Source organism: Mytilus trossulus, chromosome 1, assembly GCF_036588685.1.
Source record: "Mytilus trossulus isolate FHL-02 chromosome 1, PNRI_Mtr1.1.1.hap1, whole genome shotgun sequence".
NCBI classification, from domain to species: domain Eukaryota; kingdom Metazoa; phylum Mollusca; class Bivalvia; order Mytilida; family Mytilidae; genus Mytilus; species Mytilus trossulus.
Genome location: NC_086373.1, coordinates 101,374,108 through 101,481,599, shown reverse-complemented (window position 1 = coordinate 101,481,599; position 107,492 = coordinate 101,374,108). Strand labels below are relative to the sequence as shown.

At 31.4% G+C, this 107,492-nt stretch overlaps 1 protein-coding gene across 1 annotated transcript; it reads right to left on the bottom strand.

The window, feature by feature from the left end:
* Nucleotides 1-33,238: 33,238 nt before the first annotated feature.
* Nucleotides 33,239-86,022, bottom strand: LOC134693991 (orexin receptor type 2-like). The gene is made up of 5 exons (XM_063554976.1): nt 85,284-86,022; nt 49,670-50,048; nt 42,867-43,020; nt 38,686-38,804; nt 33,239-35,238 (listed from the first exon to the last, which is right to left on the bottom strand). Exons 1-5 carry the CDS (start codon nt 85,689-85,691, stop codon nt 35,072-35,074), a joined length of 1,227 nt encoding a protein of 408 aa, XP_063411046.1. The 5' UTR covers nt 85,692-86,022; the 3' UTR covers nt 33,239-35,071.
* Nucleotides 86,023-107,492: the final 21,470 nt, after the last annotated feature.

Sequence of the window (107,492 nt, the reverse complement as noted above, 5' to 3'; positions counted from 1 at the left end):
CCAGTTGACGCTTAAAAGTATATTAAAATATTGTACCTGGGAACTGTCTTAATAAAAGTTATACATTTTTATTGTAAATTGTCAGTTTATACATTTAGCAATTGTACTAAACAAAATGGACATCTCCCACAAGCAAAGTTGACCTTAAACGGTTGTGTTTAAGCACATGTATGCCTTTGTTTTTATGACCCTCCAAAAAGTGATATTTTGATGGCTTCCTCATCACTTCTCTTGAGTGTAGCGATAAATCTTACCAGAAAGAACATAAAAAAGAAGTACATAGTTTAAGTAAAATAGTTCATACGCATAGCTTTGTCAATGAGTCAAATATTTCGCTAGTTTTGCACAGGCACTTGTCTCTGAAAAAAAATGCTATATTAAGGTATATAGGATTTTTTTCTGAGACAAGTGCCTGTGTAGTTTAGGTATTAAATGAAAGCCTTTAATGACTTAGGATCACTTTATAGCCCTTGTTAAAATTTCTTTTGAATAATAAAACGATATGGAATAAGATAGGAGGGAATATTGCCCTGTTGCTCAGATCAGAAGAATCTTTTTGTTCTACTCGACTTCAGGGAACAAGTGTCATTATATGTATTTAGGTATATTGCACAAGTCAGGAAAATGTATACTATTGACATGACATGACTTCCATTTGATTTAAACTGAAGACGAAATAGCTATGAATACTGAGAATTTGCAAATATAACTTAGAAAGCAATGGGACTACGAATTAGGGCCGTTATTAATGTAGTCAATCTTCATACTAGCACCTGAAATGGAACTGGCACGATTTAATGGTGGTCTGTATAGGACAACAGTTCCCTCAACGCGAAGATGATTCAAACATTTTGTTAAATTTACAGTTCATTAAATATTATTGTAGTTCACCTATTAAATAAAAGAGAAACACAAACCCACCAAAAATCAAGTAAAGTCAGCGTTTGTAAAATCTTTAAAGATGAAGTCTTGAATCACTTACAAATATGTTTTGACAGGACACACGAAATCTAGAATATAACATCAACAAGGAGGTATATTCTCTGTATACGGGTATTGGTGACATACTGGTAGAAAAGACGAGAAGGTCGCAATTGATAATTAATATTGTATAGTTTACAACATATCTTGACTCTTTGATAATGTACAAATCAGGGTAATGAAGCACCCATAAAAGTAACCTATGATAAATTTTTATTTCAAGTTCAATGAAATAGTTTCGAGAAATATATCAAGAAACCTGAGCTGAAAAGGGACAATGCTAGCGTCTTTTTTTATTCTTGTTTTTGATTTATCAAAATCAAGTAACAAAAAAAATAACATAACATCATAACATCATACACAAGAATGGTCACATGTTTTGAAAGTTATCTCAAAGGAACTAATAACTACTTATATGCCCTACACAATAATATCGGTTTATGCACTTCAAAGAAGATTTACAGCAACGACAAAAAGTCGTCCGATGCAGCTATAATATTTTGGTATGCTGATTACATGTACCTATGGGAATGGATTGAGATTGACAAAGGGCCATAGATCTACCCCATTTCCAACTGCTTTTACAGCATGTTATGTGTTTTGTTCACACATCATTGTCAACATAAAGGAATTTTATGCGACTGTTATACAAGTGAGAGGTCTAGCTTTACAATCAGATTAATCCACCATTTGCTACATACAAAAAATGTCTGTACCAAGTCGCGAGTATGACGGTTGTTATCCATTCAGTTGAAGTGTTGGAGCTTTTGATTTTCCTCTGAGTTCAGTATTTTTGTGATTTTACTTTTTATCTTACTTCGCCACATTATGTATGAAGACACTGGTGTGGTTCACCTATATAGGAGGTTAAGGATACAGAGGTAAGGTAAGGTAAGGTATTAAAGGTATGTGCCTATCCAAAGTCAGTTACTGTAGTCTGTGGTTAGTATATATTGCTGTCTGTCATATTTGTTTTCCGTTTCTTGTTTCGTCACCCTACACCAAGCTTAGACAGTCCCCTGAAACAATAATACGATACATATCAAGAGACTGGAATAATGTTAGAATTCAAATTAAAGTACAGGTAAAGATGAAAACGATAATTACTCGGAGCTACTGGACAACTTTATGTATCAAATACTCGTGGTATGTTTTACTCTGACCTGTGATTTTGTCCTCTATATTTTAAACAAGTTGATTAATTATTGCTTGCTTAATGTGCTGTGGCAAAGAGTTCGTGCATAGTCAAGGCGAAAACATAACAAGTTATGAATTGCTTAAAAAGATTCAAAAAATTGGTTGTCAAATAAGAATTACGGAAAATGTAAACTGGAATGATGGTATTTTCATTAAGATCATAGTTTTGCCATGAGAAGGGTCCAATACGAATTCCTCCATGTGTTATTGCAAGGAATCTTTTAAATGCAAAAACGGAATATCATGTTATTTTATTGATCACAAAAGAAAAATGACCAAGATGTATTACACAAAAACTATTCAACCCTACAATTTGTTAATGTGTCTGTGCTCTACATATACGATAGCAGATAAAAAGGACAAAGAAGGATGTTACAATGAGACTGTTGAACAAATATGAGTAAACTGAGTAACCCGTGTTTATAAGCACGACGAACTGACAACAACATATTTAAAAACTGCCCCAAACGATGGTTATATTAAGATCATAAGATAATTTGAAAGCAACCATTTAACCATAAAGCCCTAAAAATAACAAACACATATTAAACTAATACTTAATCAATCAAAATACAATCGGAGTGCTCTCTCTTTTCTCAATCACTTTTAAATAACATTTTAGATCTTTAAGCTTCGTTTCTCTCGTATTGAAAAAAATATAATGCAAGTATCACGTCATGTACACCAACGTGTTATTGTCAGAAACATTTCAATAATTGAGGAGGGGCACTTCAGCACTTTGCCATTTTTCTAAGGGAAAGAATGATAAAACCAGATTATACAATTACAATTAAAGACATTTTGGTGAAAACTTTAAAACGTAAGTGGTAAAAAGTAGAATTGAGTTGAATTCCGTTTACCAAAAAAAAATGTAAAAACACAAAAACATTGAACTCCGAGGACAATTGAATTGGAAAGTCCCTAATCACATGGCAAAATCAAATGAGTTTATATTTGTATATAATGTAATGCTGTTCCAAAAAAAAATGAATGAATGACACAAACGTTTGTTATTGTTATATAATTAGTTAGTACATTAGCTCGTACATAGAGGCCGTACATATACAAAAAAAGAAGATATGGTATAATTGCAATGAGACAACTCTCCACAAGAGACCAAATGACAAAGAAATTAGCTATAGGTCACCGTACGTATGTCTTTTTTTAAAGCAATATTTGTTTATGAATATCCAAGTCTATTCCTGGGGTATCCAACGCTGATGTAGGTATGTGACTTACACGTATTGCATGTTTAAGCATGCCATAGATACACGTTCAAATAAAATGATTATATCTGATTACATTTATCAATTGAGTGATAATGTACAGAATATCTTGTCAATTTCTAAACCAGATTCGCCTAATTAATATAGTTTAAACAGATACACAATTTGGCAATTAACAGATGCAATATAATGCATGCTTGATCACATAAAAATAATTAGGAAATGAATGGAAAGTCAGTTGTCAGAAACAATGAGTGACGTGCAACTGTCCTGTTATCTGTATTAGTTTTGCATTTAAATCTTTGTAAATGTTTTCTTTTCGTAAAGAATCTTGTTTAGCAGATCTGTCGGAGAGTTGTCTCCTTGGCTATCCATATACCACTTCTTATTTTGACAGATATTATCTTTGTCAGAAGTGATGTAGTTGAAAGTGTCTTAGGTCAGGGTTTGTCCTAAAATTCATCGAAAAGTTAAAGCTCTAAAATTTATGTCTAAAGAAGGTTTCAGGTTAAACAATGACATCCAGTTAAGAAAGAAACATTGCTATAACGTGTTCTTTTATTTGCCTTTGATAAAATTACTTTTACTGTATAGTCTTTTTTTTGTACTATACATTTGAAGTGGCTCGGTACTTATACATCCCGTCATTGCGATATGGTATTTTTTGTATTCTTGTCTTTCATATTTGGTAATGTGCTTGTCTATATACCTTTTGATTTTTGTTGTTAACACAATTATTTCTTTTTATATTGATTAAGATTATAACCCAATGTTGACTGATGTACCCTTTATTTTTGTCATTTTTACCTTTTTGTCTCTTTGTTTTGTTCACACTTTTTTATTGTCCACAAATAGTTTTAAATATAATGGAATTTTAAGCGAATATCTTACATGTGAGAGGTTTAACAAGCTATAGACCAGGTTTTCTCCACCATTTTCCACATAAGAGAATAATTGTACCAAGTAAGGCAAAGGCAGTTGTTATCCATTCGTTTGCGGTGTTTGAGCTTTTGATTTTGCCTTTTGATGAGGGACTTTCCGTTTTGACTTTTCCTCGTAGTTCGGTATTTTTCGTCATTTTACGAAAACAGCTTTTTTAATAAGGAAAACAAAAAATCATCTTTTGAGAGATTGTTTGTATTGTCCCGTATCTTGTCGATTTTCTTTCTTAATTACCTTAAATATACGCCCTTCAACTTATTGTGTTTTAGCGTACTGTACGTATAAAGCGTATCTAGGTAGTTTTTTTTATTTGTTGCATAATGTGTCCTGTTGTCAACACATTCAAACATAACGACATTCGCAATCTATCAGCAACATATCTAAAGCCTATTTTAAAACAACCAAATTTAGAATACCCAATAAAGAAATACTTAAGATGAAGATACGTGTCAAACTTTTAATTCTAAATTTGATTTGCTGGTAGGTAAACAACTAAAAGAGAAGTAAAATATAAAAATTGAGACAGGACAATAACTCAATGTCAATAAATGACAAAGTGTATCTGCACAACAGGATTAAAACAACTATGACACAATCAGTTCCGAGGATCATTTTGTAAAAAAGTACAAAACAATGAATGAAAAACAATGTTACACAGCAACAAACAACCACTGATTTACAGGTTCCTGACGTGGAACAGCTACATACAACATGTGACGGGGTTAAACCTGGGACAGTGTTATAACAGTACAACATGAGAAGAACTCTAAAAAAATCATTTGAAAAAGGCTTAATGCATCAGATGGATACAAATAGAAATACTTCTGTCATAACCACAAAGTAGACGTGAACGGGTACTTGTACATCCCAAAACAAAAGACACCATCATTACATATCTGAGAGTACTCGCAGTTGCTGACAGCTAGTTCAAAGCACATAAGACTAAATTATCAGTCAGTACATATCCAACTTCAAAACCGATTCAATATGGGACGAATAACAAAAGTTAACAGTAAAATTAAATATCCCTCCTGTCCCAAAATATTACATGAAGCTTATGAAACTGAACTAGCATTAAATACTTTAAATAAACGAATACACGAAGACAATTACACAATCATTATGTTACATTTGTCTAATTGGTGGCCTTCGGCAAGCTGTTGTCTACTCTTTTGTCGAAGTGTTGCCTCTGACATATTCCCCATTTCCATTCACAATTTTATTTGTGTACATTCAAAATCATGAAGCTCTTCACTCTCATCCCATGTTGATTTTACTGAGCCGATATATATACAAATGTATCATATTAGGTCACTAGCACACTATGTAACTAATATTATTATATAACAGAACGCGGACACTTTTCGATATCTTACCCTTTTCATCCTGTGAAAATATACATGCTTTTATACAGAACATTTTCATACCATTGTGGTTGATTGGGATTTGTTAATAACACGATCAGAAATCTTCCAATATTGCTTTCTTAACAGAAATATTCATAAAATCTGAGTCGTATCAGAAGGATTGCATTGTTGTCCTTTAAAGAAATAAGAAAGACAAATCTTAACAAACAGAAATATAGATCCTAAAGACCTATTATACTTAATACAAGGAAGCATGAAAAGACACCTAACTAATACATTAACAGAAAGGCACAAACCAGACAATTTCCATTAATTGGACACTACCAATATTATACTAAGTAAGTTGCTATATAAAGTTTAAAGTAAGTCAATATCATAAAAGTCTACAGACACAATTAATATTACTGAATATAGAGAAAGAAATAAGGTTATGGCATTAGGACGCGAAAATCGGACAACATAATTCTACCAATGCAATATATTTACGTGTATATAACCATAGATATAATAGCTAGCGCACTATAGCGTAACACAATATAACCTGCCGAATGACTTCTATATTTTCGCAAGTTACATGAACGTGAAAGGATGAAAACAAAACTATACATAAAACGGGATTTTCTTAAATATTACAATGACAATATAAATAAATGCAAGGCATACAGCTATCTACGCTGCTTCGTACCTCTAAACTACGACCCTCACTTGTAATATAAACTGCGAGGTATACAGCTAAATGCGCTGCTTCTTACCTCTAGAACCCCCGAGCTGAGTCTTGCTGCAAGCCAAATGTAAACACAGCAAAGACTGATGAACCTGACGTTGCACGGGTATTTATTTTAAATCACCGGAAATAAATATTCTAAGCAGGAAGAACAAAATAACGTCAAACGCTGACATAAAATATACGAGTCCTCTACTCAAAATGCTTATAATTGTACACTCCAATGAATAAACAAATCTAGACATATTAATTCTTCAAGTTAAGAAGTCATAAATTAACACTTTAGGGTTAACGCATAAATATTGACCCAACTGACGGTAACGTATTATTTATTATCCTAGACATATTTATTATCCTAGACATATTAATTTTTCAAGTTAAGAACTAATAAATGAACACTTTTGGGTTCACGCTTAAAAATTGACCCAACTGAAGTAAAACGTACGTTAAGTGTCAGTCTTTGTTAGAAGCAGGCAATTTTGGTAAAAATCAAAACATGGTCAGAAAAAAACCACCTAACTTATCATGCTATTTAATACTAATCATCATTCTGAGTTAAAAATAATGGGTCTTTCGTGTGTGTGTGTGTCTGGTTATATCAAATAACTTGGTTAGAACATTGGTTAGATGGATAGCAAATTAAAGAGTTATCTCCCCTTATTCGTTAATATCTAGTGCATTTCAGCCAAAGTGTATCTTCTATTACCAGAACAGCTTGAAAACAGAAATGAATGTTATTTTTGTGCATTACTTCATATTATGAACTGAAATCAATGTCAAGTTGGGTGGGGGTCATGTATTCACCACTACCTGATTCTTAGGCAGACTGGCACTTAAATTATTCATTCAATATACTAAATACTAGAAATAACTTCTGACAACTTATAAACTCTCTTAATACAATAATAACAATATTCCTTTACTTTGAAATAACCAATACACAGATTTACAACAAACCCCATCAAAGTATCATGATTTACATAAATTTTAAGAAAATCAACCAAAAACTGACATTAACAGACTCATATTTGCAGAGTTATTCTCCCTTTTCAATGTTTATTTCCGCAGGAAAATGAAAAAAGCTGATTCCTCAAGTTTGATTTTATGGGACTTTTTCTGTGTATATTTGGGGCTTTATGCTATAGATTAGAACTAAACATTCTCTGTTGCAATTAGTTTGAGATTAAACCTTAGATTGCCTGGACTATATTAAATTAAAATGTATAGAATTTAAATATTAATATGCCTAGAACGTGCGGATACCCAAATTGCACGTATTTTGACAGATTTTTAACCTACGTTTATTAATTAACCAGGCAAACTATCCATGATTATGTAATGAAAGGTATCCCAATTGCACCTATTTGCTCTTATTAAAAGATGGCTTTTACCAGGAAATACTTCATCTGTTGATATACATTACGAACGTCTTTGCATATCTACACATAATTAGCTATGTTGAAAGACGCGCATAAGGTCAAATCATGAAAAAATACTCCGCTATATATACTACTATTTTGCTAAATACAACGTCCAATTTTGGTACTGTGACGTTATGCTTGGGATTCGGTATTTTATTTTACCGATTGTAATTTGTGTGTTTTTGTAAGAAGTAATTTCTATGCACCGTTTGTAATTAAAAGCCACGAAAATGTTATAAAAATTGTACGACACATGAACTATGTTCTGGTTTATTGCATGTAATCTTATTTCTTGTAAGCTATATATACATCCTTTTTTAGTCACCATTTACTATTTCTTGCAAATGCCAAATAAATAGTCTGTATGCAAATACTTTCAATTTCCCTACAGACTTCAAATGTTTACACATTTATGTAATGCCTGACTATGAGGCAATAGACTTTATAATTAGAATTTGACGCTGCTTGTTTCCTGTAATCAATATAAGAAAGGAATATATTTCACAAGTAACTTGTTTCAGTGGTTCTTGTTTTAAGATTCTGCCATACTTGAAAGATTTACATTCACCATAAACACAGAAATACAATTAGAGAAATTAACTGAAGAAAATGTTCCCACAGAGATTAATTTGGTCTAATGAAAAATAATTTCTTAACGCTTAGGCGACGTTTTCATCATGCAATTCTGACCGGGACGAACAGGTGCCCGTTTCCGTAATAGAAAAAGATAACAGGTGCCCGAAAACATAAAATAGGACAGTATGATTTATACCGATTCTTAGAATTCATTACACGACTGTAAATGGCGGAACAAAAAGGTTAATCAATGTCATTTATAAAAAAAAATGATGAATATGCCTTACAATGATCTTCGAAATGACACTATAATTCCTTCAAAAACCAAAACATAAACGCTTTCTGTCAAAGTTAAGAGAAATTATGCTACAATTGATCACTTTTCATCGTGGACAATATCATACATTCATTACCGCTGATACAATGTATGTCCCATGAGTCAATTCTCGGATAGCCATAGTGAAACATCACAGCCGATACATGACACTAAACCTATTTCCTTGAAATGGTTTCGGTTGAAATGAAAGTGGTTGCCAAGCAGTTTGATTAATGAACGTAGATAACTCATACGTTACATAATACTACCCATTTTATCGTTTACATTATAAGCGTAAATAAACGTTAACTTATCTTTTAACGCGCCATTTTGATCTCAAGTGACCAATATGTAAAATCACGCTATTCTGAGGAAAGATAAATAGATCTTACTTGATATGTTTTTTAACATGCTTCATTGTAATAGCCACGTAACCAGAAGAAAAACAATTGTAAGCATTTTACATAAATGAGAAAAATGCGAGGCATCATCTTTTATCGTTTCTTCAAAAATAATAGAGAGATGTGGTATGATTGCCAACCAGAGTTAAATATAAAGTGGATATAAGCAATTATAGGCCACCGTGTGGCTTTATTGTTTCTGATGATAGGCAACATAAGTTGTGTGTTAAGATTTTACTAAATACACGTTTGTATGACGGTTATCACTAGCCTTACAAACAGGAACAGTTACTGCTGACCTTTCAAAACTGTCTTAGATAACTCAGACACATTACATACGTGTAACACGAGGAATACAATGTTTAAATATATGCAAACAATACAAAACACTTACCTTATTTTAAAAGAACAATTAGCGTTTTGTGTAGGTAAATATATCTTTATTTTGCAGAGATTACTGACAATTTTATGCTATTTTAACAATACACTCAGACGACAATTGCCCCTATGTTATCCGAACTTTTCAAAATATACCAATGACTTTTTTTTACTGAACTCTTACTTATACCATATATCCTAATGCTTATATGCTGAATTTCCTTTATGTAGCAAATTTAAAATCATAGAAGTGCTAATATGTCTAAAGTTTGTAGATATTACCGGCAATACGGAAACGAAGTAAATATTTCAACAATACTTCCAGACGACATTTGCTCTATAAACTATCTTTTGAGTTTTGAAAATAGAATAACCCTTTTCAACTGAAATCTTACTTGCACCCTCGTTAAAGGTGACTGGAGATTTTTGTTTTACTTTTTAAAAAACGCTGATATTTGAATTTCTCACGGTTAATTCCATACACGAATGTATGACAAACTGTACTAGATATATAACCGTACAGTTATCTATGGCTGATAAATTCTACTTAATTTGAACTCTGATGGATAACTTTCTCATTAGCAATCATACCACATCTTATATCTTAATGGACAAATAACCTCCCCTGTTGCCTATATGGCGTTACGTTTTTTCCTTCATGGAATCGCTTCGTACTTATCAATATGAAAAGAGGAAGATGTGGTAGGATTGCAATTGAGACAACTACCGACCAGAGACCAAATGACAGAGAAGTTAACACATATAAGTTAACTTACGGCCTTCAACAATGCCAGAGAATATCGCATAGTCAGCTATAAAAGGTCCCGATATGACAAATGTGAAATAATTCAAACAAGAAAAACCAACGGCCTGATTTATTGATAAAATAATGACAAGAAAATGATACACAGCAATATACTTATTTACAGGCTCATACAGAAGGTAGAGTGGTGTTACTAGGCTGCTGGTGTCAAACCCTCCCTTACCTGCAACAGTCGTGTAACACTACACCAATGAAGAAACACTACACCACTGAAGAACTAACTATAAAAATATGTTGAAAAGGACTTAACTCATTAGTTCGATATAAAGCAGATAAACAAATTACAACAACACATACCTGTCGTGGATTCCTGAACAAAAAATACATTTAGTACAGATCGGAGAGTGCTCGCAGTAACTGACAGGTTGTTCAAAGCCAAATCATGCATCTTAAGCCTTATATATCATTCAGTACACCTCCAACATCCTATGCATTGAGTGTAAAGAAGTCAGTTACGGTCAGATAAAACATGACCTTGGTTGATTTTATAAGGTAACAAGATGATATTGTAGAACCATGAATGTAAAAGGAAAAACTGAAATGCAATCCAGGAAAAATAGTTATTATTTTTATTTATAAAATCGAGAATGTAAATAGGGAATGTGTCAAAGAGACAACAACCCGACTATGGATCAGACAACAGCCGAAGTCCACAAGTGGGTCTTCAATAAAGCGAGAAACTCCAACACCCGGAGGCGTCCTTCAGATGGCCCTAAACAAATACTAGTTCAGTGATAATAGACGTCATACTTAACTCCGATTTATACACAAGAAACTAAAATTAAAAATCATACAAGACTAAGAGAGGCCAGAGGCTCCTGACTTGGGACAGACACAAAAATGAGACGGGGTTGAATATGTTTTTTGAGATTTCAACCCTTCCCTATACATCTAGCCAGTGCAGAAAAAGAAAGATTATGTCTTCATCACATGAATATCAGGCACAATCCCTGCCGTTAGCGTTTTGGTATTATACCATCATAAAATATATGAAAAGAACAAATAACCCGTGTTATGCCAACAACTGGTTTTAAAATAAATGTGTTTAATTCTGATGCAAAGCCCCTATAAGTGAATCAATATAAAGGCAATATATGCAATCTTTAATGACCTGACAACAGTATCATAACTATATCCCTTCTTAATTAGTCTTTTAAAAGGTTTTGTTAGCTTTGGAGGTGAATACTGACATTTTTGTGCTTTGTAACGAATATTACCATAAAAGATTGGATGTGAAATACCTGAACGTATAAGATGTTATTAAATTATACTAACTATTTGTTACATTTGAAAGCACGGAGAGGTCACTTTTTGAAAAGATTAGACTTGGAAAGCACTCAACCTATAGGTCATCTTAATAATAGCATAAAGTTTAATTGAAGAATATTATGGGCTGTTATAGTGCATTCAAGCATTTAATTTCCATTTGAACGGACTTTATTTTCCATGCATCAGACACGCGTATTGTCTACATAAGACTCATGAGTGACGCTCAGATCAAAATAGTTATAAAGCCAAACAAGTACAAAATTGAAGAGCATTGAGTTTTCATAATTCCAAAAAGTTGTGCCAAATACAGCTAAGGTAATCTATTCCGGGGATAAGAAAATCCTTAGTTTTTTTAAAAGTTCTAGTTTTATAACAGGAAATTTATAAAAATGACCAATATAAGGTTGACAAATGATAGATAAGTTTGAAAGTATACAGAGTATTTGGATGGAGAGTTGTCTCATTGGCACTCACACCACATCTTCCTATGTCTATCTATATAATTGATATTCATGTCAACACCGAAGTGCTGACTACTGAAACGTAATATAATTTCACATTGTGTTTCATCAATTTTTGCGTTGAGGTGTCACATGGTCTTATTGGCATATTGTCAATATTTGCGTTTAGAGACAAAACTCACATGGCCTAATTTGATATAGGAAGATGTGGTATGAGTGCCAATGAGATGTAACTCTCCATCCAAATACTCTGTATACTTTCAAACTTATCTATCATTTGTCAACCTTATATTTATATAACTAATTAACATCTGCATACTCCTAAATATAAAAACACCTTTGTTCACAATTATATTTATACATAAACACTTCATTAGCAAAAACTCTGCACTAGCTTGTTCATTTCAAATTCTTTTAAATTTCATTATTTTTAATCAACACAATGAATATGTTTTCTAGAAATATGTCGAAGTCTCAGACAACAACTCCACCAAAGAAGAGATAACAGCCGAATGCCACTAATGGGTCTCCAACAAAATTCAAATGTATGCAATCATTCTGTCATACGGTAGAATTTGATACATGTACTCTTACTGTTATATTAGTTTCACATAGATCAGTGTTTAATTCAGAACCTTTTTTGTTTTGGTATGTTCTTAAAACTTCCCGTCATATGTGTTCTTTGTTCCAAGTCAGAAACTTTGTAACCGACACTTTATCAGTGATTTTATTTATCCATATCTTAAATTTCTGATCTAAAGCAAAAAAAAAATCATCAAAGAAATTAGTGTTTATTATATTGAAGGCAGATATGTCATAATCTCTGCTGATTTTATCCAAATAGCATTTCTTCACTGGGAGATTTGGTTCTTGACTTATCTTTAAGTATCTTTTATCTTATTTATTTTCGTGTACAATACTATCATGATTTCGTGAAGAAAACAAGACTGGTGTTTATATCACAGATCTTAAACTCTGAATAGATACTGTAATTACATGATACAGTTATACACCTGAAGACTCTAGGATAGAACAAAGCGTGTTTTTGAGATTCTAGAATTACAGTCAATTTTATTCTTTTCTGTCCTCTCGTTCAGTAGAACTGAGTATAACCATATATTTGTCTATTGAATCTTTGTGATCTACCTAGAAATCACGATTTTGTATCATCATATTTTTTTTTATGGTGAAATGCTCTTGACTTACTTGAACATTTAAAAACACACAAATCGATTGTTCCTGTATTTTCAAAGTACTGTGAAATATAACAAAGAGACCAACGGTTCAATTTACCAGCATTGACTGAAGATCTTTTGACTGCGGAAGTCATAGTGAACACTAACATCTACAGCCATAATATAGTTTCTGGTTGAACGATAACAAAGTGAGTGTGATCCTGTAGGTAGCCATTAACACCTGTAACGAAAAGTAAACATCCATTATACAGTAATATAAATACCAGTTAATTGTCTGCTAGGTAAAGGAATGCTAAGTCATCAAGGGACATAGTATTTCTGGTTTTTAGAATGCAACTTGCCATGTTGAGGATTTGCACGAATATAAATAAATATGGACACCATCTGAACATCATATAGAATTAGTTTTTAGATGTATGATTAATGTTTAGTTGTTCGTGGCTTTGAACTAGCTGTCAGTAACACTGAGAGTACGCTTAGATGAGTACTTTGTGTCTTTTTGTTGTTGGGATATATACAAATACCAGACCACGTCCAATCTGTGTTAGATATATTTGTATCCATCAGATGTGTTAAGCCTTTTTCAACGGATTTATGTATGTTGTACTCTTACACCACTGTTCCAGGATAGGGGAGTTTAACCCCACCACCTTCTGTATGTATGTGCCTGTCCCAAGTTCAGAGCCTGTAATTCAGTGGTTGTCGTTTGTTAATGTGTAAATATTTGTTTGACGTTAATTTTATGTACATAAATTAGAACTTAAGATGATTGGTTTACATTTTCATTTCGGTGACTATGCGGTATCAGTTCAACTCATTATTGAAAGTTGAACAGTGACCTATATTCTTTGGCCGTTGGTCTCTTTTGGAGTGTTGTCTCATTGGCAATCATACCACATCTGCTTTTTATATAGCTTTATATGTTACTTCCTGATATGATAAAGCGGTTTGAAATGTTAGAAAATTGTCATCTTTTCACGTTATTAGTTTTAAAATTTTCTAAGTTTTAAGAATGTTTAAATGTTATCACCACTTGATTGTATATTGGTTAGTTTTCCCGGTATCCAATATCCTATCTTACAAGAGCTTAATATTATACACAACAAATGTGTATATGAAAAAGCATCAGTATAGCTGTTATCGTTTCTTTATTCTATTACTAGTATGCTAAATGTTTTTAAAAGCGTTCATGCCAAAAAATAAAGATTGATATATATTTTCACACTGAATCCGCGTTTCTCAAGTTTTTTTCTTATGTTTCAGTGTTTTATTCTAGAATGAGTAGCCACCACCATTCCAATTTTTAAGTACAATAATAGTACTTAAATTATTGATTTTGAAGTACTTTTATTTTAAAAAGTTTACATTTTTCCTTAATTTTATCATTTATTTATAAAGGTAACGCGATATACATTAGAAACCTTGCGTACACATCTCTTGTCTACCCAGTCGTCGAAGAGTCTTCACCTGTCTGGGATCCCTAAAGAGCACCACATCACGCAGCTTGAGCAGATGTACCGTATAGTAGTCATATTCGTCTGAAAGGTAGCAATTACCAACATGATAAATTCTTAAAAAATTGGAAAGTTAATTTAAAAAGACGAAAAAAAGAGCTAGATTAACAATAGTCAATACTATATAAAATGAATTAAGGGGATAGTAGAAGTTTCAAAGGACAATTTAACAAAATCTGATTGACGCTGGTTGTTACATACATTTCGTCAAATAGCAACTAATAAAGACTTCTTTAAATATTCTTTTATCCGAACAGTATCTCTGACTGGAATTCACTAACAGAAGCAATAAACATGTCTGACACCCTAGAATTTTTCAAAAGTGCAAATCCACTCTAACATTTGAGAGCCGTGGTGTAGTGTTTAGTGTATCGGACTACTAACATAAAGGTTCCTGGTTCGATCAACGTTCCGGAAAGAAAAGAAACCTAATTTTCGACTCTCCCTTGACACCCCTTAATTCTCTCTGTAATATAACTATTATACAAAAGTATGTTACTTTCCAAATATAGGAAATGATAAAATCGGATATTTATCTATTAAGCGAAAACACACCTCCTCTTTACGTGTTACACAACACATCAAACATATTTTGAACGGACATGAAACCTTGTCTTTACATGTGCAATCATTATATATCACTTCAAAGAGAATGCCTTATATCAAAGTTATTAAAATAATACCATACTTATAAAGATGCTATGAATAATATATGTTTACATATAATATATAATGGTTTATTTGATAAAAGGCGGGTCATTTACCGAACAAAGAGCTTATAAGTAATCACATTTTCCCCATCCAGTAATGGATGTATCATTTACAATAACAGGACCGGACGACTTCTCAGCAGTTATATCGTAGATTTATCGACCAAAACAGGAAATGAAACGGTAGTGAGTTTAAACTTACGTTGTAACATAACAGATCAATCTTAGGTACGAGTTAGTACAAACAATTTCCCTTTTAAAAACAATCTTCCTTACAATTGCTCAGAGTCGTCAACTATTCACCTTCAAAAGTAGAGATTCTCTTTTGAAATTGTATTAATAAATTTCGTAATTTCTTTTACATTTAACTTTGAAATCAATTCTTCATTGATGAAGTTGCAATTAATTAACTAAAACCTCATGCAATGAACAGTAACAAGAACTATCTTTAAAAAGATATCCGATGTATTTAAATTTGAGTATATGTTTAAAACTATCATTTCGATTTACCATTTAAATAACGTTTTCTCTGTTTTTGTTCAGTATTCTCGGTCCTCGTATCTTTCTGTTTACATTCACCAAAACCCCGCGGTAATCTCACATGCGTAGGTGCGTTCTAAAAGTCATGTACGTTCGTACAACAAAGTTCACATTGAAAATTATATAATTTTCCCGAATAAACAGCTGTCATGGATGCAAAGAGCTATTGGAGAAACAATTTTTTTAATAAACATATAAGTCTTTGTAAGATCTAGTTCAAATATTTATAGTTTTTCACTTGCTTTCCATCACGATATGATTAACGAGACGTTTTTTCAAACACAACCAAATCACCCACCATGACAGCATCATGTCCAATCATAGAAAGGATTTTCAAGCATGCGTATTCTGTTCCCATAGTTAAGCGTCCATAAGTTCAAAGGACACAAACCGAAACTATAGCGACTACGTCGGAAAAAGAAACAGTATTTAATTAGTTCATGATAAGGGTTGGTCCAATTATCATAATGAAGATTAAACCATAGATTGGAGTTAACATTTTGATCTTTTTGAACATAAGATATGTACAACAATCTAATTCTGTTCATTAATTTTGTTTCGGTAAAAAGTGTACTATCTTAATTCCAGGAGTACTTGTCATAATTGTACATTTTTTTTCATTGTCAAAATAAATGTATATTTAAGTCAAAATACTGTAAAGGTATGAAATTCAGAGTATGATTTGAAGCAAGTTTGTACATTCAGAAATTGTTGATATACACGACGACCCTCACAGGGACAAACATGTGCAGTTATTAAAGGCGGTTAATCTTTTGAAGCCTGTACGTTATTAAATTAAACGTTGTGAGAACCAATGCAATAATATCAAAGAACATCTTCACAAACTGAATCTGAAAATAAAAGCATTAAAAATCAAATAAAGTAAAAGCAACAAACAATATCCTTTCTGAATACAATGATTAGTAATCTGTAAAACATCCTTGATATATTCTGAATGTGCCTGTACCAAGTAAGGAGTCTTTTAAAGAGTGTTAATGTTTTGCTGTTTCTCATATTTGTTTTCTGCTTATTTTTTGCATAATTCTTTCATATTTGAATTGCTTTACTTTTTTTTTGGGGGGGGGATGATGTCTCATTGGAAAACGTACTAACACCACATCTTGATACAATGACAGAAAGAAGGATAAGTATCATTTTAAGCATTTTGAGAGTAGATTAACAGTTAAATTTAATACGGTGATGATTACGAACCAGATATAAAGGACGTATGCCAGGTGCGTGCTGAATTTAAAACACATTCAGATCGAATAAAACGAAAATATAAACAATGAAATAAATTAAACAGTAACATTGTTTTATTCAGTTAATTGCCGTATTGAATGCAGTAGTGAACAATATTTTGTTTGACAAGTAATAAATTGTAAACAAATAATGGAATTAAAAAAAAAGCAATCGGTGGTTATACTTTTCTCATTTTTATTAATTTCAGTTTTCACACTATTCAAAGCTCAAGCTCTGTTTCTGATAAAAGTAGTTTTCTGACAATTCCTATAAGCAACAAGCATGTTGTCCTTTTAAAACAAATGTATCTTAAAGTTTTATTGCTATTTCATTCCATCAGATGAAGTGGCAATCGACGATACTGAACATTTCTTTTCAATGAGAGTTTCATGTGATTTGAAATTTAATTCATTTTTGATAAATAACAATTGGACAAGATTACATTTGAAGTGTCACTCAAAGGAATTAAAATATTCATTTGTCAATCAATGTTTGAATTTATTTTACTTCATGTTAAAATGTCGATTTTCATTAATAATAATAATGGTAATAATAATAATTCTTTATTTAAAGAGAGTTACACAGTTAGCAATAAAACTAATCTTCTATGAGGCCCTCATGAAATACACTGAAATATAACAAACAATTACAAATTATCAAACAAACACAAATACATGAAAAATAAAAGAAACAAATGTTATGATAAAATTGAGAATGGAAATGGGGAATGTGTCAAAGAGACAACAACCCGATCAAATAAAAAAACAACAGCAGAAGGTCACCAACAGGTGATATTGGATTATTCGAGTGAAACATTCTGTTACCATATCGTCTGAAAAAAAAATAATACAATCAAGAGAAAAATCATGATTGAAATTGAATTGGCCGAATGTTTATTTGGGGGGGGGGGGGGGGGGGGGGGGGGGGTGCTGACAATTAATATCGAAAGATATTAAAAAAAATTTGCCTTTTCTGCTCTGAACATTAAGTTTACAATACGAATCTTTTCCAACCCAAGGTATTTACTAGTAATGATTTGTAAAAAAAAATTGATGAAAAACAGTGTCCGAAAACGAAACTTTTCAGTTTTTATATGATTTCGAGTTAATAGTTATAGAAGGTATCAGGATTATAATTTAATACGTCAGACGCGAGTTAAATTGCTTTAGTTTTCTGTATTGTTAAACTATTTTTGAACGTTAACCAAACGTAATCAGATGTATATTGTGTATTGAGTTTTTTTGTTATGAAATATGATAGTATCATTTAAACCATAAAGTTGTCAAAATAACAATATTTATTAAAATTGATTAGAACTATCCTTTCATCTGGCGTTAAAGCACTGGCATTACCTCAGATGTAATACAAATCAATTTTCACTTTTATCTAGCAATTTATTTTTGTGATTTGTCTTAATTTTCATAATTTCTTAAGTTTCCTACAAACTATCATTTTTCTTGTTAATACTGAATAAACTGTCTGAATTAATGTAGGTTAATCATTGCTCCTCTAAACAACAGATACTAATCTTCAATCTGTCATTCCATTGATAAAATATATTACGATGAATTGCCGCCCTACGACCAACATTTTCAACTGCCAAAATTCCGTCATGATATAATATTTTTCACTTATATTTGAACTTACCAGAAACATAAACATATGATAAAGCTAAATGCATGTTTATCATCACTTATAAAAGAAATATATTCATTTGTATGTGATTAGAAGATATACGCCCATTTAGAAAAAAAATGAAGTCAACATTCACTAGTACTGGTTTGTGTACCCTTTTAACAAAAAAGTTTAGTTCATACTTTTGACCAGTCATTCATCCCCAACCCCTTTCCTCAGTTCCCATTTAAGTACATGCATATACTCTCCTTCATGATTTTGAGCAATAAGTACAACTCTTTCATCCCAAAAAGAATAAGAATTAAGGATAAGAATTTAGGGGCATTATGATAAGGATATTTTCAATGTCAGTTTCAACATTTTTCTCCGCAGGCAATTTCTATAAAAATATTGAACTGACGGAGGTCCTTAGTAGCACAACTAAAAGATATACCAAAATGCATATAATCTGTGAACAGAAATAATTATATTTCATATAACTGTAAAGTTTTAATATTACGCCTACAAAACTTTAATATAAAGCACTTATCCCAACTAGGAAGGATCGGAATCAATACCAAAACTTCGGAAATCGTTTCCCGTATCACAACCGCCACGAACAAACGAACCACAAGTCGGCTGACGAAAAACACCACCGTCTTGACGAATTTACATGAGTATGTGCTACTGAATTTGAAAAAAAGAAATGAAGACGTGATAGAGGAAGCCATTACTTAATAACTTCTTATAGCGGTGGGAGTATTCTTCGGTACTTTAACTGGTCTCACACTATCTGACAGGCGTTCCATTTACTGCCTCTTTTTAGCCGAACATAAAATTGGCAGTTATTTGGTTGGTTTTCTTACTGATGCTATCTCCGGGTTTGATGGTACCCCTGAAGTGACCGATGTGACTTCTATGTAAGATGATATAGTCGGTCTCTGACTAAACTAGTTTAATCAGAATCTGAATCATTTTCCGGCACAGCTATGGAAGATTTCAGATGTTTTCTTTTGTTGTGTCTTCTGATGTTTCTTTCAAGATGGACAGCATAAGTACACGCCGTCTCTCAAACGAAATAGTTGTACACCCGCTTCTCCTAACAACAGTTTACTATGTTTTACAAAATGGATCACTGCTAGCAGTTCCTGACTATTAACACAATACCGGCGCTCTGTTTTTGAATGAGTACGACTCCCATATGCTATAACATGTTCCTCACAATAGATACCCTCTGATAAAATATATCTATTGCTTTGTATCGTTCATCCGTATCAAGAATACATGATTTGGAGAAGTCAGGATGACCGAGAACTGAGGCACTGACTAATTTGCCTTCAGCTTTTCAAAAACCTCCTGACTATCATATGTCCATAGAAATTCGCGACGCTTTTCGGTCAATTGGTGAAGGCTCTAAGCCGTATCTGGAACAATATTATATACCGGCGGTAATAGCCACACAAATTTAAAAAGGATCTGAGCTCTTGCCCATTTTGAGGGACTGTCCATTCTTTTATACACTTAATTTTATCGGGGTCGGTGGCAACACCCGGTTTTAAAACAACATGTCCGAATAAAGTAACCTTCTAAGCAAACAAAAAACACATTTTGAGTTTGAGTTGAAGTCCTGCACCTTGTAACTTTACAAAACCTTGCGTAAAGTATACATCATTTCATCAAAAGTCTAAGCCACAATTATGATATCATCCAGATATATGAGAAACGTGTCCCATGGGACATATTCATATAACATTCTCTTTTAGCCGCTCGAAGGTTGCATGGGCGTTTGCCAGACTTAACAGCATACAGCGAAACCGATTGAGACCCATCCGTGTTGCAAAAGGTCGTTTCAGGGCGATCTGACTTGCCAATTTCATAAATCCAAAGTAGAATACCACATGTTTCCTGTCAACTGTTCAAACCAAATCATCAATTCGGGGCAACGGATACGCATCTTTGATAGTACATGCGTTTATTTGTCTACAGTCTACACAAAACATAGTAGTCCTATCCTTCTTTCTAATCAAAACGATCCCAGAGGACTATGGTCCTTCCAAAGGCTCAATATTATTTTTACATCATAAAGTTAATATGTTGGTGTTCTTCCACACGTGGAGGCTGATTTTGGCCTTGTAGCACCAGTGTCAATCATGTGCTTCACAACATGAAATGTTAAAGATCTGAATCAACAGCTGTAAAAATATTCTTAAATTCCAATGACGATCTTGTCCTTTTGTCCATGCTCAAGACTCTCACAAGACTTATCTAATAATTTTTCAAATTCATTACTACGAGAAAATCCTTTTCATTGTCTACCTAACTATTAAACCACAGTGCCGACATTTATTACTTGCACCCTGTCACTTATATACAACTGCCTATCAGGAACTGTCTCATTAGACTTTACAACAGTCTTCCCTTCAAGAACCTTTCCTCGATCATGAAATTCTTCACTTGGTTCCTCAATGGCAGTAACCTTAAAAGCTGAATGATAGTTCAGTACTTCCCCTTGAATTACTACCATTGCCACCTCTGACCTTGGGGCTATGCTAATTTTATCTTAAACTGCCAACCGACAAACGCCTAACTTCCCCTATTGCTTAAATCAACTTTGCAACCATTTAGTTCAAGAATAACTTCGACTGACAAACCTGCTATAACACCTTCAATGACCGATGGGACCAATCGTCCAAACTACAGAATACACTGCATAACCAATGATTTTAAAATAATTCTAATTAGTGACTGTTCCTCCGATAGTAACCTGAATGACATGTCGTACACTTAGTTTATCATTTCGTAAAAAGAGTATCCGACACTAAACTTAGTGTAGCTCCTGTATCCAAAAAAAAATTGGCAGAATTTCCACCTGTGCTAAGACAGGAATTCGACGTACAGTAGTTGTCGTTTGTTTATGTAATTAAATCGTGTTTCTCGTTTCTCTCTTTTTTTTTTTATAGATGAGTTCATTGGTTTTCCGGTTTGAATGTTTTAAACTCTAGTAGTTTTGGAACTCTTTATAGCTTGTTGTTCGGTGTGAGCCAATGCTTCGTGTTGAAGACCGTACATTGACCTATAATGGTTTACTTTTATAAATTGTTATTTGGATGGAGAGTTGTCTCATTGGAACTCACACCACATCTTCCTTTATCTATTTCTCTACTTCAAATTGCTTTCCTGTCTTGTAAAACGTTTGTTACTCTACAGCTAAACAAATACTAGTAGCGGAATTTGGGCCGTTATTGTTTCATTTTTATACGAATATCGGTATTAATCAGTTCATCCCAGAAGTTATTTAGGCAATATTTCGTTAACTTCTCCTTAACAATTTGAATATCATGAGGTTTCAACTTATTTGAGGCTCTTTTATCTTGGAAGACAATTTGTCTTTCGCAAATAACTTTATAAAACGGACCAACTGGTGATGTTTTGTCAACATAGTTTGGTCATTACGCTTTGTAGTAATAATCATCGAGTGACGTGCAAAACTGGGAGTTAGTGTAGAATCTAAATGACGACTTCTTGACATGGTGTCCTAAATATCTTCCTCAAGTCGAAACAACTGGGAAAACAAATGAGCGGCTAAATGCATATTTATAAAACATAAATATGTCTAACTGTTTACTGACTGATATATTTATATAACCAACCATACAGCTAGCAAATCTTACCGCTGCCACCGAATTTCTGATCCAGAAATAGTAATAGTTACCTAATCATCTGTGTTGACTCTACGAGCTCTGACGGACAAACTGATTAAAGCTGAAAATCCGCTTATATACTAGAATAATCTCTAACCAAAATACATGTAATCTTCAAACAGAAATAAATATATTTCGATTTAATGTTACGTTTAAATATCACGCCTATAGATCCTTTATATAAAGCACTTAATTTTCAACTGGGAAGGATCGGAACCAGTACCAAAAACTTCGGTATTACAACCCTAATTAGCGTACTTTATAAACAAACGAAGGTGAAAGTAGATGTTCTTATGTGAACATTTTTCAGATTTAAACATTCGCTGACTTCATAACAGAGAAAACTTGCTAACTTAATTTAGGAAACTGAATAATTTCATTACAATAAAACCTCCATCATAACATCCACGTTATTTTGACTTATTTTTGATGATACTACATCTTCCAATTTTATATAAATAATAGGTAACTAAATTAAGTTTTTATCCGGGGTCAGGTTACTGATCATGTACTCAAGTTATTTAATTTCTTCGTGTTTCTAAGTTCAGTAGAGCAACTAGTCTAAAATAATTATTCAATGTTTAAATATCGACGTAGCGTTAAAACATGGTTCTACTAAATATAATTCGATTTAATTTTTATGAAAATTTCTGTGACAAGAGGTCGCCGCTGGAAACCTTTTAGGTACCAATATGTCAGTTTAAAGAGTGTAGTGTTTTGTTGGCTTCAATTTTTTAATACACGTGAAATATACTTAAATGAAGTTATAGCCTCAATAGCTCTTAATGCATTGTTATAACATAATTGTCTTTCGCTATCTAAAAATATGCATACTAATTGATGCACTTTAAATAGATTTGAAACAGAACTTAAAAAGAATGAACAAGATTATTCATTAAATAATTTCAAATAGCATGCATGTGGTTGTTTTGGTAAAACAATAGAAGTATAATACATGGTAACACATGAATCAGTAGTACATTTGCACTTTAAAGAGTCAGAATAATATACTTTAAATGTACATTTCAGATGTATTTACATGTTTACCTGATAAATTCACAAGACAAAAAATAGTTCACCCTGAATACGACTGAACAAGTAAACTACATGTATAAATTAAAAGACACGAAGAATAATTGATATGTTTCTCGATACTTTACTTCTGCCATATGGTTGGTTTTAAGTCGTAAACGTTTAAATTTTTGTGAACAAAACCTCAAAGTTTGACAAAGTTCATCAAATTTCTGATTGTGAGTGTTTTGTTATCATCATGCAGTAAATGAATCTTTCGATTACTTTTCTATATGTTGGTAACTGTCAGATTTAATATTATACGTGCTGGTTAGACAGTATACAGGCGGGTTTAACATTATAATTATATGTAAAAACTTGAAAGATGTTAACCAGACGAGTATTTTCTGTATTTGCATTTCAAAAAAATGTATATGTTCTTGTTTTTTTTACCATACCAAAATAAATCTTTGTACTTTGTATTTCTATTTTTATTTATTTGGACTTATAATAGGTTTAGCGCATCTGTACATAAACAGGTGCTCGGCCATTCTGATCATGTCTTCCTGACATTTAGGCTTGTTTTTCACGTTATATTTCCTGAGCGTATAAAGGTGAAACAATTAAAAAGTTTTAAAAAGCTTTTAATTCCATCAGTTAAACAACATATGTAGAAGTTATTACCGCCATTAGTTAGACACATGAAGGAAACATTTTATGTGGAATGGATTAACAACAGCTTACAGAGGATTTTGAGTACAAAACAACATTTAAGGTGGGGTTGGAATATCATCAGGATGTTCCAAAGACACGAAGGTTTAGAACTGATAAAATCTTAGTACAAAAACGGAAGCAAAAATGAAACCAAAACAAATGTGATGATACAGCAGGAGAATTTAACTATATTTTCAAATTGGCGAATGCGTTTTATATTACTGCAATTTGTATTACTTATAAAACAAGACATTTCAGTAATAGGTTAGCGTTAAACAACACGAATTAATGTCAGGATGTACCTAGTACAAAATTGCGGACACCAGATATTTCTGAATTAGTCTTTATCATGAATGGCCGGACAGACAGTCCGAGAAGCAAAGTACTAACATATGCAATGCGAAATATATTTATCCATTTGCGATGTTGTTTAACCCCGAACCTCATCCTTTTCCACTCATTTGCGCAGAACTATTATTGCGAACAATCTTTAATCAAAGTTTTGTTGAGTTTACATAATATGTAGCCATCTATGCACCAACATTTGTGAAATAACTTCTGCAATGACAGAATTATAAATCTTAAGGTAGGAACGATACCTAACCGATTTGTCATATTAGTATATTTACCCAGCAGTAGGTCACTAAACCCACCTTGTAGACACAATGATTTTCAGACATCCTTCACAAGTATTCGTGAACAAATATTTATAGTGGTGGAAGAATGGAATGAATTTTGAACCCTCATTATGGTAATCTCTGTATAAATAAGATACGAACAAGTTGTATCTGCTTTACAGTGACGAGCACTTTAATACTCGACGTGTTAACGACGTTTACACATAGAGACAAAGCGTTTAGTTAATGTAAACTATCTGTCAAGTCTAAAAGAATATGTGCAAATACATCCGATTTTTAATTTCTGCTTGTCGAGTGAAATTATATGATAAAGTGAAAGTAATGAGTTGAGCGAAGAATTAAATTCAATCTGATTGACAGCCTTTCTATATATTGGAAATATGAAGAATATGTGATGAAAGCCCTGACAGTCTCACTAATTGCGTTGTTATCTTCTTAACATGAACTGCACAGATGACATCAATGTAGTAATACTCAATCTGTTCAAGGGGTCGTAGATATAGGCTAAGAAAAGAAAAGAACAAACTAGAGGCTCTAAAGAGCCCGTGTCGCTCACCTTGGTATATGTGAATTAAACAAAGGAAGCAGACAGTTCATGACAAAATTGTGTTTAGGTGATTGTGATGTGTTTGTACAACTTACTTTACTGAACATTCTTGCTGCTTACAATTATCTCTATCTATAATGAACTTGTCCGTGTAGTTTCAGTGGAAAATGTTAGTAAACATTTACAAATTTTATGAAAACTGTTAAAAATTGATTATAAAGGACAATAACTTCTTAGGGGGTCAATTGACCATTTTGGTCATTTTGACTCATTTTTGAATCTTAAATTGATGTACATTATTGCTGTTTACAGTTTATCTCTATCTATAATGATATTCAAGATAATAACCCAAAACAGCAAAATTTTCTTAAAATTACCAATTTAGGGGCAGCAACCTAACAAAGAAGTGTCCGATTCATCTAAAAATTTCAGGGCAGATAGATCTTGACAAGATAAACAATTTTACTGTGTCAGATTTGCTCTAAATGCTTTGGGTTTTGAGTTATAAGCCAAATACTGCGTTTTACCCCTATGTTCCATTTTTAGCCTTAGCGGCCATCTTGGTTGGTTTGTCCGGTCACAAAACACAATTGTTAAACTAGATAGCCTAATAATGATTCTGGCTTTGTTTGGTAAAATTTGGCCCAGTAGTTTCAGAGAAGAAGATTTTTGTAAAAGTTAACTAAGATTTACGAAAAATGGTTAAAAATTGACTATAAAGGGCAATAACTCATAAAGGGGTCAACTGATCATTTTGGTCCTGTCGACTTATTTGTAAATCTGACTTTGCTGAACATTTTTGCTGTTTACAGTTTATCTATATCCATAATAATATTATATCCAAAAACAGCAAAATTTCCTTAAAATTACCAATTCAGGTGCAGCAACCCAACAACGGGTTGTCCCATTCGTCTTAAAATTTAAGGGCAGATAGATCTTGACCAGATAAAAAATTTTACCCCCATGTCAGATTTGCTCTAAATGCTTTGGTTTTTGAGTAATAACCAAACATTGCATTTAACCTCCATGTTCTATTTTAAGCCGATGCGGCCATCTTGGTTGGTTGGCCAGGTCAAAAAACAAAATTTTTAAACTAGATACATCAATGCTGATTGTGGCCAAGTTTGGATTAATTTGGCTCGGTAGTTTCAAAGGAGAAGATTTTTGTAAAAGATCATAGAGATTTACGAAAAATGGTTAAAAATTGACTATAAAGGGCAATTACTCATAAAGGGGTCAAATGACCATTTTGATCATGTTGACTTATTTGTAAACCTTACTTTGCTGAACATTATTGCTGTTTACAGTTCATATTCATCTATAATAATATTCAAGATAATAACCAAAAACAGTAAAATTTCCTTAAAATTACCAATTCAGGGGCAGCAACCCAACAATGGGTTGTCTGATTCATCTGAAAATTTCAGGGCATTTTTGGATCTTGACTTGATAAACAATTTAAACCCATGTCAGATTTGCTCTAAATGCTTTGGTTTTTGAGTTATAAGCCAAAAACTGCATTTTACTCCTATGTTCTGTTTTTAGCCATGGCGGCCATGTTTTTTGATGAAATGGGAATTAAAACACAAACTTTATATTAGATACCCTAGGAATCAATCAGATGAAGTTTGGTTTGAATTGGTTCCGTAGTTTCAGAGGAGAAGATTTTTGTAAAAGTTAACGACGACGGACGCATGATGACGACGACGACGACGACGGACGCCGGACGCCAAGTGATGAGAAAAGCTCACTTGGCCTTTTGGCCAGGTGAGCTTAAAAGTGATGATGTTACTGAAATATTGCAAAATTAGTACATAAATTAAAATAAAGGTACTCCGGGTTGCTAAATAAGTGAAACAACATTCCTTTCATGAATTGCTGAACATTTTGAAATATTTGTTATCATATAACGTACATGTTATCATTTTTTTTATGTTGTTGTCACTCCAGAAAAAGTCCCAACCAATATCCTTTTTGTTAATGCTAATATCAAAATACATTTAGTGTTTGATAATAAAATAAGCTTGTTATGTTTTACTTAGAATATGAAATCATATTTAAATATACAAATTTAACAAAATCACTCTTTTAACCAAATTTAAGATTGCCCCTTTGAGGTAGAAGGTAGTCATTTATAGTTGATACACATTTACATGATTGTCCAGAGTTGTATCTTGATTTTATCAAAAATTGACATTGAATTTTGAGATTTGGTCCTGGCATGTGTTTTAGTTTAACAAAGTATACATTGTCCTTTTCACTTCAAATTTAAAAATATACTTCATATCAATGAAATTATATTATTATTAATATTAAGCGGAATCCGTATATTTTGATATAACATCTTAAATAGAATTGACAATCGAAACAGGGAATGAGTAAAAAGACTACAATCCTATTTGTAAACAGAAACACAACTTAAAGCCACCAATATGTCTTCACCGCAGCGATAAAATACCGCAACTGGATTCGGACCTCAGATGAACCTTTATAATAATTTATACTATAAAACAGAAGATGTGGTATGATTGCCAATGAGACAACTATTAACAAAAAGACCAAAATGACACAGACATTAACAAATATAGGTCACCGTATGGCCTTCAACAATGAGCAAAGCCCATACCGCATAGTCAGCTATAAAAGGCCTCGATAAGACAATTGTAAACAATTCAAACGAGAAAACTAACGAAGTTACTTGTGTAAAAAAATGAACGAAAATTAAATATGTAACAAATTAGCGGCAGCCACTGAATTACAGGTTCCTGACTTGGGACAGGCACATACATAATAACTAGTTTACAAAACACCACTACAAACTCAGGACACATATACATGAACCAACGCAGCAACTTTTGCAAAATGGCAATTATCTACATAAATTGAGGAATATTTAAACGGAATGTCCAGAATGAAATGGTAAAGTCAAACGCACAAACAAATCGAACGAATGGATAACCATTGTCATATTCGTGACTTTCTTATGTAGAAAATGTGGTATTAACCTGGTTTTATAGGTAGCTAAACCACTCACTTGCATGACAATCACATAAAATTCCATAACATTGACTACGACGTGTGGACAAAAAAAGGCATAATAAATAAAAATGTCAAAATAGGGGTACAACAGTCAACATTGTATTATAATCTTAGTCACTATAGAAACAAACACAAATGTAGCAAAAAAACAGAACAAAGGCAAATAGACAATGTATACTAGAACGTATATGTACTGAGCCACGTTAAATGAATAACATCAAAAATAGACTAAACAGTGAAAGTAATATTAAAAAAGACCAATACAACATATCATTATGATGATAAACAACGTTAGTACCCAAAATCTTTACTTCAAGACTTTCGTCTATTTTTGTGAAGTTGATACGGAATATTTATTAACAAGGTCTTTGTACCTTCCGCGTTCATTTGCTTTTTAGAAAAAGGACAAGACCTCTATATGACATACCACTGGTTCATAAAAAAATAAAATCACAAAAATACTGATTTTGAGGAAAATCAATTCGGAAAGTCCATAATTACATGGCAAAATCAAATAACAAAACGCATCAAAAAACGCATAGACAAGAACTGTCATATTCCTGACTTGGTACGGGCATTTTCAAATGTAGAAAATGGTGGATTAAACATGGTTCTATATCGCTAACCCTCTCGCTTTAATGACAGTCTCATCAAATTCCGTTATATTTGTATTGAATCGTTAGATAAATATTCACAATAAATAAAATAGTCAAAATATCGGTACATCAGTCATCATCGTATAACAACTTTCTACTCAGACACGTTATCGTTTTACAAAGTCTGAGTAGCAACTACACCAAATAAGTTAGGAAATTTATATCCCATAAGCATGTAAAGCTGGTATATTGCTACTTAGTTGGAGAAAATTTATTATTTTATAATTAAAAATTTGTCTTGTTTGTCAAGGATTATGTTCCTGAGATGAATGTTTATGTCAAATATGAGGTATGATTCTAAAAATGAGGCGAAGGAATCCGTGTGTATTTCTAGTTCTGGAACATATTGATGTATCCCAATTAGATTGATAATGGAAAGAACCTCATCAATACATCTGAATTTGAACTTAAATGACCTGACTTTGATTTTCTTATTTTTGACAAGTGTCCGACTTGTATGAAAACAAGAAGAAGTCGCCAAGGAGAGGAGCACAGTTCGTTACCATAAGAATGCCATCAATTTAAAAAAATATGTTGAAAATTAGAAAATGCAGTATACTGATCACTTTTTCCTATGTTAAGCATATTTTACCTTTTTGTTCGATTTTTGTTCGATATTAACAACATATGCCGTATGATTACAAAGGACTACTATAGTACTTGAAAGTTAAATAACAAAAATGCGGAACTCCAATAATAGTTTTGACGAGAAGTCCTTTAACAAACAGCAAAATAAAAAGCTCAAACACAGTAAATTGATCGAAAAATTGTGCCCCCATTATATGGAACTCATGCGCAAACCAACCAGTTTGGGGTTTAGTATCATGCCATCATTAATTGTACTAGATGACAATAACACCGCAAATTACTCACTCAATAATTGAAAATAAACTGGTTTGTCAATAATAAATATTAGCTAAAATGTTATATTTGGATTTGGCCTTCGCAGTTAAGAGAACAATGTTTTGTTTATTGTAGAACACTGTCATATTTCCCACAGTTCGTAACTAAATTAAATTGGATTTCAGCTTATTGCACATAGCTTCAAATTATCGACGTCATCCGTGACAAAAATATGTTTTATCTGCTTTTGAAGAAAAGGGTTATTGCTTAAATATAATACAATTCCTGAAGTTGATGAAGTGAATATGTGGTTTTATTGACTTTAAAAAAAATGATATTCACTGAGGCTAACAACCTTTTTAAACTTTGCTATACAATAAAACGATTATCGCATGCATATAATACAATTCCTGTTATTTGATGAGGTAAATATGTTGTTTAATTGACTAATTAAAAATTGATTTTTAATGTGGCTAACAGCCGAAGTGAATATCAAATTTTCAAAAGTCAGTTAAAAAACCATATTTCGTTAAAATAAATATCAGTTTTTTCAAAGTCAATTCCACAACTTAATTACCGTCATTGTTTTATTCCATGTTCCGAAAATATTCATTATATGACAATTATTCACCGAAATCAATTGTACACCACACATGTTACCATCATTATACATGTAAAACACGTGACGTTTAGTGAGTTGGTGAGCACTTTCTAACCTATTAGAAAATAACAAATGGAATACTATTAGTTGTAACGTGTGTTAGTGACCTAAAACGATATATATTGGGTCAGTAAATTTCATATGGGGTTAGAGCACCAATATGGAATTCACTGTAACCACAAATATTGTATTGGTTTACTAACTCACTTTGTAACGAATTTATATTACCGACTACTATTCATAGTTTATTAACCTTTAAATAGACTTATTAAGAAGGAATATAGTTACGATACTGTTGTCAGGTCATTAAAGATTGCATATTTTGGCGTTAATATTGATTCACTTATAGGGTCGTTGCATCGGAACTAAACACATTTACTAAAAAAAACAGTTGTTGGCATGACACGGATTATGTTCTTCGCATATATGTAATAATGGTATGATACTAAACTCCTAACGGGAAGGATTGTGTCTGATATTCATATGATAAATTCATAATCTTTCAATCAGTTCAATTGAAGTCGGGAGCTGGTATGTCAGTTAACTGCTAGTGGTTTGTTGTTATTTATGTATAATTGTCATTTTGTTTATTTTCTTTGGTTACATCTTCTGACATCAGACTCGGACTTCTCTTGAATTGAATTTAAAATGTACGTATTGTTATGCGTTTACTTTTCTACATTGGCTAGAGGTATAGGGGGAGGGTTGAGATCTCACAACCCCGCCGCATGTTTGCACCTGTCCCAAGTCAGAAGCCTCTTGTCTTTGTTAGTTAATTTTAGTTTCTTGAGTACAATTTGGAAATTAGTATGGCATTCATTATTACTGAACTAGTATATATTTGTTCAGGAGCCAGCTGAAGGACACCTCCGGGTGCGGGAATTTCTCGTTACATTGAAGACCTGTTGGTGACCTTCTGCCATTTTCTATGGTCGGGTTGTTGTCTCTTTGATACATTCCCCATTTCCATTCTCAATTTTAATATTAAAAACCTACTTCCAATTGTCCATACAACTAAAGACAAAAATAACCAATTGTTACCTGTATATGTATTTTATGAATCTATTTCAATCGTTTAACATCAGTCTATTTAAACCCGTCAGATTTTCCCTCGACGCCGTGTTATTTTTATAAGGGACGTACCACCACTACTAACCGTGTATTGTAATAAGCCCTACCTTCTAACCATTCATATTCCTAGAAATATATAGGAAATAAGAGCAACCTAACAAGTTCGTAGAAATGTATAGAAGCTAAGATAGTGTTGAATACTATCCCTGGTATAAAAATATATTGGTCTCGCAAGCTCGTGCATTTTAAAACATTTCCTCGAAGATAATAGCCACAAATATTCATACAATAAACGAATATTGAGCACTTGTATAGTTTGACCCTGGAAGTATTTACGTCTATGGTTTGGTCATAGATATAAAAGCCATACATATAGTACTGACCCCTCATCAAAAGCAGATGATATATACTGAACTTTTATAACTTCCCTTTTAGTGAAATATCACGAGTTAATTATCAATAATTGGTAGTTCTGTCTATCTATACGCAAAAAGATAACCAATTGGTAGAGTGTTTTATGATTATTTGGGGTATATAGTCGATAAAAGTCTATGAACTTATCTATTTCGTTTGGGTTATTATTACTGCATGTTACTATTGCACTGCCATTATACACTACTAGTAGTCTCTGGTTAATTTCATCAATTTTCGACAAACCATTTTTTACGGCGTTTATGTATGATACAACTAAAACTGCATTTACCCGAGAATAATTCCGACTGTCTTTATAGTGACTTCGTGTATGTAGATCTGTCTTTTGGAGGATTACTAGTAATTACAAATGCAGGGATAAACTTGTGTATTGAGATTCACCCTGTTTGAAAATGAAGAATTATGGCCTTTTACCATGTTTGTTAAATTCAAAGAAAGTAAATGTAATATTTGCTCCGGAAATACAGCATAGCTAAAGGCCCTACAAACTTATAACCGACTATCATTACATCATAAGTTCTGTGTTACCGAACTCCTAACAACAACAATTATTTTCGCTATCGTGTGCATCATGTTTTTGTTACAGAATGTTTTGATTTCCCGTATTTTAATCTTATGGAGTTTGATCTGTTTTCTCCATCCATAGCCATCAATAGCCTGTTATAAGGTGAACTACATGAAAATACACGTTTTATTCACAAACATTTTCCAGTATTTATTCATGAATGCGCATTTCTTATCTATTTGGGTATTCGCATGTATTAAATATTTCAATGATTGCAGAGTCAATTACTGGTGATACGTGTTCTCAGATGTCAATCAATCCTTTTCGGGGAATACCTTTTTAGGTTTTTTTGCTTCACAAAGTTGAACATTGTTGGCTATTATTTCTTTGGTTTGACCATCAAATTTCGTGGTGTTCCCCTTCAGTGTGAACAATAACCATCTTTTTTTTTTAGTCAGATTTAAGGGTACATTGCATCTCTGTGTTTGATGTTACTTATACATTTTTATCAAACACATTCAGTCATAAAATAACAACTACTTTATTGTAATATTGTCACATTTACAACACTTAATACATGTATATCACAATTAGAGTCCAACAGGGAAAAAGTGAAATTATTTAACCTTGATTTTATGATGTCCAGTCATCGCTGATATTGAAACGTAGATCACGGCAAATGGCATACAGTATTGGACATTTTGTGGCTAAATATCCAAATAGGTTAACATGATAAATCTATCGACTGGTTTACCATAAGAAGTATTTTTATTTTTTTTGTTATTGTGTAGAATTGTTGTCTCCTTTATATACATTTCTACATTGGCTAGAGGTATAGGGGGAGGGTTGAGATCTCACAAACATGTTTAGCCCCGCCGCATTTTTGCGCCTGTCCCAAGTCAGGAGCATCTGGCCTTTGTTAGTTTTGTATTATTTTAATTTTAGTTTCTTGTGTACAATTTGGAAATTAGTATGGCGTTCATTATCACTGAACTAGTATATATTTGTTTAGGGGCCAGCTGAAGGACACCTCCGGGTGCGGGAATTTCTCGCTACATTGAAGACCTGTTGGTGACCTTCTGCTGTTGTTTTTTTTCTACGGTCGGGTTGTTGTCTCTTTGACACATTCCCCACTTCCATTCTCAATTTTATTAAGAATTATCCATGGAATTTAAAAAAAACTTGTTGTGTCTTTTACTGTTGAAGGCTTCCTTAAATTTACACGAGAACTCCATAATCTGTAAGATTAAGAAAAACACCTGTTGATTTTGTACACTGGGAATAAATAGATGATGATTATGACGGGAACAAAAAACGGTTACAAAATCTGTGATACTTGTTTTGATTTCACAATAGCCTTTGGTATAAATAAAGTTTCAATGAAACAACTATCAACAGAAGTTCAAATGAAGTGGATGGCGATCATTTAGGTATGATATATTAACACAATACAACCACTCTGAATACCCAAATGCAGGATATTTTACCAAAAAACATTAATAAATTAATCATGTGATCTTTACAGTCTGAAACAATAAATAAAACTTTCATTAAACATAAATTATTCAGGTTCCAAAAAGCATTTGAAAAGAATTATATAAGTAAGAGAATACATAACAGGTTTGTATCGCACAATGTTAATGGTTCAGACAAAAAAAAGGAATACACTATTAGTTTCATTAAAAAGTAATATATCACCGGAAATTGATCAGCTGTGGTATGTTATCTTTCAAAGCACTAAATTTTTGATATAGATATAACTGCAAATCACAGCCTTGGCCTATTGTTTGGAATGTATGTGTCGTGGAACTACTCCGGGGTCTGAGACACGGGATAACCGATGTTTCCTTAAAAAATCTATTTATAGTTGAACCATACCTTTAAGACTAACATTTACTCATAATCCGGTATAAAAATCATTTGAAGTGGCTTCATCTAACGTAAATGTATCCCTAGCGAAAACATCGCTGATCATAAACATGAATTTTAAATACGTTTAGGAATAACGTGGATATGAACTTATCTTGGTCTAAAATATGAACAAATGTTTCTTGATTTTTTCTTCTTAATTTTGGAGGTGTTTGGGTCCAGAGGGATAACAGTTATCATTGTATGATGGGTTGCGTAATTTTTATAAGCACTTGTCACCTAATATCACTGATTTTATCTTTGATCAACTCGACTATTGGGATACATGCAATCGTTAGAATAGTGAAACTTGGGTTGATGGCTTTACATAAATATCTCGCTAAAAGGATCAAGTTTCAAGGTAAGCACAGACACATTTGTGTAATTGCACCTCTTTAGTATGATATGCTGAATAAAAATGACCACAGTGCATCATTATACATTGTTTTATCTAACTGTTGTCAAGGAAATCTGCTCAGTATGACAACTGTGTCTTTGACCTTCATGGTTACTGTAATGTGTACTTGAGAAGGTCATTCCTGGTCTGCTTGAACTTCTCTCTGTTATTCTGTACGAGCACCGACATGCTAGAAAGAACTCTTTTCTGAACTTAGCTAAAAATAAAGCAATTAGAAACCATTAACAGATATATAACTAAAATAACTCTTCATATGTAGCAAAATTGAATTGTCCATTCCTGAAAAAAAACCATTTATAAATGTCAGTTAAGGGTCAACTCTGGCCGAGGGACCTGAAACCATAGTTTCTTAGTGGTTATTAAACATGTCAGTTCCGAAAAGATGACTATTGAAAACAGGTCGTTAAGTTCATGTGTTATAACCAACAGCGAAATATCATTTAAAGAGAAGGTTTAAAAAATAAAATGTGTTCAAGTCTCCATAATGCAAATGGTTGACCTTTGGTAGATGCTTACAGTCATTTTTTGCTTAATGTGAATCATAGCGTCTGGCGTACTAAATTATTATCCTGGTACCGTTGATAACCAGTATATATATAGCCAGATGTGACCATTAACCATGTAAAAAAAATATGCTCTTTAATTTTCTGCTCGCGTGTTTGTCATTTATTGTTGTATATGTCTTGGAGCATGTTCAACCTTTTTTTACAGTCTTTTTGAATTATTATGGTTCAAAAGAAAATCAAGATGAAATGAAATGTAAGCGCTCATTTATTCTAACCCTCCATATAGTAAACAAGTTACGACTTGGTGTTATCGTGAAAAACGACAACCCCAAAAATATTTCAAATTCGAACACGACGTTTTTTTGTAGAAATAAGCGTCAAGGAAGTAATGGAGCATTTAAGTAGTATAACATTGTAGCAATTTCTAAGAAACAAAATCCAACTAGGCGTGATCTACTTCGGGCTGAGATAAACAAGGAACGACGAGAACACATTCGTTGATAAGTGTCATATGGGAAGTTCCGAGTCAATTCGAGGGAAAAGAACGATACAACGACAACAATAATTGACAATAGTCTTCAACCAAAATGAAGAAAAATATAGACTTGCATATAACCTGTCACATGATATGATATTACAAAGTGAAGCTTGACACCAAAAAAAATTTGAAGCTATAGCTAAGAAACATGCTGAAGAAATGTATATGCGGACAGAAGGATGCAACAAGAGACAAGAATAAACCAATATGCCCCCGCATTTTAAAAAACCTATTAAAAACAAAATGTATTAATATATCCTATTAAATAAAACCACTAAGGCAGAAATTTCTTGATCATTCAAAACACCATTCACCTTTAAAGTATATATCCTAAACCAATTAAAGCGCATTCTCAATGCTGTAACAAGGAAAACACAGATTCTTTCTTTAACCAGTTTTGATATGACGTATCTATTACGAATGCCGTAAATAGAAGTCATCCATCCTGCTACATTATAAACAACTTCGCCACAATTTTGTTGTGTGATGCTGATTATATTTTCTCGTTGATTATTTTGGTGTGTTTTTTATGTTATTTTTCTTTTGTATTTTCTTAATGGTGTTTTTTTTATAGGTTTTCTTTCCCGAGAAGGGGTAGTAGTTTGTTCGAAACTTTTTTTGTCTTTTTTGTCTTGTTTTGTCTTTTTTTATTAAATTCAAAAGCTGTAATCTTGATGACAAAAACAAGTGTTTAAGCCAAATGACTTCGCAGAAATATAGAATTATTTTGAAAAAAAATCATGATAAAATGGAATTTTTATTTATCTACTTGACATCATTTGCAATGTCGTGACATATTATTGTTTTAACGAAGAAATTAACTGTCAGATTAAAATACTTGTGAAAGTTATAAATGAACAATAACCAACAGTTAAATGTCAGGATTCTTCGGAAACATGAAATAAGATATTGAAGCGCCTACTCAGTAATACAGATGTCTGTTTCTCGTCGCCTCTTCAGACAAATGTACAATGTTCCACATAAAAAAGCCGCCACAGATTTGTCTCATTTGCACTTTTAATGTGTTTGAAATTAATTTTTATCCATAGAACCTTTTTAGTACTTTTATCTTACATTCAAATTCATTGTGTATTTACATATTTATCATGATAAAACTTTCGTGTGATGGAGCAATATAAAGTTTTTTTCCAATGATACTTAGAAATGATTTTAAATTCATGTTTCAACCGTTCCGCTTCAAGACAATTTTATGTTGTAAAACCAATGTTTATTCAAAGCAGTGTAATTAGAACAAAAGTACTGGATGGATTTTAAAGTGAGTTACTCTAACCAAATCTTTGATTTTTACTATTTTAGTATCTGAAAGCATGCGACGTCATTATTTTTAGGCGATAACTTCAATGAAGCAAACCAGCAATCACAACAAATGTGATTTTGATATCTATTGTTGATCTGACGTGACCTGTTTGTTCTCTGAAAATACCTAACATTTATGTAGAACACCTTCCACGACAAATATATAATAGTGGAATTTGAAATTCTTTTTCAAGTATTCAAAAACTATGATACTGTAGTGTATCTATCAACATCAATGGATGTATCAAAAAGTATAACCAATATAACGAGCTGCACGGTAAACTAAAAACGTCACCGTATGGATTTCAGTTTTGTTTTCGTATCTTCTACTTCTCTTGTTCCCCTTATTGTGCTTACGATATGTTTAAACAATGAAACTATCAATATATATATATATATATAATAGTGATAATGAAAGCCCCCATAGCACATATTGCCTACCCATATTTGACAAAAGATTTTGAAATCAGTAGCAAGATTACTCGCAGTTACGAAAGCTAATTCCAAGGCAATACCAACATATGAAAAATCATGTATCTGAAACTGAAATTACATCCAACATGCAATGGATTTAATGTAAAACATTATTAACATTCGGATGAAAACAAGGTCTTTGCGCAATGATAACCTATTGAACAAGATATGTGTGCCGTCACATAACAACTTTGTTTATAAATGATAAAATACAATAAACTTTAAATTTATAGACATTCGTCATTTTATTTTGTGTTTAGTTATTTTATTGGGAATAAAGAAATAAGGAAATTATGTCATATTCGATTAGTTCTTCCATTATATTGTCTTTATTCAGAAAGGAAGAATAATCAAACTTTTTTTAAAACCCTAAGATCTAATTGTGAGAAAGTTTTTTTCAGTTGACATATAATTTCATTTTGATTGACAATTTATGTTGTAGTTCAACAACCTGTCAAATATGCATTGCATTTTGAAAAATGATGAAATATTTTTTCTGAAAATTAGAGCTAGACATTTTCATAATAATGTTGTAATAATAAGGATTTTCTTATCCCAGGAATAGATTACCTCAGCCGTATTGGAACAACTATTTGGAATTTTGGATTCTTAATACTTTTCAACTTTATACTTGCTTGGCTTAATAACTTTATGATATGAGCGTCACTGATGGGTCTTGTGTAGAAGAAACGCGCGTCTGGTGTACTAAATTTTAATCCTGGTACCTTAAATAACTATGGTTGCAATTAAAGATAATAAAGTCTCATATCAAAGCAATGAAATAAGAAAATATACGAACTGTACTTACCACTCATGAAGTTATAAATGATTGGATTTGTGGAACTGTTCAGATAAGGCAACCAATGTGCAATGTAATTGTAAGCCCTAAAACCATTCTCTGGTATGGACTTGTGAACCCCTGCATACCTACAACATAAAGAACGCTTTTACACATACATTCACCCAAATATCCTAAAATACCAATATCTAAACTTTTTGGATTCGATCATATTTTAAACTCGAAAAAAATATTTCTTGATAATTAGATTTCAGAATTATGTTGTTTTTTTTTTGTTTTTTTTTAAACAAAACCCAATGTATTGGCACTTTGAAAAAGACATGAAAATCATACAGTGTATAAGATTTTTGCAATTACAGTATGACGTAAACAACTATTGCATATGCGAATTAAAAATAAAAAAGTCGAAACCCTAAACGCTCATCTTGGAAAAGATGCAACAGTAAAAACCATCTGGATATAATTTAATGGCTTCTTGCTTTAACTTTATTTTAATGTAGGATTAGTCATGCTGTTTATTTTTGCACTTAACAGTTACTATACTTTGGGGATAATTGTAAAAGAAGTCTTTAATTGATTAAATCGGCTTTGTTCACATCTTTTACGATCTTTTAACAATTGAAATATGTTTAATAGTTTTGAAGGACCATAACTCGTAAAGGAAGTTTCTTGATGAATTCGGAAGGTTAACATATTTGTTGAATTCAGTTTCTCTGTTATAGTATCGAAGATTAGAGCGCCAAAATGGTGAAAATCGTTATTATAGGAGAATAAACAACTGATATAAGAAGTCGGCTTACGATTGCAATGATGTTGATTTATTTGTAGATCCTATAGTACTGACCATAATTGCTATTTACAATTTCTATTCATATTTTCCATTTTTCGCCAAAATACATAAACCAGGTAAAAAGCTGACTGCAAAGTTTAACTGTTAAGGTTTCTCCTTATATACAGTTTAAACAAAAATATGCAAGATTGGCCTCAAGGGGACATTTCAGAGACATAGTTTATCTGATTTTTCTGAAAATATCAGTTTATATATAATTTCTCCTTAATCACTTTTATCATATGTACGTTTTGTTCTAACTGTTTCATTTTTCAGATATAAGCTAAAACTGCAGTGTAATTCTGTGTTCTATTTTCACTCCTATCAAAACATGTTGAGAATAATTTGCCTAACACACCCTTTGTCAACCTTCAAATCATCCGCCTAACTGGTATCAGAGGTGAAAGTTAAATTTATTGTCAATTCATTACAGAACCGATTGAATATGTTTCAAGTATTACATGTACAGTGTCATGATAATTGTTTCATAAAGGTTAAGACGCTGTAACAAAATCAAATATTGTAGTAAAGTGATTCTTTACCATCTAATTTTTTTGCACTTCTTATAATTATACTGCAAATACTACCTAACGAACAACAAACATATTTTATTATCGGTTCTTAAAATATCCGTACAATGTAAAGAACACTGAGAAGAGGACTGACTGTGACAATTCGAAAACATCCAATAAACTCTAGTAACGGACATTTGACCAAAATGGTGTCCGCCTATATCTGTAATGCTTGAAGCATCCAGCATAAATGACGATGAACAGTTCTAAAATGCAGATGAGAAGATAAGACGATCGATTGTAAGAGAAATATATTAGTTCATGTATAACATACGTTTAAGACCATCTTATTTGTTGGTAATTACCACTGAAACATATACTTCTTTACAAGATAGAGATTTTTGTATATGCAATAACGAAAGGGAATTCTATCTGAAAGCAATTTCATATATGTTTTTTTACGTGCTTTATATAGGTCAAGTTAGGGAATAAAAGGCAGTGTATGTATAGATTAACTCTATGATGACTCAATGTCAGAAAAAAGACATCAAAGTTAAAGTGATTAAACATGTAAATTTATAATTATAACCATTTTGGCTTCTCTACTTTCTTTCATTAGTTTCGATTACCTACCATGAAATGAAAAAAAAACCGCAATCATTTTAAAGCTATCGGATCATCGTAAAAGATCTGTCTTAATTATTCAACGATTGCAGCGCCTTAATATAAGACCAAATGGTTTTATCATTACAGATGCAGTTTCACATATTTAAAACTCATCATGCCAATCGTTTTGTCGGAACATCAATTCTAACAGGTGCGCAAATTGAAAACAGGCGTAACATAGTCAATCCATTCATAATTTACAAAACAGTGACGACAAAAACAAAACATGATTAATCGTTCAGTTTTTCTCTCAATAAAAGAAGCCAAGTAAATTATAACTAGAGGCTCTAAAGAGCCTGTGTCGCTCACCTTGGTCTATGTGAATATTAAACAAAGGACACAGATGGATTCATGACAAAATTGTGTTTTGGTGATAGTGATGTGTTTGTAGATCTTACTTTACTTAACATTCTTGCTGCTTACAATTATCTCTATCTATAATGAACTTGGTCCAGTTAGTTTCAGTGGAAAATGATGGTGAAAATTTACAAATTTTATGAAAAATTGTTAAAATTTGACTATAAAGGGCAATAACTTCTTAGGAGGACACATTTTGGTCATATTGACTTATTTGTACTCAGATGAACAATATTGCTGTTTACAGTTTATCTCTATCTATAGTAATATTCAAGATATTAACCTAAAACAGCAAAATTTCCTTATAATTACCAATTCCAGGGCAGCAACCTAACAACGGGTTGTCTGATTCTTGTAAAAGTTAACGACGACGGACGACGGATGCCGAGTGATGAGAAAAGCTCACTTGGCCCTTCCGGGCCAGGTGAGCTAAAAATAGTATTGTGCAGGTACAGATAAAATAGCAGTACAATCCGCTACCAATGTTGACAGTAAAACGGATTTACTTTATTCTTGAGCTTATCACAAATAAACTAAAACGTCTAAAACACATGAAATTGATGTAATTGAATGAATGTCGCCTTCAAGATGTTTTCATTGTCACGTTATGTGCACATTTTCCAATCTATCAGTTAATATTGGTCTCTATTTTGTGATCAGCAGACACATATTTAAATCAAAAACAATTGTTGAACGGTTCATAATTTATTCCACGGAAAATGCTTTGGCAGCCGGTCACTAACTGCCGGACTTCACTCACTTTCTTAATAAGTGGAATTTTTTTTAATTAGTAATATATATATATATTTATATATATTACTTATCAGTTGAATATATACATTTCATTTATAACCTCGATTCGATATAAACAAAATATCTTTGGAGTGTAATTGAAATTTGAAAAAGTTATAAATACAACGACCTTTGCTTGCAGATACATGTGTATTTCTTCAGATATCGGATATCATTGGTTCAATCCTTGTCCGGGTTAAACGAAGGACTTGCAAAAAGTCATTTGTGGTTCATTAAGAATCCGACTTGTCGTGGTGATCAAAAACAAAGCGGGGAATATAATCACAGTGTCAGGTTTATCCTGCACATGCATTCAATTTACTAAAATCAATTATTTTAAAATCAACTTTTTTAATCAACAAAAATGAAGAATTGTTATAAATTTATAATTTATAGTAAATTGTTAAGTGGTTATGTTAAATTCTTGCGTAGACCAGCTACTTCTTTGAAAGAACAAGAACAATTGTGTTTGCTTACAGATTGGTAGATATATTTCACTTATTGCTGGCACGATTCGAGACCTTTCGAATAAGGATCTTGTCGATGCTGTGCAAAACATGTATTTTTCTAAATTTATTGTTTACTTAAAAGCCTGTCTGTTGGAAGAAGTCAGAAACTTGTCCCATGGCTAGCGAAAGCTTTTAACACGAGCCTTTAATTTGTACTAATGTTTGCTATAAACAGTAATTACATATTGTATTGATGACTATATAAATGGTAAGACTACACTGAAATACAACGATGTTGTTTTAAATGAAATGATATCTTGATAATTTTGTAAGATTTATTTTAAAATTACAGAAATCGAAGACCATTCGTTTTCTTTCAATGATTAGTAGGTCTTGGTATTTATCGTATACGATGGTAATTAGAATATTAAATGTCAGTCTATATCAACTGTCTTCAATCTTAACTGTATGGATAATTTTAACGCAATATAAAGCCAATCGTATACACAAATTAATTGTACAATATTGTACTTAATTGACTGAAACTATTGCTGTCTATTAATTTTAGGCTCAGACATTACTCACCTGAGTATATTTAACAAATGAACTGGAAAGTAACATACAGCAAACGCCACAACAACCGAAATTAACATTTGTGCCGCTTTACGTCTTGCTGCAAGCTGGTCATTAGCTATGTTCATCTTCTTACTATCCATCATTGGTCTGGAGGATGCTGTAACTGATGAAAAGAAGATTTGAAGAGCAATGTTAACAAAAAGAAATGTTGGTAGATCAAATTTAAAGCAGCTATCCAGCCAACGAGACTGATCAAATTTATACATTTAAGATGATTTAGCTGTTAGGTGATGCATTCTCACATTATTTTCAAAGGACGAAATAAGTTATCGACACAATATAACAATCGTCCTTGTCAAAAGAAAATGCAATGTTCAAAATTGTTCACGCCTCCTTTTTTTTCCTGAATTTATTAACATCGATCTGTAATGAGATTTTGAAATTTTAAAGAAGTTGCAGTTTTATTTAAAGATATACTGGTAACGGTAAACGGTAAACTACTGTTGCTTTTTATATATAAAAAAAGTACAGCTTCTATAAAACAAACTATCTATAAAACTTTTAATTCGTGGAATTTAAAACGGACACAACAGTACAGGGAATTTTCTTGTTTTAGTCAGATAAAATATGTAAGAACACACTTACAAAACGATTTGTCAAACAAAATCGAAATCATTAAAGAAAAAGTGTAAAAAAAAGTGAGTCTGACTTCACTAATTCTTGAAATGCTTCGAAAATAACTTGTAAATTACATGAACAATCTACACCATCATAGACATAAATGAATATACATATAATATATATATATATATATATAACTCGTCTAAATAAGTTACTCTTATTAGACAGAAAACCCTTTAATAATCCTTTAAACAATTACATCTTTATTCTAATGGTGACGTGTAACATTTTATTTATTTACACAAATCAGTAAAAAGTAGGAAGTTATCACAAAACACTTTCGGTATTTCAGTGCTGTGCAGCGCTTGTTGTGTCTATTACAAGATAACCACATTATGTTTATTGTGTAATAATCAGGGGTGATCAAGAAAATATCTCATTTCGTTATCATAAGTAATTAGTTATAATGATAACCACTAGCTTGTTAATCTGATAGATACGCATAGAACATCTTCAAGTAATTTTGACTATTATCATAACCCAAATGGAATTCTATTTGTTTTTACTTATATCACTTAAAGAATAAAATTATGCATAATTGTGATATTTCCTAATGAAAATATTTCGATATAACAAATCAATGTGTGCTGTATGAAATATAAGTACATTTCATTAAATATTGTTCTTTGTGAAAATGGAAGTAGTTGTCAAAGGTACCAGAATTATAATTTAGTACGCCAGACGCGCGTTTCGTCTTCACAAGACTCATCAGTGACACTCATATCAACATATTTATAAGCCAAATAAGTACAAAGTTGAAGAGCATTGATATAGAATATTCCTCTAAAAATTAACCAACAATCGATACACTGCTGACGATTTCTGACCTCAAAGATTATTTATCTGCAGCATTTATCATAGAAAATGGGAATAAGACTACAATTTCAAAACGAAAAATTTCATTTCACCGGATGTAACAAAAACAAATGTACGAAATAAAATTTCCCGTTAACCTTACAATTTTTAACAAACTTCTTTTCCTGTTTTTAGGAAAAATTATGCTTAAAGTTTGTGACATACCCATGCATATGCATGTATCAGTATCTCTTTCATAGAATTGATTTTCAAAAGTTAAAAAGGTGAATATATATCAATTAAGACGTTCTGCATTTGTTTAGGAAAAAAAACCACTACACTGTTTCCCTTTATTGTATTGAAATACAAGTATTCAATTCCTTCTAGGGGATCAATTATCGGTTCCCCTTGTCATTTATATGCAAAGTGATCACATCACTTCTTTTTGCAGTAGTTGGTTGTAAAAACTGCATATAAAAAAGTGTAAGTGGACATTATAATAAAAATAAGAAAAAAACACCCGGTACTTAGACAGGAAAGCAGACTTCCAACTGTGAATTACATTAAGAAGGTGCAATACTCGATAAACAAATAGTTAGCAAAGGTACCAGGCTTATAATGTTATACTCCAGACGCGCGTTTGGTCTACACAAAACTCATCAGTGACGGACAGATCAAAATAGTTATAAAGCTAAACAAGTACAAAGTAGAAGGGCATTGAGGACACAAAATTCAAAACAAGTTGTGCTTAATACGGCATTTGTAATTTCATACCATTAGATGAATGCAAACGAGCGTTAAAAACTAAAAACTTAATGTTATTCAGTGGTTATCGCTAGTTGATGTCTCCCTGATTTGCTATTCGTTTGTAAACACAAAACCATAAGTTTTCTCTTTTGATTTTTTTAATATTTCTTTCAAAGCTTTTGTTAATGCCATTTAGTGCTTAACATTTGTTTTCGCTCCCGTTCTTTTGATCTCTGGTGGATGGTTGTCTCATTATCAATCTTACTATATCTCTTTAATTTTTTTTTATATATATCAAATATATAACAATTAACAAAAAAGGTTGGATAAAATTAAAATATATGCATTCCAGCAATAACAGCATAGTAGATCAGGAATCATACGTAGCACAAAATGTTGCAATCCCTTTCAAATGAAATCAAGTCAGAAATGTTCCTAACAGTATAATGAATCGCTATCAAAAGAATGATCACATGACAATAGAAAACGAATCATCTGACATATATTTTACCTCCGATGCGAACATTAATATTATCAAGCATAAAAAACTAATGGTTTTAATCTTTTCTTTGCATGACAAATAAGTGTATATTTTAAAAGGTAAGGGAATGTGAAACGGATACAATAGATATATTTTTAATAAATTAAAAACCCGAAGCATTCTGATTTATATACAAATGCATGGGATTGTGTCGTTATTAGACATAGTACAAAGTCGTTAATAGAAAAAGTACATAGAATCGTGTTCTTAATAAAGAAAGTGCATGAGATGTTGTCGTTAATCTTCAAGTGAAACCAAATTGTCAACTGATTCTCATAGAACGTAGAACTATTTAACTTTAAAAAAATTGTGCCGCTCTAGAAATAGCTAAACACATAAATTTGGTATCACAATTTGATAGCGATTTCCTTTACGATTGTAATTGATAAGTTCAAAACTCTCTTTAGATGAATAAAACATTCATTACTTCCATGTAATTTGAAATAAGTATACTTTTTAAGGTGTCTTGTTTAATTAAAGAAGTTAACACATATTGTGAACCTAGGGAACTTTGACAGTAGGTCCTACTGTCATTGTTTATATAGAATTGTTCATCAACAAGACCATAACGTTTGATTGTTCCTTACTCTACACTAACATTCCCATGTTAAATTTATTGAAAATAGGAACATGCATACATAATGTGGCGGGGTTAAACATGAAAGCGGGATATCAACCCTCCCCTTTAGGTTTCATAACATGTTTTAAGAAAATAAAAAGAAAACATGGTGTCACCGAACTTGTTTTCTTGCTACAAGTAAAAATAAAAAATATCCCTTTTAGCCCAGTATAAATTTTGTACTAAAAGAGTTATATCCCCTTAAATGGCTCATTTGATAAAAATGATTTTAGAACCCAAAAATTTGATATTTGTAAAAATATTTTGTTTAATACAATTAGTTAACAAGTTTTCTTTATATAAAAAAAACAGTCTAGCTATTGAAATGCAAATCTTTCTTCAAGTTTGCAGATTTAGGCAAATAACTAGACCGATTTTGTACTGTCATTGTACAATCCGAGATGGCGGTATACCATCGATCTACCTTGCACTTTAGGTTTATTTTTTTCTCGTACATGTATGTATTTCAGTCTTTCTACTAAAAAAAGATAATCGAATTGGAGTAGAACAATTGCACTGTTGCAAACGAAGCTTCTAATTACGTTACGTCATAAGCTAACAATTACAAAACTATTATTAATTAACATTGTCCCATGGGTGTTGTTTTTCTGTTGTTTATCATTGTGTCATACTTGTCTCATATGTGTTGATTGCTTTATCATGTATATGCTTCTGCTAATAACCTACATTTGTATCAAAGTCGAATTTGTGTTATATTCAGCTATTGCATTTACGTGTTTAAAGGGGAACTAGCTTTCAAATTCATATTAACCTATGTGACTTTTAAAAAGGTTAATATTCGACTTATAACATACATAAACGAATTTACTAATAAAAGGATAAGTCTGAAATAAACATTTTACGATGCATAAACTCGAAAATATTTACCAGCATTTCGTGTTTTGTTTTAGTCTAGACCCTATCTAATAAAAAGTAAAATCACAAAAATACTGAACTCAGAGGAAAATCAATTTGGAAAGTCCATAATCACATGGCAAAATCAAAAAACAAAACGCATCAAACCATTGAGGTAAATTTGCGAAGACTGCCGATGGTTATATAACCGGATATAAGCATACCATATAATATATATATTTATCATATATTTAGTACAAAATACAGTAATTTTGTATATCTAATGAAGATTCTTTTTTCCAGTCTGTATCACTTACCCTGTATCTCATACCCCGTATCGCATAGCTAAACCTTAATCGCATACCCCGTATCGCATAGCAAAATCCGTATCGCATACCTGGTGTGACGTCATAATTAGAATGACGACAACGTTTGAAATATGACGTCCAGTTGCTGCATTTTCAGGATAAAGGAAAAAAATGATTTCTATTAAAAAAAACAACCGTCCTATCATTCCATCTAAAATCGATTTTTTTAATCATAATTATTACCCAGTAACTTGACGAGCGATTTTTATATAAAATAGTACAATAAGATGTAGAAATTTTATTGTTTATTTGGTCATAATTTTCGTGAAGTTTGTTTCTGCACAAATGCATTTTGTACGATTTTAATTTGGTTTTAAAAAAAATATGATAAACAGAATAATACATGGCAAAATCCGTATCACACGCCGTATCACCCTCGACCAATATCATCCCTCGGACCTAAAGGCCCTCTGGCTAATATTGGTATTTCGGGATGATACGGCATCTGATACGGATTTTGCCATGTATTATTCTCTATATATTAGTAGATACAAGCGAACTCGTGCAATTGCATTTGTCTAGGTCTGTTTGATATATATTATAGGTTAAAACAATATGTTAATAATCGTTTTTACCTGTATACGAATGAGTTGTGGATTGAATCAGTCAACTAAATGTTTTACCCTTGTTTTACTTTCATTGTTGACATTCTTTGACGTTTACTATCTGAACAGGTATAGTTTATGCATACCTCATCTCTAGTTAAGAGGTGTAATAGCAGTCGGAAACCAGGTTGAAATAGAACAAAATAATCGAAGCTCTTTATTAGAGAAGGCGATAAATGTATACTGCATTGTTAACTATAATGACAAAATTTTTAAAAGTTAATAGAAACAAACAAAATTGCAATTTTCTTCTCAATAACGATGTGTTTTATTTAAAAAAATACACCATTTGCATAAGTTTTCAATTTATCTAGTACATAGTTAAGCAGAACAATTAGATATCAAGTCGACGACATGGGTATCTTTCATGTTGGATGAAGAAAATGAATATCCTCCGATTTCTTTGAAAAAATTACCACGGACGGAAAACATATCAATCTATTAGTTTAGTAATTTTCGAGTCTGCCTTTCCATTATGTGACTGAAGAAAAACTTCCAAAACATGAGTAACAATTGTATCGAAAAGAGATAATCGAGTGCACCTTTTAATGTAAGGGCGTGTTTGAGTTGGGTATTTTGTCTTGATATCGTACAAAGTAAGATTATTTCATACATCGTCTCGTTTCAGATTCTATCATTTTTATATATTAAAGCCACAGGTTGACTTTATAACACAAAAATTTCACAGTACTAAAAGATGAAATATATGGGTCAAGTGAAATACCTATCAAATGAGTCACAAAAATAGAGAAGGTGTGTTCGAATAGCTATTTTTTTACTGAAAGTACTTGACGACAGTCTTTCAAGTTGGATGATGAAAATGCATATCTTCGAAAAATTCTAATTTTTTGTGTGTAATAACTAGGGTTTAAAGTCTTCATATACTAAAAAAAATCTAGTCTGCCTTCCACGAAATATTTAATTAGAAATTTATTTAAATGTTTATGAACTTTCGAAAATTCAACTGACAACCGATCAGACAATAGTTTTAAGTTGAATCAATGCAGACAAGATTATTAACTGTTGCTCATTAGCTAGTTGATGCATTTTTCTGTTAAAATACAACTGACATATAAGGATCGTAACGGTGCGATGTGGATAAATTTATCGGTTTCCAAGAACAAAATTGGTAGCGCGTCATCCTTACAATGGCTTCCATTTCTACGATTGTGAAAATGAACTGGCGTAATGGGGAGATAATTTTGACGAAGTAGAGTTCTGACTGATAGAAGTTCATATGAATACGGATTAACTGAGAGAGATACATACTTATCGTCTTTTAGTGTGTAAGTGTTCAAGAATATACTTTTTCTACCATAAGACATCAAATACATTTCTGAGATTTGGAGTACATTTACATTTTCAAATTACCTAGTCTATTCAACAGTTCAGCAACCTTTTATTTAACTAAATATTTGTAAACGTGTTACCAAACCCATGCTATTGTTTTAAACAAAACCGTTCCTTTATCTCATGATATTTTAATTGATCTGTTGTTCTGCAAGATATATAAAAAACAAACGAAATTATATCAGATTTAAACCAGCACTATAACTCTGTCATATTTGATATGCTTTGAGTAAACAAAATAAGTATATTACCTGTTCTCATCTTACTTTCACCGGGTATATCACCTTTCCAAAGAACAAAGGCAATCTGTATATAGGCAAATCCAATAAAAATCATTGGTAAGAAATACAATAGGACAATTAAGGCAACCTGATAAAATGTTTGTTTGTCTTGGTCCCATCCTGGACGACACGATATCAACAATGAAGACACAAAATCAGGTACCAAACTATCCAGTTGCATGAATAAAATGTCTGGAAGTGCCACACAACCTGAAACCAACCATATCACAATGATCATAATCCTTGCCCTCTTTCGTGTACTTTTAAACGACAATGGACGGCAGATGGCATACCATCGTTCTACGGCAATGGCGGCCAAAGTCAATACTGAGACAGATATTGATACAGTCTGAAATTAGAAAGAGAAAACAATACTGCAATATGTTCATTAAAAGTAAAGAAGAAAGAAGAAAAAGAGAAAACAGTATCAAAATGTTGGTAAATATCATATAACATATGTTGTTTATCTTGTTATCAAGTGCAAACTATGGTCTTCTGAAATATTTGTATGATGTACTGAATAACACTCATGAAAAATATTCGCGTTACCGGTGTGTAGAAGATAGATAATTTCATTTGGATAAAATATAAAAACACAAAATGGTTCGAATAAAATGCTGAACAGAACAAAAGTGAGCTATGGTATTTCTTATTTTAGCTTAATTTAAATGCTAATATTTCTCCTACGATGATTGCATTAGTCTCATTTTGGAAGGGCAAGTCTGACCAATTAAACATTCATAAGTGTATAAAATAAAATATGGTGTAGGCATTTTTTGCAGGTCTGAGTAAATTAAAATGCCTGTTGAAAATGAAACAATTTGAATATCTTATTTAAATCATATATATATATATATATTTCACTTCAGAACTTGTTCGCGTGTTCTTTTGTTTTGCTGGTAAAAGGGTTAATGTGTTGTCTTTTAAACGTTCAGCAATTATTTTTCCATTTTTACCCCTTTTGTATATGCAAAAATCTTATATTGAGTGCGTTTCTTTATTGTGAACTGTTCATTATTATAACTACAGGAAGAAACTAGTCAATATTATGCATCTATAATTGACATAATTTTGAGACAAACATAGTTCTTCATTACAAGTTGTGCTCAACTCATAATATTCTTTATATTAAGTAAAGACCAAAATATATTTTCAGATTTACTATAATGGATAGATAGTTTGTTATTGTTCATTAACCAATGACTACATTACTGAATGAAATTGCCTCAGTAAACGATATTCGCTGTAATAGGTTTTATTGTCCTTTCTCATGCTGCAAATATGGTAGGAAGTTAACTTTGAAAACATCAAGGAGTTCATTACATTTTTTCTCTTTGCTCTAACTTCCTACTATGCATTTAAATCAGTAGTAATTAGCGTTTTGTCTTTTGTGTTATTTTGTGATATTTGATGCAAATGCTAAGTAAAAACGCACACCTGTTCTCGTAAGAATAATATCGTGTGTTTACAACTGTAATTGAACTGCATAATTTTTCTTCATTTGCGTCCGTTTTGTACTGTTGTATTCTCTCTGTGTATTTAAATCTTGCAGAGAATAATAAAATATTGAAATCTGAAAGGTTTTACTAACAATATTGTTTTCAATTTCAAATGACACGTTGCATCTTTAGAATATAAATAAGAAACATTTTTCACTTATTGTGCAACTTTTAATTTCTTAAATGTTATTTGCCGTGGATTGTGTTAAAAAGGGAAACATGATTTGTTCCAAGAACCATTTGTTCATATACTGCATCATAATAATTTGTAGCAAATATTAGCGCATTGTTTTTAAATTGAGAGAAATGAAAGACTGATTGTTTTTGTTCAGTTGCCCCTTCTTTTTATTCATATTAACAATATTACAAACCCTCCGATTTCCGACCATTTCTGTATATTATATAAGGATCAGTCAGCATTCATCCAACACTTTTGGTTTGAATTGCCGTTTTTTCTTTAAGATCGCAAATTTACCTAATGCAATTAGTTGTATCATACAAGATGAACATCTATTTGTTTTGACACAGTAAATGAGGCGTGAGAGAGAAAGATTTAAACTTTTGTCTAGATCTTGACTCTGAAAACAGTAAAATAACAAAAATACAGAAATCAGAGGGAAATTTTTAACGAGAGACCGGTAAATTTCTTCATAACAATTTGATATTTTTATTTGAAATATCAGTATTATTTTTTACTTTTTTCAATTATTTTGAAAAAAAGAACAAAATTCTATATTTTCGCTGTATTAACGTAAATGCTTTATCTGAATTTTCGCTCTATTAAACGTGTACCGATTTAAAAAAAAATAATAGAAGAACAAAGTAACTTTAGCAGTATCAAAAGGGCACTCACACTTTCATACAGATTGAGTACAAAACGTAAGGTAAATGGTTATAAGAATTTCAAAGAAATAATTGTTAATCGAAAATATAATATTCCAATTGCATATCGCTCTTATAAAGTAAATATAAATACAACTGGCCGGAGTAAACTGAGTTTCAACTTGTAAGAGATTAAAACTAAGACGACAGCTTTTATATGTATTAAAAGTACTTTCAGGTGAATGAATGTCAGTAATATATCTTGAAAAATCGAGATTACTATTTCAAGTAAATATGTCGGATAAATGTCTGAATGCATTGTTAAAAGTTATATGAAATGATGATTAGTTTGTTTCGTTTATAGTTAGGCTACGAGATTAATAGCAGTAAATCGACAAATATGCCATAGGAACTGCACAAGTTAGCATTATCAGTATATGTTTAACATGACAGTAATCTAGTTCACCAAATCAAACATTTTATTTGTCTGTTGTGTTTTGTCCTACGGTCCTTTTGAATTGTCTATCTATATAATTTTTACATTGTTATTTGGATGGAGAGTTGTCTCATTGGCACTCACACCACATCTTCCTATATCTATTTATTTTTGTCATAGAATTTTCGTGATTCTTTACATATAAATAAACTCATCATAGAAACCAGGATTCAATAAATGCTTCTGAACCGATTCGTTTTTAATGATAAGAATAATATTAGTACATTACTTCATTTATATCTCCTTATTGTTTATCAAACCTATACTTTGAAACAAAACACAAAAAAACATGGTTACGATTTTCATGCTGTAGACTTTGATAGGATTAAAAATATGTAAAAACTACTCAGAATGTACACAATCAGGAATAAAACAAGATCTATTGTATTTCTTTCTATTTAATTATTATAAATGCACTAAATATTTGAAGACCATCTTATAGATGATGGCATGTTATTGATAGACAATAAACGAAAAACACAAAAATAATTAAAACCTAATATCTTGGTTATTAAATCTGTTGTTTATGATTCCGACTTTGTATCCAAGAATGTTTATTTATGTTTTACATGAAAAGCTATTGGGAAACAAACGGACTACGAATACATGTTATAGTAAAGAGCATGTAATAAATTTATTATTGAAACAATAAATACAATTCTTTGGCCAACTCTAAGGCAGAAGATAGAAACCACTATTGCATAATATGATACTATTTTTGCCTTCATAAGATGGTTATTTTCCAGTTCAAGTTCTATGTTTTTTAGTGTCATATGTTTCATCTACTTGATGTGATTCTTCTCCTTTTGCACGTTTTTTGTATTATTAAACATTATTTTGAGGGAACAAAGGGGTTTGGTTAGTTTTTGTTTGTCTATACTTATCCACTGCAAGTAAGTAAATTGTAATTTTAGTGTCAGGTGGTGAATGAAAACAAGTTATCGGCCTACTTGGATCACTAGACGAACATCTATTATAATTCATGTCATTGTAATAAAAGTGATTAAGTTTATTAATAAGTCTTTATAAAAGATGAAAATTTATAAGTGTGCAGAAATGTAAATGTACACAAGATTTAAAACAACCGTTAATATAGATACACTGGAATCAATTGTGTGGATAAAAACATTTCCTACATTTCAGACCATCAACATAAAAAGCAACATTAAATGGAACAGTCGAATCCGTCTTTTATCATGAATACATGTATGATTCGTACTTGTGTTTCAAGATGGCCATCTAACAAAACAGATTTGAAATTTAAATCTTTGTTAAAAACAAACCACACAGAAATCATATTATCGCTTACTTTGCTTTCATAAAAGAATACAAATGTCAGCACCTGTCAAAAACTACTAAAAATTGTCCACAAGACAAAAAAATTACAAAAATTGTGAATACATTCAACGCAGACAAACGCATATACTAAACAAAATGAAATTCGTTAATGGTATCTTTTCATCTTTGCAACATTAGAGTTTACTTTATAGTGTAATAAGCTTTTAGTCATTTTTACTGTTTAATCTGGAAAAGATTTCAAAACACAACAAGGGCAATAATCTGTAATTAAATAACAATCGAACCAGGAAGTAACTATAAACTTTTTAGTTCTAAGCAGGTGTAATAATCCGCAAATCATTTACTTTCTTCTTTTGCCCATTAATAGTCTTTGATCGGTGGTAAAAAACACATCTTAAAAGCTAATTAAAGACAAATTATGTAACACAAAAAAGAATTAATCGACGAACTGCTTTAACAAAGTAATTTGCAAAGGAAGAAAAAATTTGATGAGACGTGCAAAGGTATCTTATCATGAGAATCGATTAATTTTATTATGGTAATCCCACATATCTGAATACAGACATAGAATTATTGTCATTATACAAATCAGTATGACATTCAGGCACACAACTACAAACTGATTGAGACTATTCATTGCACATTAGATTGGCGATAAGTAACACTACTGCTAATTTACATTGATACAGCAATAATCAATGTATTTTTACATACAAAAATAAATTTGGTATGTATATTTCACAATAAGTTTACATCATGACATTCAATATTTATAATAGTAGTCAACACATTTATAAAATACGCGTCGCTAGGTAATATTGATATGGTATTTGCCAATTTCCGTATTTGACCCTGTAATTAAAGACCCCTCTTTCGATTGTCTCCCTTATGAGGACAATGATTTTCAATTATAATGGAGAGCTAGCAGAACGAGCAAATTTATCTGTGCAAGATGTGAAAAATCTTTCACGTTTTCAAATTCTTTAATTACATTAATTTGTTGTTCATCCAAATACTTTTTGACATCAGAATTATCTTTTATGAAAAATTAGTTAAACCGCCGATACATCACTTTCAATTGATCATACTTTGCATATGCAAAAGCCAATTTTGTCCAGTATGGAACCACTCTACGATTGACAAAGGAACGTAATTAGTTTTTTGAAAAACAGAATCAAATCGGTAATTGGCAAATGGACGATTGTGACCGTAAAAATATACGGTTTACGAAGGTCAAGCTTATATACAATACAGTTGAACATACCACTCTAGAACAACTGATGAATTTTAATGATAACAATAACATATTGGAAGTATACCGATATTTAATCAATATATTCAGACATATTGGAGGTAAATTCAGTCGGAATCGGCTTTCAATAAAATCAAAATTGCAGTATTTTGGTATCGTTAACACTTCTGATAAATAACTCATTTAGTGACCGGAGTTCATAAAAAATCTTCTTGAACAAAAAGACACCAATACATATGTAAATTATCAGAGAGGATTCCGGTGTCGGGAAAGCCACATATATCGTCAATACGTGATAAGAACAAACTTATTTTCAGTTTTAGGCACTTAGTCGCTTATATATCGATCAGTAGAATTACAATGACAATGTATTTCAAAAACCCAAATAGATGATATGATATTAAACATGCTATCAGTTAATAAAAACAACTTTCAGCGCTTTACCGATTGATCGCTTTCTCTTTTTGTCCATTTTTATTAAAATGATCACCTTTAAATCGAGATAAACCCCATGAATAACTGATTATAGTATCTATATTGAGTTATATTCCATGTAAGATTTTAATTTCGAACGAAACACACATAGATAGTTTATCATTTTTGTTTAATTTCCCCCTCGGGCATAGCAATGGTTTTTAACTTTTTTTTATTTATGTAATTTCGTAGACAGTATTTTTTGCTGACGGTATAGAAGTTGAAAATCTTACTCCGAAAAATTTGTTTTTTTTAACTAATTTATTTTGATTTTCCCCCGCCAGGAATTCGTGAGTGGTGGTCTGAGTTTATATATATTTTTTTTATTTTCGCAAGGAATTTCGATTGGAAGTATATGACAGTTAAGAAACATCACCTTTTGTTGTCAAATTATATAGTTTTTTTTATTTTAATGAACTATTACCAACACAATAACAAAAATAAGGTAAACCAATACCAAAGGCCTTTCATGAGTGTACAACTATACAAAGAACTGACACTTCAAAAAACAGTTTATATTCATCTATTTAACTCTCTTATGTGTGACAAAAGAAGATGTACTCCACAATAAGACGAAAACGACACGTTGACGATAAAAACGTTAGGAAAAGGTCGTCATATTTAATATAAACCATCTTGGGTAGTATAATTTCAGTAGTAGTTAAAACCGTCGTATTTTTTAAATATATTTTGCAAAATCAGGATAGGAAAACATATTAACATGGTATATACCTTCAGGTAGTGGTTTGTTTGAGGCAATAAAATGCGATCCATTACACGCAAAGAAACACATTTGTGATAGAGAACACATCACCAGGAAGCAAATCTTTTTTGCCCCCCAAATTTGACATATAACCGAAGTTTGTAATGCCACGAGCACAACGACTATACCAGGAACTGCTAACACCAGCAACACTGGACTTTTTATGAATTTTAAAGTTTCTCAATCTTGTGCCATTCATTTATTCAAATTATTAAAAGATTCTATGGATTTTAATTTAGGCAACCCTTAAATGCTACTTGGTACCTTCATTTTCGTAAATGGATTGTTATTCATAATTAAAACAACAAGAACAATAGCAAATAAACATTGAATGGCGCAGCTACTTGCTTTCATGGTCTGGCCTTTGTTAGTCTTGTATCATTTTAATTTCAGTTTCTTGTGTACAATTTGGAAATTAGTATGCCGTTCATAATCACTGAACTAGTATATATTTGTTTATGTACCAGCTGAATGACGCCTCCAGGTGCGGGAATTTCTCGCTATATTGAAGACCTGTTGGGTACCTTCTGCTGCTGGTTTTTCTATGGTCGGGTTGTTGTTCCCCATTTCCATTCTCAATTTTATTATACGAACACCAGACATTTGAAAATGGAGTGTAAGAATAAAGGGCTGTATTTCGTCTTGTAAAATGTACAGAGTGCCACAAATGAGAAGAAAAGTCCAAACCTATTTGATATTTTTACTAACAATTCAGAATAGACAATATGTTATTTCTCTCAATTGAACAGCGATATACTACTATTGCCTTTATGTACACCAGTGAAGAAGATCATCTGCTTTGCTTTAATGTCTAACGTGTGAATTGCTATTGTTTTCATTGCATTCTATTGACAGACGTTTTGACAGGTGTTTGTTTGTAGTAAATCTGACACTGCAATGGTTTTGTTATAAAAGTTTAATTCTTTATTTATATTTAAAACAACCTATTTGATGATACTTAGTGATTGTAAGTGTTTTATTCCCCCATATTACAGTTCATTCAAAATAATTCACCATTCTCTTAATGATTTCATCAAGTAAAAAAGTTAAACAGGTAAAACGTTTTGCCAAAATTAAATAATTTTTTGCTGTTGAAAAAAAATCTTCTTATGTTTTGATGGTAAATTTTAATGGCCCATAATATTTTGTTGACAATATGACTTTCAGATTTTCTACAATACACTTATTCAATTTTAGATATCCAATGCTATTCCATTTGTAACAACTTTATTGACCTCTAACACTTCTATGTGAACAAGAGGATACCATAAACGTAATACATGCTATGTACGTTGGTCACAAAGAGCAATTTAAAATAAAGATAACAATTGAAGAAGTTAACAAATAAATTAATTACACAATAGAAATAAGATTAAAAGATGCGAATTAAAAGTTTTCAAAATACAGTTAATTGATCGGTTGTTGGTATTCATATGGGTACAAAAGGTACACCTTCTATAGCAGACTTGTTTTTGTACTGGTATGTATATTTGTGTTTCTTATACAGTATAATTATTAGCTGTTGGCCCTAAATACATTCAATATTAGATCATTGGGTGTGCAAATTTTTCAATAAAAAATAGTCAATAATTTAAGTTATTGAGTTAAAAAGGAGCGCCAAAATACATACCTATCAGAATATCACCCTCCAACAAAAAGAACAAAAAAACCCACAAAACACAAAACTGTATTTTGGCTTTTTGCTTATCTAATTATTGTTGCTAGTCAGATTTTATTTGTATGACCATATTGTATACTTGACGTTTCAAATGAGAATACAATATGACCTTGTCGACCAAATACATATAATTCAACAAAATCTATGAAGTTACAGGAACAATCTGTCTTAAATACACGTTAGAATGTCACATTAGAGCATAGTCGATTTCCCTGCAGCTTCAAATTACTACTTGACCACGCTTTGTCAACTAATTAATAACAGAATCAAACCTTGAATTGATTTTTACCATATTTTTATGGTAATTTAATTTGTTATGAGAAAATAACATTACTTATACACGTAACACATTTCTTGTAATACACCGCTAAAACGTTTGTGATATATACAATTTATTTTCCAGATGAAATATTTTTCCAATTGATTATATGTTGGTCGTAATTTCCTATACATGTCGTATTAATTCTTTGAAAAGTGCTATGCTTTTAGACTAATACAATATCGTAGTACGAAAGGAATCAAAAGTCAACAGTTCGTGAAATAAGACGGCAGTAGTAATATTGCTACGTTTCCTTTTATCATGTAAATCAGTAGACAACACCGTGGTAGATTTCTACTTTTTAAAAATGCTCAAACTGCTGTTAAAGATATTAATAAGCTTTCATGCCATCATACTACTTTTTGTATTGGTATTTGTTGTCTAACGTTTGCTTCGTTGAGTTTATTTGTAAAACTAAATTTGAACATCATCAGAGTTGACATCAATACATCGGAAATGACATCAATATAGTCTGAATAAATAAAGGCAACAGTAGTGTACCGCTGTTCAAAACTCGTAAATCGATGAACAAAAAACAAAATCGGGGGAACAAACTGAAACTGAGGGAAACGCATGTAATATAAGAGGAGAACAACGTCACAACATTAAAATGTAACACATACAGAAACGGACTAAGCTTTGACAAGACCCGACGAGAATAACAAACATAACATCAAAACCAAATACATGAATTTGGTATAGAAAAGTACCGTGACACGTCTTATAGTAATGCGAATTCACACTCAAATATAAATGAAAACAAACGACACAACGTTAAAATGTAACACACACAGAAACTAACTATAATATAACAATGGCCATATTCCTGACTTGGTACAGGATATTTTTTCCAAAAAAAATATGGTGGATATTTAAAAAAAAAATGTATAGTGGGTTGAACCTGGTTTTGTGGCATGCCAAACCTCCCGCCTTAATGGCAATGTTAAATATAACATTAAAATGACAAAATAACTTTACAGGACTACAATACAAATAAATAGGAGAACATATTAGAAAAAGAAACACATGAACAATAGCTAACAAAAGGCACCAGGTTGAAAATTCAATACGCCAGAAGCAAGCCTCGTCCACACAATACATACCAGTGACGACCAGATATAAAAGTTCTGAAAGATGGAAAACTATTAATTTTCACTAAAATTTTATCTTTTAAAAAGGGGGGGACGATTGTAAGAATACGAAAAATAATAAGTTTCACTTGTTTCGCCACAAAATAGACTTCCGAATGGAAAAACGTAGCTACCGTTTAATAGTCAAATAGAAGATACCTTAGCGAATTCAACGTACTCTTAGTGAATAAACTTTAATTACTCTGATAATCGATTATCAATGCTGACCGTTTTAAACAGATGGTTACCATGTTGATACATTTATTTCAGTATAAAATCGGTAAATTTATATTTTCGACAAGCTTTTATGAGTTATTATCTTAACATCATCATTTTCTTTGAAAACAACATTACGAATAAAAAGAATTATTGGGGGAACTTGAGAAACCTATCGACCCCATACGACTAACAGAGTTCACCGCAATGTCTTCTTAACGACAGACACAAGATTGAAAACAAACAAGCAAACGCAAAATCAACTACTGAAATTAAGATAAGGAAATTATTAATATCATTATATGAAAAAAGTCCGAAATATGAGTATTAACAAGATGCTTCAATCGATTCTACAAAACGGTTTTATCCATTTTCTTGTAAATCGGAATGTACAATAATAAAGTATCCTATAGATTTCTGTCTCAGAGGACTATATTTAACACTTTTTATAAATATCATTTCACAGTTAGAGAATGCTTGATTACACTGGCTTAATTAGCTTTGTATTGTGCGGATCCATATATCCCTCATATCATCACCAAAGTAATGATTTCATATATTTGAACAAAAAATCGTTCGTTTGTCGTTATCAAATAACCTTGGCATGGATAGCAATAGTTAATAAATGAAATACAAGATGTGCTCTAAAATCAAATATTGTAATGCCTTTATATTGCGTAACAATATGTAATTTTATATAAATTACGTCAATTCTAAATATTAAATTAAATTTCGTTATTTTTGAGAGTTGTTGAACTTAATAAGTGTTTTTTGTCATTGGAAATGTAAACTTAGGCAAAATAATTAAGTAAAATGCATGGATTAATCATTTCAATAATATATATGGATGATTGTTAATATACTTCAAAATTGTCTTTAGTTAAAATATAATATCACATTTCAGCATTATTTCCTCTGGCAATGCCAAGAAATGTCACGACATATAAATGATATATATCCATGGACAGAATTAACAGCGTTTTTTTTTTCGTTTACCATTATGGGTTTTGTTGTCGCTTTAATAAGCTAAAAATTATATTTTTTTAGTGATTGCCGATGGAAAACATCGCGTTTTTTTTTACTCTAAGCATTCCTTAGTTCTGATGAGCAAATAAGACACCAATTTTTTTTTTTTTTTTATAAAATGTTGTTTCCATTTTGTTTTCTCATGAATTCAAGTTTTACTAAGTTTTCCATTATCGAGAAGGCTATATACTGTATGTACTATCAACCAAAAAAGAAGGTTTGTATCGATGTCTTTGGTTTTTAACGTTACCTCTTTTTGTACTGACTCATGTTTGTCTGTTTGACCTTTACTTTTATAGACATGAGGCTGTCAGTCTATTTTCAACTAGTGAGTTTAAATGTCCCTTTGGTATACTTCGCCTTTTTTTTATTAATATACTATATACTAGAAGAACATTTTTGTAGGCGTCTTTGATAAATTTACAATTTACTACAACTTATTTTAGTTGCATACTTTGTATTTGATTGTTTGTCTCAATTCGTATTCAGTTGTGATGTATTGTATCAACATTTTGGCTGCTGGATACCAAATATTGTCAAATTTACCTTTTATGTAGGTTTGATTTTTCACCAACTTTTAGTAATGTAAATGAATTATAAACTACTGTCATTCAGGTGGACCGTTTAGGTAACTATAAACCCATGTTTGGATCCTCAATGTTCTTCAACTCTGTACTAGTTTGGCTGTATAAATATTTTGATATGATCGTCACTGATAAGTCTTATGTAGACGAAACGTGTGTCTGGCGTACTAAATTATAATCCTGGTACCTTTGATAACTACTTCAATTTTCACAAAGAACAATATTTAATGAAATGTACTTATATTTTATACAGCACACATTGATTTGTTATATCGAAATACTTTTATTAGGAAATATCACAATTATGCATAATTTCATTCTTTAAGTGATATAAGTAAAAACAAATAGAATTCCATTTGGGTAATGATAATAGTCAAAATTATTAACTCACAATTTCCTTCCTAAACACCATTCTGTTGATAAATTACGTTTGATTTAATCAGATTATATTGATTGATTTAAATTAACATTGAAGCTCGGATTTTAATACTTTTTTATCATTATCATTATTAACATTAATAAAATTAACTGTACCAATTTTCTTGCACCAGATGCGCATTTCGACAATACATGTCTCTTCAGTGATGCTCGTGGCCGAAATATTTAAATCCAAAGCTTATATAAAAGATGAAAAGCTATAATCCAAAAGGTCCAAAAAGTAAAGCCAAATCCGTGAAAGGAATCAGAGCTTTGCATGAGGGAGATACATTCCTTAATTTATAATAATTTCTAAAATTTTGTAACAGCAAATTTTAATATCACCAAAAAATCCGTATTTTCATGCCAGTACCGAAGTACTGGCTACTGGACTGGTGATACCCTCGGGGACCAATAGTCCACCAGCAGAGGCATCGACTCAGTGGTAGTAATAAAATGAAAATATCAATGACGTATTATTCAAAGAAAACTAGATTGCAGCCATTTCACATAATCCTTCTGACTTCAACCGATATTATTTCGAGCGAGTCATTTGTGTATATATTTTTTTTTTCATGATAAACCTTTGTCAATACAATGGTTACAGAAGATACATGTATTAAATAGCAGATATTTATTTACGAAAACATCTTCAAATTAAGTGTTTGCTTATAAGATAACTGGAATATTAAGATGGAAGACCACCTATGAATTTATTTTTGCTCAAAACAATTTAACGCTACATTTGATTCATTCATAATCTATAAATTAACAAATGTAAATATAGTTTCTGCATTATGTCAAAATAGTTATATTTTTGTTTCAAGACGAAGGATCAATGCACAGGTCCATTCATATGCTAAATTAAGAAAGGAGACTGTATATCTGTTTCCTCTATAACTTATGATGTCAAGCATGAATTCTTTACACAGAAGAGATTAACTTACACATTTTCGGTATCATACATTTTGTTTTAAAGATAGTATGCTTTCAATAACAAAGAGTATCTTACACACTTCAATTGTTTCAACCTTATATCAGGCAACATGTAAGCTAATTTCTGATTTATCAGCAAGTGAAATATCGAACATTTAATCATTATGTTTACTCGCTAAATCATGAGTATTAAGAGTCTATAACTGACTATAGAACCGGATTACTGTCACAATCATGTTTAATTCAATCAAGGGTATTGTCATCCTCAAACACATTAACGATAAGACTCATAGTGATCAACTCTCGTTGAGTGGGAATAAACGATAATATTTACGATATAGATCTTACAGCAATCGTACATTGAGGGAAAAAATATACACCTAAGAGCAATTTTAAATAGTTTAAATTAGATATGCATTTTACTTCAATCGTACAAGGAGAGAACCAAGATATACACTTTGCAGCAATCGTTCATAATACTAGACAAGAACAACACACTATTTGCTGTTCTTAATCTTAAAAATCAAATGAAAGTTTTTCAGCAAAAAACAAATGAACACAATGAAATGAATGACCAATGCTCTTCTATATATGCAATGAACAATAACTTTATTTGTTTGTCAACCTATTTTAGAATTGTATGCTAACAACGTTATTAATTGCAAAACCTTCTTCACTTCCTACAAAACCCATGTTTTGTTGCACGAAAACATAATATCGTAATAAAAACAAAACAATCAGGACTATAAGTATTTACAGGACACTGTCAAATTAATTCTGAATTAACCAATGCTTACATTTCTGTTGTGATACCGGGTTACCTACCGATTTGTTAACATCTACGTCGTTTATTCTCTGTATGAAAGCTATCACATTGGTAATTATATCACATCTTCTTATTTTATATTAAATTTGTTCCATTGGTATTAAGCCCATACATTAAGTGACACAAATGTATGTACATCTTTCTCAGCATCTGTTTGATGTTTATTACCAGCTATCGAAAAAAAAGATAACTGTATCATACAAAAAAATACCCGTTTCTGTTAATCAAATAATAATATAATATAACCCTAATTTTGAGTTGCAGGACATTCTGCACGTGCACAGGAAACGAAATACAATTATCAAACAATGTCTTTTTGTCGAACTTGTTTTTATGCCGATGAGAAATGATAAGTTTTCAAAAAGGTGCATATACTTAATTATGGTTTATAAGTTCTGGTTTAGAATATATATCCTTTGAGTTTAAATAATAACTTCTTTTTTGGTGAATATTTAGCATTTTTGAATGATCATAATTAATTGCTTTTTCAACAAAGAAATTCACCCTTTATATTAATTTTAAACAGGTGCAAATGATATTTTCCAGTGATCAACCTAAATCAAATAGATGATAAAAACTAAGAGAGAATATTTTGCATTCTTCACAAGAAACTGAAATATCAGACATTCTTAAAAGTTGTTCTTACTAGTCTAACATATCTAGGGAGAGAGTGCCTATGTCACTTTATTGCAAAGAAAAGACTTGATACATTTTGTGTTTATGAATTATTGAAAACTACAAGCCAGGCAACTATATCCAAGAAATTCATCACGACCTGTAAACACGTACAGATAATAGAATAAGTCGTAAAAGATACTTTGTATTTTCCCGTTTATATCGTAAGCCACTATAGTACAAAAACAATGTATCACTTAGTCAAAATTCAATAAAACTCATCATGGATACCAGGATTACAATTCTAATGTAGGAAACTGTGCAGATAACACTTTCATCAGTTGCAAATTGTACTTACTATGAAACATGCATAGGAAAATGAAAAAAAAAAAGAATAAAAAACAAAGTGCAGCAAATATCTAAATCCAAAGTTTATTTGATTTTTATTTTTGTGTTTAGTTTTCTGTTGTTCACATCCTAATAATGATCCCCTCAGCGAGGAAGTTTCTCTGGCACAACTTTTTGGAAGTTTGGGTCCTCAATGCTCTTCAACATTGTACTTGTTTGGAGTTATATTTTTTTTTAACTGAGCGTCACTGATAAATCATATGTAGACGAAACGCGCGTCTGGCGTACTAAATTATAATCCTGGTAACTTTGATAACTATCAAGAGAAAATTTCCACCCTATATTATTTAGTTGATTCATAATATCAGTCATTGAAGTCGAAGATACACAAACAAAGCTAAGTGTTTTCATTGTAATGCTTTATTATTTGTCTTATCTGTTGTAATTTCATTCAGTTACATGTAAATACAGAACTGACTACGAAGTGTTATAATTGTAGAATAGTATTTATATTTAATTTGCATCGACACTTTCAATACAATAACCACTTGTACACGATTGCAACCAAATCTAAGTTAATTATTAACACTATTATATCATCATACAATTATTTTTGCAGATTAATGAACCAATAATATTCTACCGATAACCGCTTAATACATTTTGTACCATGTAGTAACGTAACTATCGTGTTTTTAAGAAAAAAGTACAAACAGATTGACATAAATTCAGTAACTTAAAACCAAAAGCAGTTAAAGCTTTTTCTTGTTCAACGCTAAATCATTATACAAACATCTGATAATTAGATCTATTGTTAATTTGTTGACAGAAAACTACGAACATATGGTAAAAATGGTAGCGTGAAAAACTATACGTCTTTCCTGCCGTTCAATCGTTCTAAAACAACTTATATTGATCTGCCAGTCATTGAACTGTACAAGTCAAGATGCCTCAAGAAGGGGTATAATAAGAGTCATTTTTTTGTAAAGTTCATTTGTGTTGCCGTAAAGCGGGAACCTGCACGATATGCATTCTACAGTTAATTGCTTGAAATTGTGCGCCCTAACACAGACGATTCGTCGTGAATTTATTTCAAATAATATAGTTTAACCTTAGTTTCATTCAGTTTCTTGATAATTAATGATGATGACGAATTTAATTTTTCTAATTGCCAGTCATATATTGCTGGTTTCAAATGAGACATTAAAATTATGATAAAGTTAGAGTAAATTTAGAGAAATGTCATTTGTAATTTCACTTAGTGGAACCACATTGGTTTTTGTTGCTTCCCACATTTCAATTTCTCACATTTCATTTTAGATTTAATCTCTAAAGCGTTTAACACCAAACACATTCGGTTAGTACAGAACGTACCATAACGCTAGTTTATATGTCTGCACATTAACTTTGTTCTATTTTGCAGTATAGAACACGACTTTTAGCAATGATGATCTTCTAACAGACATGATTATATACATTTTATTTTCAATTTCGTTTTATTATTCGTAATTTATGATTCCTAAAATAGTAGAACGAGAAAAAAAAGTATCGTTGTCTTATTTTACGTATATTGATGTTGACATTTACATACTATCTTCAAATATCCTATAAAGTGAAAAACGAATCGTTACACAGAAACGATCTGACGTAATAAATGTACTAAAACTATACTTGTTCCAGAAGATATTCTTTTTTATTGTTATCCACATTTAACATACATATTAATATTCGTTGACAGTTTTGGCAATATAGAGTTTGCTCTTTTGAACTCAATATTCAGTTTTCATGAGTAATACTTTGGTTTCATTCATCATTAACCAATATTTCGTTCTATTTATAAGAATAATATGAATAAAAAATCCGTCTGAATGGTTTCGTATAATATTTTATGATTAGCCTATATTGTCACAAATTTTACGATGTGCTATCAATATTTCTCGTTCTAATGTACAAATCTAAAGTCGACAGATTCGAAATATTCGAAAGATTTTGCTAAATCAGCTATCATCTAAACCAAAAATAAAATTAGCGCCCTGAAAAACTAAGCTTGCATTTTTAAATAAATGTAGTCCTTGAATAGTTTTTGCTTAAATGTGTAAGTATAAGTGTATACATTTTATAAATGAAAGAATTATCAGTTCGAAGACCTTTTCTTCTCGCACCATTAACTGAAAGAGACAAAGGGACATTTAAACTGATAAGGTGAAAAAAAACACATGAAAACACCATAGCAAAACAAAAGGACCAAAACACTATCAAAAGTAAACCAAAAACATAAACGATAGCACAGCAGTATATAAAACACATCATAGATACTAGTAACACAACAGTATATACAAAACACATCATAGATAACACAACAGTATAAATAAGGTCAAAACTCTCACAGGCAACTTTGATCTTTTGTAATTGCAGTATTCGTGATTATTCATGTACAAACTGTGCTTTCAATTTTTGGGTTGAAGATTTCATGCTGAGGATCGGAGAAAAAGAAGGAAAGATTTTGGACGCAAAAAATTGAATATCGTTTAATATTTTCATTTTGATTAACCTAAGTTGCATTGAACTAAGAGGTGTTGTAATTATTCCTGCCCAGCACACGAACTTTAGGCATAGTGCTTAATAGAAACCACGTTTTTGATAAAATATATAAATCCAAAAGAAATTACTTCTATTGACATCAACTATATTTGTCACCCTAAAGTACATTATCTGTCAGATGATTGCACTAGACAATATTTATCATAATATTAATCCTATATATTGATATCTAACATATAAAGCACACTTGAGTGTCATAATTACGAGCAACATGGTGGCAGAACAAAATAAAATTACAAAGAGACAGACAATTTAACACAAGAAAATCATTTTACGCCATCAATTACACGTGGTATTAACACTTTTGGTGCTTGAAATGTTATTCAAATAAAGAATTTTCGCTATGCATTTTTAATATTTTAGATTTAAGACATCATTGCTTTATATGTAAGATTCATCACATCGTTGTATTTACATATTAGATTCAAAACGTCGTTTTAAACTTAGCTGCACTTGATACTGTTTTTACGTTTAAATACTACAAATCCTATGATAAAATAATGCAATTTACAAACTTTAACTATTAACTTCTGATGCAAGAAATAACCGTTGAGCTTTTGTTTATTGTGGAATTTCCATTTCGAATTTACCTTGGATTTCGGTACTTTTTTATTTTACTTTTAAGGATAATGTTCGTCTCATATTAAATAATAGATTTAGAATTCTGATCCTTGAGTGATTTGTTAAAAGTTACAGCTTTTATACGCGGTCATCGAATTTAGACAAGCAAAAAAACTTGTATCAATATATCAGGGTAATGGACAAAACCATTGTTTTCACATAGTTCTTATATTGTAATCTTCAGTTGTGCAATATATATAATGGTTGACAAATTTCCACAACCTTTCGACAAAAAACACTTGCAAACATAATACACTGCTATTATTTCGTCGGACGTGTTTCTTGAAATGGTTAATTTTTATCGCCTAGAAATAAATAATAATTCCAACTTTTACATTCAATGTTTATTTTCATATATACATCTGTGGTTCATGAACTGTACAATTCTCTGAAGTGTTTTCCTCCTCCATGACTATGATAGCAAATGTGATCATCAACTGAGAAAGTATTTCACATTTGATGTGTTATAAAACGCATTAAAAAATTTAAATGATAGTGAACCTTTTATCAGGAGACCTATTTTCTATAAATGTCTCTCCTACATTACGACAACGTAAATAGGAATGAGTCACAGTAACATGGATTCAAGATAACCTTAAAACACCTTTAACCTTTTAGCTCAACAAAAACAGTTCCTGATTGGCTGTTTGAAAGCATAACATTGTGCAATGATAAAATTATCGTTGTATTTACAACTATGTTCAATCAATGTTATGTGAATCAAGCAGAAATAAAAAATATCCGCGTTAAGATAACGATACTAACTAAAACGTTATTGTAAAGCATGTATCGTTGCTTTAGGTTTATAACAATACATAGAATGCTATTCCCGTCTAAAATTATAATGTCTGGTATTAGCACACTCCACGATATTTGCCCTGGAAATTAAAAGACACCCTGATTAAGATTGAGCCTTGTCGAGGTTATATGCTCGAATTTATTTCAAAAATGAAAACAGCACGTTAGAAATGTCGTGCTCCGAAGTGCTTTTTTCGGGATTCATCTTTATAAGGAACGTTAAAAGACGAACATATCAGAGCCACACAGTTGAGGAACTGAGGACATTGAAACCATAGTATCTAATAAATTCAATAGATATAGGAAGATGTGAGTGTGAGTGACAATGAGACAACTCTCCATCCAAATGACAATTTAAAAAAATAAACCATTATAGGTCAATATACGGCCTTCAACACGGAGCCTTGGCTAACACCGAACAGCAAGCTATAAAGAGACCCAAAATTATTACTGTAAAACCATTCAAACGGGAAAACCAATATTTATTAACTAATTAATTTTCGAAAGGTTTGTTATAAAACATGTCAGTACCGAAGTACTGACTTCTCAGCTGTTGATAGCCTCGGGGACTAATAGTCCACCACCAGACATATAAAACCAGTGCTATAAAATGAAAACAATACGTAATAAATTTCATGCGTTCGACGCGTTTTTTAAATGCACCATTTTATATAGCCGATGATAATTTTTTCGGAATTGATACTTCAATCCTTTTCGAGATTATTTAGTTATTTGTTCATGATTTGAAGAACTGTCGATTTCGATGTATGACTCTTGAACAGTGGAATGCATTCGTAGCATTTATCTACATGAACAAATAAACATATATGCCGATAAAAAATATATGTATATATGATTTTGTATGTAAAGCATTTTGTAAGAATCCTTCAAAGGAATATACAAATATGAAATTGCTTTTGTTTACATAATTCAACATGATAATCTCCGAAAGGTGATTTCTCGTGGTCCTAAGTTTAGAGAACCCCAACACATCAATTGGAACCATAACTTCAAAATAATTATGGATTCCATTGAGAACTACGCCAGAGCATGGGCTAAGCGAGAAGAAGTTCAACTGGACACTTTGTCAGAATGGGTCAAAACAATCAGGTCTCTGATAAAACGTCGCATTCATAAGTTGAAAAACTGTGTGAATGATCGACCTAAGTCCATTTTCAGTGACAAAGAGGCTGTGCAATGTCTATCATCTCTTCTAGATAAGTATGTTGTTGTTCCTGCGGACAAAGCTTCAAATAATATTGTCTTTGTATGTAAATCGTATTACTACGAGTGTCTTATAAAAGAATTAGGAATAAATGAACACTCAGGTAATCCCACATACAAAAACATATCATTTGACAAGGATGAGATTTTGGCGAATCATAAGTCCTTCATGGCTTCTATGAACATTGCATTGAACGACAAATCGGAAGACTTACCTTGTTTGTATTGGATACCTAAACTTCACAAAATTCCGTACAAACAACGGTACATTGCCGGCTCATCTGCTTGTTCTACTAAAGAATTGTCCATTAGACTGACTAAAATTCTGTCCGCAGTTAAAGAGGGTCTTCAGATATACTGTGAAACTGTTTACTCTCGTAGTGGTATTAACCATATGTGGATTCTGAAAAACTCTAAAGAACTTCTTGATAATTTTAAATCTCGGTCTTTTTCTGAAATTAGTTCTATTAAAACTTTTGATTTTTCAACCTTGTATACAACCATTCCCCATGTGAAATTGAAAAACCGTCTAAAAGAAATAATCCACAATGCTTTTCATCATAAAAATGGTAGCATACGCTATAAATTTATCACTTTGGGATACCATAAGGCATATTTTGTTAATAAGGAACAAAAGGGTAAAACATACTACACAGAGGAACAAGTGATCAGTATGCTGGAGTTTCTTATTGACAACATATTTGTTGAATTTGGAGGTAGACTTTTTAAACAAATTGTCGGCATTCCTATGGGAACGAACTGTGCGCCTCTCCTTGCTGACCTCTTCTTATTTTCATATGAATCGGAGTTCCTTCAGACACTTGTCAAAAACAAGAAGATCAAAGAAGCCAGGTTATTTAATTTCACTTTCAGATATATTGATGATGTTCTTTCCATTAACAATCCGAACTTTTCTGATTGGATTCCATTAATATACCCACCAGAACTAGAAATTAAAGAGACCACAGACACGGCTTCCTCAGCCTCATTTTTAGACTTATACCTCGAATTTGACATACACAGTCATCTCAGTACCAGAATCTATGACAAACGAGACGATTTTAATTTTGAAATTATCAATTTCCCCCACCTTAGTAGTAATATACCAACTTCACCTGCATATGGAATATACATTTCCCAACTTATTAGGTATTCAAGAGCTTGCAGCTCCTATTCAGACTTTGTAAAACGTCACCAGTGTCTGAGCAGAAAGTTGATGAACCAGGGGTATGTCAAAGAACGTCTCGTCCTTTTTCTAAAAAAGTTCATCGGAAGATACCCAGAACTTGTTGATAAATATTCCGTATCAACTTCACAAATAATACAAGATGGTCTTGAAGGATAGATTTTGCGTACTGACGTTTGTTATCATCTTAATTACGTATTATAGAATTCTTTTATAAGTCTTTTTTAGATAATCATTTGAAGTGACTCAGTGGTTATGTAAAACCACATACTTTGAACGGCAAAATTATTTCATTGATTGATATTACTTTTACTTAAGAATCTTGAATACTATGAATGACAAAACTATTTTATTCAATAATACTACTTTTTCTGTTTAGTCTGTTTTTCATGATATACATTTGACGTGAAACTGTACTTATGTATCCCATCATACTTTGAACCACACCATTATTTTATTTATTATTATTACTTTTACTGTTAAGTCTGGTTTTTGGTATATCAACTTTACGTAAGTCTTCATTTATGTATGCCGTCATACGACAAAATTATTTTTATGTCTACCTGTGCGAATTTCAAACGCGCATTTTTAAACCAGTAATGAAACCTTCTATCATTATGGGTAGACTTTACATAGATAAATTCAGCCGTATAAGAAAAGCAAAATGAGAATGTTAAATTAATGTATGCCTTTTTGTGCTTCTTTGTTACATTTGTTGTTTATGTAGAGATATTAAGATGATAACACAATATTGACTGTTGTACCCCTATTTTTGACATTTTTACTCTTTGAGTATGTTTGTTTTGTTCATGCATCGTTGACAATTTAATGGAATTTGATGCGACTGTCATATAAGTGAGAAGTTTAGCTAGCTATAAAACCAGGTTCAATCCACCATTTTCTACATTAGAAAATGCCTGTACCAAGTCAGGAATATGACAGTTGTTACCCATTCGTTTGATGTGTTTGGACTTTTGATTTTGCCTTTTGATTTTTGATTTTCCTTTTTGAATTTTCCTCGGAGTTCGGTATTTTTGTGTTTTTACTTTTTAGTATATACAAAATACTTAATACAAAATATGTGTTACTTAGTCATAATAACAATTCTAAATGTGTTCATTTACGAAGTTATTTGAGATAGGGTATTTTATGGTGAGTGAATATAAAAGGGGCCAAATAAAGAATAAATGTATTGAACTAGGAATAAGTTGGACTGGTAAGAAATTAGCTTCAGTCAGTAGAATTAGTAATTGTAAAATGTTTGATATTTACCTACCTTTCGTGAGAATACATCTCATCAAGCTAAATTAACATCATTTTTGTGTTCTGGTGTTTGATAATAATATAATGACATGTCCCATAGGTGAGATACACGCAACAAGGGAATAAGCACAATTTTATCAGATTCAACAATAAAAGGATTTTCACATTTGCTTTTATTTCCTGAGAATATTCTTGCTTTATACAGATCGGGGAATGATATCCTTTTGAAAAATGCTAATGAAAATGTCAACTTTTTTAAAAGACAATTAAGGTTCATGTGGACCCTATGGCTAAAATGGCCGTATTTTCACATCAAATTTTTCTCTGAGTACAGGCAAACCTGTGCATCTGGAAAAGTTTTAAGGCATAGCATGCCCTAGATAAATAGAATTCAAATGCATTGTATGATTTAGAAAATTCGTAACTTAACTGGATTTTGCCGTACACTTTTTTTCGTCTCTGCAGAAGATGATAAAATTAACAAACTGTTGAGTTTACCTTGATATGGTCCACTCAGGTACACAGTTTAAATAACAAATTATTGTCAGGTATCTATTGTCCATCTAATGTCCATGTCAATTAAAAATGCTCACTTAATTTTTACCTGTGGGGAAGTTCTCAAACCTGTTTCCCAACTTAGTTTATTTTGGCACCTTCTGGAGGAATGAAAAAAAGTGCACGGCAAAATCCTGGTAAGTTTTTATTTTTCTAAAACATAAAACACACTTAAAGTTCATTTATCTAGGGCATGCTATGCCTGAATTTTTTTACAGATGCCCAGGTTTGTCTGTACTCAGAGTAAATTTTGAGGTGAAAATACGGCCATTTTAGCCATAGGGTCCACATGAACCTTAACTTAAGATAAATAGTTTATTTCAGCATTGACTAGTAGTTTTTCTATATTTTTTTTACAGAATTTCTATTTTCCTTATACTATAGTCATTTTCCGACTGTTGTGCGTGTGCGCCCTACTAACCTATGTCAGCAAAAACATAAAAATAGTTTACTAGTGCCAAAATTTAATAACAAATAAACATAACAATTTAGATTGTTTGAAGTGCGCTATTCAGTTTTTTTTAATTGTACGGATGTTTGTTTACTTTGATAGGAGAATGAACACATTTCTTTCTAATATCCAATTTAACGACGTTATGAAAGGATATTTTTTTTCTGCAGCAATTTGTTACACTGGAACTATTAAAATGAAAGATTGTTTTTCTACATTTAATGTAGATATTTTAATAACATTTTTTTTTAAACTATGAAAATTAGAAATGCTGAAGCGTACAGATAAAACGTAACTTCACAAGCAAAGTTCATTTCGTTTTTGTATACTCTTGATACGGGTATAGAAAATTATAGCTTGTTAAACAGCGAGCAATACACTACACGAAAGGCTGAAGATTTAACAATAAGGATGACCAAATCAAAAACTGTGGTCATTGTAACTCAAATCTCTTTCATCTCGAGAGTCGTGAGTAACTGGAACAGTAGTGGCCTACCTAGTTATCCCGATAAGAAATATGTTGATAACTCATATCTGCTGATTAGTAAACCACACGAAGGGTATTGAAAATGTTTTTGTCTACAACCAAAATGTTCAATATAAAAAAAAACACGGAAATTCCTTTACGCGACCAAAATGCACTAAGGCAAACTCAAAATTCAGCTGAGGTCAACTTCAACTGAGAGAACTGCAAGTCACTATATGAGGCTAAGTTTTCTGTTCCTTTGTTATCCTTTATATTGCTCAGAAACAAAGAAAATAAATTGAAGTTTAACATCACAAAACGGAAACTCCTTAGAATCAAAGTAATCATATATTTGATTTTAAGTAAAATTGTAAGACTATAGCAACCTAATAGGAATCATCGAATTTCTCTTTTCAAAGTTTTGCTTATTTTGACTGTGACAGACGTTTCTTCAGTGTCTGTAGACAAAGTGGAAACATTGGTTAATTGGTTATAATGTAACAGCATATCTGTCTATGTATAGAGACATCTGAAGATATTGATATGGCTGTTTCGACAGAAAAATATTATAAATTCTATTGAAGCCCATATTTGCTTCTTTAAGATTTTATGACTGGTTAAAACTGCTAATTGAAAGGAGAAAACAATAAAACCATATAAAATCTATGGAAATGTCATGAAGCATTTAATTTAAGTACTTCAATTTTAAAGCTAATGATAGTGAACACTGCTTATATTCACGAAAATAATACGTTATTACAAAATACATTGAATAGATGAAATATAATTAAGCAGCAACAGTTATTGTCACATGAAATTGCGTAAAATACTCAATATATTTATTAATTCAAAGTTGTCTGACTTACAACTATATTCGGGTGTTTTGGCGGTCGTCATCCGAGTTTGTAAATAGAAGTAGGTAGTAAACTACTTAGCTATGTATTATACACCTACAAAAAGACATAAAGTGGATGTATAGAAAACAGAATTCTCATTACACCCTAAGCAGGTATAACTAAGACATTAACGAACAAAGCTGTCACTGCTGTTCGTCAACTTCTGCAAATTAGTTAATTAATTAAACTCTTGCGTGCACATGTACCGTCATACTGATCTAAATTATTAAAGAACAGTGGGAAAAGAGACAATCAAATAAATGACCTGTCCATCGGCTACGTTATCCGCAAACAAATAGCTTTAATGGTGAAAAGTGCACGAAATAAATCTTAGAAATCACATTGATCGAAAGAGATCGACAATGATTACAACGTGTAATAACTGGCTACAATAACTAGTCCATTAAGTTACTAAGTAGTTTTGTATATTAAAGTGCATGTACTAAAGAGAAAATATATAGTAGTGCATAATTGGTGGCATTAACTGTATCTTCGGAATACGCCAGTTTTAAACACATAATATTCAAGTAAGAAATAATCGAAATGTATTAAAGCAAAATTAAGATGACTAAACAAAATAAAAGATCAAACTTGAAGTAATGAACTGCTTAGAAAATACCAGACAAACTTCCCATGCCGGCCAAGATATTCAAAGTCATGTCAAAAACGAACGGATCTTCTTAATTTATATTGACAATGCCATGGCAAAAAAAATGTAAAACAACCAAAAAGACAATGATAGTATATATTAAACACATCATAGAAATATATGAAGTAATATTTTGTTTTATTTGGTGAACCAGTATTCTTTGAACCTTGTTATGCACATTTGCTATAGATTTGTATTTAAACCTAAACCCTTCTATGTAGACCATATTGGATGAAGGGTCGGCAGCTTTTTCCACAAAACTCGATAAGGTAAACCAACTAATTTTCGCGAGCGATTTGTTTTCGTGAGAAAAATAACACGAATATAAGTCATCGCGATTAAATAAGACGATAAAAAATCGTCGCGATCGCAAGAAGAAAAATAACACGAATACAAATCGTCACGAATACGTACAACTTGAATCTTTCCGTATTAAACTACTAAAACAAGAATAGCATTGGCTAAACGCGACATAAAGTATCCGCGAAAATAAGTTGATTTACAGTATTCAAAAACTCATTCCATTCATTTTTATTGTAACTGATTTGAACGTTTCGCAGAGTCTTTTTTTTAAAATTTCTTCTTTAATTTTATTTCCCAATCAGCAGAAATTACAAAATTTTCAAAAGATATCTCACACGTAACCATTTGAAATAATTGGTTTCAACGGGTTGGTCAGCATTTGGGAACACGATGTTTCTCTATTTTTCAAAAGTGTGGGACAAACAAAAAAACAAAACCTGACGCTGCAAAAATGTGTTAGTTGGTCGGCGTGCAGCTATACTAAATATGTACCAAACAAGAACTGCTTCCGTTATAATCGGTTTCAATTACATGATCAGTTCTCAAGGAAAAAATCTAATTATGCACATAGGGATTCCTCGTTTATAATGGTATTGGTTTGTCGATAGGCATGCGTCGATGAAGCATTACTTGTAAATATCACTCAGGGAATCTTTCGTTATAATTATTAAAGCGTTCCCCAAGTAGATCATTTATTAACACATTTTCAATAAACCCAGTTTAAAATCTATTATACTCCACTGATGTCCTTAAAAACTAAAATAAAACACTACTCTCAATGATGTCATAAAAACTATAATAAAATACTTTTCCCAACTGATGTCCATAAAATCTAGAATAAAATACCTATATAACGTAATGGTACAATTCACAATGATGACAAAGCAACATAAAATTATACCTGCAATTTCTTTTATCTGCTAAAATAGCAATTAAGATCGACAGTTTAGCTATATATAGTATACGATGTGTTCATTTCCTTAGGGTGTAATGTGATGGGGGTTGAGTTGGCTTAATACATTGTTCTTTCCCTGAAATTTACTGTTTTACAGGAAAACATATAGTGTCCATTTGATTTTTGTTACTTTAATAAGTTTTCAATCCCCTTAGACAAAGTTGACCCAAGATGGAATTGGGTATCATGTTTAAGACCTGTTTGCTCATAAAGCTCTTCAACTGTTTTGGTTCTTTTAAAATATTCGGCTTTAATCTTTTGTGATATGGATGAATCCAGATATGCGCGTCAGACGCATGAAAATAAAAGTGTTTAAAATATGAATTGAATAAACATTTCATAAAAACCAATTTACTGAAAAGATCAAATATACCGGGCTCATAATCTTGCACAGTAGATGCGTTCCGTCTGCATAAGACTCGTTAATGACAAAGGCGACATTAGTATACCGCTGTTAAAAATAACACAGATTGTGAACACACAAATCGCACTTCACAGGAATAATTTCATATACCTTTGAAGGGCAAGAAGTTCCTGCTATATTCGTCACAACCTCAGTATGCCATGAACAAATTAGAGGCATACGTCTTCACTTAATGTAAATCCATTTTATATTGTTATCAGTATAAATAAAGCATTTGTATTTTAAAATAAACAGCTTAATTTTTTTTATTTGGTATATATAAAAGAAGGGCGAAAGATACCAGAGGGACTGTCAAACCCATTAATCGAAAGTAAACTGACAATGATGATGAATATGGAAATATCTGTACAAAACTTCTTTTTTTATTGGTATACATATTGATTTTGTTATCAGTAAATATTAAAACAATACAAAACATTATACATATGTACCTTCCCGGTATTACAATCGATCGATACCTATAGTTTGACATTACACAAAATCATGTACACTTAATCAATTGGATGTTGAATGAGCACTGATTAACATTTTAGTCATAGATACAATTTTTTTTTTTTATTAATTGTTATTAGCTTTGATTCAGCTATTAGTACCTGCTAGTACTCTCAGATCTATACTAAGGATCATTTTGTTATGATGATACGGGATGTAAAAGAGCACAGCCACGTCAAGATGTATTTTTATCTGTATCCATCTGACGAGTTAAACCCTTTTCAACTATTTTTTTTTATATTTTGTTCTTATGTTGTGCTGTTACACCACTGTCCCATGTTAGGGGAGGGTTAAGCGCTCACAAACATATATTATACCGTCAAATTCTGAATGACCCTGTACCAAGCCAAAAGCCTGTAGTTTAGTGGTTGTCGTTGGTTCATATGTCATATTTGTTTTTTGTAAATTGATTTGTCTCAAAATCAAACCGTTAGCAATCTCAATTGATAGTCCAGTCAATCTAGCATAAATTTTACCCTAACCCGAAAGTAATTGCAACAGAAGATTTTAAAGTTTTAATCTTTAGCATTATACCCCAAATATACACAGAAAAAAAGTCCCATTATATTTAACTTGAAGTAGACTAAAAATATCACCATTCAAAATTCCTATGGAGATTTGCATTGAAAAGGGAGATAACTCTTGCAAAAAAGGCAGAAAGATCAATAAAAATTGATACAAAATTATAACTTTACCGCTGCTACTCAACAGAATGTATTGATTCTTGTTTTTTATCTGTCTTTAGAGTATAACAAACAACTCTAAAGGTGTTTTCATATATTTTATCAAGTTATAATCTAGATTTCGTAATTCATTATTTTTAGATAAGTAAGTTGCGGAAAAAATATAATATACAGATATAAACAAAACCAAATTGTCACATCATTTTTTCAAAATGGTTACAAAGCTTCAAAATTGCAAGTTCCTTAAATAAAAAATGCACGAAAAAAAACTACCCGTAACGCTTCGGTTTTGTACATTTTATGAGCAGAAGATTATATAATTTAGTCCAATACAAACTTAAAAATCCATCAAAGTATCATACTTTACATAATTTCAAGAAAAAACAACCAAAAAAGACTCATTTTTGCAAGAGTTATCTCCCCTTCCAAAAATAATTTCCATAGGAAATTAAAAATGCTGATTTTGAGTTTTCCTAAAGTAAGATTTTATGGGACTTTTTTCTGTGTATATAAAGGGTATAATGCTATAGATTAGAACTAAAACATTTTCTGTTGCAATTAGTTTGAGGTTAATTCTTAGTTTGACTTGACTATGATTGCTTCATAACTTTCATGTATTTCTCCTTTATAACCAACTATACGGCATTGGTTTTTCTAATTGTTGAAGGCCGCATGGTTGCATATACTTGCTAATATCCACTTCATTTGAACAATAGTTGATAGTTTTTTCAATAGTAATTAGACCATATCTCCCTACTTTTGTATTAGTGTTAGACCGAAAGTCGTGCTATATATGGCCATGATAGTTTTATCCAATGATATTTAGTTTTTGATTTATTGATAACAAAATCAATGTTTGTACCAATAAAACCAAAAACATCGTATCTTTTGTCGTAGATTAATTATAGAGGTTCGTGTGTGAAACTTACATAATTATCTTATTCTAGGAAAGGACAGTTGTTACTGTTTATATTTTGTTAATTAAAGTAAGTTCACTATGCTAAGATTTGGGGAGCATGTTTAGAGAATTCAAGATTATAAATAACGAATAAAATTAAAATCATAAAATAGTCAGACCATATTACAGGGTTCGGCAATCAACTGTTAATTACAACATATATATAGGTTATGTCAATTGCAAAACAAATGTAGTCATAACGTACATTGATTTCTAATTGTGCAAAGTTTTTTAACGACTGAATTTTAGAATATTTGGCATTCCGTAGAGAAAACAAAAAACAGCACATCTCAATTGTTATACGATTCGAAATTTTGCATTTTCAAAATTGGACATTACTGCCAATTTTACTAGAATTAAAAATCAAATAATTGACAAATGCATTTTCCCCGGAGGAATCATTACGTTTTTTTCGCATAAATGTTAGAAAATATTGAGATTTTATGATTTGTCATATGGATATTTGAAAGATAACTGACGATTATAACAATATTGAGCAAAGGAAATAATAAAACTATGAACATGATATGTTTTCATTTATTTATCAGCTTCAAATCAGCTGATTTATTTATACATATCTCTATTTTTTACAATTATTGATAGAGAATCTGTCTTGAAAAACAAAAATTGTAATTTAATCTTAGATTGTTCAATGCGGTTATATCAGTGAATATGCAAAATATTTTTAAAGTAAAATAAAAAATCAGTTGAAAAGGGCTAACTCGTCGTATAGATACGTCATTTTATTCGAAACTTATAACAATTTTCCATGTGCCATTATACAAAAAAAGATTGACACATGATGATGTTAGACGAAAAGAATTTTTACGGCATGAACAATATATAAAAATAATGCCTACATTACATGATTTTTAGTGATACTGGACATTTCTATGAATCACAAAAAATATCCATGCTTGAAATAAGCGCTGCGACTTGCAGGTTGCATTTCTGTAATATTGACAATGCAATTTTCCAAAGGAACTCCTTTTACGGCTAAAACTGTACCACTTTTACTATGAAGTTTTGAAAAAAATCTTATCCTAGAATTGAAAGTTCATAAATTTTCTATGAATATTCTAAATCTCCCCAACAGAGGCATGGTCTGAGAAACAGCTGTATTTACAAAGTGCAAACTGCATTTGTGGCACTTTAATTTACCAAATCTGCATCCAAATCAAAAATCTAAATGAAGAGACAAAAACAATGTTTCAATCATACTGTCGTATTCAGGGAAATGTTATGTCACATACATATTGGAACAAGTTATGATTAAGTCTCAAAAACACTTAAAAGTCAAAGAACTATTGTAGAAACCCATAGCAAAAAGTTTTTCAAACTGTGCACATTAAAGTAAAAAAAAAGATTTTTCTTCACTTTGCTAATTGAAATATAATGTCACAGGTCTATTTTAATAGTTTCTACTGCCTTTGAATCCGAATATGCTTCGAAAACTTCCCTTTTGTTTCTTTCAATTAACTTTTCTTATTTATAGCCATATATAGCTTTAAATGCATTTTCAAGCAGGATTATAAAATCACAAAAATATTGATATTTATTTTAGAGAACAAAGGATGATTCCAAGACATAAACATACAGTGACGTAGACACATTGTAACACTATACATAAGTGCATTATGTAATAATAGTAATGTATGTCATTAAATATTCTACAAAGCTAAAGAGCAAAAATTACAACTTTGTAATTAAACTAAAATAAAATCATAATAGCTTCGGTTGTAAGACAAGACAATAGTTTGTAGAACTATGACAACCAGAGGCGTTCAGATGGTATCTATAAACAATAGGCATAAATAATAGACCAAAGACCAAAATGGACTGGTTTCACATGTTTTTCTTACAAAATTGGAAAATGGTCCTTAAAGAGCATTAACAAATTAAGAAAAATATAAAATGCAAACAAAGTTGGATATAAAAGTTAATACAGGTAAACCAAAATTTATGAAGTTTCATTGATTTGGTTGAAGACTGTAGAAGTTGATTGCTTAAAATATTGCTCTTTGAAAATGTTACTGCCAAATTTTTAAGTTTCCATCAGGACTGTTTAAAAACTCTTATGGCAGTTCCAAATAGCAGGCACACAATGTATATACGTATACAATCTTTCCTGGAATTTTGAAGAATCTGATAAGAAATGGAAGGAATAGTTGAATACTCTTAAACGGTGACATTTTATGAACACTTTGCAAAAAGATCTTGAACCACGAAAATATGCAGCATACAATTTATAAGTCACGAGGTACACAATCCTTCTGTCTTTTGAATATTTAAACAGAGCACTTCTTTATGTCAACTCTTGTAGTAACTCGCAATACACTTAACGAAGTAATTCTCGTTCATATATAACTAATTACTGTATTATAATTGTAATATTCTAAGCCTAACCAATTAATGGCATTATATGCCTAAATCAATTTACTTGTTCAGAAATAGTTTGAGAATGCACTAATTTGTCGAATGTATGGCTACAATTTGTTGAATAGCAAAATTTCATTACGTATTTAATTGAAAGCTAACAGCATGTTTTAACTATGTTTAAATTTTCATCTTCATTTTGAAAATACAAACAAAGTAAATGCGATTAAATTCCACAGTAGAAACAGCTATTGTAGCCCGTGTGTTAAATCAGTGCAAAATTACAATCAAGCCTTCACTGGGCAGTCCCAAAACTTTGCGTTCTATTGTTATAAGTCTTATAAAAATCAAGTTTACGTTTTTAAACCTTGTTTAGTTATTCTACGGTTGTTACAAAGAACAAGTCGAAAGCTAGTTTCGTAGACACCATTGTACGTTCTACAAATCTCACTTTCAATTTACAAATGTATATACAAATAGGAGTATTGACAGATTAATATAAAACAGACAGTGATTACAGCTATTGTATTAGTTTTGCACACGTGTTCCTTGGAGAACAATAAATGTCTTTCCAAACAAACCAGACAATTTTTCTCTGAATAAATCTTTTATAACGTAGATGAGATTGTTTTCTACAATGAATAAATCTTTTATAACGTAGATGAGATTGTTTTCTACAATGAATAAATCTTTTATAACGTAGATGAGATTGTTTTCTACAATGAATAAATCTTTTATAACGTAGATGAGATTGTTTTCTACAATTTTAATATTTATAGCAAAACAAACATCGAAAAGTGAATTCATGTTATTCATATATATAGCCACCCCAATTACAATCTTGATGGGTTGCCTAATCATTTTTTTTTGTTATGAAGAATTAGTAACTGAAATCATGAGTATTACCAAGACTTTACATAACTGATGAAAAGAATACGACTAAAACAATGAAGTATGATATAAAACTTGATTTTGAAAATATTAACTCATCAGTTGGGATTTAGCATAATCACGTAGCGCAGACATGAGCCTGATGGGAGCTAGTTTGTTTTTTCCATTCACAACTAGAAAAGCGTAACACAAGCTCGATTGCCAATGAGACATATGACACAGAAACTTACAAGAACATGTCATCGTACGCCCATCAACAATGAGGAAAGCTAATACCGCATTGTCATGTTATAAAGCCCCAAAATAGAAAAATGTAAAACAATTCAAACGAAAAAAAAAAAAAACTGCCTAATCTATATGAAAAAAAAAAAATGGCACCTTACGGCCTTTAACACTGAGCTCACACCACATAGTCAGATTTAAAATTTACAGTCCTCGAAATTTAAAAATGTAAAACAATTCATACGAATATGTAACACAGCAAAAAAAGACCACCACTCAATTACAGGCTCCTGACTTGGGACAGACACATATATACATAATTTAGCAGGGTTAAACATGTTAGGGGATCCCAACCCATCTCTAAACCTGGGACAGTGTCGTTAAAGTACAACAAAGAAAGAACTATAGTATGGGCAAAAACGTTACAAGAGCAAATATAATGTACTGGGCTGGTGATACCCTCGGGGACGAAACGTCCACCAACAGTGGCATTGACCTAGTGGTGTAAATAGTTATCGAAGGTACCAGGATTACAGTGATTCTGACTAGAGTTTATATGGAACATACCATTATTGTAGTGCGCAGATTAAGGATTTACTCTGACATATATTTGTCATGAAGCGCACATGAAGGCCTATGAGTTTTCCTGGAAAAAAAATCATTTTTGTATTGGGCAGCGTATGAAATTGAGTTTGACACGAGCTTCTCTGATACATAACATTCATATATCGCATTAACAGATCTCACGAATTTCAGACGAGCTAATTTAGTAGATACCAGTCTAGTTGCAAAGGGTCATAGCTCTTGTGATTTAAAAGAGCTACTCTTGAAACATGACAGTCTAATTGCAGAGGGTCAGAGCACGTCTGTTTCAAAAGAGCTACTTAAAGACGAAACGCGAGTTTGGTGTATATATTTTTTTTTTAGTCCTGGCATCTATGATGAGTTTATTTATATACATATCCCAGTTGCAGTGTCAAGACTTATGCGTTTTAAACGAGCTACTCAAACATAATTCGATAAATAGTGATGTAACACGTTCATTATCCACATTTAGTGTGTATTCTCTTTATCCGAGAGCAGTTAATAATTTAGTTATATCCTAAAAAAGTGACATTGTAGCAAACTTTTTAAATTTTGTGAGGAATTAATGCAGATCAATAACATGTCTGAAGTGGATGCGTAACATTTGACCTACATTTCATGAACTCTTAACCTAATGACGAATAAGAAAAGTACTGCTATGTGTTAAACCTCTTAGGTTTAATCACATTACAAGTACATTCTTGTCATAATTACTACTTAGCAGTATAAAGGAGTAATTAATGGCCTTGTTTTGGTCCAAAAAATTAATTTTTTGACAACTATTTCAAATTGACACATAATGTTTAGAAGTGCATAGGGTTAAGAAATATAAATGAGAGGCATCAAGATTTTTATCTCATGACGTCACAATTACTTCATTATATGTACTGTTTTTCACAAACCATGAAAAATACAGAAGTTATACACTTTTCTTTTTTTATTTCTTTTGTGGAAACATCGTGCACAGCCAAAAAACAACAAAATAATTTAACAGAAGCTTTATTTTAACTATTGACCTAATTTCACCAAATATAAAGTTGTTTCTTGGGTGCGCATGTTCTTTTTCAATCTAAAATTTACTTAAAATTTTATGTAAAAACTAGGAAAATCACAAAAATTTAGAAAATATGCAAATTAAATCATGATTTGTAGCCATGGTTACCTGTTCAATGACAAATTTTGTTTTGTCAGTCACGTTTTCAGTAATTTCAGAATATGTATGATAACTTTTAGATTTGCAGTAATTTTTGGGTCAAATAAGGGCCTTATTGTCCCTACTCCTTTATGATTAAAATGCTAATAATCGTGCTATGCTTGCGGGTTTTTAAAAAAAATTATATCGTTTTAATTTTTACAGTTTACTATTATAATAGTAGTTCATTAATTGTAAATAAATGAGTTACCAGCTAATAGCACTGTTTTATTTTTGAAAAATCTAAAGAATGGCATTAGTGATCTGAATCGGAAAACAAAGTTTTCATTATTAACTTTTACTTTACAGAAGAAAAGAAAATCTCCTTATTTCTAACTGAAAAAGCCAGAAAGTAACCATCATGGCTTGATTAGCTGATAACTAGCCCTTTTCATTCAGAATTGTAAAATGCTTAATGCAAAATATTTCTCACTGTGTTCAGATAACAAACGTATGTTTTGCTAGAACCGTGAACGTTTTACGATATACTGGTTTTCGTTAATGGATGAACGTTATATATGATGAGTGACAATATGATACATGTATAAGAAAGTACTGATGCACAGTACATTGTAGAATCACCTGCCAACAATAACAATAGACCAGTAGAACTAATACATAAGAAAACATAGTTATTATACAACAGTTCCAGGCCGTGAATATAAAATGACTTTCTAAAACCTATACGATAGCCTATATTGTCTCTAATAATCGTCTTTTTATTGTGTTTGTTTTTATATGGTATGTTATTGGTATTTCAATGGAACGGCAATATTAACACGCGAAGGTTATGATATTAAACTTTATTATATTTCTGTTTACTTTGTTGTTAGTCATTTAAAGGTATTCTCTATTCAAATTGATTCCAATTATGTTTAAAACGTGCAATCAATTAACAGCAAAATATGCATTGGAATTTTCCTTATTTCCTGTATAAAATGTCATTAGCAGAAAACATTATTGGACATGCAGGAATTGGGGTTTATTGCAACTGTCCCTGTAAGATGTGAAGTTAGTATAGAAACTATATATCAGATGAATTAATGTTCGGAAACGTAGGAACAGAGATATTTAAAACTAAAGTAATACTCACCATAAGGAAATAAACTAGTTTACACATAACAAGACCCATAAACCAGGTTTCAGTAACGTCCACCAGTAACGTCGGAGGTAAACATATAATTATAATACCCAAATCGGCGACGGAAAGATTCACAATAAACATATTAGTTACAGTCCGCATTTGTCGGTTTCTCCATACTGCAAAGCATACCAAAACATTTCCGGCCAACCCGACCATAAATGTTATTATATAAATGATAATTACAATCCATTCATACCAAGCTGGTTTAATATAATTCTCCATTTCTTCCCTGATGCCGTCCAATTGTTCGCCACAGTAATTTAGATAACATATTGTTCCATTCTGCACAGTATTTTGAGACATCATCTCGGTGACACCGGACGAAAAGTTTCCGGTAGTAGATATATTATTTGACATGTTAAAAGCTGTTGAGACTAATTCAGAGCTGTTATATATGCAAATACCGGAAATATTCCGTCTTGAAGATCATTTTTCTGTTAAAACACTTTCTTCTTTAGTGATTACAAATTAAGCAGAACAAAATGATAATAGTTAATGCGATAGTAACACATGTCTTTCCTTTGTAATCCTCCTCTGATATGATCATCAATGGTATATTGAGATGTGTACAGTTCAATTGCTTTAAGTTAAATGAGGAAGCAGCTTTCCATCACAACACTAAAATACCTGAAAATCATCAAAGTTATTTTTATTTTAATTGGTATGGATTGTAACAATTCCATTAGTTAAGTAGCTAAGGTAAAACAAAATAAGATATTAACAATTACATCCTATTGTACATGAAGATGCTGATTGGTGTTTGGTATATATTGTATATTTACCCGTGGGAGAGAGGGTTGGACATGTATCGGTCATTCTATAACACTGATTGGTAATCGCTAGGTTGAATCGATTCAACTCTGCTACTGTTATATTAATCAAATATAAAGATTATCTTTAATATTACTTGTAAATCTATTCAAAATATAATTGTGAGAGATAGAAAGTAGGAAGAGAATTAAATAAAGATTTTTATAATGTAATAACGTCTGTACTAGTTTGTTACTTGTGATCTTAATCTTTTGTGATCTAATGTGATTTCATATTTTTCAGTTACAGTGATTACTTAATAAAATAGATAGTTTTCAGTACAAAAGACGGTTTCTGCCACAGCACGTTATTCACTGTACCAGTCTCTAGTTATAATGATTGAGTTCTGTGTCCGTATCACTCAAACAGTCAAGTAGTCAATGCATTTAGGTTGACATGTTACTATTTCCTGGTGCAACGAAAATGTGAAAGATAAAACAGATAAACGCTGGTTATTTTCAGAGTCTAAACCAATTTGTAAATATATTTATTATAAGGGTTGCTGTTTGAAATGTAAATAATATTCTGATTCAAACCCCGGCAAAAAATGTATATGCATGTTGTCTTTAAATATTTTTTGCCATCCTTCATGTTTCATACTAGAACCCTTGGATTTCATATATTTATCCTTTTCACTGTGAAAATAGTATGTCTGTATTTAAACTGTTTGTGTTATTTTGTTCTTTATGATAAGATTTGTCGAGGATTTACTGTTTGCTATATAAAAAGTAACATGTATCGTTTGGTTGCCTTTTACTTTGTATTTACCCCGCATGTAAGTATCGTCCTTAGCAATAACGCTTATTGTTTCTTTTTTCTACTACTATTTGTATTTTGGAATTCAAATTTTTAGTTCCTTGCTTTATAGTTTCAACTCATGGCATCAGTCTGCATATCCATCTACTATATTCAATTTAAAATATTGAATGTTTCCTCGGTTTTCAATCTGATTGCAAGCTTAACTGAATTCTTCAAAAAATTCTCCAAGGAGTTGGATATTTTTAACCACAAAAGCATGAGAATATTCAAATGTTATCTTGTCTATTGAATCTACAAACTAAAACATACAGACACGGAAAAGATTTGTTCGTGTAGCTTTTGTTGCGGATGAGAGATTTAAAATTTGAAAAATATAATGACGGAATATATATAAAAGAAACCAAGAAATGTATATCAAGTGTGGGTTCAATAACAGGTCATGCCATATGCAACAAAATTTGATGTAAAATGAGCCATTGATGGAATTTGTTCCCATTAGCCTATCAGAAATTTCTTAATAGTTGGCCGATTTATTACCATTTAATGTTGAATTGAAATTTTGTGACTAAATTAATAAGTCATTATTGTGTTTGGTGAATTCAGGTTTACTTGTCAAGAACAAGCATACACCGGGGAATCTTTGTTATTTAGACTTGACCGTCTTACTTTCGTTCTCACTATTTATAACAACGAAGATTAATTTTGGCAATAAACTCATAGGTTACAGTCCTCTAGAATAATCTCCTTTTCAATGAGTACAAACTCCAAATGCAAATGAATGCTTGCAGATTCCTCAGGGTAATATTTAAGAGTGACTTTAATCTTCGATCGTTAACGACACTGCACAGATCAGATTTCCTGTCGTGTGGCTTTAGTGTCATGCGTAAAGTTACTATTATTTTGTGAGCAATTCATTGATACATTCCTTTTTCATAAAATAAATATTTGAAAAAAGAATGGCTTTGCTGATGTTTTTTCAGCAGAAGACGAAGTTGACAATTACATGTATGATGTGTCCTTACTTTTGGTCATAAAGCCCTTCGCGTGTTTCAGTATGTATACATTGTACATCCTGTCTGTGTGCATTGGACTGTGAAACTAGGGTATAAACTCTAATTTAACATTAAAATTAGAAAGATCATATTATAGGAAACATGTGAACTAAGTTTAAAGTTGATTGGACTTCAACGTCATCAAAAACTACCCCTTGACCAATTTTTTTTTAACCTGAAGTGGGAAAGACGGACACAAGCATTTAATAAAATACATGTTTGAATATAAAAATAGTTTTCCCCTGGCAAAACGTGTTTATCTATATATATACAAAAATGTAGTAAAATGTTTATCCATGACTACTTGGAGACACCCTTATAAGGGTCCTCTTCAAAGTAAATAAGAATAAAATTGAGATAGAAATGGAGTAGACGGTTAAAAAGCCTTCTTCTGAGTATTTTATCAGCTGTTTACTAGTTTTGACACAATAAATGTCTTTTAAATTCGTAATGCGGTCCGGTGATACTAGAGTGAAATCATCAGCATGGTTTAAAAATGTCCTTGGTATAAAGATGTAAATCATCATAATGGTTATTTTTTTGTATAAAAAGGATGAAACCATCCGAAATGATGTTCCTGCAAGATATTATTCAGACACTGAAGTGCAATTTGATAAGGCAAATAAATCTATCTTTTACAAGGACATAAAAAACTACTCTAAAGAAATGTGTATAAGTCAAAGGATGTTAAGAATGAAAACATCACGAAAATAAGCATTACTTTTAAGTAGGAAACAATTTAAAAAATCAATAAAAACGTCAAATCTTTTTATGTTTTTTAAATATCAACCATCATAAGATTTTTTTGGAGGGAAACACTACAATTACATTACGCCAGTGTATCATTAGGTTGTGATCTGCGTCATTTGTACGTTAAAATGTTATATAAGAAAACATGTTCAATAGAACCATCTAAGCAAAAATATCTGGTTAGTTTAGATGTCGAAAACCAAAATGGCCAATTAATTTACTTAATTGTCCATTAATTATGATCTCTTTGATAATTTATTGTGTTAGCATTTTACGTATGATTCTGATAATATATTTAGCCTTAATATTTTTAGACTCCGGTGGATTGAAAGCAGTTTTGAAGTGGATAAGACTATTTAATGTAAAAACAGGTTAACCTGTTGTAATGTTGAGGTCGTCTTTTTTCTATCAATGAACATGTGGGGCATATATAAATAACTGATAGTTTATTGAACAAATGCACATGTTTACCCATATGGGTTGAAGGCATACATAAATCATAATAATAATTTTACAATACATCATACAAAAAAAAAACAAAGAACAAAACATTTTATACATATATGTATATATCATGCAGTTTTTGAGTCCACCCGCCTCAGTGACCATGACTTTTAACAATGTAGTTGAAGTGTTTTTATTCTGGTAATAACTTCCAATTAAGATGTCAACTAAACATTATCGCTATTCAAGCTGCTGGTTGGAGTGGTCATACTTAAAATACGCCTTAGCTTCATCGTGTCACTTGTCGCAGAAAATTACTATGTTAAGAACAGATCGCAATGGTGAAGAGATGTGACTAGATTTGCTTGTATTGATTCCAAAGGTAATCATAGACGCAAAGCATATACTAGTCGGACGAAGGGTTTCTTCTTCATGAGATTCATAAGTGACGCTCGAATCAAACTCAAATAAGAATTTAGAGAGCATTTTAAATAAAACAAAACAAAAAATTCGAAACGTTGTGTCAAATACGGCATAGTTAAAATCGTAATGAGCGTACAATTGTAAATCTAAAGAAGTAGAATAAAACCCAATCCTAGATACCCGACTTTGTGTGCATGCGCATTCTAAAAAAGACATATCAGGGATGCTTAAATATAAATTGTTTTAGTTGTCAAATAAAGAAGAAAACTGAAGTGTATCGATGACCCAAAATATCCGGATGTAAGCCTTTTGAAGTAGTTATTTAGGAGAGCATTTTGATTAGAAAAGACCAGACTATCAGTGTAAATATTAATGGAAAACAAAAAATCTCGTGTAACTCAAGTATTAGCCAATTTTAGTTTCATTTTATACACTGCAAGAAGGTAGATAACTGAACCGGGTTCGACGACTTACAGAAAAGAGCGACGATTTACAGAAAAGAACCGAAAAAGACCACAAAGAACCGAAAAGGACCGAAAAGGAGATCGAAGTTTTTTGAAGTCGAAGAAAATTAGCAAATTGCAAAATTATATAAGTCTATTATAAATAAAAAGATATTTTTCACAAAAGTTTATTATTAGGTTTTGAAACCTTAAACTGCGACAGGACTACATATTATAACTTACTGTACATGCGAATTATAGGTAAAGGTCGGATGCCTATCTTATGGAATAGAAAGCATAGAACAGACAAGAACATAAAAGATATTAATTTATTACTGTCAAACAATCATTCTACGTGAATTATATCTATAAGCTAAGTGTCATTATTTTGTTTAATCTTGGTCGCTAATTCATTTCGAACATTACAACAGTTCCTTATACATTTTTTGGAATGTGTTCCATTCATAATTGAATATATATATATATATATAAAACGGACATTCGGACAATCGGACAAAATCAAAATAAAACAAAATATCGTTTAAAACATGACGGAAAACTTTACAGGAGTTATGGAATAAATACGAATATTTGGTTCTTTTTGTATGTATGTGTATTACATATTAAATGAAAACACATTAATTGTTACTTTGACACGTTAAACCTGTGAAGGATTTGAATTCCTCAAGGAAAAGTCCCGTTATCTCCATGCACAAGTTTCTCTACAGATACATGTAGCACCACAGGCCAACATTTATTACCATCTGACATCATTTCACTAATCTACATATCAGTTTTAAGTGGTTTATTATATCAAATTAATAGAAATCAACAGGCCATTAACTTTTTCACACCCTTTTTAAATCTATACGCTATTATGGTAGCCTGGGATCCGGCCCAATCTAGCTGCGCGTCGTAAGGGCCAGGTGGGGAACAAATACCATGTGATCGATTCAGTGCCAGTTGAATCTAAAGTGAGGCTGAATAAATATTTGCATAAATTTTGATGTTTGATGTAAACAAACACAATTGGAATCCAAGTGACACCTTGGACATATGAAATCTTAAACTTTTAACTTAAAGAGTAAACAATTATCAATTATACCGAAAGCGGGTGCGCTTTTCATTTATTTATATTTCTTGAAAGACGAAATGAAATCACTGTGTTTTGCACAAAATTTATAATATATAGATAATGATGTATTTTTTTTATTGATTATTTATCTCCTTTTATTCCCATGTAGTCCATCGTTTTATACCGTAAATTGAATTAAGAATTGTAACGATTCAAGAACATCTTTAAGTTTTGCCAGGGTTTACATGTAAAATATAACTTTTTTGTAAATCTACATATCCATATAAATGTGCAGTTTAAATTTGAATTATTAATACATTCCTTTATTACGAGGGGGGATGGTGTTTATATATACATTGTTTTAACTTTAAATAATAATTATATGTATGCTCTTTTCGGTTCTTTTCGGTCATTTTCGGTTCTTTTTTGTCCTTTTCGGTTCTTTTCTGTAAATCGTCGCTCTTTTCTGTAAATCGTCGCTCTTTTCTGTAAATCGTTGGACCGACTGAACCTGATAAAATTCAGTTTTAATTTTCACCTCGAATATGTATTGAAATTATGTGTATTACATGTACCAACGCTATCAGTTACTGTACTGTTCTAACCGCATTTGGCAGTATCTGATTACAGCTTTTTATTTCTATTGAATGCGTGGTCTAGGTATACATGAAAGTAAAACATTTAATGGGTTTTAAGTGATTACTCTTTTTATAGTTTAATCGTTTTCATGTTAATATGTATATGCTTTGTTTAAGTATAAGGCGACGTGATTACAAGGTGAGGGATAATACATTTATTTGTATTTTTAGAAAGGATTTTTATCATTTCTATTTTATCGTAATCATGGTGTGATGGAATTTTCAATTCGTTTAAACTTTGTCACGTTTATTTAATGTCTCTTTTTGACAACTGCATAACACGTCATAGATAAACAGAATGAACCAATTCCTACACGCGAAAAAGATACCAAACGAACTTCTCTTCAGAAGGAGGTTACGATGCAATGCATTCAAATAAAACATTCGAGTACATTTTGTCTAATGGTGATTTATATTTTTAACATTTTTATTTTGTTTGATGATATTATTGAAGTGGCACGTGTGTAAGATGAAAACAGAACATTAAAATGTATCAGGGTATTATTCTTGTTCCTCGTTTGTATACGTTTCCGCTTGTTTTGTTAAGACTGCGGACAATAATTGTACACCTCTGACTGCTTATTAGTACAAATCACGTGCTGTGGATTGATTGCCGACGAGACATTTATTTACAAGATATCATAATGACGAAACGCGCGTCTGGCGTTTATTTGTTATATGACATGCCGACTATAAATAAAGCTTTGAATTGAATTGAATTGAGGCGTATATATAAAATTTATTATCCTGATTTAGATTAATTTCTCGCAATTTGATTGGCTGATATTGTCCTAATAAACTTCAGTACAATTTTTTATCACGTCAATTGGAATTATCTCCCTTATTTATTAGGTCAATTGAAATTATCTCCCTTATACCACTGACCTAATAAAAAAAAAATCAGTTGCTTTAAATAGTCCTAATATTTTAAATTTTTCACAGTTTTAGATTAGATATCTAAAATACATTTGGTTGATATTGTCCTATTTTTGAATTTGAATATTATAATATGTAATATAACAAAATCACGATAAATTCGTTACACAGTGCTCAATTGTCCTAATACGGAATTTATCGGGTCAATAAAATTCATATCGGGTTTTTAAAGTTCGAAGATATTTTACTGTTTTATAGATGCGATTTGTTCATTATCGTTTTCTTGTTTATAGCCTTGACATGTTCCTGTTTTTGAAACTTGCTAAAACAGTATTTCCAATCTCATGACACCTGATGCATGCACACCTGCATATGCATTTCGTGTTGATGCACTTGCTTTTTCTTGGTCTGGATTTTGTAGATCCCATTTATTGTTTCATTTCTTTGTTATCAAATGCATCAACAGAAATGTGCAATTACGTCAATAAGAGAAAATAAAACCTTGAAAATCTCTTTAATAAAACAAGACCTCAACAGTAGACATCATTAAAGTGACTATGCTATATATTTAGATCAGACCGTGCTGATTTTATACAAATTACGAATGACTTACGCAATCTTCATTGTTCAAAGATCTGTAATAAAGGACAAAAGCCCTTGGACATAAACAAAGAGTTACTGACTTCCGAAACATGTATATTTAAATATGGTGGGTTAACCATTATCAAGATAATTTTTTTTAGTACTTATTAACACACATTATGAAGAATATGCAAAACATAGAAAAAAAACAATATTGCATTACAGACAAGCTCCTAAAAGTAGATTTAGAAAAGCGCTTCTGAGTCATAAAAATATGACTTTAATAATGATTTTTTTTTTAAAATAGAAAGAGTATTCTGTTATATTAGAGGCATTTTGGATAAGCTGTGTGATGTCAAGCCTCGGTAAATATTTGTTAAATATCATATACCGGTACGTTTTATTTAAAGATATAGTTAAAAGATAATTTCAAAAGAAATAGTTGTCTTCAAACTGTAAATTTCATAAATAATCTTCTATGATGACTTAGTTAATGATTGTTTTTCCAAGATCAAAAGCAATTATCTAAAAAATGTGCCTTCTTGTAAAACAACACCAAACTTGTTATAGAAATTACTCATGTCATCTTTCAAATACCATTTCATGATACCTATAATTTTTTTTCCGAATGATGATATGTCTTTAATCTTATAACCAAATCAAAATACTGATGAACATGAAATTCTCCGAAAACATTTAACTTAACTGATATGTGTAATTGAATCTATCTTTAACTCGGCTTTTTGATGTCGTTTCTCGTTTTACATTTATACTGATCTGAGGACATAGTGAAAAGTAAAATCACAAAAATACTGAACGAGGAAAATTCAAAAAGGAAATTCCATATGGGTAACAACTGTCATATTCCTGACTTGGAACAACCTTTTAATATGCAACTGTTACAAATGGTGGATTAAACTTGGTTTTAGAGCTAGCCAAACCTCTCACTTTTAAGTCAGTAGCATACAATTCCATTATATTGACAACGATGTGTGAACGAAACATAAAAAACACATGATAGGTAAACATGTCAAAAACATGGACGCAGCACTGTCACGGCCGACACTCGGTTAGCCGAGAGGTTGGTCAGTTAATCAATTATCGAGTATACGGCTATACGGCGGTTGATTTGTTGATCGGGTCGGTTATACGTCTGGTAAACGCATAATTTAATGTTAAACTCTGTAAATAAACTCATCATAGTGTCTGGACTAAATTTTGAATATACGCTAGACGCGTTTCGTCTACAAAAGACACATCAGTAACGTTCGATTCAAAAATAGCTAAAAAGGCCAAATAAAGAACGAAATTGAAGAGCATTGAGGACCAAAATCCCTAAACGTTTTGCCAAATACAGCTAAGGTAATCTATGCCTGATGTAGAAAACCCTTAGTATTTCAAACAAATCAAAATTTTGTAAACAGTAAATTTCTAAATATAACCATATAATGACATTCGATGTATGTTTCATTATAATACGTTATTCTGATTGGCTAACTGCACATCACGTGTTATTTCGTAAGCAATTGCATTACACAATAAAACTTATCATTCATGATGACACGAGGTCCCATAATAAAGTGCACAGGTAAATTAAATAAACACTTGATGATAATCGTTTCATTATCCTAGATAAAAAATGTAATTATAAGTATTGAATGCTTAGAACAAAATGTACTTCGGTCAACGCTTTTACACCCCAATAAGGTTACAAAAAGGAGCATTTAATTCTCAAAATAAAATATACAGTTTTTTTTGCATATTATAAGAACCAAACCAAAAAAAAAAAAAAGTGTCTGACAGAATGAGATCTATCATAGAACATTTTCCACCTGTGAAACATTTCATAGTCTGCGCAGTTTTCAGTAAAACTAAAAGGCGTCACGGAAGTATGTGGTATTTATGCTTATACGCATAGAAGTTTTTTTTTATAAAAGGCGAAACAAATAATGTTAGATATCATTTAAAGGACACAAAATAGTACTTTGGTTCTAAAAGCTGTTGTTTCTTTTACAGACTAGCTCAAAGAGTCTAACTAAACAATTGTGGAAGTTAAGATCGCAAATAATCATTGCATAACAGTTGTAATTATGTGCTTATTATGACCACATTGTGTTGTTCTCTGTTTGTTTACTGTCATTATTGTAATTGTATATTATGTTATTTTGCTATAGCATTATGTTTGCTTCTGCAATAAAATATATTCATTCATTCATTCAAGGTTAAGAATAAGATGTACTTCAGTAAAAAATTTACTAACTCCCTACGGTCTCATAGCTGGTTACCACGTGACGGTGTTAAACCAATCACAACTTGATAATTTACCCGCGGTGCGATAAAAAGTGTTGTCGTTCTCCTATGCACATGATATTTGCCACTAGACATTGAACCCCAATTCGTCAGCATCATCCAATTGTTTTTTTTTGTTCTATTACTTGATCATATACCCCCACCCCACCCCCAATAGTGAAAAGGGGTGTTTCATGTTTGTCTTCTTAAACAATTATTATTTTTCTCTTAGCAATGCATCACTATTTACTGTCCTTATCTATTATTCTATATTTTGCGTCTCCATCAAGATTGTCGTGTGTATCATGAGGGTCCAGATTGGGCGTGTTTTTTTTTATTTCAATCAAATATAGCAATCAAATTATACTTTTATTGCCATTCATAACTCTTAAGACCAATTTACAGACCGGGTGTTATACATCCGACCCATTAACAGGCCAGGGTTTTAATAAAAAAAAAAAGATTAATATCACCGAAATACAGATTTTCGTGTAGATTTTTCACACGATGATGATATAAATATGGTTAACAAACATAATGCTTGTCTTTTTTCGATGTTTAAAATATTGCATGCAAGTAAATTTAACCAACTTGTCATGTTGTGTGTGTAAAGTGTGTATAAATTTATTGATGAGTAACCCGCCTTTTCATTTGATAGATCGTTTATCGAAGCTAGAAAAAAAAATACACAACTGGAGTCAGACCATTGAATTGTTTTGTCAAACATGAATAATTTTTATGATAAAAATATATCTAAAAAGTTATGCAATGAAATATATTGTATCACTGGGAGAAAAGAGAGGGAGGAGAGTTGATCGACTCTACTAGCGGAAAAATATAGGTATGAATTAAATAATTCAAAATTTAATGAATCTGAATGTTTAACGTATTGAACAGACGAATGGTTCTATTAATGAAAACGGGTATTTTATATTTAAAATGAGTTTATTAATGCAAAATGCGAAAATGAGAAAAATGATTTCAAGCTTAACAACCTAAGTTTTAACAATTGACTTTTAGCGGAATTTTAGCCCATGCTTACGTGACCTCGTGGCGACACCGTCTGCCATGTGTCCACTGACCAAAATGTTTATATATACAATGTATATATATTTATCTGAAAATGTATAAATATAACTATTCGGATGCAAGTAAAATATTCAAAACTTATGAATGAAGAAAGTTTGATTACCTACTGTTTCACCGTGGCCAGTCAGATAAGGAGCATTGATCCCTGCCACCAGCTGTGACCGAAATCACGATACCCCAATGTATAATTGTATCTGTCATGGATTGATTACTTGCTAAAAAATAAGATAAAAACAAGGTTAATTTGGTTGTTTTTGTTACTTTTTCATTATAGACGGTCGATGAAACAAGATGTCACCATTAATTTTATATTAACTGAATTGAATTGAATGTTTAAAGTTATAAAATGCTACAATCAAAGTCCTATTAATTATCGTATAAAATATTGAATCGATGGACAAGTGTCGCATTTGATTTGAACGTAGAAATAACGTCAATTTCCAGTTTTAACTCGACGTGTTAAAATTAAATGGGCCAAATTTTGGTTGCTGTCGGTTTATTAACGATAATATATCACAAATCTACTTTATTCAACCATAATAAATATTTAAATTTGGGTCAGTATGTTGTTTGTCTAAGCTGCTGTGAATACAAAATACATGACACTTGCCATTTATATAAAAAGTGTGAAACTGTTCTTTTATAGAACATCGGATGAGTCGGGGGTTCAGGATAATTTGAAAAATAATCAAAATATAAGAAAAATACCTAAATGCAAATATTGTGTTGTAACGGCAGCAGTTCTTGCCTTTTTTTTAAACAACGGGAATGTTTTACTTCATTACTGAACATTAAGAAAACAAGGCACGATAACCAATGCGACAACTCTTCGTCACTTTCAAATGACGTAGGCATTAAAGAAGACCGTACGGCCTTCATAATAAGCAAAACCCAAAGCGCATATAACGCTAAAAAAAGGCCGTCTGGAAATGATCAATGTAAAATAATTTAAACCATAAAATTATGTACAAATTTTAAATGAGAGGAAACAGATTTTAAAAATGATATTCATACTCATGTATGTCGAAGCAAACTGCCAATGAGGGTAGACAAATCCTGTTCAACATATGCCCATAAGTCTGTATTTGTAAAAATACCTTTTCATCATAATTTTCCTTTTTTACGGGTTTCTTATATACCTTGCAAATCTGATGAATCGTTGTTCAAATGTTTTAATTTAGTTTACGGTACATGTAAGTCAATAATCTGAGTATAAATCAGCCTTTAGTTCATGTTTTCAGTCCTAGTGCAGAATTTTTTTGGAGCAAGTGATGTGGGTATCGCCAAAAAAATTGTCGAAGCTGACACACCTGTATTTTTATACAAGTGTCTCGAGACAAAGCAAGCTTCTTTTGTGTTTGTCACATGTTTTCCTATTACTGTCCATGTACTTTATTTTATTTGGTTCCATATTGTTTTGATTAATAGCGTTAACTTTGTATTTTGTCTTGTAGATAAAAGCTTTAATTCACACCTTAATTGATGTAAAACCAAAAAGCATTAATATCTATGAGAGTAAAATCTGTCTGCAATAATTGTTACTTGTTAAATCTATATTACATAATCCATTTAAACAGTTGTTTTCAGTTCCTCGCGTCGTTTATCATAGTTCTCGAGATGACAAATATTGAATTTAATCTGAAAAGTAATGTTGATTTAGATGTAGCGTTCCTTCCTAATGAGGCGTTGATACAGAATAAGGATTTCATGCCGTATCTTTATGTTTTTATTTTATTTTTTGTCTTTGTTTCCCGTTTCGTGGGTGTTAAGATAGGATTTTATCAGGTTAGATATAAACATAATCTATCTAATTAAGAGTCTGCTTTAATCTGAATACTGTCGGTACTCGTCTTCAAATAAAACTTAATTATTTACATCAAAATAAAGGAACTTAAAGATTATATTCGTAAATGCATTGATAGGTTGATGTACTTACTTCTGCCCAGGAATAAATTTAACACAGATTCATTCATGTTAATTATTTTATATCTTAAGAAATGTCAAAACAGATTTGTTTAACATTTAAGGTTATCTTTGATATGCCACCCATCGCCAGTGGCAGTTAAGGTACTTTCCGAAAAATAAAAAGTAGTTTTTCACTATTTGTCCTCATTTTTTAATCCTGAAATTGACTGTGCTGTATAATTGACAACTACTGTTAATATTATTTAATGTTGATACATGTAGAAACCATTTAATTAAAAAACAGAGAGAGATATCTTCGATATAATAATTAAAAAAACAATTCGGGAAAAAAATCGCATGATTAAAAGCATCAATAACTCGTATTCAAGTGTATCGAAGCGCTCAATACAAAACGCATATATTGGTAATGAATAATTTTTTCAGATAGACTTTGAAAATATATGATAAAATTGAGAATGGAAATTGGGAATATGTCAAAAAGACAACAACCCGACAACTAACTACCTACCCAAAGACATACGGACAGACAAATTTTGCTATAGGTTCTTGACTTTGGAAAAATTTGTTGAAATAACTAATTTGATGGACCCCAACTTCTTTCTCTGACAAATAGTACGTATTCAAATATGCCTTTGAACATTTATAATGTAAACATGCATACATGAATATTATTATACATATATTTTATATACACTCATACATAGGGTATTTTTTAGGGTTAAGTTTAAGGTAACATGCAATTATGTGATAATAACTTTCATTTCATATCTAGTGAATCATCAGAATGTGAATCATCAGAATGTGCATCTTCAGGCCAACAAGAAGCGAAAGCGAAGAGTCGGTTGAAGTCCAAAATGATTCGACAAGTATCATTAAGAAAAGAAGAATAAAAAATGGGCGAAAGCATTAACTTGAGTATTTTCAAGTGAAAAATGATCAATCGGATTGCACCGACTGAAAGAGGAAGACCATTTACTAGTTTACTCATATCAATAGAAAGAACACATAGACCTACGAAAAGAATTCCATCAAAGGACAGACAAATAAGAAGACAGAAATTATCAAAGCACCGAGAATCCCAAGAGATAACACCGCCAAAAATCACAAATCAATGTCATGTATACGGCAAAAATTTACATAACTTGAATCGTCACTTATACGAAAAACACGGAATAAGTAAATCTATCGACGACACAGAAAGCAATTCATATAATCAAAATATGTCCAAAGTCTGGTGACGAGATAACCCGCATAAGGGATCATCTTAAAAGAAAGCACAAACTACCGGGTCTGCAGAGCCAGTGTCAGGTGAGCAATTACTTTTTTTTTCAGGACAAGCGCTTTTATGGGCTATTTTGAGCAGAAAGAAATGCTTCAGATTTTTGCCAGAAATACAGGATCACTATTTCTCATTGATAAAAAATGGAGACACCTAGAAGTTACGTGAGGAAATCAATTATGCCAGCCCCATGCTATGAACAATGGAAGAATGGTAATATTGTTTTCAGCAGCGCATTACTTTGGCGCGAATTCGTTATACGTTTGAGCGACAAAACACATTCCGCTTGATCGAAATTTAGCTCTCGAAAATTTTAATCTAATGAACTTATAATCAAAAAAACATTAAATTGAAAAAGGCTGTTTTAAAAATCTTGGACATGCCTAGTTTCGAAAAATACAAAATTCATAGGCTTAGCTAATGAAGAATAAAAAAACACCATTTCTGGATTGCCATGAATATTTCCGGCAAAGGAAGTTTAGGACAGGTCTTCATACGATATAGATGAAAAAGCAACAAATTTGCCGACTACTTGGTAGAAAATTACATAACTAGTGAATTGAAATTCCTCCAGCATTGTGTTCCTAATGAAGAATTAAAACATACCAACAAAGGGCCAGATTCTTTTTGACAGCAATTATCATGGTTCATATACCCTCGCTTTCGCTTGGAATAAAATCATCAATATTAACAAAACACTAGATCAATGCACGGTTAAATCAAAACAAAATCTACGACTGCCATTACTTTTTTTTTTTTAAATATAAGATGTTACGAAATGTGGTATGACTGCAAGCAATGATCAAACACTAACTGAAAAAAAAAATATGAAAGGCAACAAACAAAGTGTTAACTCATATCCCCCCCCCCCCCCCCACCAAAAAAAAACACAAACCAATAAATAAAAATAAAGTATACCATATCTTCGGGAAAATGTAGGTCGCCTGTTTTTTGTTTGTATTGCGGGAACAATTCTACCAAGAAATCATCGTAAATAAAGAAAAATTATTTTATTGAATTAGAAAATCTTGCAAAATGAAATATATTATCTGTCCACCAACATGAAAAAATGTAGAAAGTAATTGTTCTTTTCAAAAAAGAAGTCATTATTACACAAAAGGTAACGAACTCGTAAATGAATGGTAAACGATAATACAATCTTTATTTACACTCAGACACAAAATATGTGTTACATGAGGACAAATTACAAATCAAATACAACAAATGACAGAATAGACAGGTAACTATCAACAAAAGTGTAATTTCCACAGATAATAAAACTTGTAAGATACATGCATCTTTCTAAATGAAGGTAGATAGCTTCTTGATAAATATAGTTAGATTATACAATAACTGACAGTGACATAATGACAGCATATTTTGCAGTTTCAGTACAGATGGGTATTTTGTATAATATATCGGTATATATTTCTTCCGAAGTTCAGTTAAAGTACTATTATTACATACATATAAATAATGGTATTCATCACCAATACATGATTCATTACATAAGGTACATATACGATCTGTCCTAGCGATGTTGTACCATCTGCCAGTTTCCATAGGAATTTTTAGGTTACATGTTCTCAATTTTGAAATCCAGGGGCCTGTTTATCGAAACTATCCTAAATTCCGTCCTAAGAATTTCTTAGGACAGCATTTAGGATAAAGTTAGGACCGACTTACGACACGTCTCAGCATGCACATCGAAGCTATCTTAGGAATATCTTAGCTAGGACGTCCTAACCGATGTCCTAAGTATTTTCGGAAAAGAAAATACAAATAAGATATAAAAAAATAAAATATGATATCATATTTTATCAAAAATATTGTGTTTTTTTTAAATATAGTTATTTAGAAACTAATTATGAATGTTACATTAAAGATAATAAAAGATTATTGTATAATATATGTACATTTAAACTGTATAAAACAAAACATAAGACAAAAATAATAACTACGTACATGTATGATATAAAAATTTAAGAAACTAATTGTAAACAAGATATATAATCGGTAAAAATCATTACAAGTTTTTGAGTGAGTTGAATTCGAAGTGTCAAGGTTTCAATATTTAAAACAGTTCAAAGGCAAATCTCGTGCATTTTTCAAATAAATACGGCGAATTTCAACTATTTTGCAACTGCTAAAAACAATAATACGTGTGAAAACGAATAAAAGACGAAATTGAATATATCCTAAAGTTAGGACCAACCTAAGACCATCTTAAGACACCTAAATTGGTATCCTAAAGTTAGGACAATTCCTAGGATTTTCCTAAGTTGAGACATGTTTGATAAACCCACTTAGGACTAAGATGTGTCTTAAGTTGGTCTTAGGACACGTCCTAATCCTAAGAGAGCTTCGATAAACAGGCCCCAGATTCTTTTATCCTCTGGAAGACGTAATAGATAATTTTCCAGACCAAATTCAGATTTAAATAAATAATTAACTTATAATATTCGCCACGAGACGAGTTATAGATATTACTGAACCACTTTTGAAGAAACTGATCCTGAATAACGGGTTTGATAGTTAAATAATCAATGTATTGATTGAAAAACATATAACCTAATCCTGAGTTGTCAAATATAGATTTTAAAAATGACACCCATTTAAATTCACAAATACCATCAGCATGTAGTTTGAAAATAAGCTTATACATAGAACTACTCAGTTTGTTTTCATTTTTAGCCATTCTGCTCCAAAACGATAACATTCTTAATTTTACTTTAATTTCAAGTGGAAACCTTCCTAATTCTCCATATACCATGAAATTTGGAGTACTTGATCTCACATTTAAAATTCTCTTGCAAAATTGTAGATGAACTTTTTCAATTATATCAATTTTTCCAAATCCCCATATTTCTGATCCATACAAAAAAATAGGTTCGACAAGATAATCAAACAATTTGAGTTGTAGGTCAATAGGTAAATGTAAATTTCTAATCTTTTTATAAACAGCAAAAAGTGCTTTTTGCGACTGTTCTACAAGCTTTTTCTTTGCACAAACAAATGACCCATTATAATAGAGCAAAAGACCAAGATATGTATAGCTATCTACAATTTCAAGAGATGTACCATCAAGTTTAAAATCATAATCCATTTTCGTTTTTCTTTTGCTAAAAACCATCACTTTAGTTTTACCAATATTCACACTAAGTTTCCACATTTTACAATAGTTTTCAAAAACTTTGAGAGCATTTTGCATTTCATCATAATTATCAGCAAAAATCACTGTGTCATCTGCATACAACAAAACAAAAATTTCTAAAAATACATGTAATTCATTATAACATTTTTCTTTAATTAAGTCTAGAGGTAAAACATGAAGTTCTCTAAAGTAATCTTCTAAGTCATTTAAGAATATGGAAAACAAAAAAGGGGAAAGATTTTCACCCTGACGAACTCCAATCATACACGGGAAGAAATCTGATTTCGTATTGTTGTATTGAACACATGATTTGATATTAGTATACATATTATATATAACTTGGAAACATTTTCCTTTTATCTGGCTTTTTTGTAATTTTAACCAAAGTCCAGTTCTCCAGATGGTATCAAAAGCCTTTCTAAAATCTACGAATGTATACAAAACAATTTTTTACCAAAGGACAAATACAATGAAACAAGTACATGTATGACAAATATATTGTCTGTAGTTGAATGCCCTTTCCTGAAACCGGCTTGATTTTTAGAGATCAATTCCAGTTCATTAGAAAAGAAATTCAGTCTTTCGTTTATAATCGAAGTGAAAAGTTTACCCAGACAACTAAGGAGTGTTATTGCTCGAAAGTTGTCAGGATCTTGTGGATTTCCTTTATTCTTAAACACCGGCTTAATTATACCCAGGAGCCAACTATCTGGGATAATACCTGTGTCTAGCACAATGTTAAAAAGTTTACAATACATTGAGATAAACTCAGGTGGGGTGTTTTTAAGATATTCGTTAAGAATACTGTCAATCCCAGGTGCTTTACTATTTTTCAATTTTTTAATAGCTTCAGCAACTTCTGTCTGGGTTATAATCCGATTTAAAATTTCATCATATTTTTATATAGGATTGTCTTGAATGACAGCATCTATATCGATAGTAATATCCCCAGGTTTCATATCGCCTTGCATTTCATCCTCCGAATTATCAGAGTTAAGATTTTTGAAATATTCTGAAAAAGTTTCGATAGATATATCCGGACTATCTTTTTTAGAGTTACTAAATTTATTCAACAACTTCCAAAATTGCTTCGAGTCGGATTTTGAAAAAAATCGCAGCTCATTTGCGCACTTATCTTTATATTTATTAAAACTGTTGCTCGTCTGCTTTTTAAACTCTCTGGATCTCTCATTAAGCAATAATCTGACATTATCTGATTTGTCATGCTTAAATTTTGCCTTTACCTGATGAAATGCATCCCTTTTCCCTCAGGTATACTCAGTATAATATACAATTATAAGTTTGTTAATTTAATACATGCTTTCTTCTTGTCATTTATGTTTGTATTTTAATTGTGTAACAAAGCATAAAACTTGATTTATTTGACAATAATTGAACTAAATTAAAATTAGAAATTAAACAAAATTAAAAAAATTGTGTGAATATTTTTGACAAAATGTAGAACACGTATTGTTTGTTTATAAACGGTCTTTTTAAACGACACTTTTATGGCAGCGCCTGGTTATATTAAAGTTTAGATGTATTTGGGAAAGCTCTATTCAAACAAGAGATAAAAGATCCATTAATCAAAGTTTTATTGTTTTAAGTTTAGTATTAAACGAGAAGAGGGGATGAGATCCTTGATACTGTTCCGACCTAATTATTTTTATCTACATAATTTATAATCAACCGGACATGGAATTCCAATTGCACTATATATACATGTAATATATAATTTACCTGTAAACATGAAATATGTGCTATAATTAACCTTTATCACGACTTTGAAATTAACTTCCTACTCATAAAAATTTCAAATACTTACCAATTAGTAAATTGTTCAGCTATCGAATAGGTTTGGACATTTAATGATGTTTGATATTTCGTACAAGAAATCGATCCTGAAAGTGGGAAAACTTACCATCGTTTATGGAGATTCCTTCAGGTATTCAGAAAGATGAAAAATAAGATGGAGATGTACAGTGAAATCTTGTTCTATAAAGTTATTTATGGACGGATCTTGTACTAATTATTGTTATGACTGGGGAACTACATCATGTATATCAAACTAAATTAAATCATCAAAAATGACCACAGCAAATATTGAGAGCAACATGCACTCAGCCAAAACACAAAGCTTCAATGATTCAACATATTCTTTATACTATTGGTATGGTAACAACAAAAAACGTTCGATATGTATCTTCTATATATATTTTACTAAAATACTTGAATAGTAACGAATATTGTAATTGTGAACAAGTGTTCATGACTATAGTAAAAACGGAACACGATAAGAGTGCCTCTTTTGAAACGCAGTAAGATGCGTACCGGCTGTAAAAGTTCTCTCGCACATGGAAGACTAAAGTGTTGATCTCACACAGGTATTGATGCACCTACTGCAAATATACATCTGACATATATGCAGAAAAAAAACGAATAAAAAGTAAAACAACCAAAGGTTAATGCAGTGCGAACCATCTACACAAATCCCTGGCTCACACCGACAAGTGAGCTATATAGGACGCAAAGTGACTAGTGTAAAACAAATCAAACAGGAAAACCAACGGTATAGATCTAATATACAAAAAGAACGAGAAAAACCTGAAAACCAAACCAACAAACGAAAACTGAACAACAGGCTCGCGACTTACGATAGGTGAATGAACATGCAGCGAGTTTAAACGTTTTAACAGGAGTGTAACATCACAACATAAAGGACACACTATAACATATCAATTGAAAAGGCTTAACGGTAATTCAAACAAAAAATCTTTGAAAAAATAAAAAAAACATACATTGAACGAATAAGTTTGATATATGCCACAATATAAAATATAAAATATAGGTAGATGTATAACATATACATTATAGTTACAGGCCAGGTAGTGATCGAATTAAAAGATGTAGACTAGTGTTGGACTAAATGGACAAACAACGTACACAGATAGATTAAAACATTACTTTTGGTGTTATTATTACGGAAGTAGACATCACGTCATCTTACTTAATGCATAACTCACTGAATTAACATATTTCCATGCAATTTAAAGTTTTTTGTTTATAGCAAAGGCTGTTTGTTAATTCTTTCGATGTGTTTTAATTACCACATCATTCATTATTTATTCTGGCCACAGAGGGAAAAAAATAATATACAATTTCATCAATATTTCGGGATCAAGAACCTAAAGAAAGTGATGTTAGCAGCAAGACTGCACAGAAAATAAAAGGAGATAGTAATTTGCGAATGAGACCAAACCCAAACGACGCTAACCCATAAGAAATTTAGAGGCCAAAATACGGTTTCGACGACATAATTCGTAAGATATATAGCTTCAATCGCCATTTTAATAACGTTATACGTATTCAGCTGTTGTTTGTTTATGGATGATAAAATTTCATGTAACTAAATAGATATATGAAAATGTGATATGAGTGCCAATCAGACAACTAATAAAATTAAAGTTCAGTTAATTTAATTGATCTGACAGTTTCAATTAAGTTACGCTGAAAATATCAAAGTAAGCCAAAACGAACAAGACACGTTTATCCAATTGATCGCTATTGATAACCATTGAGTTGCCCTTTTCAGTGTACATTATAAAGAACCATATTAAAACATAACAAGAACTTCTGTCTTAGATTTCAACCTCAATATTTTTCTATCATCAAACAAACTGCATTTCGGAAAAAAAGTCATTCGCCTTGTTTTAAAATTTCCTGGCTGAAAAGATTTGACACTTTACCGCCTTAGTGTGACATTGTCGATGTTGAGTAATTTTGTTTTTTGAGCTTACTGGAATTTAACAATTATATTTTCCCAAAATTTAATTTTTTTACAAAATGTACATATATCTAATTTTAATTAATATAAATACGTTGCTCCGCTCGCATTTTAAATAATTTTTGTTCATAACGCCACAAGAGGAAAATTTAGAAGAAAACTAGAACAACTCGACGTGATAATTAAATTTCAACCAATCATTTGCCGAGAACAGATAATATTTTCTGTCACCAATCAACAAGAGTTGGAATAGCACAAAAAATCGGGAAATAAGAGATTTTACCGCTTCATCGAGTGTGATTACCTTATTTATCAGAGTAACTGTCGAGAGTGGATTATTAACAAATATACACGTATAATTCTTCAGACAGGAGATTTCGTATTACCTACGTGGAATAGAACTGTTGAGAAAAAAATGCTATACTTATTTTTATACGTTCGTCTTTTAGACGGGACGTAATATGGTATACCGTTGTCCGTCCGTCCGTCGTCCACACTTCGGACAATAACTCAAAAACACTTTCACCAATTTCCATGAAACTTAAGTGAATTGTTGATATATATTGACGTAAGCTCCCTTTCGCTTTTTTTTAATTTCAGATTTTAAGTTTTGGATTTAAAGGGCTTTATTCATAAAAAGGGGGGGATTTCAACACTTCGGAAAATAGCTCAAAAAGGCTTTCACCAATGTCCATGAAACTTTGGTGAATTGTTTATATCTATTGATGTAAGCTCCCTTTCAATTCTAATAAATTTCAGATTTTAAGTTTTGGATTTATGGGGCT

Bases quoted from the DNA above. Each gene is read 5' to 3' on its own strand.
- LOC134693991 (XM_063554976.1), bottom strand. From the start codon at position 85,691: ATGTCAAATAATATATCTACTACCGGAAACTTTTCGTCCGGTGTCACC. The intron at 43,021-49,669 runs GTAATATACTTA...TCTTTTCATCAG, and splicing joins TGAAAGTAAGATGAGAACAG to TTACAGCATCCTCCAGACCA. The intron at 38,805-42,866 runs GTGAGTAATGTC...TTTATGTTGTAG, and splicing joins CATTTGTTAAATATACTCAG to GTATGCAGGGGTTCACAAGT.